We start from the raw sequence: 115449 nt of genomic DNA on the forward strand, positions 1-115449 counted from the left end.
ATGAATGAATACTCTGGTATTTCAATAAAGCTGCTAAGCTTTTTATAAGTGTAAAGGAAGACTCAGGATAGACATTACATCAGGTGAGGGAATGCAGGGGATGGGATGGGGGAGAAGTTCATAGGGAAAGGTGGGTTATTATCCATGTTCCAGTTCCTGTGTTGGGTTGCTGATTTCACTGGTTTGTTTTCGTTTTTTTGTTTTTCTTTTTGCAGTATGCGGGCCTCTCACTGTTGCGGCCTCTCCCGTTGCGGAGCACAGGCTCCGGACGCACAGGTTCAGTGGCCATGGCTCACGGGCCCAGCCGCTCCCGCGGCATGTGGGATCTTCCCGGACCGGGGCACGAACCCGTGTCCCCTGCATCGGCAGGCAGACTCTCAACCACTGTGCCACCAGGGAAGCCCTGATTTCACTGGTTTTTACTATATTATATATAAATAAATATATACAAACATGAACTGAACCAATCATGGACAATGATAACAATGTCACAGACCAACAATTCTGTGTACCTGAGATGCAGGGGAATGTGGGTGGGCGGCAGCAGAGAGTGGTCAGGGCAGGCGTCTCTGGAGAGTCCATGTTAACTGAGGCTAGAATGAGATGGACCAGCCATGTGGGGATGGGGGTGAAGAGTTTACCAGGCTGAGGAGACAGCATGTACAAAGGCCCTGAGGTGGTTCCAAGCCTTCTGTGTTTGAGGAATATCCAGGAGGCCAGTACTTCAAACTCTAATATAGTAATGGCAGCAGCTACAGGGCCACAGTAAGACCTTTGAGAGGCCCTAAGCACTGAAAAGACGGCAGTGCCCATCCTATGTAATTTAAAATAAGACAAATATTAAGTAGGAAAAGTGTAAAAGTGTTAGAAAAAATTTTTAAAGCTTTTATTTTTCCCAGGATCACTACTTTGATGCCTTTTTTTCTTATTATGTTGGTGTTTCTAGGTTGGTGGTGCCCTGAGTCTCTGATAACTAATATTTGTTGTGCATTTACTAGATGTCAGGGATGTGTCTACATCCATTATCCCATTTAATCTGTAAAATAACCATATGAGGAAGAAACTGCTTTTTCCTATTTTAAGGACACGCAAAAAGAGGCACCCGGAATATGAATACAGAAATTCTGACTCCACCGAGCAATGAACCGTACAAGCTACCGTTGTTAAGATTCAAACTCGGGGGTCTCCAGATCTCAGCGTCCAATAAGTAAACGGAGAAACCATTTGGTCGGGAGCGGAGCCTTCTCCTTCCGAGTGCCCTGTGCCTTTAAGAGTCGCCCCCTCCCGCCGGCGAAGATCCAATTTCCCTCCCGGGCACCCAGAGCAATCACCCCGCCCCCAGCGTCTGCGGAGCCGCACGCAGGTCCTCCCTCCCCCACCCCACACCCTCCGGCTGGGCTCTCCGCACCCGCCCGCCCAGGGGTGGGTGAGGTCTACAGCCTGAGACACGCACCTTCCAATCCGGATACTGCCCACTATGCCCCAGCAGAATGCTACCATAGAGACCCCCATCCCGACCCCTCCCAGCTCCTGATTCCGTGGAGGGACGCTTCAGCGCCCCCACCCATCGCCCGGGCCCACTGCGCGGTGAAGGTGACCTCCCCCAAGGGGCAGCACACGCCCAGCAATGCCCGAGCGGGCTCACACGTGGTGAGATGGGAGCGCGCAGCCCCTCCCCGCCACGCGCCTCGAGCGTGCGCCTCGGACCCGCCCCTTGGCCTGGCTCCGCCCCCGTGCCCGCGCACGCTTCTCCAGACCCGGGAGGGGCATCGCGCCCTAGTCTGGCACCAGGCTGGTCTAGGTGTGGCGTGGGACCTGGGAATGGGGCACCCACGCATCTTCGAACCTCGCCTGAGACGTGTGAAAAACGGAGAGTTCGTCCTACTCAGGACCCTCGGCTGGTTAGGCGAGGTGCCCCGGCCCCTTCGTGCGCTGAGGGAAGAGAGCTGGGACCGCGAGCCTAGGATTCGAGCCCTAATCTGCAGATATTTGGTGTTTCCTACCTGGAAAGTGGGCGTCATGTGCCCTTCTTTCTCAGGTCCCTCGTGGTGCCTCAAAAGAGAAGAAAAATATAAAAGGGATTCGGTTCATTGGGCCCATAAACATTTGTTGAGCGCCTATATGGCTGGATACTAGGCAGGGGCTACATCAATGATACGATGAGGTTTTTGTCCCCTTAAGGAGCTTTCCTGAGCCTAGGTCTCCTCACCTTCAGTTCTGGGGCGGCTAAAAAAGACGCCCCCGAAAGAGGAGGGAGCGGAGGTCCTACCTGGCGGCAGGTGTCACTGAGTAAGCTAAAATTTCAAAGGCAACGCGGGGCGGGGACAGGCTTTCTGGAGCCAGAAGGGAAGCACGCTCGGCGTCCACCCCCCGCCCCCCACTCTCCCGCTAGTCCCCAGCCTAAGAAAAGAAACCGACTTCATCCGACACCCCCAATCCCAGCCACAAGACCGCCCAGCCCCGCAGCGCGAGCCCCGCCCCACTTCGGCAGCCAGCGATTGGGAGATGCAAATACCAGGTTCTCTGCCCAGCAACGGGTGACGCGGCGCCCGGGCGCGAGGCGTGGCCCGGCCGCAGCCCAAGCGGGCACCTCGGTGTTTACACGGGGCGGCCCCGCGCGCGCCGCAGCGGCCCGCAGACGGAGAGGGGGAGGGGTGGCGCGCGCGCCGGCGGGGCCGCGCGGGGAGAAAGACACTGGAAGGCGGCGGGGCGGAGAGAGGCGCGCGCGGGCCGCGGCCGAGCAGGAGGCTGCAAGGAGAGCCCGCGGGGGCCCTGGGAGTGCAGTTCCTCAGCCCCCGCAAAACAATGTGTGGCGTGCTGCGGGGTGCAACTTGCCGGAGGCGGCGGGGGCGCGCCGAACCCGCCTGAGGCCGCGCCGCTGACCTTCTCCCCCCGCCGTCCGTTGGGCCCGAGCGCCCAGCTTCTCGCTCCCCAGCTCGCGGGGGCCGGGCCGAGCTGCAGGGCGGGGCCGCCCCTCCGTCGCTGCTGCCTCCTCCCCCACCCCCAGCCGCTGAGGATGCGGACGGCCCCCGGCGGCGTCTAGCGGCCCCGGGCCCAGGCGCGATGGTGCAGCAGAGGGGCGCGAGGGCCAAGCGGGACGGCGGGCCGCCGCCCCCGGGGCCCGGGCCGGCCGAGGAGGGGGCGCGTGAGCCCGGCTGGTGCAAGACCCCGAGCGGCCACATTAAGAGACCGATGAACGCGTTCATGGTGTGGTCGCAGCACGAACGGCGGAAGATCATGGACCAGTGGCCCGACATGCACAACGCCGAGATCTCCAAGCGCCTGGGCCGCCGCTGGCAGCTGCTGCAGGACTCGGAGAAGATCCCGTTCGTGCGGGAGGCGGAGCGGCTGCGCCTCAAGCACATGGCGGATTACCCGGACTACAAGTACCGGCCGCGCAAAAAGAGCAAGGGGGCGCCCGCCAAGGCGCGGCCCCGCCCCCCCGGCGGCGGCGGCAGCCGGCTCAAGCCCGGGTCGCAGCTGCCTAGCCGCGGGGGCCGCCGAGCGGCTGGAGGGCCTTTGGGGGGCGGCGCGGCGGCGCCCGAGGACGACGACGAGGACGACGACGAGGAGCTGCTGGAAGTGCGCCTGGTCGAGACCCCTGGGCGGGAGCTGTGGAGGATGGTCCCGGCGGGGCGGGCCGCCCGGGGACAAGCGGAGCGTTCCCAGGGGCCGTCGGGCGAGGGGGCGGCTGTCACCGCCGCCTCCCCGACTCCGTCGGAGGACGAGGAGCCGGAGGAAGAGGAGGAGGAGGCGGCGGCGACGGAGGAAGGCGAAGAGGAGACGGTGGCGTCGGGGGAGGAGCCGCTGGGCTTTCTGTCCAGACTGCCCCCCGGTCCTGCCGGCCTAGACTGCAGCGCCCTGGACCGCGACCCAGACCTGCCGCCCCCCTCGGGCACGTCGCACTTCGAGTTCCCGGACTACTGCACCCCCGAGGTTACCGAGATGATCGCAGGGGACTGGCGCCCGTCTAGCATCGCCGACCTGGTTTTCACCTACTGAGCCCACCGTCAGCGGGGCGCGCACGCCCCCTAAACCAGCTGTTTACATACAGGAATCAGGTATTGGGGCCCCTCGGAGGCCGAGGCTGGCACCCCATCTCCCGCACAGCCTCCCCCCTCCTAGACGTGCCCAACCCCCTTCAAATCCAGACATGCCCTTCCCCCGCAGACACACCCCAAGGCAGCCCAACCCCCACCCTTTCTCCGACATCCAAGCCCCTCCCCATCTTACCCCCTCCCGCACAGCCACCAGCAGCCAGCCCCCCCTCCGATACACCTCCCGTCCTCTCCAAGAGACCTGTACCCCTCCCCCATTTTGCACACGCCCTTCCTCACGGCCGGAGGACACGCCCCTGCCCTTGCTCCGGACTCCCTCCGCCTTAGCCTGGCCCGCCTCCTGTCTTGTTTGGGGGGGCGCTGCAGCTGGGCGGCCCCGCGCCCTCCTCCCTTGCCCCTCCCTCCCAGGGAGGGGGAGGGGCCCGTTCCTTTTCCCCGGGAACACTGGGATCCGCCCCCTTCTCGCGCATGCTTAATGCTTCTTGGGAGGAGGGAGCTGGTCCCAGTCGAACCTCACGCCCCTGTCAGATCCAGGAAGAAGGGGGGCGGATATAGAGCGATCCTGAGAAATCTTTTGATCCAGGAGCCACGGCTTCCGTTCAACCCGACGGGGCGTCACTGCCTTAAATGGGAGGAGCACTCGGAAGGGGGAGAAAGAGACTAGCCGGCCCGGAAGGGTTGGTGTGGAGCTTGGAACTCCCAAGTGGCATAGCCCCTTTTCCCTTACGGGGTCGCCCAACCCACGTGCACCCACCCCTCACCGACTGCATGACTGCCTCTACAGCTTGTTTTGGTTCCAAGAAGCCTACCTTTTTTTCCCCCACCTGGGAATTGGGGGCAGGGTCTTTCTCTGGAAATCCTTCAGGAGAGAAAAAGAAAACTCAGAACCAAGACACGTAACAGTTTGTTTGGGGACAGGGTCCTTATGCTTCACACGCCCCCCCCCCCCAAGTGCCCTTATCACCTCAGGGCACACTCTCAGCCTGGGCTCCTTCCTAAGCCCACCGCCCCTTCCTGTCATCCAGGTCCCTCTGCCTACAGTATTCAGTGGGAGAAACTGAGACACGTTGGTACTAGGGGGTTGAGACTGAGGCGTAATAGCAGATGAAGTGGCAAGAAGAGCCCCACTTTTCAGCAGCTGGCTTCAGAGAGACCATCGACTGGGCCAGTGAGACTGAAGGGAGGGTCAGAGTAGTCTTGGGCCGTTTGCGCCTAGCGCTGCTGCATCCAGTTCGGGTGCCCTCGGAAACCCTGCCCCTGATGCTGTTACCCCTCTTACTCCAGCTCCCCGCTCAAGCCCCGCCCCTCCGGCCTCCCCACGCCCCATTTGCCCTCACTACCTGTATCTCACCGGCGTGTGTTCACCCTCCTGGGTGTGCACACACTCTCATTCACACACACAAATCTCAGGAACAAACGGTCCCAGAGTCCTCCGGGACCCCTGCCCAGGGTCTCTGTAGGTCTCTGCCCCACGCGTTCCCGTCGCTGACAAAGCCACCAGCTGCCTCCTTTAAGCTTGGTGCTCCGGCTCTGGGCCTTTTTGCGCGCGCTCTCTTTCTCTCTTTTTCTCTCTCTCTCTTTTTTTTTTTTTTTAAGAAAAACAACAACAAAAAAGACAATGAAAAATCCCAGAAAACGTCATGTGAGTGAAGAGATGTCACTGTCTGTGGTCTTGGAGAACTAGTCTCATAGCTGAGGGGAGGGGGCACTGGCACCCACAGCAGGACTTCTGCCAGGACTGAATAAAGTGTATTTGCCCCATCTCGCCCTGTGCTTCTACATGTCTTTGCCTTTCCGCAACCCTCCCCAAACAGTTTGGCAGATTCAAGTCCATGTGACTTAGCACCATGCAGGAAGAGCTGGGGGTTCCAGGGCAAGGAGGCACCTGGCCCCTCTAGGCCTCTCTGCTCCCTCTATCTCAGGACTCCTGGTCTTCATTAAGGATGGCAGACTCATCCCTGCAGAGGCCAGGCAGGTGACATGAATGAGAGAGTCTGGGTGGACACTGGCTTCATGACCCACTTCAAAGGGAGCAACTGCTCACTTCCTGCCGGTTGTGACCCTGTGGGAATGCAGCCCACTGTGGCCAGGGGGCTAGATTTTTCAAGAGAAGATGGCAATCTGGATGTTTCTGTGAACATCTCAATTTCAAAATGAAAGCTGAGTGAAATATTTTTAAATCCTTGTGGACCAAGTGAAACACGTGTGCAGGCACACCTAGCCCAAGGGGGCCAGTTTGACCCTGCCCTTAAGATTAAGAATCAGGGTTGAGCCTGGTACCACCACTGAGCACCTGTGTGACCTTGAGCATGTTAACTTCACCCTGACTCTTCTTTCCACATGTGTAACGCAGGGATGATGATAATACCTGCTTCACAGGGTAAAATGAAGTTCGAGGTGAGAAGCATTTAACATGGTCCTCCATAAATTGTATTATTCCATTGTCCAGAGGAGGAAACTTAGGGTCCAGGTGCAGAAGCAACTTGTAAAGGGGCTTCAAGCAGCCAAGGTCAGGGCCCCAAATTTTGGTTTCCGTCTCCTGGTGAAGTGTTACTTCGGGGTGCTTGCCTCTCCCTCCCTGTTTGAATCTGCAGATGGTGTTAGGCTGGCGGTTCAGGGTGTGGAGTAGTGGGGTTCGTCCCCATGCCTAGCACGTAACTGGCCCCCAGTGTAGATGTTTTGAATGACTGAAGAACAGCAGCAGAAGCCACAGTGATTCCTGCCCATGAGATTCTTACCAGTGTGTTTTGGGAACTGAGATGAAGGCTTTTCAAAACTTTGTCCCCCTACACCTGTCCGCCTAATTCTTCCTCTACCAGATTCAATGAATTCCTAAGGTTGGACAAAGTCTGTTTCCCCAGTAAGAACCAAGGCCAAGTGTGCAAGTCTCATTCACAGAGGGTATTTGGGGACTGGGATACCCATAGATGCTTTAAAAGAGGACTAAAGCAGGTTTGGGAGGGCTGGGCACCTATAGAAAGGGGGCTTGGGGCCTCAGGAGTTACAGTGAGCGCTTCCTCTTGGCCTCTGATTGGAAGCGAGATTGACCACAAATCAAAACAAAACCTTTAAGAAAGAAAAGGTGGAAGAGAGCCACTTCACCCAGGGCAGCCTGCATCTGGTGTCCGAATGAGCACAGGTGTAAAAGCCTGCCACTTCAGTGCAAGGTGGGACAGACACAGGGAGTACCTGCCCCCCACCCCGCCAGGTCCTCACCCCAGGGCCCCTCCAGGGTGGCTGAGGCTTTGCCTGGTCAGCAGCGCAGTTTGGCTTCCTGAACCCAATTCTGTCTCCTCCCTCTTCTTTTCACAGGTGTTTATCCCTAATAAATATCTTGCACCCCAAACTCAGTCTCCGTGTCTGCTTCTGGACAACCCAGTCTGCAGCGGATGGTGGAAGGGGCTGGACAAAGGGAAGGGGATCACTGGCCCAGCAATTGCAGCTGGGCACCTCTGATACCCACTCCCTCAGGAGGAGTCTCGTTTCCACCAACACTGTCAGCCCCAACCTCGGGGCTGCACGCTTTCCACCCTTTCCAGTCGGCCTCAATTAGAAACTCCGGCCTCAGCCCACAAGTCACTCAGGGCCCTCTGCTGATGCCATTCTCACTCGCAGTCCCTCCCCTGGCCTAAGCTGGAGAGAGAGGCTAAAAGTCTGTGTTTGCCCTTCACGATGCCCTGGGAGGGGGAGGGCAGGGGGCGTGTAAAACGCCAGGCCTGAGACGGTGCTAGAGTACTGCGGGCCTTGGGCAAGCGCCTCCCTTCGTAGGCCTTAGTTTCCCCCGGGGTGATGTGGGGGAGGAGGAAATACGAATAGAAGTGAGACCATTTATTGTTATTTTGTTTCCTTCCATTTCTGAAGGAAATGGATTCTGACCTGTGAAAGGTGGGGGCGAGACCTGCTTATGTGGACTTTGGGGACGCCTAGTGGCTGAGAGGAGTAGGAAGCATTGCGGGCGCGCGGTGGAGAGGTTGCAGGGTGTGTCCCACTCTAATCCCCCTGCATTCATGCTCTCGGATTCATCTCTGGGTCAGGTTCCTGGCCGGGGCGATTTGAGCTATCTTGGTTCCAAGGGCTTTAAAAACGCCTATACGCTGATGTATTGGCCACCTATTCCTATGTAATGAAACGCCACAAGGTTAACCGCTTAAAACAGCATGCATTTATTATTTCATAATCTCTGTGGGCCCAGGGTCCAGGCATGCCCAGCAGAGAATCCTGGGTTCTTTGCTCAGGATCTCTCAAAGCTGCAGTCACACTGTTGTCTGGGCTGCATTCCTTTCTGCAGCTCAGTGTCCTCTTGCAGAATCACGGGGTGGCGGGCTGAACTCAGTTCCTTGTGGTTAAAGGACTGAGGCCCCCATTTTCTTCCTGGCTGTCAGCTGGTACCACTCTGGATTCCTAAAAGCCACTCAGTTATTTTCTTCACAGGCCCTCTATCAGTGTGGAGGCTTATTTTGTCAAGGAGCAGCAGGAGAATCTTTCTGCACCTTCAAGTCACTTGGCTCAAGGAAGGCTCTCTTTTAAAGGGCTCACCCAGGGAAATGGTCCTTTTGATTCACTAAATATCAACTAATTTAATCACATTTACCTTGATCACATTTATGAAGCCCCTTCACCCTTGCCGATAATGTAAGCTAATCACAAGAGTGACATCCGTCATGCTCCCGGGTCTTACCCACACAGAGAGGAAGAGGTTATGTTGGGCACGCACACCAGGGAGTGGGAATCTTGGGGGCCACCTTAGAATTCTGCTTATCATAGCCGTAGCTTCTTAAGCTTATAGCTCCATCCCGACACTGCCAGACTCATTATGTTTAGCTGCCTTCTTGTCGTCTTCACTGGGATATCTAATTGGCACCTGAAACTTGGCATGTCTAAAAATGAAGTGTGTTTCCCCAATCCTCCCAAGCCTGCTCTCCCACCCACATCTTCACTTCTTCACATATTACTTTTTGGCCTTTTAAGGCCAGCAAACTTGACTCTTCTTTTCCTCATAGCTTCATATCCCTTATAGCCTATTGGTTCTATCTCAAAATGTGTCCTGTGTCCTATCACCTCTCACCTTTTCCATGGCCACCCTCCTGGTCCTGCCCCCATCATCTCTTGCCCAGTATCCTTTACCAGCCACCTCGCTGAATTCCTTGCTTTCTCCTTTGCCCCATTCAGTCTTGTTACCCACAGAGCAGCCAGAGGAATCTGTTTAAGCTATAAATCAGACCATATACCGTCTCTGCTTGAAACTCTCCAATGGCCCCCATCTCATTCAGACTAAAAGCAAAAGTCCTCAACAAGGCCTGTGAAACCCTGTGTGATCTGGCATGTGGCCCACCCTGGGACTCATCCTTGCTACTTTGTCCTTCTCTCACCATGCTCCAGCCACCCTGGCTTCCTTGCTGTTCCTCAAAACTGCCAAGCACACACCCACTACAGGCCCTTTGCACATGCTGTTCATTCTGCTTGAAATGCTCTTCTCCCAGTCTTGCTCTCTCACTTCCTTCAGGTCTCAGCTCCAATGTCACTAACTCAAAAAGTCTTCCCTGACAGTTCATATAAACTATCACCTCCCCTTACGCTATCCCCTTACTTTGCTTTATTTTTCATAATAGCATTTATCACTATCTGGCATTTATCATATAAAGTTTTATTTTGTATGTATCTCTCCAATTAGTATGTAAGCTTCATGAGGAAGGAATGGCCTCTGCACTGGGCTCCATGCCTTAGCTCATTCAATCACTCATTTGCTCACCCATGCAACAAACATTTATTAAGGGCCTGCTTTGCCACGCTCTGTGCTAGGTGCTGGGTGTACAAAGGTGAAAAAAACAGACATGGTCCATCCTCACTGAATCCTCAGGTCTGGGGAGCAGAAAGACCCATAAACACAGGGGTGGAAATACATTGATGGAGATGGACAGTGGGGCTGGGGGGACACAGAGGAGGCCCTTAATCCAGACATGGAGCAGGGTGTGGTCAGGTCACCTCCTGGAGGAGGTGATGTTTAAGCTGTGACTGAGACCTCAGTGCATTGTTGTGGTTTTAGGACACGGCTACAAGTTCTTTGACATTCCTCCCATAAATTTCCTCCCTCTTGAATCTGGGCTGGTCTTCGTGATCTACTTGTAACTACTAGAATGCAGGAATGAGGCTGTAGGTTTCCAAGGCTAGGTCACACTGAACCACCGTAAGAAGTCCAACAACCCTAAGACTGTCACATGATCAAGAAACCCCAAAACACGTGGAGGGACCACACGCAGGTGCTCCAGGTAATACAGGCACTGCCAAGGCTCCAGACACGTGAGTGAAGAAGCCTTCAGAGGATTCCATCCCCTAGTCATTCAAGTCTTCCCAGGTGAGACTCAGCCACCATGGAATGGAGACCAACTGCCCCCTCTTGCGCTGCCTGAATTCCTGACCCACAGAGTCCATGAGCAAAATGAAATGACAGTTATTTGCACTATTCAGTTTTGGGGACAGTTTGTTATGCAGCAATTAAAACTAGAATAGTAGGATGAAGCAGGTACGGGGGAAAGATGAAGCTTTCCAGACACCAGTGAGAGCAAGTGGGAAACTCGGCAAGAGAGGCTGACATGGAAGGAAGTCGGTTGTGGCTGGAGGGGTTGGGAGGAGAGAGGAGATAGACTGGCAAGAGCCTGAAGGGCCTTGAAGGCATTTAGACTTTATCCTGGGTGTCCAGACTGCAGCTCAAGGGATCATCTGAACACATAAATCTGACCACTGCTGCAAACTTTTCAGTGGTTCCCTATCACCTTCAGGATAAAGTCTAAAGTTCTTGGCCTGGCATTCAAGGCTCTTTGCGGTTGACTACTGTCTTATAGACTCTTCTTCAGCTATCAGCTCTACCCAGTGAAAATGCCCTATCGTGCCATTTGTCTTTGCTCTTCTTGAGAAATTGGAGGGACTTTGGGCTAATCACTTTGCCTTTTGAGGACTCAGTTTCCCCATCTGTACAGTTAGGTGGTTGGGCTAGAAGTGTTTAAGAGCATATCCAGCCTGGCTTTCCAGAAGCCTATGGAACCTGCCTGTCTAGCTTCTTCCAGGTTGCCTAGCAATGAACATCAATACTCTCCCCCTTCCTCAGAGGTTTCTTAGCAACCCAATTTCTCACCCTCAATTGTTTTCAGGGTTTCCTACTAACTAAATGAATGTCAAGTTCTGCTTTTTCTCCTCCAAAAAAATCTGAGACCAAGGAATCTCTTTGGAGACCTGGATACAAACCCAGAATGGCAAGAAGCCTGGCTTGAGTCAGTGGATGATTTGCTGTAACACTTAAAGAAACTACCTGACATCTCTGGCTTTTATTTCAGATTATGAATACCTATCAGGCACTTTCCCTGTTCTCTTGTGTGTGTTTGAGTCAACTACTAAATTTATTCACTCTTTCAACAGATCTTTACTGAGTGCCTACTCTGTGCCAGGCACTGTCCTAAGAACTGGGAATTCAATGAGCAAAACAGACATAATCCCTGCCTTCATGGAGCTTACACTCCAGTGGATGGAAACACACAATCAAGAAACTGATAAATCTATACAATAATGTCACGTAATGAAGGTGGTAAAGTATGAGGAGAGGCTACTATTTCAGACGAGGTGGTTGCATCAGTCAAGAGAGGCTAGGAAAGCCAGGAGAGGAAGGGCAGAAAAACCCTAGCTTCTCCCTTTTTCCCACCCACCTCTGCCTCCCATTGGCTGAGCTCAGCTGGAGGCCAGCTGGCAAGGGAGGCTGTGAAATGCAGCCTCCAGGGGTCAGCTCTCCAGAGCAGGGAAAGAACAAGGAATGGACTGGAAGACAAAAAGGTCCAGAGCTGCCTTGTGACCCTTGGGAGGTCCACAGGTTTTTTCAGTTCACTTCCTGCCTATAAGCTGTTGGGGACCCTAGGATCTTTTTTTTTTTTTTAACATTTTGATATTTTAACAAAAATTGTGGTAAGATATACATAACATAAAATTTACCATCTTAATCATTTTTTAGGTGTACCGCTCAGTGGCATTAAGTAGCCACATTGTTGGGTAACCACCACCACTGTCAAAACTAAAACTCTCTGCTCAGGAATCCGATAACTGCCCATTTACCCCTCTCTCCAGCCCCAGGCAACCACCATTCTCCTTTCCGAATCTATGAATTTGACTACGTACCTCATATAAGTGGAATCGTACAGTATTTGTCTTTTTGTGACTGGTTTACTTCACTTAACAAAATGTCCTCAAGGTTCATCCATGTTGTAGCATGTGTCAGAACTTTCTTCTTTTTTAAGACTGAATAATATTCAATTGTATGCATATACCACATTTTGTTTATCCATTCATTCGTGGACAGGCACGTGGGTTGCTTCCTCCTTTTGGCTATTGCTATGAATGGGTGTGCAAATACCCCTTCAAGACACCCTGCTTTCAGTTCTTTTAGGCATATATCCAGAAGTGGAGTTGGTAGATCATAGGGTAATTCTATTTTTAATTTTCAAATTATTGCCATACCGTTTTCCATAGCAGCTACACCACTTTACATTCTCACCAACATTGCATAAGGGTTCCAGTTCCTCCACATTCTCGCCAACGCTTGTCATTTTCTGGTTTTGCTTTTGTTTTTTTTTGATAGTAGCCATGCTAATGGATGTAGGTTCCTAGGATTATTTGGGGATTTGAACAGTCATGGGCTTTTTATCCCAGGCTTGTGATTTTTTTCGGCAGACAGTTAACTCAAAAACTTAGGCTTCAGGACTTCCCTGGTGGTCCAGTGGTGAAGAATCTGCCTTACAATGCGGGGGACGCGGGTTCGATTCCTGGCCAGGGAACTAAGATCCCACATGCCGCGGGGCAGCTAAGCCCATGTGCCACAACTACAGAGCCCACGGACCCTGGAGTCTGCACGCCACAACTAGAGAGAAGTCCTCACACCGCATCGAAAGATTCCCGCATGCCTCAATGAAGATGCTGCATGCCATAACTAAAAACCTGACACAGCCAAAAATAAATAAAAATAGATAAATAAATAATAAATAAATCTTAAAAAAAAAAAACCACTTAGGCTTCTTATCCATTTGACGATAGCCAGTTTCATGTACAAAACCACACCCACAGTATGTTTCAACACATAGTCCTTAGGTTTGCTTTGTTTCTCTTTCTTACCCCAAAGAGCTCTTTTTTTTTGGAGGGGGGCTTGTGTGGGGTTTTTAAAAAATATTTATTTATTTATTTTGGCTGCGCTGGGTCTTAGTTGCAGCACGTGCAATCTTTTAGTTGCAGCATGCAGGATTTTTAGTTGTGGAATGCGGACTCTTAGTTGTGGCATGCATGTGGGATTTAGTTTCCCGACCAGGGATTGAACACAGGCCCTCTGCGTTGGGAGTGCGGAGCCTTACCCACTGGCCCACCAGGGAAGTCTGTATGTGTTTGGATTTTTTTTAATTTAATTTTTAGTTTTTATTGGAGTAGCAGTGTTTGCGGTACGCGGGCCTCTCACTGCTGTGGCCTCTCCCGTTGCGGAGCACAGGCTCCGGACGCACAGACTCAGAGGCCGCGGCTCACGGGCCCAGCCGCTCCGCGGCATGTGGGATCTTCCCAGACCGGGGCACGAACCCACGTCCCCTGCATCGGCAGGCGAACTCTCAACCACTGCGCCACCAGGGAAGCCCTGTGTGTATCTTTTTTATTGGAGTAGCAGTGATATACAATGTTTGTGAGAATCTTTTTCACTTATACATATACATATATATATATTCATCTTAGGATTCTTTTCTTATATAGGTTATTACAGACTGTTGAGTAGACCTCCCTTGTTATACAGTAGTTCCTTGTTGATTACCTATTTTACTTTATTTTATTTATTCTTATTGGAGTATAGTTGCTTTACAATAGTGTGTTTATACTGTACAACAAAGTGAATCAGCTATATGTGTACATATATCCCCTCTTTTTTGGATTTCCTGCTCATTTAGGTCACCACAGAGCACTGAGTAGAGTTCCCTGTGCTATACAGTAGGTTCTCATTAGTTATCTGCTTCATACATAGTGTCAATCCCAATCTCCCAGTTCATCCCACCCCACCCCCCCTTAACCCCTTGGTATCCATACGTTTGTTCTCTACGTCTGTGTCTCTATTTCCAAAGAGCTCTCTTGATTGAATGGCAGCTCTCAGGAATAATTAGGTGGTAAAGCCACACCCTTTATATGATCTTGGCCCTCAACCATGTTGTCCATCGGAGAAGTTTTACAGAGTATGTTCATCCAAACACTTTTAAAATTCAATCTCTTAAAAAAAAAAAAGAAAAATTCAATCTCTTACTCTAATTAACTTTAGCCCAAGATACTTTAATCAACAGAGAAGTTTTTTTAAATGGGTGTGAAGGCCCTTAACTTAATCTATGCCCTGAAACATTTTAATGAATTAATAGATTCTACTGTGCTCAACACCTCTTTAAAGCTCAGTTCTTTCCATTTGGGGTCTAGAAGCATTAGAATTTTCCAACTCTGCAAGAATCTGAATTTCTGAACTCTGTTTCCTTTTATTTCTGCTTGCAAATCAGCCTATTCTCTTCTTTTTTTTTAAATAGATGGCACTGTCTTTCTCTTATATAAATTTATTTATTTATTCAATTATTTAATTTCTGGCTGCATTGGGTTTTCACTGCTGCATGTGGGTTTCCTCTAGTTGCTGAGACTGGAGGCTACTCTTTGTTGCGGCACGAGGGCTTCTCATTGTGGTGGCTTCTCTTGTTGCAGAGCACAGGCTCTAGGCGCACGGGCTTCAGTAGTTGTGGCACGTGGGCTCAGCAGCTGTGGCACGTGGGCTCAGTAGTTGTGGTTCATGGGCTCTAGAGTGCAGGCTCAGTAGTTGTGGTGTATGGGCTTAGTTGCTCCGCGGCATGTGGGATCTTCCTGGACAAAGGCTCGAACCCGTGTCCCCTGCATTGGCAGGCGGATTCTTAACCACTGCTCCACCAGGGAAGCCCAGCCCATTCTCTTCTGAGCTCATCTCACTCTTGAATATTCAAATAAATGCAGCCAAAGGCACCCCTGTAGTCAGCTTCCCAAGTTACTGCAGTAAAAGTGTTACTAAATGTTTTGGTTCTGTAGAACAAGGATTGCCAGCTCCCCTGCCTGTGGCCCCAACCACTAAGGCAGTGACACACAGTTTGGTTTTGGTAAGTACCCTACTTCTGGTACCAATTTCTTAATCAGTCAGAATAGGCTGGACTATGACATAGTAACAAATTAACTCTGAAACATCAGCAGGTTGACATAGTAAAGGCTTATTTTTTACTTAAACATATTCTGATATTGTGACTCTCCAAAGCAGCTTTCTCCACTGAGACTCAGCAATCCCGTCTACCTCCATCTTCTGATGCTACCGTGTCAACATGTAGCCTCCACAATCGTCACGGCAGGAGGAAAGATAACTGGAGGGTCATGCACCAGCTCTTAAATGGTCTAGCGGTTCTAAAACACGGCCCCCACATTATTTAACATTTCTCCTACTGAGAGTGGGGATATGTCTCCTCTTCTTAAATCTGGCCTCTGTGACTGAAAGAATACAGTAGAAGTGACACTGAGCCACCTTCTAGATTCTAGCCTTCAGAAACTTGCAGCTCTCACCTCTTCTTTCCTGGAATACTCATTCTTGGGATCCAGCCACCAGGCTGCAAGGAAGCTGGAGAAACTGTGGAAAGTCCTACAAGGAGAAGAATTGAGGCCCCCGGTCCTCAGACACAGGTGAGCTCCCACCTGGCAGCCATCACCAGCTTGCCAGCAATGTCAGCAAGCCATCCTGGGAGTGGCTCTTTCCAGCCCCCAGTCAAGTCACCCCAGGTGATGCTAAGTGGTGCAAACTTCCCACTGAGGCCTGCCAGTTGCAGATTTGTGAGCAAAATAATGATCATTGTTGTTTTAAGTCACTAAGTTTTGGGTTGGTTTGTTATATAATAACAACCAGAACAAATGCTTTGGCCCAGAAGTGACATGCATCCCTCACTCTGCTCATAGCTCATTGGCCAGAACAAATCCTACGGCTTTGTCTAACCTCCAGTGTGAAGCACATAGAAATTTGGTGAGCAGTGTATGTCTCTATCACAGTGATGCAATAAAACCTCTTTGATAAGGTGACATATGGGCGGAGATCTGAATAAAGCCAGAAACTAGCTATACAGATATCTAGAGAAAAGAAAGAGAGGCAGAGAAGCAAACATGTGCAAAGGCTCCGAAGCCTTGAGGTAGGAGTTTGCCCACTGTGCTGTGTTCATTCAAAGAAAAGCAAGGGGGCCAGTGTGGCTGGAGTCCAGCAAGTGAGGGAATGGAAGAGATGAGATCAAGGAGGGAAGTAAGGTTGTGGGGGAAGGGCAATTAGAGGCCACAGTAAGGACTGGTTTAGCATACCTACTGCTGCATAGCGAACAATCTCACAACGTATACCTTATAGCAACACCATTTCATTGTCTTGCAAGATTCTGTGGGTTTATGGGATTCAGTGGGATGGTTCTTCTGTTCATGTGATGTCACCTGGGGGCTCAAGTGGGCTGGAACATTCAAGATGACTCACTCACATGATGCTGCCCAATACAATAGCTGGTGCTAGCCGTGAGCCGCAAGTTTGGCTGGGGCTGTCGACTGGAGCATCTACATGTGGCCTCTCCGTGTGTCCTGGGCTGCTTCTGCATGGGGACTGGGGTCCAAGAGAGAGAATTCCACAAGTGAGTGCTCCACAGTGCGGGGAAAGCTGGTCCTCTTGAAAGCCAGGTCCAGAGCTGGCAGAGCATTACTTTCACCCCATTCTATTGGTTAAAGCCGTTGCTGGGTCAGCTCAGATGAGGAGGAGCAGAGTGACAAAGAGTGTGTGGCCATCTTTTTTTTTTTTTTTTTTTTTTTTGCGGTACGCGGGTCTCTCATTGCTGTGGCCTCTCCCGTTGCGGAGCACAGGCTCCGGACGGGCAGGCTCAGCGGCCATGGCTCACGGGCCTAGCCGCTCCGCGGCATGTGGGATCTTCCCGGACCAGGGTGCGAACCCGTGTCCCCTGCATCGGCAAGCGGACTCTCAACCACTGCGCCACCAGGGAAGTCCCTTGTGGCCATCTTTAACCCACCAGTCTTTCCCTTTTACCTGGAGTAAGATGAGATGCCATGGAGGGTTTTGAACAGAGGAATGAGAGAATCTGACTCACAGTTTAAAGGATCATCGTGGCTGCCATGTAGAGAAGAGACCACTAGGGGCAGGGCAAAAGCACTGGGGGGTCTGAGATGGCAGTAGTCATGCCCAAAGTAGGGCCCTGGCAACAAGATTTGTACCACTGACACTTGGGTGACCAATATGGTGACCCCTAGTCACATGTGGCTATTTAAAATTAAATTTAGAGTAATTAAAATTATATAAAATTTAGAATTCGGTTCCTTAGTTGCAATAGCCACATTTCTTTCTTTTTCTTTTCTTTTCTTTTTTTTTTTTGGCCACGCTGTGTGGCATGAGGGATCCTAGTTCCCCGACCAGGGATTGAACCCGTGCCCCCTACATTGGGAGCGCAGAGTCTTAACCACTGGACCCCCAAGGAAGTCCCTCTAGCCACATTTCAAATGCTTAATAGCCAAATGTGGCGAGTGGCGCCAGTATAGGCAACACAGATATAGAACACTTCCATCTTTGCAGAAACTTCTATTGGATGGTACTGGCTTAGACCTTCTCATCTCTTACGAGTTTGCACATCTAAAATCTTTAACTACAGGATCCCACATTCTGACCTCAGACTACCTTCCTTCCCATCCACTTATTTTTAGACTACATTGAGCTCTTCAGTCTGGATTCCCTGAGTCTTCTCCAGATCCATCTGCTCCCCTCCTGGGCTGCTTTGGCATCCTTCCCCAACAAGCCAGGATCCATCGTGAGGTCCATCATGGGAACTGTTCTCTCCCTTGCGCTCTGCATCACCCATCACCCTCTCCTCTGCCTCACCAGGAGCTGGGGTACCAGAAGCCTTCTTCTTCTCTCCCAGGTCTCCTGACACTGCCAAAAAAAGTCACAGCTATGCAGACCCCTGTCTCCACAGATCATGGCCTCAGAGCCATCAGAGCAAATTCAGCTTCTGTCACATTGTGGCAGGCCTTGGGCAAGTGACTTACCTTCCCAAACCCAGGGTTTGTCATCTGTAAAATGGGGATTATCAGAGCTCCTATCTCATAAGATTATTGAGAAGTCAAATTATCCTGGCACATAATAAATTCTCAATAAGTGATATCCATCACCATCCTCATCATCATTATTACTGAGTGTTCCAAAGCTTTACCACTCTTTAAAAAATTATGGTAAAATATACGTAACATGAAATTGATCATTAGCAACATTTGGTACATTCATAATGTTGTGCAACCATCACCCCCATCTAGTGCTGGAACACCTTCATCACCCCAAAAGGAAGCCCGTTAAGCAGTCACTCCCCATTCCTCCCTTAACGCAGCCCCAGGAACTGCTAGTCTGCTTTCTGTCTTTATGGATTTTCTGAGTCTGGGTATTTCATATATATGGAATCATAGAATATGTGGCCTTTGTGTCTGCTTCACCACCCTTTGAAAGGGTGTTGAACTAAAACCTTTCTATTTTGGTGGTCAAATGCTCTACCCTGGAGCTATACCCCCCCTAAACCTTCCTCTTTCTTAATTGATAATGCTTCTTGTTTTCCTCAAACACATTCAATTTAATACGTTTTCTGTCACTCAACTTCCTACCCTCCTCACCCATAAACAATAAAAATACTAGTAACAATAATAGTAGTAACGATGACAATAGTGAATTGAGTTCTTATTCTGTTCCAGGTGCTTTGCTAAGTGTTCTATATACACACCTTATTTCACTCTTATAACCCCTTTGAGACACAATTGCTGATATTATCTCTATTTTCCAGTTAGAGAAACTGAGGCTCAGAGCATTGAGGTCATGTAAGCACAGAGTGGCAGAACCAGGGATTCAAATCTGGATCTGTCTAACTCCAGAGTTCAGCTCACAAACACCAACCTGCATCTCTTCTCAGTGGCCCTCCTCCTCTCCTTGCCCGGGTCTCAGAGGGTACTGGATCCTTCCTATGCTGCTGGCTCAATGCCAGACCATCTACCTATACATTTGACCTCATCCCTTCCCATCACCTCCCCAACCTCAGCCATCCCCTCTCTCATATCATCGGAGCTGAAGCTGATTCTCACAGATGTGGAGTAGAATCATCTGGTTGCTTCTCTGTTCACTTGTCTGATGCTGGAACTGGGATGACTCAAAGGCCAAGCTCAGTTGGGATGGTGGTGACTTCTGTGGGTTCTCCATGTTATTTTGGCTTTCTTTTAGCATGGCAGCCTCAAGGCAGGCAGACTTCTTGCATTAGCACCTCAGGTCTCCAAGAGCTAGAGTTCCAGGAGGAGTACCTGTCCTTTCATGTCCTGGCCTCGGAAGTCAGAGCATCACTTCCACCATACTCTGTTGGTTGAAGCAGTCTTCAGCTCACCCGAGATATGAAAAGAGGGTACCTAGATCCCACCTTGCTGCAGGAGAAGTGCTAAGGAATTTGCAGCCGTGTTTTAAAACTGCTGCAGGTTGTTTCCAATCTTTTGCTGTTCCTGCACTTCATTTTACCCCCCTCCCCCGCAACAACTCTTGAATCCATTCATTTCTGTGCAAGCCCACTAGGCCAAGACATCGTCATCTCTGACATGGAGTCTCCTTACGGATTTCTTTCCTACCTTGCTTGGGCTTTTTATCCTGTTCTTCCCAGGGATCGACAACCAGAGGGATCTTTTCAGAGTGCAGATCAGATCACACCCCTCCCCTCTTTACAACGCTTCCATGGCTCCCTACTACTCTTGGGTTGAAGTCCAGACTCCTTACCTTGGCTTGTGAGGCCCTGAAGGGTCTCACGTCTGCCTGCCTCTCCAGGTTCATCTCCTGTCACATGGGAGGGCTTCAGTCTTGAGCTCTAGGAATTCCTCTCTCCCTCTCTCTCTCTCTCTCTCTCTCTCTCTCTCTCTCACACACACACACACAGTTAAATGGGTGTAGTACATATATAGCACTTAGAGAAGTACTTTGCTCACACTCAGCATCATATATTCGCTGTTTTTATTAGTCTGTGTTCAGTAGATGTTTATTGAGCTGCCTGCTCAATGCCAAGGGCCCTGTGAGGCTCGGGGATACAACAGTGAAGGAACAGGATGTGTCTCCACCTTGCAGAGTTTATGCATCCCTGTGTCCCCAGCCCACAGCCCAAGGAGAGACGGAACGGACACTCAGGGCACGAAAGCACGTGTGCACAATGGTGCCTGAAGAAGCTTGGAGAGGTGTGGTGACTTTGCCAAGCCCATAGAGTGAATGTGGGACAAAGCCAAGGCTGTGGGTGGGCACACGACAAGGAATGAAGTAGACTCAGCTGCCTGGCAAGGGCTGGCTCTCCAGGGAGATGGGCCAGAGGACACACTGTCCAGGACGGAGCTAGGGGTAGGTTGGGAGAGAGAACAAGGGAGGATCCTTCCAGAAGGGAAAGGACTTGTCTCTCCCAGCAGCTTCTCTCCAACCCCAGCTCCCTTCTCAAGATAAGGGGCGCTGATCCTCAGCAAGGGGTAGGGGCTCGAAGAGGGAGAGAATGGAGAGAGGATGGGGGACTCAGTGAGAGTGTGAGGACTGCAGTCAGATAAGGGGCTCCTGATGGAGGCAGGAGGGGACTTCCTGGTAGGGACCCGGCGGGAGAGACGTGGGGCTCAACGAGAGAGCCAGGAGTCTGTGAAGAGGATGGGGGCGCAGCCAGTAGATGAGCGTTTGTACACTGGGGTGAGGGTTCCATGAGGGGGATGGAGGCCCAGAGAGGAACAGAGGATACAGTGCGGAAATGAAGGCTCAATGAAGTCAAGGGTCTTCAGTCAGAGGGTTGGGAGATTGAAGGAGTGATGGGACAGCCAGACGAGGAGTTTGAGGGACTGCATGAGGGGGTGGGGTCGAGGGATATGATGGGGTCCCCGCGAGGGGCCTGGGGTCTCAGAGAGAGAAGAGAACTCTTGGAAGGGGACCAGGGCTCGCAATCCTGCAGGGGTCCGAAATCTGCAGAGCCAGCCCTCAGGGCGCGCCGGCGCCCCCCCACCCGTGTCACCCCCGCCCCCCAACTGCGGCGCAGGCGCCAACACAACCTGCTTCTGCTCTGCTCGCGTTCCCGCTCCCGCTCGGCGGAGACTGCGGACGGAGAGGTGAGCTCAGCCCTGCCCCACGCTCGGCCCGACCCCCACCCCGCCTCCTCCCAGGATCTGGAGAACCCCCACCCCTGCCGCATCCCCAGCCCGGCCGTGTCCCGCCTCGGGCGGGACGGCGGCGCCCCAGCCCTGGTGTGCCTCGGGCTTTGCGAGGCAGGGTCTCGGGGAAGTAGCAGGGGCAGAGGTCTCGCCAGCCCAAAGCCCGGAGACACTTCAGGGTTGGTAGGCTGGGAGGAGGCCTCAGAGGACAAGACCCCACCCACCTCTGCAGAAAACCCATTCCCGCCCCTCTTTGCCTCAGTTTCCCTCTAGGGGAAAGGATGCACTTAATCTCAACTGGGGAACTGGTGGTCGGCTCAGAAACAGTGTGCGGTGGGGGCGGGGGAAGTTGGCCTTATTTCTCTGGTCTCACCCCCCAAGACAGCGTCCCTTCCGCCTGAGCTACGCTGGACGCTGGAGTGCGCGGGTCCGGGGGTCTGGGAAGGAGAACTGAGAGAGGCCCCATAAATACGAGAGATTCCACCCATCTTCGGGCCCTCGTGGCTGTCACCGCTCGCCTCCTCGCCGCAGCCTCCACCCCTCGGACCCAGTAGCTCCGTCCTCTTCCCTCTCCCTTCTCACGGAGCTCCTCCCCCATCCCGCCTAAGGACAGCTCCCCAGCAGTTCCTTGGCAACCCTGGTCCTGGGCTCTCAGCATCCTCTCCCACCCTCCCCCAGACCGCCAGTCCGCCTCCCGGCAACCCTAAAAGGAGGGGGAGGGACCCGGTCGAGGGGGAGGCAGCGTCAAGGTCACCTTCCCGCTCCGACGCCAGCAGGATCGGGTGATGTATATTTGGAGGAGAGGGACAGTGAGCTGCACGAGAGGAGGAGCTAACCCTGGCCTATAATCCCTGAGCTCCCTCCCCGCCCCGTCCCCTAGGATCTTCGGTTAATGGTCTTTGCACTGATGCCCACCGCCCCGCCGGCCGGGATGAGGAAGCTGAACTCTCCTGGGGCGGTGCCCGCTCTGGCCACACCTTCTGCAGAGCCCCACCCCTCCCCCTCCCCTATTCCCTCGAGCGCCGGCTCTTCACCTCACCACTCGCCCTCTTCTTTCTGTCTTTGGCTTTTGATCTCTGCCTTTCCCCATTGTATGTCAGTGGGGGTGGGGGGTGTTGTCTCTTACCCCTTTTCCCTTCTTTCCCCTGAGTTTTGGGTGAGGGCTGTGGAGAGCTGTGATTTATAGACAGGCTTTAAGGCAGCACTTCTGTGTGCTGGTGTGGGTCCATAGAACCACCTCCAACACACACTGTGGCTGTGTGTGTGTGTGTGTGTGTGTGTGTGGTGTGTCTGAGTGTCTGTGTCTTTGTGCTGTGTGTCTAGCTCTGTGTGTCTCTGTGTGGTATATGTGTGCCTGTCTGTATGTGTCTGTGGTGTTGTGTGTGTGTATGTGCATCTATCCGTGTATGTCTCTGGTGTGTGTGTGTGTTTCTCTGTGCTGTGTGTTTGTGTGCTGGTGAGTCTTTCTCCACAGGGATTTGAGGATCACATCTGGAAATGAGAGGGGACTAGAAATTTGTCTTATCCTTCAGTGTAAGCACATTGCTTCATTTTGTTTGAAACTGCTCAGAGGGACTGAGGGCCATCATGGCATGGGGGGAGCCCAGTCCTTCCCCAGCAACCCCCACCCCCTTTGCTTTTAGTCCTAAGGATGTTTGGATACACAAGGACCTTCCATTCCCTAGGCCTCAGTGTCTCCATTTGTGAAAAGAAAAGTCCTTAGATAGGTTTCTTTAGAAATCTAATGTTGAGCCTAAGAACACCTAAGCCTGAGGACCCCTGACTTTCACCTTCTGTGGAGTCAAGATTCCTTGGGACTTGGAGATTGTTGCCTTCTGAGGGGCAGCCCTGGGGAGGGATCTTTTAGGACCTTGCAGCTTGGGGAGCTCCACCCGATTGGACGAGTGTCAACTGTGACACTTTCAGCCCAGAATACCTTGAAAGGCGGGAAATTAAGGGGAAGAGATTTGGAGAGGAGATGGGGATAAGAAGCTCTCACTCTAGACATGGGGCTCTAGAAGTTCAGGATAAAATAATAATGAAGAAATTACAGTAATAATAGTCACAGAAGCTATCATTTCTTGGCACCGGACACAAAACTGTATAAAGCAGGTATGATTATCAGCTGTGTTTTACAGATGAGGAAACTGAGGCTTAGAGAGGTGAAAGCACTTGTCTGACATCACACAGCCGGGAAGTGGTGATCCTGGATTCCAATCCAGACAGTCCCGGCTCCAGAACCCACAGTTCCAGCCACTGGGTGGCCTCCACAGGAAACATGCAAATTTATTGCCACCTACGAAGGCTGTGGGCTAAGCACGCAGTGCCTTGGCCCATTCACACTCTACTCAGACCAGGATTCCAGAAGGACAGGCTCTGCTGTGAGTGTGAGCTCTCTAAAATGGGTGGAGAGGTGAACGTAGCACAAAGATTCCGGGGGCCTTGGAGAGTCACCATGGGCAACCCTCACTGCCCCCTCCCTCTGTCCACTGCACCTGGCCTACCCCACAGGGACCCAGGATGCCAAGCTGCGAGCGTCCCTGTGGCTGCAGCCGAGGCCCCAACGTGGAAGATGGCAAGTGGTATGGGGTCCGCTCCTATCTGCACCTCTTCTACGAGGACTGTGCAGGTACCCCCCTCAGCGATGACCCTGAGGGGCCTCCTGTACTGTGCCGTCACCGACGTTGGCCCTCACTGTGCTGGAAGGTAAGGTGGAAGGAGGAGCAATTCCTGTGATTTCCTGTGGTTTCAGGGAGGAGGTGGGATCAGTGGATAGAAAGAAAAGGGGCTGCGTAGCAATTAGGGGTCTTGCATGTTCAAACAAGAGGAAACCCAACTCAAATGAGTTTCAACAATAAAGGGAAAATATTGCTCATTTTATGGAAGAGACCAGAGGTTGGGGGCCTTCAGGCAAAGTTCGCTCCAGCAGTTCAAAGCATCACACTGAGGACTCAAGATTTCCTTCAGGCTCCCCATGGTACCCCCATCCTTGCAGCCCATTAGTTTGAGGTTCTCCCCATGTGTTCTCCAAACGACTGCTCCCAAGCTGACCCTCAGTCTCTCACTCCACACCTTCCAAGGGAAATCAGAATTTCAACCAGTATTTCTTTCAGAAAAGAAACAATGCTTTTCACTTCCAGAAGTCCTGGCAAGTATTGCATTGGCTCTGACTGGGTCACTTGCCCAGCCCTGAGCTAATTACTGTGGCCAGAGGGATGGTATATGCTGACTGGCAGGAAGAAGGGTTCACCTCACTTAAATCTTCCTGTGGCTTCCCAAAGATATACTGGGAGACTGTTGCCAGGACAGTAGAAGATGTGAGAGAAACGAACGGTCAATGTCCATACCAGCCATGGAGGGTGGTCAGTTAGGGAGCACCATGTGAGTAAAGGCATGGAAGTGGCAGTGAGCTGGGTCCCTACAATGCTCTTTGATAAATACTATAGGAAGCCTGAGACAGAGGGTCCCTCCTCTCTGCTTTCAAAAGTCTTCGCTCTAGTGGGAAGGCGAGGTGCCAACCTGCACAGAGAATGCACAACCTCAGGCCAGGTGTGCAGAGGATGGCAGGAGAGGAAATGCCCTCAGTGCCTGGGGTGATCAGGGAAGACTTCCAGGAGAAAGTACGTATTTTAAGTTTTTGAGCATCTTCTTATTGCCAAGCAGTGTGCTAGGATCTTGGGGACACAGAATTTAAGACGATGTGGTCCCTGTCTTTGAGGAGCTCCTAGCTGTGGTTCATTTAGTCATTCTGCAAACATTCGCTCAGCTACTGCTGGATACCAGCACCGTGCTAGGCATGGAAGACACCTTGGGAGCCAAAACAGGCAGTCTCTAATCTCATGGCTTTCCCAGCTCTCAGTCCAGTGTAGCAGGCAGACAGACATCACTTACATAGTAACCAAGGTACACGTCCAGGTGTGCACCAAGGTGAGTGCACCGAAGAGCAAATGGGCACAGCGTTTGCATGAGTGCAGAGCTGGGGACTTGACCCAGTCCAGGGGCATCCTGGAAGGCTTCCCTGAGGAGGTGAGGTTTGAGATGCATGTGATCTGAGGGATGTGTAGAAGTTAACCCGACGGAGGAATAGAGGTAGAGGGTAGATGGGACAGGGGGATAAGATGGGACCCAAATGATGATTCAGGGGGACTCAAGGCTGGCAGAAGAAGTCCACTGCCAGGTGGGAGCTGAAAGGGAAATTAATTCAGAGGCCTCAAGATTTCAAATAGAACGTGATAGTTTGTGCCCTTGTCAATTAGACCTAACAGGTGTGTCTATGATCCCATCTTTTAAGGTTGGACCAAGGGGTTACCTTTAAGTCCAGTTGGGATCCAAGGTGATCCCTTGGCCTGGGGCCCCAGCTGACCCTGACTGCCTCCCAATCTGTCTGCTTCTCTCCAGATCAGCTTATCCTCAGGTACCCTGCTTCTGCTACTGGGTTTGGCAGCCCTGACCACTGGCTATGCAGTGCCCCCCAAGTTGGAGGGCATCGGAGAGGGCGAGTTCCTGGTGTTGGATCAGCGGGCAGCCGACTACAACAAGGCCCTGGGCACCTGCCGCCTGGCCGGCACAGTGCTCTGCGGGGCAGCCGGGATCTTGCTGGCCATCTGCATGTTCTGGGCCACGACTGGCTGGCTGAGCCAGGACCCCAAGGCAGAACCCTTGGACACTGAAACCGATGGCCACATGGAGGTCTTCGGGGATGAGCTGGAGCAGCAGTTGTCCCCCATTTTCCATGACACCAGTGGCCGGTCTTGGTTCTCACCACCCGCCAGCCACTTTGGGCAATCCTCTGTGCAGACCATCCAGCCCAAGAGGGACTTTTGAGCCACCCTCACGGCCAGAGGAGGAGCCAGGCCTGGGGTCTGGACCCTTCCTCCGCCCCACCGCATCCCACCTTCCCATTGTCTCCCTAACTTCTCCCTTTCAATGGGGCCCCTTCCATCTAAGCCCCCAGAAAGCCCAACTCCAGGTCAGAAAGTCTGGAGCTCACATCTCTGTGTCCCCTTCCCAGGGGTAGGGCTCTAAGTCCTCCAAGATGCCAGCCTTCCCCGAGTCACCCCAAAACTTCCCACCCATTCCTCCTTTCCAAAGCCATTCAGGGGCAGAAAACTCCCTCAACCTATCCCCGCTCTTTCCTCTGTATGACCTTGGGCAAGCCCCTTACCCTTTCAGACCATCAGTTCCTGTCTCTGCACTAATGAAGGGTTTGGACCAGATTCTAGAGTTCCATGACTTTCTTTTTCTCCCCAGGATATAAGTATTACCTTCCATAGGCAAAGATAAGGGGAGGGGTACTGGGGTCATTCTTATCCACTGACCCCTCCCTCTGTCAGCTGCACCAGGAGGCCTCAGGATGGGTCCAAGATGCTCACTTGGACCAGGATGGTGCAAAAACATTTCCTCCTTACAGTATGTTTTCTATACATCTTGGCATCAGAGCCCCCAGTCCACCCCATCCTGAACGATTACTAACCCCAGTTTACAGATGAGGTGGCGGAGGGAGGCTGACAGTCTGCAGGAACTCGGACCCACGTCTGTAGACTCCTGGAACAGATCTTGTTCCACAGTGGGAGCAGGACCCCACACCTTCCTGGCTTCCAGGGGACCCGCAGGGGTGGCACAGGTTCGGCCCAGAGAGACTAGCTGATGCCTAATGGTCCCAGGTGGCTCAGAAGATACTTTGGACATGCATTTAAATGGTCTCTAAGAGCCAGGGGGCAGGAGAACTGGGATGTATTTGCCCCTCCGAGTCCACCCACCTAGAAACCATCACCCACAGGTCCTGACCTCACCCTGTACAAATGTGCCCTCCTGGAGGCACCAACCCCTCCATCCTTGAGGCTCCCCAGCCAGATGCATCATCTCTGTTCTCTACCACTAGGGGGAGCTCCAAGACAGCTGGAGAGAGATGCCCAAGGCTCATGCCTCTACCCTCCCCCTTTAGTCTCAAGGTGGGGGTGGGGGCAGCCCTCCTGGGAGGGTCCTCAGTCCTCCTCCACAAAGCAGGCCCTACTGCCCCTCCCCATTCTGCACCCTTCCACCGCCCCGCCCCCACCCCTTGCCTTTCAATAAACAGCTGGGATGGATACTGACTTTGCTTCTCTTCTCCCTGACCACCAGGGCCTGGGGAGGGAAGAAAGAAACTGCTATGAGCACCTACTGTGTGCTGGGCTCTTAAGTCCATTATTTCTCGTTTGCGCCTCACGATAATCCTTTGAGAAAGTGGATGATTCTCTTCATTTTACAGATGAGATGAGAAATTTCTCAGCCATCTTGACAAATTTCTGTCTCCATCCCTGAGAGGGATGTGAGGAGGGGGTTCTGAGGGCCGGAGCTGGAGCCAAAGGTGGGATCTTTTCCAGGAAGATAAGAACAGTTAACCTTCACTAGCACTCACTGGGGGCCAGGCCTTTTTCTCAGGGCCTCACAGACATGAGCTCGGTGAACCTTCACAACCACCTAGGTGGGGACTGTTATTCCCAAATCTCACTCCCAGGCTCCAGATTTCCACCTGAATTCACCTACATGTTGAATCTCAACTCAACTTTGCTGAACTGTTCTCCTTTCCACCCCTCCCCTTCCAGACCTGCCCCTCCTATGCTGCCCACTCCTGAGAGAGTGGCAGCTCCGCCCAAAGCCTTGAAGTCATCCTTGACTCCTCTCTTTCCTCACAGCCTGAATCCAAGCCACCAGCCAGTCCTGTCAATTCACCCTTGGAAATGCACCCGGTACCTCAGTGCTTCTCGCCATCCTCAAGGCCAGCTCCCTGGCTCTCATCTGGATTATCGCACAAGCTTCTCCCCGGTCTCCCGGCACCTTGCTTCTGTGCGCACACATGCACGTGCGCACACACACACACACACACACACAGACAGACTCCAATCTTTACAGAGCAGTCACACAGATCCTGGATGACATAGGTTAGACAGTGTCCCCTCTCTGCTTGGAACCCTCCCGTGGCTCCCACCTTACCCAGAGTAAAAGCAAAAATCCTCCCTGTGGCCTACAAGGCCTGACGTGATCTGCTGACACCCTTCTCCCACTTTCTTCCCCTGTGGCCTCGGCTCCCACCACTCTCCCCGCTCCTGTCTCCTCTCCAGCCAGACCGGCCTCCTGGCTGTTCCTTCAGCATCAAGCACAGCTCCTGCCTGAAGCCTTTGCCTAGCCGTTCCCTGCTGGTGTGTTCTTCCTGAGTTCAGCACCTGGTCAATCCCCCCACTTCCTTCAAGTCTTTGTGCAAATGTCACCTTCTCAGTGGGGCCTTCCCTGAGCAGCCTATTTTTTGGGGGGGCTGTGGGATCTTATTTCCCTGACCAGGGATCGAACTTGGGCTCTCCACAGTGAGAGCAAGGAGTCCTAACCATTGGACCACCAGGGAATTCCTGCTGAGCAGCCTATCTTAGAAGGTGACTGTGCCCCCATTCCCTGGTCCCTGTGTACTTTGGGTTGGGTTTTTTTTAACTTTTTATTTTATATTGGAGTACAGTTGATGAACAATGTTGTGTTAGTTTCAGATGTACAACAAAGTGATTCAGTTATACATATACATGTATCGATTCTTTTTCAAATTCTTTTCCCAATTAGGTTGTTACAGAATATTGAGCAGAGTTCCGTGTGCTATACAGTAGGTCCTTGTTGGTTATCCACTTTAAATCTAGTAGTGTGTACATGTCAATCCCAAACTCCCTAACTCTCCCTCCCCCCCACCCTTCCCTTAGTAAATATAAGTTCCTTCTCTAAGTCTGTGAGTCTGTTTCTGCTTTGTAAATAAGTTCATTTGTATCCATTTTTTTTAGATTCCGCATATAAGCAATATCGTATTTCTCTTGCTCTGTCTGACTTACTTCACTCAGTATGACAATCTCTACGTCCATCCATGTTGCTGCAAATGGCATTATTTCATCCTTTTTAATGGCTGAATAACATTCTACTTTGGCTTTTTGCTTTCCTATAGCATTTACCACTTTTCAAATACCAGATCATTTACTTATGTGTTATAGCATCATTTGTTACCTGTCTACCCTTGCCACAGTACGTGCTCCACAAGGGCAAGGATCTTTGCTTGCTTTGTTTACTGACATATCCCAAGTGCCTACAACAGTGCCTGCCACATAGTAGATGCTCGATAGAAATGTGTTGAATAAATCAACCCTAATTTTATAGACGAGGACAGTGAGACTTAGAGACATTAAGCCATTTGCCCAAGGTCAACAAGTAAATGCATAGCTGGGATTCAAATGCAGCTTGGGCCCCCTGCACTATGTTGCCTCTTTGTTTGAAGGCCCAGAGCTGGGGTCACAATATTAAGTGCCCACAAATGTATCCAGATGTTCGTCGCTCTGTGGAAATACGAGCATAGTGTTAATAGATTTTTTTTTTCAGAGAAGTTAGGAATCCAAAATTTTATATGAGTTGTATCCAATTTTTTTTTTTTTTTTTTTTTTTTTTGCGGTATGCGGGCCTCTCACTGTTGTGGCATCTCCCGTTGCGGAGCACAGGCTCCGGACGTGCAGGCTCAGCGGCCATGGCTTACGGACCCAGCCGCTCCGCGGCATGTGGGATCTTCCCAGACCGGGGCACGAACCTGTGTCACCTGCATCGGCAGGCGGACTCTCAACCACTGCGCCACCAGGGAAGCCCGAGTTGTATCCCTTTTTAAACATTAGTATCTGTTTCAAAATATGACTGAGCACTGCTCACAACAAATATTCCCGGGGACAGCTTCAACCCATGAGCTGCTGTGTGTGACCTCTGACCTAGACGTTCTGGGTTAGCTCTCACAGCTAATCAGAACCAGGGAGAGAATTTCACACTGACAAAATGGCCCAGAAATCGGAGGTAGCTCCACTCCAGAATATCTATGTCACATAAGCTTTCCTCTCCAGCTGCCACATGGGAAGCCAACCCTTGTCTGTAACCCCAATAAATCTCAGACCTCCCCACAGCCTTGTCCCCATAGAGCATCCCGTTTTGGAGAAGCAGAATCCAATCACCAAAATTAATTCCCACTAATGCCAAATGTCACTGCAATCCTTGAAGAGTGTTGAAGGAGGTTCACTCTCATACTCTGCTAGTGGGGATGTGTACTGAGTTGAATAGTGTTTTCCAAAAGTTCATATCCGCCTGGAATCTGTGAATATGACCTTATTTGGAAATAAAGTCTTTGGAGCTATAATAAAGTTAAAATGAGGCCATATTGGATTAGGATGGGCCCTAATCCAATAAACAGTGTCCTAATAAGAAGAGGGAAACTTGGATATGACACAGACAGAGGGAAGACAGCCACATGAAGATGGAAGCAGAGGCTGGAGTTGCATCTACAAGCCAGGGAACATCTAGGGCTGCTGGTTAACAGCCGGAAGCTAGAAGAGGCGAGGAAGGATGCTTTCCTCGAGGCCTCAGAGGGAGCATGGCTTGCTGACCCCTTGATTTCAGGCTTCTAGCCTCCAGAACTGGGAAACGATACATTTTTGTTGTTTTAGTTTATGGTACTTTGTACAGCAGCCCTAGGAATCTAATACAGGATGTAAACTGGTGCGACGTACAAGAGAGGCAGCTCGGCAGCATCAAAATGGGAAGTACACATGCCCTTTGACCCCTCCCTCTTGTGCAGATAGAGCTGTAGGTTCAATTCCACATGTTGGAACACTGCAGCATTGTAACAGAAAACATTTGGAAACAACCCACCTGTTTACTGATAGGGGACTAGTCAATCAACCCTGGTGGATTTACATACTGGGATACTACGGAAACGAATGAGAAAGCGTTTTATGTACTGATCTGAACCGATCTCCAAGTTAAATTGCCAGGTGAAAAGGTGCAAGGTGCACGACATTATGACTTCCTTTAAAGCACTTGTGTAAAAAGAAGAATACTTACGGACATTGCTGGTATATGCGTCAAATCTCTCTTGGCTTCGGTTACCTTTGGGGAGGGCACTGGGGACTGGGTGGGTGGGTGGGGGTGGGAGGGACCCTGGCACCACATGCTCTTTCACCCATTTTGAATTTTGAACAGTGTGAATTATTACATTTTTAAAAATAATTAATCTTAAAAATTTTTAAATAATATAATTGATTGAATACCCTTAATAAATAGGGGAGAAGAGACAAATCTCCCTTGCAGAAGAATTTTTAATTAATAAATATGGAAGGATTGAGAGAAAGAGGGATATCTCCCTAAACACACTTCAGTAATCATTGCTGCAGTTGAAACCCACCTATGAATGCTAAAATGAGCCGGTGAAACTTTAAGGTGAAACAGTAGATTTGTGTCGTTTCAAAGTATCTCCCCTCCAGATATTTATTAACTTCCAGTGGGGGGTTAACACATGCCCACAGCTCCTTTGATGTTCCACCCTCCGGGCGGTGAAGTTTAGTTCTCCTCCCCTTGAGTGTGAGCTGGACTTGGCAACTCGCTTTCTGAATGTGGAAAGGGAAGAAGAGTGACCTCACAGTGGAGAAATCTGGCAGGCACTCACTACCTTAAGCAAATGATCAAGTTTCGCATCTCCAATAACAAGTTTAGTTGATTTTCTGGACCCCTGAAATGATGTGATGAGAAGCACACTTGACCTGCGTGGTGTTCTTCCTCCAAATCCGTAACCTCAGCCTAATCACGGGAAAACCCAAATTGACGGACATTCTACAAAACCTGTGACAAGCACTCTTCAAAAGTGTCAAGGTCACAAAAACAAGGAAAGGCCAAGAAACTGTCACCGATTGCAAGAGAGCAAGGAGACATGGCTAAAGTGTATATAGAAACTTTCAGTTCTGTCTTTCTGTAAATCTCTTTTAGAAAGAGATTTCTATAAATCTTCTTTCTATAAATCTAAAATTATTTTCTTTAAAAAGTTACCAAAATAATACAATTGTTCTGGTCAAGATGGAGTAACAGGAATGAGGTTCACCCTTCCACCTGGAAGAACTAAGGAATGGACCAGGAAACCAATGCAGAGAGGAGTGCTACGATCACCCCAGCTGACCTCACTGAGAGAGTTTCCAGGCCACGGCATAGATTTCCATTCTCTGTCTCTATAAGTGAAGAAACAATTAGACAGAAAATCAGTAAGGGTATGGAAGACTTGAACAACACTATCAACCACCTTGACCTGATTGACATTTGTAGGCTGCGCCACCCAACAACACCAGAATACACAAGGCTTTGGGCTTCAGGGGCTCCTGAAGCCCAAGGGACACACGGGGGCCCAAAATAGCCTCAGAGCCACAGCTGCCTCAAGGGTGCCTTCTAGTGTTCCTGCAAGGGGATGGCAAGCTCAGCTGCTCTACCTGAGGGAAGCTGTTTCCACCAGCCTGCATGCCCTCTCCTCTCTGAGGAGAGGAGACCTGGGAGAGGGAGGGAAGCTCATGGGCAGGGTCCACCCCTTTTTAGCCCAGAGCCTGAGCACCCAATGCATCGCCACCCCGAGGCTGCCCCTCCCTCCTCTGGGCTTGCCTCCCCTCCCCCATCCCCGCTGGGGGTGGGCGGGTGTCTAGGTTATTTCTCAAGCCCAGATTCAAGGGAGCTCCTCCACCTGACACCCTACTGGATCAAAGAAGGGGTGACCTGGGGACACAGCCTGCCTCTGGCAGCGCTGTGCCAGGGCAGGGAGCTGAGATGCCCCAGGGTGAGAGAGGGAAACAAAGGGATATTCATATCAATGGGGAGGTGTTAGCGGATGTGGGATGAGAGAGAGCCCGCCGTGGGGCGTCCAGAACACCGTGCTGCGGGCGCTCAGCAGCAGTCATGCCCCAAACTCTTCATCCCAAGTCGAGAGCGGGCTGCGAGTGAGGCAGCCTGCTGGGGTTCAGGTCTCTGTGTGCGCCTGCGCCTTTCTTAACCTCTAGGGTTCTTTGTCTCTAAAATAGGGACAAGGATACCAATCCCTTGAGATTGTGTGAAGACTCAAGGAGCTTACAGTCGTGCCTGGCACCTAGAAGTGCCCAATAAGTGCTAGCTGTCGTCAGGGAAGAGGACAAATCTGAGATTTAGAGCTAGCTGGCAATGCGCAGGTTCTAATTAGGGATGACTCAGACATGGTCCTGTCCTCCAGGGACTCATAATCTAGAGGACAGGACAGTCTTTGTAGGCAGACAATGGCAGTATAATAGAACTAGTGCTGTAACTGAAGGACGAGGAATGTATCACAGGACAGACGCAGGGAGATTCAAAGAACAGCACACACTGCACTTGTCTGTGCCAGGCTCTGTGCTCACCACTTCACATTAACTGACTCTTTTGGTCCTCAGACCTCTCTAAGGTGCTTGCCATGACCTCCAATTCCCAGAAAAGGAAACCAGGCGCAGAGAGTTGAAGCATCCCGCCCAAGGTCGCACAGGTGAGATTTGAACCCCAACAGCCCAGCTCCACAATGCCCCATAACACTGACATCCATAGTTGCAGAAGTGACCCAATCCCCACAGACTCTACCAGCTAACCAACCTGGTAAGGGATGGGCTTGTACTCATAACCCCTTACAGGTCCACACAGACGCAGGCAAGCATGTGCGTGTCTACCCAGATAAACACCAATTCCTGCCGTGACGGGTACTCAGAAAATCCTCTGAAAACCGCCCAGAAATGGTGTGCATTATTGGAAAAAATAATCAGCCCAAATGGCCTCACAGACACATGTGTCCATGTGTCCATTGGTGGGCCCATACACAAGCCCTTGAATAAACATGTTGCATGAGTGGGTACACACCAATCTACACTCATGTGCACTCCCAACAGGCTGTCAGTTATTACGATGACATCCTGTAGATACACTGACACACTCAGTGTGTATGTGCACTTATTCTACTATTGAGTTTTTTTAGCTGCCATGTCTATTGAGCATCTACTATGTGTAAGTAAGTAAAGATAAGGCTCAGAGAAGTGAGGTGTCTTGCCCAAAGTCACACAGCTACTAAATAGCTGGGATTCAAACCCTGGTCCTGTGCTACTAGGAAGTGGAGTTTCTTGCCACTGCTGTGCAGATGTGTTCATGAGTGAACAGATGTGCCGTGGTGGTATTCCTACATGGACACTCCCTGTGACCTTGGACACGTCACGTTCTGTTCCAGGGCACACCATCACATAATACATGATGATTATTTTTCCTCGGTCCTTGTCTTCCCAGCTATATTGTCTATTCCTCAACAGCATCCACTGGGTCTCATGTCCCTGTTTCTCCCAGGATGCAGCATCACACGGGACTCAAGTAAATAGTCACTGTAAGGATTGCTGAATGAAGTTGTTTATTCCTCATAAATAATCATGTTAGCCCCTAGCGTTTATATGATGATAATAACCAGCAATATTGAGTTTTATTATGTCAGGCATTGTACTTGAGCACTTTGCATTCGTTCATTCAATAGTTATTAATTGAACACCTAGTAGGTGCCAGGTTGTGTGCTAGACACGGGGGTGCGGCATCCCTGACCTCGGGGTTCTTCCTTTCTGGTGGGGGCAGGAGGGACAGACAATTTAATACACAGAGATCATTTCAAACCTTGACAAATGCTATGAATAAAATAAGACGGAGTTATGGCTTAGAGACAGACCGCGGGAACTGGGGTGGGGCGCGATACTTCGTGAGTGGCCAGGGAGGGCCTCTCGAGGAGGTGACATTTGACCTGAGACCTGAAGGGGGAGAAGTAGGAGCCTGGGAAAGTTCCAGGCAAATGGAGCAGGCAAGGCAAAGGCCCCAAGGCAGAAAAAATTTGGTTTGTTCAAGGACTACAATAAAAGGAAAGTGGCTGGAGGGAAGGAGTGAGGTGGGAGGAGGAGGTGACTCAGCAAGGCGGGTAGGGGGTCTGCTCCTGAGAACAGGAGCAGGGGGGTGATTAGAGGCTGAGCAGGGGTTCCAGCCCAGGTCTGTCTGCGCCGCCACAGAGACATATCCAGGTGATTCACACCAACGTCCGCACGTCCGCACACACTCACTCTGCACTCTGACGCAGTGTGAGGGGTGTGAGCTTGACCATCACTGAGTGCCCGACTAGTGGAGATAGCCTGAGATTCTAATGTTTTCCCTGGTGTCTTGAGGGACCAGGTAGGAGGGCTGTTTGTCACCTTCCCCCAGCCTTCCAGAAGCTCTAGGCCAAGGAAAGGCTAAATGGCGGGAAGAGGGAAAGGGCTTCCTAAGGAAGGGGGCGGGGACTCTGGGGTGGCCTGTTGGGGTGCAGAGATGGGGCAAGTGATGGAGACAGCGCACACCTGGGAGGAGGTGGGGAGCCAGAAGCAGAGGAAGCAGAGGGAGCTGAAACTGTTCGCGGCAGCACAGCCCCTGCCAGGCGGATGGCCGGGCCCCCTTGCACCTCCCCTGGGTCACCTCCCCCAGAGATGGGGCACTCACTGCCCACCACCTAGACAGCCTGGGCGGTGCCAACCCTGAGAAGTGCCTCTTCCACATCTGCTGCCTAAGTGGCTGTAAAAGGGGAAAAGATTCATCCCTCAGCCCAAGAGAAACATAGAAAAGCTGCCTGAAGACACTTCCAGTGTCCGCCCCACACGACCATCAGATCAGTAAAGATCAAAACTGTGCTGTCGAACTCGTGGGGAAACAGTCCTCACAAACTCTGCCGCAGGAGGTAGATTGGCACAATCTTGATGGAGGATCATCCAGAAATTTCCATCAAAAGGGCAAATGCACACACATTCAATTTAGCCATTCTGCTTCTAGGAAATTAGCTCAGAGTTTCTCGCTACTCCCCCGTGTATGAACGTCACAGCACTTTTTGTTACAGCAAAAGACTGGAAATAATGACATGTTCATTCACAAGGGACGGTTGCAGTAAACTAGTACATCCCCACAACAGAATATTACAAAGCTGAAAAAAAAAAAACAAAAACAAGAACGACTTTCTGAACTGATGAGGAATAATCCCCAAGACAAATTTTTAAACAGGAAGAAAAAAAGTAATCTGAAGGACTGAATGTATGCTCTCATCTGTGTAAAAAGGGGGAAATAGTCATAACTTATGTCTTAAAGGAAACAAGAAAATTGGTTGCCTCCAAAAAGAGGAGACAGGTATGGGAGGGAGACTTTTCAAGTACGACACCTTGTACCTTTTGAATTTTGAGCCAAAATGTAAATAAATAAAAATATTTTCAAATCCGTCCTCTTGAAAAATGCCATGTTCTCACACATTTCCTTCTCCCAGTTAAATTCCATCCCCCAGACAGATCCTGGACGAGAAAAAACCTGTCTCAACCTGTCTGCCAAGACAGGAAGCCTGGATGTGAACCCTGGTTCCCTTGCTGGCCCATCGGGTGACGTCAGGCAAGACATCTCCTCTCTCTGGTTTATATTAGATGACACGCAGATATTGCCCCAGCTCTGGCATTCTGTGTCCTCCTGCTAGACCAAGCACCTGGAGAGCAGGCACCCTGTCTTCTTGCTCTTTAACCCATTCAATGAACTTAAACTGAGTAGCTACCGTCGCCAGATTCTGGGTTCTGCATTTCTTTCCCTCCACCCCACATTCCAGTGTCTGGCATGGGAGCTGGTACCCTGTAGGGGTTCAGGACAAACTTCTTAGCTTATGAATAAGGAATGGATGTTTGGGCAGATGCATGGTGAATGGTGGATGGACAAGTAGATGGTAGATGGTGGTTGAATGGATTTATGAATAAATGGTAGATGGATGGATCTTTAGGACAACAGCCTTCCCTTGATCCTTCCGTCTTCCCCACAGCTACTGTTCATTTTTTACTCTACTTTGTAGCAAAGGTCTTTTTGAAAACATTGTCTGTACTCACTGTCTCTGATTCCTCTTCTCTCTTAAATCTATTTGGATCGTACTTCTACCTGCCCACCCCATCCCCATTGAAACTGCTCTTGGCATGGTCACCTCGTTGCCAAATTCAATGCTCAATTCTCAACCTTCATCTTCTTGACTGGTCAATAGCTTCTGACACAGTTGCACACTCCCTGCTCCTTGCTACACCTTCCCTCTTCACTTAGCATCCAGGCCTCTACAGCCTCCTGGCTGTCAGAAGGACACTCCTCACGGGTCACTCCTCGGCTTCTCCCCAACCCTGCCTGCTGGAGTGGTCCAGCACTCAGTCGCTGCTGCTCTCATCCAGCCTCATGTCCATGACTCCAGATCTATATCTTCAGCTCATATCTCTCCCCTGAACTCCAGTGCGTACATCCAACTGCCTATCCGACGGCTCCTCTACAATGTCTAAAAGACATCTCAAACTCAGCACAACCAAAGCTGAATCTCTGGTTTTCCCCCAAACACCTTGCTCATCTCACCTGATGGCAGCTCCGTACCTGCAGTTGCTGAGGCCAGCAAAGCTTGGGGGCATCCTTGACAAACCATTTCCCCTCACATTCCACATCTGAAACAACAGCAAGCCTGTTGCTTTAAAATATACCCAGAATCAAATCACATCTCACCACCTGCATAGCTACTGCCTTGCTCTGAGCCACCAGAGTTCTTCAGCTGATTTATTGCAACACTGCTCCTCTCTCTCCAGTCTTTTCAAAGGCCTCCAAAGCCCCAGATGGTCTGAACCCCCATTTACCTCTCTGACCTCATCTACCACCACCTTCCTTCACTTGCTCCACTCCAGCCATACCAAACAGGCTTCCCCTTGGAGACTTTGCATAAGCCACTCCCCCTGCCTGAACAATGTGTCCTCCAGACAGTCTCATGGCATCCACTGGACTATCCTACCTCCTACCTACCTCCACCCACCCTCTTGATTCTCTCCCCGCTCTTTTTTTTTTTTTTTTTACTTTTTCCCTCTAGCACCTATCACCCTCTAACATACCCTAATACTTTAAGTATTTCTTATGTTAATTATTTCTTGCATATTTTCTATCTACTGGGATGTAAGCACTTTTTTATTACATCATCTGTTACATCAGATATATACATGTTATTTTCTCTGCAGTATTTCCAGCCTCTAGAACAGTGTTTGACAGGTAATAGGTACTCAATAAATATTTGTTGAATGAATATATAAATGGTTTGATTGATGCTGGAGAGATATATAGGTGGGAGTTTGGATGGGTGATGGTTGAATGGAGCGTAGATGGAAGAATGGAGAGATGGTAGGAGAAAGTTGAATGGATAAACAGCGGGGAATGGGTTACACGTGAATGGTAAATGGATGGATGAGGGATGAATAGTTACCATGCGTCAGGCACTATACCAAGTACTGGAGATATGCTGGTGAGCCAAACCAGCAGGTGCCTACCCTAAGGGGGCTTACAGCTGAGTGGGGGAGACAGATATACATATAATCAATATATAATAATTATGTATAATAAAATATATCTATAATTCCAAATTCTAATATGTGCTCTGAAGGGAAAGAACAGGATGCTCTGAGAAAGAAAACTATGGATGAGCGATGGAAAAATGGTCAATAAATGGGAAGATGGAGGTAGATAGGACTTGAGCTGAGGTGCTTTATATTAATGGTCCCAGCCTGCCACGCACACCATCTGTTTCCAGACCCAGGGCCTCCCCACAACCCACCAGTATCTCTAACCTCAGAGACACTGTCCTCTCTCTCCCCGCACTGACTCAGCACCTGCCCAGCACCTCCCCAGTAGCCCTGCCTGACTCCACATCCAGCCCCCACCCTGCTGAGTCACAGCCTTGGGCTAGTCAGAGGACAACTCCATGGGGCCCTCCGTTCAACCCAGCCCCTGGGCCATCCTCATCCTCGGAGGGGGTAAGATGCCCACAAGGGAGGCCGGCAGGTGCCAAGCTCTTGATGCCCGGGCCTGAGCGCAGCTCCTGATTCTCAGGAGAGAATCTGACCAAGCCTGAGGTGAGAGTTGGGCTTATCTGGGGACTGGGGTCAAGGGTAGTGGATTAGAGCCGAGTCTGTCTGCAGGACTATCCCTCAGTCAGGAGCTGGCCTTGGAATTTAGGTCAGGGGTCAAGATGGGAGAAGGTGGGTGCCCCGTCAACGACCAAGTCAGCACTCAGCCTGGGACCAGGGTCAGGATCTAGCCATGGCTGTGGGCAGTGATCAGGGCTCAGGCTACATCTGAAGGTTCAGGTCAGGGTTTAGTCAGAGTCCCCAGTCAGGGAATAGGGCTCAGTCTATGACCAGCAAGGATCGGGGCTCAGTCAGTGTCCAGGGCACTGGCCTAATCTCCTCTTTCTCCAGGGAGGGGCTGAGCGGGTGGGTTGCCCTGGACTGGTTGAGGAGCAGTTTCCAGCCTAATTTCCATCACCCAGAGAGATGAGCAGCACCTGCCCCAAACCCTCCCCTTCGTCCTCTGGCCCTGGCTAGGTCAGGCCCCAGGGGCCAAGTCGGGCTCAGTGTCTCCAACAAGCCCTAACCATCCTCACTCTGGTACCCCGGGGGCCCCGGGCTAGGGGTGGGGTGGGGGTAGGGCTGTGGGGCAGGGCCCTATGCCTGACCCAGGAGGGCGCCTTGCGCAAGGCTTTCTGAGGCAACTGGCTGCTGGCTGAACACCTCGGCACCCCCCACTCCACACGCTGCAAGCTTTTCGCAGAAAGGGAAGGGGCAGGCGGTGGCCTGGATTGAACACACATAATCCCTTTCCTTCCCTGGCCCCGGTGGCCTCAGGACAGGAAGGAGGCAGATCAAAAAGAAGGCAGGGCAGGGGTCAGATGATTCGGCGACCCAACTCGGCAGGACTCCAGTATCAGGAGCGGGTGGATCCGGGGCTCTCTCCTCCCTGCAGCGGGAAGGTAAAGGAGGGAGTCAGGATCCCTGGAAGTTCCAAGCGTGCCACCCCCAACACACACAAAACAGTAATAATTCCGTGGCTGAGCCCAGAGCAGAACTGGTGGCTGCCCAAGGTCACCCAACTGTCAGAGGCAAGGTCAGAACCAGAAACCAGCTTTTGTCCTGGGTTTCCAGCTCCTCCCACCACAACTGGGGGTTAGGACCCCTCACACTTGAGGAGGGCATGGGACTTCCCCAGGAACTTTCAATCATTCTCGTTGAGACTCCTGAATGAGTGGACCAACATGGGCTTTGGAGCCATACAGACCTGGGTTCAACACCCCTGCCTTACTGTGTGATCCTGGGCAGGCTACTTCCTCTCTCTGACACCTGGTTTCCTCACTTGTAAAATGGGCATAAATTCACTCTTAGCTCACAGGGTTGTGGCCAGGATTACATGAGAAAGCAGATGGAGGGCACAGCCTAGGCGTGCCACGCGGGGGGTGCTCAGCTCTCAAGGGGTGTGTGCTTGGGGGTGGAGGTAGAAGCCCGGGCCCCCTGGAAATAATGTTAATCACTTATCATCAAGTGCTTACCGTGTGCCAGGAACTCTTCTAAGCTCTTTACTTGTAATTAACTCATATAACTCTCCATTTAATCCAATAATAGTTCCCCATAACACTAAGCAGTTCAGTAACCCTATCAGGAGGAATCTATCCTCAATTCCATTGGTAGATGAGGGCTCTGGGTCTCCGAGTAACTAAGTGACTTGCTCAGTGTCATGCAGCTAGGACAGGCCAAGGAGGCGGTGTACCCGAAGACCACCCAGGGTTTCAGCCAGACCTGGCGCAAAATCCCACTGCCTACCCGCCTCCTTAGGCAGTGATTTCACCTCTCTGAGCCCCAGTTTCCTCATCTGCCTCCAGGGATGAAAACAGCAACTTGGTGAGGAAGTTTGTGGAGGCATCAGGTGATGTAAGGGAGGCACCCACACAGGGCCATGCTGGATCCATAGGCACAAGAATCACATTCTTCGTGAAGAAAACCCAGGCCCACGGGCCAGAGCTGGATCACCCAACACAGCCGTGCCTGCAACGGGACCACCACCGGGCTGGTGCTGTGCCCAAACACTGGCCTTCCTGCCTTTTCTGCGGCCCAGCCTGAACCAGATTCGGATGCTGAGGGATCTCTGCCAAGCCCCTGGAAAACCCCAGAGACGGGGGAGGTGCCCGGTCTCCTAATAAATGCTCCCCAAGAGGAGTACAGGTCCAGAGCTGCAACTATTGAATCACCCACCATTTTTCCCAAATTGATTGGCCCAAATCCATTTACCCACCTGTATTATGAGTTCCGTAATGTTTTTCTTTCAATCAGCTCATTTTTTAAAACTTAGGTAAATTCATCTAAAAGCGAAAAAAATTTAAATCACTGACCACTACCATTTACCATAAAGAGGAAGTAACTGTAAAATTAAATACGAGGAAAACAAAATTCTTTTTTTTTTTACATCTTTATTGGAGTATAATTGCTTTACAATGGTGTGTTAGTTTCTGCTTTATAACAAAGTGAATCAGTTATACATATACATATGTTCCCATATCTCTTCCTTCTGTGTCTCCCTCCCTCCCACCCTCCCTATCCCACCCCTCTAGGTGGTCACAAACCACCCAGCTGATCTCCTTGTGCTATTCGGCTGCTTCCCACTAGCTATCTATTTTACGTTTGGTAGTGTATATATGTCCATGCCACTCTCTCACTTAAAACAAAATTCTTAAATCCTGTTTGTAGCTGAGCTCTGCTCTCCCTTCCTTAACATTGAGGTGTTAAGAACACAGACACTGTTAAATGAGACTTTCTCCCCCAGTAATTGCAGGAACTGGAAGAAAATCAAAAGGAAATACGTGTATCACAATATGATTCAATGTTATTTAATAGAGTCTTGAGACCCTAAAACCATCTGGCATCCTACTACTGCTGTATGCAACATATTTGGGAAAACCCTGACCTAATCCAACTCTCTTCCTAGTTTACACATACGAAAATTAAGGCTCCCAAAGAGGAGAAGACTTGCCCACAATCTCACAGGGTGAGTGGCTTCAGCCAGATCTGGAATGCAACCAGAACTCTTTTTAAGCCATCGTTTCACTTTTGTGGGGGAAAACCTAAAGATGAAAGTTTTGAGGACACCAGTGGTGGAATTTCCGGCATACAGCAGGCACCAGCAACACCTGGGTGGAGAGGAAGTTAAGCTCAGCAGTCCCCAGACCTCACCTCCTCTCCTCCTTCTGAGTTCCTCCCGGCATTGCTGAGGGTCCTCAGAACTACAGCAAATAGAAATGCAGCCTGCTTGGCTCAGGGACCTGGGCAGAGGGATGTTCTGAGCCTGGAGAGAAGGAAATTCATGAAAGCTGAACTCTCTCTTCAGGGAAGTGCACATTTTTGCATTTAATTTGAGGGGGGAGTGTTGGTCTCCTTTTATTTTCTCACTTTTAAACAAATGCTTATATAGCATTTATTTTATTTGTTTTTTTAAAGAATAAATGTATTTATTTTTGGCTGCGTTGGGTCTTCGTTGCAGTGCATGTGCTTCTCATTGCGGTGGCTTCTCTTGTTGCGGAGCACGGGCTCTAGGCGCGCGGGCTTCAGTAGTTGTGGCTCGCGGGCTCTAGAGCACAGGTTCAGTAGTTGTGGCGCACGGACTTAGCTGCTCTGCGGCATGTGGGATCTTCCTGGACCAGGGCTTGAACCCGTGTCCCCTGCATTGGCAGGCGTATTCTTAACCACTGCACCATCACAGAAGTCCCATTATATAGCATTTATATTCCAGGCACTTCACAAACATTGTCATTTAATCCTCATGACAAACCAATGAAGTAGATACTATTAAAATCTCCATTTTACAGATGAGGAAACTGAGGCACAGAGAGCTTAAGTAAATTACCCAAAATCTCCCTACTTGGCAGTGGTAAGATTTGAACCCAGGAAATGTGGTTTGACTATGACATAAGGATGTTTCAGTACATTTAATCATTTAATCCTGAAGGCTACAACGCAAGGAAGGTATAATTAATCCCATTTTATAGATGCAGAAGCTGAGGCTCAAGGCTTTTTGGCAGCTTTGTTGTAGACCCAACAGGCTCTTCACTTCTTTGCTGTATTTGCTGGACCCTGTGCCAGGGATTCTTGGTCTAGGGTGGTGCTACTCCGTATGGTAGCCATTTGCCGCAGGTAGCTATTGACCATTTAAAAGTGTGTCTAGGGTGACTGAGGAACTGAATTTTTCATTTTTTTTACTTTTAATTTTAAAACAGGTAAAACATTTTCTCCATTAAACAAACCTTAATTGTTTTGATACTTTAACATTCTTTATCCACTGACAATTTTACTTTAACCACTGACAATTTAGCTTCCATGCTGATTTGTGTCCAAACTAAGCATAAAATATATGCCAGATTTTGAAGATTAGTATGAAAAAAATTTAGGTTATCTCATTAACAATTTTTTACTATCTGTTGAAATTATAATATGCTATATATATATTGGATTAAATAAACTATATTATTAAAATTAATTTCACCTGTTTCTTTTTATGCTTTTTTTTTTTTTTTGCGGTACGCGGGCCTCTCACTGTCGTGGCCTCTCCCGCCGTGGAGCACAGGCTCGGGACGCGCAGGCTCAGTGGCCATGGCTCACGGGCCCAGTCGCTCCGCGGCATGTGGGATCTTCCCAGACCGGGGCACGAACCCGTGTCCCCTGCATCGGCAGGCGGACTCCCAGCCACTGCGCCACCAGGGAAGCCCTTTTTATGCTTCTTTAATGCTTAACTAGAAAATCTGAAACTACATATTTGGTTTTGTTATGTTGTATTGAAAAGTGCTGCTCTAGAGAATTGGGATTTGATACCCCTAACAGTGATAAGGTCCCCAAACCTGGGGTCCATGCCCAAGGTACAGTTCCAGTGACCATACCCACAAGTCTTGGAGGAGGCTTCTGGGTTGCAAAGATTGTGAAATGTCCCTGGACATTGTGGGCACTGGAGTCGGCTGCCCCAGTTTCAAATCTCAAATCTGCTTCATATACTAAGCTGGGTGGTCGTGGGTAAGCCCCTCACCTTGACTCATCTATAGAATAGAAGTGACATTGCCCTTTTCACAGTTCCTTAAGTGCCCCAGGGCCTTTGCACTTACTCTTTCCTCCGTCTCTTCTCACATCTTTGCACTCCTCACCCCTTCTCTTCCTTAAGATCTTAGTTTAAACATCACCTTCCTGATGAGCCCTACTGAAAATAGCCAGCCCTCAGTCATATCTGATAGAGAATAAATTTATGCTATTCAAAAAATACATGACACATGACCTATTTTAAATGATCTTGGTTTATTGATTTTATTTTCCTGAGAATGGTCTGTCTCCCCACTGATTTATAAGATCCGTGAGGGCAGGGATGAGTCAGTCTTGTTACTGCTGAGTTCCCAGCACTTAGAACAGGGTCTGACACAGCATGAAACAAAGTTAGGAATGTATAAGCAAACGCAGCCACAGTCTGGCTTCAGAGAGGTGCTGGGAAAACAACACCCCAGCCTTTCCTCGCCCCCTACAGCTGTGGGAGGGTCCAGCTGAGTCTAGGTCCTGGTGTAGAAAATGAGTTCATTCATCCCTCCCAGGCATGGGAGTCTCCAGGGTTAAATGAGATCCCAGAACCCCTTGCTGTGCCCTGAAGGCTCTGAGACACAGGTGAGCTGGTCCCTGGAGTTCTGCAACCAAGGAAACAAAGGTGACTCCACCTGCCTCCCATCAACCTCTGCCTGGAGGAGTTATTTTTCGACACTGGTGAATTCAGACATCAAGGCCTTAAAGGGATTGGACCCCCGGGGCTGCAGAGGGATGCTTCACCAAACAGTGAGTGGCACCTGGGCTTCCCACACCTGGGGTGCAAGTCCTGTTACGGGTGCCGTCCCTCTCTGAGCCTCCACTGTCTCCACTCTGTTTACTGAGCATCTACCATGTGCCACGCATTCTAAGCATTTAACATTTGTTAACTTATTTAATCCATTTCCTGAGGTAGCACAGTGGGTCTGGGCACAGTGGGTCTGGGCACACTTAGGCAGACCGGTTCCAGGGGACTTGCTCTTAACTACCAGGCTGCACTGCCTCTATTAAATGAGTGCTGTGAAGCCCACCAGAGCCCAGGCCTCCCCAGGGCACCACAGTGGTTCTGTTGAGCCCAGAGTCAGCTCCTAAGTCCGTGGTCTTTGCAAAGCTCCTGGGTTGCTTTCCCATAGCTGGGCCTCAGGCTGCCCCTTAGCAGAATGCGGGAGAACAGAGCTTCCTGCCTGCCCAGGGTTCTCCTAAACGCTTAATAAAGCAATGGTGGGCAAGTGCTTTATTACCGCGGGGTGGGGGGCACCCAGAAAACTGTCACGGTTTGCTCTTTTTCTCCTCCGCCCCATCCTGAGAAAGAAGGATGTTCTTCTATTTCACAGATGGGAAAACTGAGACTCAGAAAAGCAAAATGCTTTTTCCAAGGTGATAGGGAGAGCCAGCCACCGGCATCGCTTTGAATCTTCGAGTACGGGGCGGCAGGGGTAGGCAGGGGGCAGGGGTGGAAACAAGACACCCCTAGAGGGCCGGGAGGGGTTCCGGGACCGCAAGCGGACCGCATGGAAGGGGTGGGGCGGGGCGCCCACGGAGGTGACCCCGGGGGGCGGGGCTCAGGGGATGGTGCAATCCCGGGCCTGAGGACATCAGGCAGTGGCTTGATTAGCTCAGGTTTACATCACCCGGGTCGGAGCTGTAGCCCGGCGCTCGGCGTCCCCGAGACATTCGCGGCGGAAGCGGCGGCGGCTCCGCACGCGTCCGGCTGCTGGGGACCGAAGCCAGAGCCCGACCCGGAGCCGAGCTCAGCCACGACAGAGCAGCGCGGGCCACCCGGGGGTGCCTGGGGACTCTGAGCTTGGCCGGCACCAGGACTCCGTCGCGCGCGAGGGCAGGGTACCCGGCAGGGGCGGGAGGCTGCGGCCGGAGGGGCTGAGGGGCGGCCGGGAGCCTCGGGGCGGCTGGGGTTGTCTCGTGTCACACGTACACACACACACACACACACACACACACACACACACACAACTTTTAAGGAAACCCACGGTCCGGGGAGCGACCTGGGCTGAGTGTTCCCGCCGGGCCCAGGTGACGCGGCCCCACAGGGCGTGGGGTCGCCGAGCGTGGCCGATCAGGCTGGCGGGAGGATGCGTGCCCACGGGGCGTGGCAGCATGTCCCGGGGGCGGAGGGTGTGTAGTGTCCTCATTTGTGTGAGTGTGGGGCGGGCAGGGGAGTTGTGTGGCTGGGTGCGGGGAGGTCTGTGGGGGTCACTGGGGGCCGGGGGGAGCCTGTCTACCTGTGGAATGTGTCCTTGCGGATCTGCTGGGGTCCGCGTAGGCCAGTGGGGTCCGGGTGGGGCTGTGTCTCCGGGGACCTTGCGAGCTATGCGGAGGGCTGAGCACCGGGCGGCAGGTGCGGGCCGTGCGGGGACGGCGGTGCCCGTGGTGGGCGGGGGGTGGGCGGCGCAGGGTCAAGGGCAGCCAGGACGCGGCGTGAGGGCATGGGCCACGGGTGTGACGGGCCTGACGGCTACCGGTTTGCGAGGTGTAGGATGCGCGCGTATTCTGTTGTTGCCGACTGTGTGTGTTGTACCTGTTGATTCTGGGGTGTGGGGGCGAGGCCTCTTATCTCAGCCCAGGGGCCCAGCCTCCTTGCCTTTGCCCGCCCCTCCCAGGCCCCTCGCCGGCCCTCGGTTTCCGCTGAACCTTCTGCTCCGGGACCCCCGCCCCTCCGCCGCTTCCTCTCCCACGGCTTCCGATCCCGGCTGCCGAGGACGGGGCGAGGCCGCCCACTGCCTTCGCTGTGGGGGCGGGGTGGGCGGGGGGTCAGACTGAGCGTGTGACCTTGTTGGTATCCGTCCTGCAGTCGTGAGTATGATAGTTGGGAGAGCTCTGTGTGTGTGTGCGTGCAAGCTTGCCGGTGGAGGGCGAGGTGTGTGTCTCTTAATAATGTGGGTGCCCCTCTCTGCCTTGGCTGGCTGGCTTGGACAGAGTGTGTTTTGGGGGGGCGTGTGTACACCCGTCTGCCCTTGGTTGTGTGAGTGTGTGTGTTTGGTATGACCCGCCCTTATTCCCCTGGGAGTGTCAGGGAACAGCAAGAGGTAGAAATTAGGGGCTGCCTCCATCCTACTGCAGAGATTTTAATCTTGCCCTGTGGCATGCAAATTCCCTTGTTCACCTATAGACTCAGTTACCGCATCTGTCCAATGGAGCTCATCCCAGGCCCTACCAGGCTCTGAGCCCTGGATAGGGCAAAAGCAGCCTGGGGTGCCGATGTGGCCACGGGAGAGCCACTCCAGGGAGTCTCAGGCTTTGCAGGGCGCAAAGCATCTACACAGACAGGGATCATCTTGCTTTACTCTCTGAACAGCCAGTGCAGTAAGGAGTGTCATCCTAACCTCATCCCTGCAGAAGTTTCTGAGACTCCCAAGGGTAGCACTTCAGCATCTTCAGCTTTGAGTAATAATGATAATAATAATAACAAACCAACAGTAGTGACCATTTCCTGACACCTACCCTGCAACAGGGCCATGTTAATTTATTTGTATTTTCATTTCATCATTACAAAAATCTTATGGGGTTTGCATCCACTTTACAGATGAGGGAATGGAGGCTCAGGAATTTTGAAGAACTTGCCTAGGGCTCTCGAGCCAGGAAGGGTCTGAGCCAGGATGACATCCAGGGAATATCTGATTACAGTCACCCCCTAATGCATTCTTACCAAGATGGGATTATGGTCTTTCATTCGAGATGGGGGCTCCCTCCCTCCCAAGGCAGCCCATGCATTTGGGAGCCCATGCATTTGGCATGATTGGAGAGATGGGCTTCAGTCAGAGAACTGACTGAGTGATGTTTCCCCCTAATCCTGCCTAGGACTGTTGGGAAGGTCTTCACGTGGCTGAAGTCTATCTCCCTCTCACACCTCATACCTGGGCCTCCTTGTTCCTCATCTGGAGCCTGGATGGGTGGGCAGACGGGTCCTGGAGAGAACCTTTCCTCCCTGACATGCCTTTGCCCTCTCCTCCACCCACCACACACACAGTGACACAGCTGTACCCGGGGTGGGGGTGCGGGGTGCTTCCTCTGAAGTTGAATGAGTGAATCTTGGGGCTTTGAGAGACCTCCCCTCCCTGCCTCATTCTCACCTGATGGTAAAACTGAGCTGGCTGGTGGACTAACTCTGCATGTAGACAAAGTTCACATTTTAAAAAAGAAATACACCTCATCTGTTTTGAAATACTCAAGCACTAAGTGAATGTGGAATCTTTATTTTAAATTACTGAAATTGAAAATTCCCTTGCCTCCCTACCAAATCCCTTCCTCTTCTGGAGTCTCTCAGGAGGCCAGAAGCTACTGTGGCCAATTTAGTCTGGGTCCTTCCAGACCTTTTCCTGTGCATTTACACACCTATATATACAAATATGCAGATACATCATATTACATGCTGGTGGGTTTTTCTACATAAATGAGATCATCTTGGGTACACTGTTCAGCAGCTAGCTTTGTTCACTTGACAATAAGTATATTCATTCCAGAACATCCGTTCATATGTAAATTCAGTATACACTTCATTGATTCATCATCCTTCATCATCCCTACTCCCCCTCCCCCTCCTTGCATCCCTCCCTACCTTTCAGAGGTAATAGCTGCCTATACTACAGCACTCAACAGATACAGTGCAAAGTCTCTCTTCCTCCCTCTCACCAACCATCAAATCTACCTCTCCACTGTGCTTTTTTTTCACTTAACATTTCACTCTGGAGATCTTTCCAATTAGCACATAAAGAATTTCCTCAGTCTTTTGTATGGCTACAACTGTTCCACATATAGAGAAATATAATGTACTTAACCAGTCTCCTAATGGTGGGCATTTAATTGTTTCTATCACATGGGCTGTAGGGATAACCTTGTACTTGCATCATTGCATCAGTATGTAGAGAGTTCCTGGTCTTTTTCAGAGCTGTATAGTATTCCACTGTGTGGCTGTACTGTGATGTTTTAACCAGTCTTCTACTGCTGGACATCTGGGGGAATTTCCTGCTTTTTGCTGGTAGACGCAAGGCTCTGATTAGCAGCCTTTCACATATTTAATTTTTTGGTAGGCATTTAAATTGGAGGATAAATTCCCAGAAGTGGGACACCCAGTCAAGGGTATATGCATTTGTCCATTTAATGCATACCGCCAAGTCACCCTTCATAAAGGCTGTGCCAGTGTATCCTCCCACCAGCAGACGAAAAGAGGGGACACCGAGCAGCCTTATTTAGTGCTTTTCTCCCCTTCTTTCTAGATGCAAGCCACCTCTCTGGCTGTTCCTGAGGGTGCCCCCTCCAGGAAGAAGCGGTTGGAGTTGGATGATGACCTAGACACTGCGTGTCCCACCCAGAAACATGCTCGATGTGGGCCCCAGCCCGGGCTGCCCTCCTGCCAACTGCCCCTGAGCCCACCCCCTGCTCCAGTTCACACCCCTGCTGTGACCACTGCCTCCAGGCTTGGACCCTATGTTCTCCTGGAGCCTGAGGAGGGCAGCCGGACCTACCGCACCCTGCACTGCCCCACAGGCACGGAGTACATCTGCAAGGTACATGCCCCAGGGACCACTGTCCCCAAGCATCACAGGGGGCTGGGAAAGGATTGCCAGGGCTGAGGGACCCTTATATTAATTTAGTTCTGTTTTTGTTGGGGAAGCAACCAGTGAATCCCCAGCTCTCTGTCAAGCTCCAGGCTGGGCTGAAACCGAGAGGTAAACCAGATGGTCCCAGCCCTGGGGGAATTCACAGCTTAGGCCCCATAGTATGATAAATGTTGCTGGGGTGGAGCTTAGGGGCCATGAGAGCACAGAGAAGCCTCTAGTGTATTCAAAGGCAGAGTCAGAAAAGGCTGAGTAGGAGTCAGCCAGGGAAAAGTGGGAGAAGGGAGTTCCAGGCAGGGGAAACAGAGGCCTACAGGATTGAGGGCAAGGCACTTCAGAGAATTAAAAGGACTTCATTGTGGCCGGAGTGGAGAGGGGGTGCAGACAGGGCCAGCAGATGAGAGCTCGCAGCCACTGGTTGTGAAAGCATTAGGAAGAAGCCCCCACTAGGCTGTGGGGAGCCATTTAAAGTATTTGCACAGGGTAAGATGAGATATGGTAGACATCAGAACTCCTGGGAACCTGGAGGTCATTGGGCCTACCAGTGGCCATTTTACAGATGGAAAGACTGAGGTCAAGAGGAGAAGGGCCATGCATGAAGCCACATGGCATCAAGCCTGGATCCTAGGGCACAGTCCAGGGTTCCTGACAGAAATCAGAGTTCTTGGCAGAATTCAGGCAACAGGCAGGGCCAAGTGACCCATACAGGACACTGCCAGGTCTCAGCTCACAAGGACAGAGATGAGAAAGCATAATCGTAGGTGTTCACTGTGCACCAGGTACTATGTTGATTGTCTAGTCTGCATCACTCCTCTAATCTTCACATAGTCTATGAGGTAGCTACTATTATTGGGCCCATTCTAGAGATAGAGGACAGGCTCTGAGGTTCCGAAAGCTGTGGTTACTTGCCACCTCACAAAGCCAAGAGGTGTCAGAGCTGAGATTGGGCCCAAGCAGGTTAAGCCCAGAGCCGTGGGCCTCATGCTGGGACAGGTGGTTCAGATACAGGCAGGGCAGGTTTGCTCTGGTGGGCAGGGGTAAGGAGGATAGGGAGACCCAGGTACACAGGGAGGGGTAGAAGGGGGCTGGGTCCTCTTGGGAAGGCACAGAGAGGCAGAGGGACTGAAGCCTCCATCCAACTGGGAGGAGCAGCAACGGTGGCTCCAGCTCCTGTTGATGGGGGTGCAGCGGGCAGGGCCAGATCTGGACATCACACTGGGCTCTGGGCTGCCTGATGCTGGTCCCCAGGGCTACCCCAGGTGCTCTAAGGAACCCCTGAACTCTGGGTCCCCTTCCTGCAGCACCACAGGTTTTTTTCTGTTCCCCTGGGGAGGGAGGTCCATGCTGAGAGGAACGACCATGGCAAGCTGGAGCCAGAAGCACCATGCTTTCACATGGCCCTGGACATTTAGGAACATGTAAAGAAATCTTCTGGGATGTGCCTGTTCCTATGTCCAGCGTGAGCTGTGGGGGCCGACCTGCCGTTTCCACATTGCCTAGGCTTTTCTGGTCGGTGTGTAGAAAGATCTACATCCTGTCTTCCTAGATTATTGCCTTATTCATTAATTCAGCAAACTCTCAGTGAGCACTTGTACGTGCCGTGCACCATGCACCATGTACCATGCTGTGGCTCAAAAGTAGACCAAGCTCTGCCCCCACAGTTCGCGCTGGGGGTGAATGAGTAAAATATACATCAGGTGATCTTAACTGCTATGGAGAAAAACTAGGAGACGGGAGAGAAGGGAGTGGGGAGGGGAGGGGGTGAAGGTGATCTTAGCTGGGAAGTCCAGAAAGACCTCTTTGAGGAGGTGACTTTGAGCAGTGACTTGCACTGGGGGAGCCAGCCCTGTGGGTATCTAGAGGAGAACATTCAGGTGGCAGGAAAAGCAAGTGCAAATGCTCAGAGGCAGGGATGTGCTTGCCCTGACTTTTAAAAACGTCTCCGTTTTTGGATTATTGCCTCCAAGCCACCCCAACTGTTTTGTTTTAACACATCTACTTACATTTTTTCATGGATTAAATATGTATATGCTTCAGTTATTTATTTTTACTTTCTGTGTGTCACAGACAAAATAACAAGCAAAGGGTTTAGAGGCAGATAAACCAAAGTGAGTAGACTGCTCTACCACTGATTAGCTGTGTGGCTTCCAAGTCAGCTTCCTCTGAACATCCTTTCAGGAATATGGCAAGGTTTCCATCTAATGTCCATAAAGCCCCTAGCATCTTTCCCCACAACCTCCCCACTCTCACCACGGGCCCCACCCTCCTCCCCCACCCCATTCTAGCCATACTGATCTTTGGCTGGGTTTCTAGAGCAGCTCAGGTTCTTTCCTGCCTCAGGGCCTTTGCACTTCCTGTGCCTCCCACCTAGAAAGCTTATCCCTCGGGCACCTCAGTCATTCAGGTCACTTCCTCAGAGTCCCTTCCAGACTACACTTTCTAAAATAGGTGCCTCCTGCCCGAATACTCTTTATTCCAGCATTCCTTCGTAATTCTTATCAGAATTTGTAAGCATTTAGTTTTTTTGGCCTGTTTACTGTCTCATGTATTGGACTATGGGCACCAGGAGGGCGGGGACCATGGCTGTCAGTCAAGTTAGCGCCCCAGTGGCTGGTACAGGTAGGCATTCAATGCCTGCTTGTGGAATAAAGGAAAGGGTGGGTGGGCAGTGAATCCTAGAGAATCTTAGCCATATTGATGATGAGGGGAAGGATGAGTTACTTGTGCATGATCTCCTCTTTTGGACGCCCTCTGTTTGGGGGGGTTATTTTTGTTCAGGTTACCTGTCATTTTAAATTATCTGAGGTTTAAGGCCATATGAGCTCGCAGCTAAGAGCCCAGATGATGGAGAACGGGGATTCAGTCGCAGCTCTGTCCCTTGCTGGCCGTGTGGCCCTCCGCTTGGTCAGGATTGAGTGACCTGCTGCTGAAGTGCTGGGGCACGAGGCCCAGCACACAGTAGTTGGCTGTGACTGGCTGCAAGGCCGACCTGGGCCCCACGGGGTCCCCACCCGTGTTCACACCATGCTCCCACAGGTGTACCCGGCCTGCGAGGCCCTGGCGGTGCTGGAGCCATACTTGCGGCTGCCCCACCACTGCCATGTGGCCCGGCCGGTGGAGGTCCTGACAGGCACGCGGCACCTCTACGCCTTCTTCCCACGGCCGCATGGGGACATGCACAGCCTGGTGCGTCGCCGGCGGCGCCTCCTGGAGCCCGAGGCCGCAGCGCTCTTCCGCCAGATGGCCACCATCCTGGCACACTGCCACCAGCACGGGCTGGTCCTGCGCGACCTCAAGCTGCAGCGCTTCATCTTTGCTGACCCGGAGAGGTGAGCGTGGCCACGGATAAGGCCTTGACTGATGTTCTGGTCACAGTTAGATTGAGGTTATGCATTTTTGGCAAGAATACCACAGAAGCCATAGGGTCTTCTCAGCCCATCCTATCAGGAGATATGGGCTGCTGATACGGATTGCTGTGATGTTAACCTCAATCTTTGGTTAAGGTGGCTCCTACCAAGTTTCTCCGCTGGAAGTTTCCTAATTTACCATTTATAATTAATAAATACCTTGGGGGCTTCCCTGGTGGCGCAGTGGTTGAGAGTCCGCCTGCCAATGCAGGGGACACTGGTTCGTGCCCCAGTCCGAGAAGATCCCACATGCCGCAGAGCGGCTAGGCCCGCTGAGCCTGCGCGTCCGGAGCCTGTGCTCCACAACGGGAGAGGTCACAACAGTGAGAGGCCCACGTACCGCCAAAAAAAAATTAAAATTAAAAAAATAATAATAAATACCTTGGGCAATACCTTGTAATTAATCTGTACTATGAGGTTCTTTCGGGCTCTGCATATAAATATCCTGTTTCTCCTTAAACTTTCACCCACTAATTTCAGCCACCATCCATTCTGCCTGTAGCAGCTATTCCTAGGATGTTTGCCTAAGGGTGGTTTTCTAATTCCTTTTACATTCTATACTAAAATGAACATGCTTTTAGTAAGAAGTAGAATGTAAATTTTATAATGATTTTTAAGCTAATACACAGCTTCAAATAATTTTGAGCTTAGGGTGAGTACAACACCCCCAGACCACCCAGAAGTGAGAAAAGTACTTTCTTCCCTTTTCAAGGCAATAGTTTGAGAAGCACCATCAGAAGAGGGATGGTGGAATCAAATAAACCTGGGTTCAAATTCTGGTTCTACTTTTTAACTTGCAATTTGTCCTTGGGCAATGGCTTCACCTGACTGAAGCTTGACTTCTTTTTTTTTTTTTTTTTTTGCGGTACGCGGGCCTCTCACTGTTGTGGCCTCTCCGGTTGCGGAGCACAGGCTCCGGACGCGCAGGCTCAGCGGCCGTGGCTCACAGGCCCAGCCGCTCCGCGGCACGTGGGATCTTCTCGGACTGGGGCACGAAACCGTGTACCCTGCATTGGCAGGCGGACTCTCAATCACTGCGCCACCAGGGAAGCCCCGAACCTTGACTTCTTTATCTGAAAAATGGGCCAATAATGCTAACACCTCAGCCCACCCCCTGTGCAGTGATTCACAGGACTAGTCAGCATTTTCAGACAGGCACCCAGGAAGTGGTGGCATGGGAACAAGATTAAAGCAGTGGTAATAGTATGCTTCCTATTAAAGTAGTCTAGAGTGCTCGGTGGGAGTTATTTATTTATTTATAATTAATTAATTTATTTATTTATGGCTGCGTTGGGTCTTCATTGCTGCACACGGGCTTTCTCTAGTTGTGGCTAGCGGGGGCTACTATTTGTTGCGGTGCGCGGGCTCCTCATTGTGGTGGCTTCTCTTGTTGCCAAGCACAGGCTCTAGGCACGTGGGCTTCAGTAAGTTGTGGCACACAGGCTCAGTAGTTATGGCACACGGGCTTAGTTGCTCTTCAGCGTGTGGGATCGTCCCAGACCAGGGCTCGAACCCATGTCCCCTGCAGTGGCAGGCGGATTCTTAACCACGGTGCCACCAGGGAAGCCCCGTGGGAGTTATTTAAAGCAGAAGTTGCAAATGGTGGTCTACACACCCTTTTTTTTTTTGCCCCACATTCCTGTTCGTTTGTGTTTTTAATTAAAATTGGTTGCGGGAATCCGCTGGTGGTCCAGTGGTTGGGACTCTAGGCTTCCACTGCGGGGGCCCCAAGTTTGATCCCTGGTCAGGGAACTGGGATCCCACAGGCCATGCGGCATGGCCAAAAAATTTTAAAAAAAGGGACTTTCCTAGTGGTCCAGTGGTTATCCACGCTCCCAATGCAGGGGCCCCCCGTTCGATCCCTGGTCAGGGAACTAAGATCCGACATACCTCAACTAAGCCCGCGTGCCGCAACTACTGAGCCTGCACCACAACTAGAGAGCCCGTGCACCACAATAAAGACCCAGTGCAGCCAAAATTAATTAATTAAAAAAATAAATAAAATTGGTTGCTAACTTTTTAAAAGCTGGGATTTTTTTCATTAAAATATGATCTCTGACTTCTCTTGTGGAAAAGGGGACCATGGAGCCACCTGGGAACTACATAAGCAGCTCATAGCGCTGGCTCTGGGCTGGAGAGAGCCAGGATTCAATCCCAGCCCTGCTTCCCATGGCTGCAAAATGGCCTCTTCCTCGTCGGTTGTATGAGGGTGAAATGACATACACCAGGTAGAAGCTCAGCCCAGGGTCAGGTTCGCGGTGGACACTCCAAATACTGACTGTAATGTTGTTAGTGGTGCCCTTTTTAGGCAGGGTTTGTGCTGAGATAGTTGGCACAGTCCCCACTTCCTACTTCTAATTTTGTTACCTGCCTAGACCCTAAGTTTGCATCTGGCTTAATAGAGGCTAAATGCCCTCAGCCACCTGAGTATGCACCTCCCCACACCGGGCCCCCGCCCCACAGACAGTTGGGAAATGTGTTCCTCTCGGAGTCCTAGTTCAAATTTAATTGCTCTGTGACCTGAAGACGTGACTTAATCTCTCTGAGCCTAGACTTCCTCATCTGTAATATGGGATTAATCAATCATCCAGACTCACAGGACTGGCTCATGTCTGGCAAATGCCAGCAGGCACTTGGGAAATGGATGCCATTAAGTGTGACAGTGTGGGGTGGTGGCGTGGGGGTCCCACTATCTGACCCCCTGTCTCTCCCCCTGCACAGGACAAAGCTGGTGCTGGAGAACCTGGAGGATGCCTGTGTGCTGACCGGGCCTGACGACTCCTTGTGGGACAAGCACGCGTGCCCAGCCTATGTGGGCCCCGAGATCCTCAGTGCCCAGCCATCCTACTCCGGCAAGGCGGCAGACGCCTGGAGCCTGGGCGTGGCCCTCTTCACCATGCTGGCTGGCCACTACCCCTTCCAGGACTCAGAGCCTGCTCTGCTCTTCGGCAAGATCCGCCGTGGGGCCTTCGCCCTGCCCGAGGGCCTCTCGGCCCCGGCCCGCTGCCTGGTCCGCTGCCTCCTCCGAAGGGAGCCAGCTGAGCGGCTCACGGCCTCAGGCATCCTGCTGCACCCTTGGCTGCGGGAGAATGTGATCCCTACACCCCCCTCGCGATCCAGCCTCTGCAAGGCTGACCAGGTGGTCCCAGAAGGGCTGGGGCTGGAGGAGGCGGAGGAGGAGGGAGAGAGAGATGTGTGTCTCTACGGCTAACGCGACCCTACTGGACTCTCAGCCCCAGACTGCCAGTTGAGGCTGGGTATCTCTAAGCTCTCTCCTGCCTCTTTGAACTGAGCCGAACCTTAAGTGCCTTCTGGGAGGGAGAGAGGAGGAGGTGTGTGTGGAGCGTGCTGGACGCACACACCTGTGCACATGAGCTCGTGCCTCACCGAGTCCTCGGGAGCTCACTGTGCCAAGTGCCACTCCCAGTGCTGGAAACACAGCAGTGAACGACAGAGACAAAACTCCTGCTCACAGAGTTGACAACACTTTCCAGGCCCACTGGGCAGTGTCTACACTGAGCACCCACAGTGCAGGTATCGGCATCCACTCATGCTGATGCCCAGGTACCTCTGACATGGGACAGTCCCTTTCACAAACAACCCAGCTGCCTTTGTATCTTGCACCTTTTCAGAGAAAGGGAAGCATCCCTGTGCCAAAGGCTCCAGGCCCCTCCCCTGTAACTCAGGACTCTAGAGCCCAGACCATGCTGGGAATTGTGCCCCCAGCAGCTCTGTCCTCTTGGTCAAGGGCTTCTCCATCCAGGCCTGAGCCAAGGATTTGGACTGGAAGATCAAGAGTGCAAATGGTGAGGCTGGTCTTCATCTAACTCAAAGAGTAGTTTGGAGTGAAGGGCCAGGCCTGTCCACCTCAGTGGCCCCTGACCTGAGCACCAGAGTTGGGGGCCGGGATCAGGCAGGTTCTGTCCCCTGACCTCCTGAAAAGTCCCAAGCTCTGTTCTGGGGACACTTGGGGTCCAGGACCCTATGTCAACACTGTGGGATTTGGATGCCATGAGTATATGTTTTTATCTTGTGCCTAATAAAGGAATTATGAAGTACTGTCATTTCTCCTGGTTATTTCATCCATCTTCTCCTCCCCATCTCTTATGAGTTTTGTCTGCCTCCAAACCAGCCCCAGGGTGAAAGGCCAGAGGCCTTGTGTGTCAATCTCAGCTTGAGTGGTTCATGAGAACAGAAGACCCAGTAGGTCTTCCCTCATTCCCTCTGTTCCTTCTGGATGTCTTGGTGTCTCAGGATACTTTTTGGCTGCATGTAACTGAAACCGTGAGTTAAAGTGGCTTTGAAAAGAAGAAAACGTATTTCACACAAAGCAAGAGGTCGACAGGCGGGGAATGGGCTTCACGCTGGTTGATTCGGCTCTCAGAGCTGTTAGCAAGGACCTGGCTCCCTAGGCTCATTCTGTCTCTTTGCTCTGTTGTCCCAGGTAACTGCTCGTACAATGGCTACAGCAGTCCCAGGTGTCACATAAGAGAGACCCATGACCAGAGGAAGAAGGAGGGTGGCGTGGTAGTACTTGAGAACTCAGTACTCTGGAGTCAGGTTACCTGGAATTAAATCCTGGCTCCAACACTCACTAGCTGTTTGACCCTCGGCAAGTTTCTGAATCACTCTATACCTCAGATTCTTAATCTGTAAAATGAGGGATAATAATACCTAACTCAGGAGAATCAAATGGGTTATTTTAGCTAAAGCACTTCGAATAAACAGTGGCTGGCATAACAAGTCCTCAGTCAGAGTTAGTTGTTCTCTCTCTAGCTTTTCCATGGGATGGGGAGGTCTTTCCCAGGAGCACTCCTAATAGACGTTTTGGCCAGAACTGGGCCACTGTGACCTCCTGGCCAATCACCAGCAAGGGAAATGCAGTTATGTTAATTAATCATGCCAGTTCTCCAGCTGTAGGTGGGAGCAGCCTCCCTGAGGTTCATGCTACGTGTGGGGGGTTGGGAGGGTGGGGTAGTGATAAATGAACAAAATCAAATTCTGAGAAGGAGGAGGTAGCGGGAGAAAGCACGAGGAAGAGAACTGCAGTAGCTCGGCCAATAGCCTGCTAACTGCAGACAGGTGAAGGAAGCTATCCTAGATCCTCCAGCCACCAGTTGACCCCCCAGCTGACTACAAATGCAGAGTTCAGTCAGGCTGACCCAGACCAGAAGAATTCCCCAACTGACCCACAGGATCATGGGCTAAATAAAATGATCGTTGTTTTAAGCCATTAAGTTTTAGGGTGTTTTGTTACACAGCAAATGCTAACTAATATAGACAGGGACAAGTCAGCCTCCTCTCTGTGCACCCAGCATCACCCAGAACAGGGCCTAGCTCTGTCTAGGGTCTCATGGAGCAGTCCCCAACTTTCACCCTTCCCCCAAACCCTCCCATAGATCCTGCCCCAGCTCCCTCACAAGCTGTGTTCTCCCTGGTGCCTGTGGAACAAGGGCAAGGGGGGACAGCTTATAGAAAACGGGGGCTGCCAAGTGGCAGGTCTTTATCTACATTACACGGAGAGACTCATCCAAGCCTCACGACAACTCTATGAGGCAGATGCTCTTGTCATTTCACAGATAAGAAAAATGAGGTTTACTATTTATTTATTTTGGCCACACCACGTGGCTTGCGGGGTCTTAGTTCCCCGACCAGGGATTGAACCCAGGCCCATGGCAGTGAAAGCATGGAGTCCTGACCACTGGACAGCCACTGAATTCCTGAAAAATGAGGTTTAGAGAGAGCAAAAGATTCATCCAAAACCACACAACAGAGAGAACAACTCACCTGGTTTTGCCTTGAAGCAGGAACTCTTGCCAAGGCCACGCTGAGGCAGCCACAAGAAAACTGTCACATAAAAATGCAAATCAAAAAAAAAAAAATACACATCCACTCTCACCAAGCAATACAGTGCACATAACCAGACCCCTGACTGCAATTAGTGGGGACTTTCATGTTCTCTTTGTATTCGTTGAATGATCGCTGTATAAGAGTTTTACAATATCAAAGGTAATACATATATATTACTTTATATATTACAGGGAGAGAGGGACTGTTAGAAATTTAATTGGGGATTTTACATGCAATTGGGAGCTCAACACAAAATATCACACTGTGTGGCCTGCCCGATTATTCATTCACCTAGCAATTCAACAACTATTCCCAATGCCAACCAACGGTAGGGCAGGTCCTGTGCAAGACGGATGCAACGTGGTCCCTGCCCTCATGGACTTCAGTCTAACAGAGGAGACAGATGTTAAATAGATAACCACACAAATGAAGAAATTAATTATACCTGGTATGTTCTTTGTGGCAAAGACAAGCGTCACCAATAAGTCCCATGCTCCCCTACATGCCCTAGCCTCCCTTACAGTCACAGGACTAGTTCTGACCAATGGTATGTGTGTAGAAGTGACATAGGGGTGGTCACTTCTGGGCTAAAGCAACTGAAAGCTGATGGGCCTCAATCCCTGTCTTTCCCTTCCACAACTACTTGAGGCCATGCGTTCCCTTAGCTACAAGATAGAGGAGGACCACCAGATCCACGCTGGATTTTACTGAGCAAGAAATGAAGCTTCCTATGTTAAGTCTTTGCAATTTGCAGTTTGTCTGTTGGGCAGTTAGTGTTAATTACCATGACTAAGAAAAACTTGCCGCAAGAGAAGGAAGGAAAATTCTCTTCCCCAGTAACTAGGCCGTATCAGTCTTTGCTGCATTACAAACCCCCAAACATAGTGGTTCGTGATTGTCTGTGTCAGCAGTTTGGGCTGGGCTCAGCTGGTCACTCATGCGGCTGCAGGCAAAGGGTGGCTCACCAGGACAGCTCAGCTTCACTCACTTGTCTGCCGACTGGCAGGCTCCAGGGAGCCTCGGCTAGGACGGCTCATCTCGGCTCTACGTGGTCTCAGCCTCCAACAGACTCAGCGCTGGCTCCTTCCTGTGGTGGTCTTGGGGTTTCAAAAAGCAACAAGAACAAATCCCAGTGCCCAAGCTGTGCTTCTGCCACATTGGCATGTCCCACAGACAGAGCCAGGAGGTGGGGAAATTAATTCTCCCTCTCAGTGGGAGGACCTGAATATAATATGTGGCCTTTTTTTTTTCTTCAATATACTACACGAGGTATACTTGATCAAGTGAGTTGACTACAGTGCACCTAAAACTGAACCTGCAGGTAGTAGGTCCCTGGGCCAACTGCTTGGTGTCTCTCAGACTGTTCCCTTCCTTTTGTGTAGTTAAGCCCTGCCCTTCCCTTGAGGCTGGACCTAGAGACTCTTCAGAGCGGGCATGCCCTCCCCTACACGCTGAAGCCCGAAGAACAGGGTTCTCAGAGGTGGTCAGTCAGTCCCCTAGGGTGCTTGTTTAAAATGCAGATCCCTGGACACTGCCCAGACCTAGTGAGTTAGAACACTTGGGGTTCTGCCTCTTAACAATCACCCTGGGTGACGCTGCTGAGCATCTGAGTTGGAGAACCTCTGTGTTTGGAGAAATCCTGCCTCCTTGGGGACTCAGAGAGCTCATGTTAGCGCCTCTCTGGTTTGTTTGCAAATGGGTGTAAAGAGGGCATAAATTCTACCTGCCTGTGATGCTAGGATGGGCTCACAGATGTGGGGGGGCTTTATCAGGTCAAAATCTCAGCCACCACCTAAGTTGTACCAGCATCCTGGGGAGAGACATGTAGCCCTCTTTCCCTCCTTGTTCTCTCTCCCCTCACCGGGCCTTGTGGCTCTGCACAGCACTTAGCACCACCTGGCAGGACATTCTCTATCATTTGTTTGCGGGAGTTTCATAAGTCCAAGGATATGCTCTGTTTACAACTGTCTCCCTGGCTCCAAGAACAGTGCCTGGCACACAGAGCTGCTCAATAAGTGTTTGTAAATTAAAGTGGTTGCTGTGTAGACCCTACATGCCTAGAGCAGAGCCAGGACACTTATTAGGGATGGTTAATGTTTACGGGCACATACTACATGCCAGGCATGCTTCTAAGTGCTTTATATGCACTATCTCATTTGATACATGATAGCCAGATGGCCCTCGATGATCTGCAACACCTGGTATCCATGCCCTTGTATACAGTTCCCTCCTACCCTGAGCTGGGCTGACAGTGTAACTAATAGGAAACTGTGAAAATAAACGAGTATGACTTTAAGTACAGGCCATAAAATATATTTTGGCTTCTGCCTTATTCTTCTGGATCATCTGTTCTGGGAAAAGCCAGCTGCCATGTTGCTAGGACACTCAAGTACCCTATGGAGACATACATGTGGTAAGGAACTTACACATTCTGCAAATAACCAGCACCAACCAGGCCTATGAGTGGGCTTTCTTGAACATCAATCCTCCAGCCTCAGTCAGGCCTTCAGATAACTGAAGCTCCAGCCAACATCTTAACTACAAGCTCTGAGAGACCTTGAGCCAAAAATTACCTAAGAAACTGTTCCTGAATTCCTAACCCATAGAAACTCTGTGAGATCTACATGTTTATATCATTTTAAGATGCTAAGTTTTGGGGTAATTTGCTATGTATCAATAACCAATAACTGATACAGATCCTAAAAACAGCCCTATGAGGGAGGGACAATGATGATCACCATTGTACAGAGGGAGAAACTGAGGCCCAGAGAGGGGAAATCTTTTGTCCAGGGCCACACAGATAGTGTAACTATGGGACTGAACCCAGGTTTGAATGACTACAGAGTCTACCCACTGGAATGAAAAATGTCCAAAGTGAATGCCAGCTCTGCCCTTGAAGGACGAAGGCTAAGACCAGAACACTGAAAGGACGTATCTGCCTCCAGTACAAATTTGTGCTGGTGAATTCAGGGCTCAGGTGAACGTGACCATTATAAAACGGCAGGCTCAGAAGAAGAAAACAAGGCAATAGGAGTGAAAACCAGCAGAAACAGACACTCAGAGTTCAGACAGCAATACTATCAGATAGACATTATAAAACAGAAACGTTTAATGTGCTTAAATAAATATATAACAAGTTTGAAACTATGGCCAAAGTATAGGAAACTATATCAAGTAACAAAGTGGATTTGAAAACCTAAAAGAACTTCTAAAATGAAAAATACAATAAACAAAATAAAAAATTCAACAGATGGGTTAAACCACAGATTAGATGTGGCTAAAGAGGGAACTAGTGAGATAGAAAGCTGACATTAATCACAGAGGCAAGAGACTCCATAAATTTTTACACTCAGACACATTATAGTGAAAATGTGAAAAGACAAAGAAAAAAATCTTAAAAGCATTCAGAGGGAAAAAAACCAGAGAGATTACTTTCAAGAGAACAACAGTACAACATGGATGAACCTCAAAAACATTATGCTAAATGGAAGAAATCAATCACAAAGAACCACATATTGTAAGACTAAATTTATATAAAGTGTCCAGAATAGGAAAATCTATAGAGACCAAAAGTAGACTAGTGCAGAGGGGGTTAGAGAGTAGGAGATAGTGTCTGCTATGGGTACAGGGTTTCTTTGGGGGGTGGTAAAAATGTTCTAAAATTAGGGACTTCCCTGGTGGTCCCATGGTTAAGAATCTGCTTTCCAATGCAGGGGAAGTGGGTTCAACCCCTGTTCGGGGAATTAAGATCCCACATGCCGCAGGGCAACTAAGCTCACACGCTCTAGAGCCCGTGCGCCACAACTAGAAAGCCCATGTGCCGAAACTACTAAGCCTGCATGCCAAAACTAGAGAGCCCACGTGCCGCAACAAAGAGCCCGTGCGCCTCAACGAAAGATCCCGCATGCTGCAACAAAGATCCCGCATGCCGCAACTAAGACTCGACGCAGCCAAATAAATAAAAATAAATATTTTTTAAAAATGTTCTAAAATTAGATCATGGTGATAGTTGCACAACTCTGTACTAAAAACTATTAAATTGTACACTTTAAATGGGTGGATCTTATAGTACATAAATTATTTCTCAATAAAGCTATTTAAAGAAAGAACAGCAGTTAGATTGACAGGTGAAGATGTTTTAACAGCAACAATGGAAGCCAGAAGACAATGGAATGCTGTCTTTAAGATGCTGAAATGCCAGCTAGAATTCTATACCCAGCAAAAACGTCTCTCAAGAGTGAGGTCTAAATAAAGATTTTTCAAACAAAAACCAAGAAAGTTTGTCACGAGAAGACTCACCCTACAGGGACTTCTAATACAACAGTTCTCAAACTTGGCTTCTCATTACACTCACCAAAGAGCTTAAAAACTCCTGATACCTGTACCCACCCCAGATATTCCGAATCAATTGATCTGAGATGTGACCTGGGCATAGGATTTTTAAAAGTTCCCCAGGTGATTCAAACATACAGCTCAGGCTGAGAACCTCTGCTTTATGGGATATATTTCAGGCAAAAAGAAATTGATGCCAGATGAAAGTCTGAGATTCCTTCATTCATTTAACGTAATCCATGGGCAACTATTATGTGTTCGAAACTGTTGTAGACACCAGGAACACAGCAATGAGCAAAACACACAAAAGTCCCCACCCTCTGGAAGAGGGAAACAGCCAAAAGATAACCAAGATAGAGAAGTAAAATATGCTGTTAGATAGTAATACATGCTTTGGGAAAAAATGAAGCCAGGAAGGAGAATATAAAATGCTAGATTTAGGTGCGTGTGTGTGAAATTTCAGATAGAGTGGACAGGGAAGACTTTTGGCTAAAGCCCAAAATAAAGGGCAAGAGCAATCCATGAAGATATTTGGGCTATGGCAAGTGCAAAGGCCCTGAGGTGGGAGTGTGTCTGCCTTGTTCCAGGATCTGGAGGCCAATGGGTCTTGAGTGGAGTGAGCCAAGAGGATAGTATTCAGAGAAGGAGCGGCGGCAGTTGCAGGCCTTGGGGGGACCTCAGCTTTTTCTTTGAGTGAGATGGGAGCTATTGGGAGTGTTTTGAGGAGTGGCATGGCTTGATCCTAACAGGGCCCTCTGGCAGCTGGGTGGAAAATGGATTGTAGTGACCAAAAGGGGAAGCCAGGAGCCCAATGAGGAGGCTGGTGCAGTACACCGGAGGAGAAAGGATGGAGGTGGATTGGGATGGGGTGTGGAGGAGGTGAGAGGTGACAGATTCTGGAACTATCGTGCAGGCTGAGCCCATAGGATCTGTTGATCTATGGGATGAGAGGTGGGAGAAAAGTTCAGGGGTGGGAAGACTGGAGGATGCAAAGAGCTTCCAGCCTGTGCCCGGAGAAAATAAACTTCATTAGTGGCCCAATCAAAAGGTGGAGAGTGACCGCCGAGAGGCAGCGTCCGGCTGCCTAAGGGTGGGTTCCTGAGGCCGTCCGGCCTGGATTTAAATCCGGCTGCGTGGCCTCGGACAGATCAGAAACAAACAGAGCCTCTATTTCTTCTGCAAAAGGAGCAAGGACCGGCCTGCCCACCGCAGACCCGGCAGCTGGACTGAGCAGGGGCGGTCTCCACGTCGCTCCCCGCCCCTCCCGGCCCCGCCCACTCCCCCACCCCTCCCGCGGCGCTGCTGGCTAAGCTGCTCCGGTGAGTGAGGGTCTAGGAGTCCGGGTCCGGCCGGGGGAGGGGTGGGAACGCCTCGGACTGCAGGACAGAGCGCCCCGGACCGCCGAGATCCGGAGCAGGGGCCGCCGCCGGGTCGCCGGAACGGCGGGGAGACCCGGATCCCGCGAGACTCTTCCGCCCCACTTCCGGGGCCGCCACTTTCACTTTCTTTTTCGTGGAGGCTGCTCCCCTCCCTCTCCTGACTGACAGGGGCCGCTGCGCCGGGGAGGGAGTTGGGCTGAAATCCCGCGCCCCGGAGGGCGCTTTTCCCCAGCAGGGAAAAGGGGAGGCCCTCCTCGGGGACTCGCAGCGCCGCGGCTGTGCGTCGTCCCTCCCCGCAGCCAGGCCTGTCCCGTTTCCTCTGTTGCCCTTTGCGGGCTTGCCTTGGTGCCCCCTTTCACCTCCCACGCGGGGTCCCGGCCCGTTCCCTACCCCAGGCCCCATCCCCGGTCCTCGGGTAGTGTGATGCTACCCGACTGCCACCGGGGACACCGAGGCACAAAGAAGGCTTGGGCCGCGCCAGAGGTCACCGGCCTGGACTGAGTTGCTCGTGGTCGCCCGTCCTCTAGCAAGTGACCGGGAGGTGGCATTTCCCCGGAGCTGCAGCCCCTGCCTGGGGGGATGGGCACAACCACGCCAGATGGACGAGAAGATCAAGAAAGGTGGGCACAGCCTGGAGGCGACTGAGAAACTTCGGGGGTGGGGAGGGGGGAGGGGCATTAACCCTGTCGTCCCTCTACCCACCTGCCCCTCAGTTTCCTCCCTTGGGGCTTGGTTCCTTCCAGGGGCCTCTTGTCATTCATTTATTTGATGACCCTGAGGCCTCAGTGGGCCAGCTCTGCTGGGAAGGGTGTAGGGAGCTCCCAGAGGACACAGGAGACCACCCAGGCTGGTGAGGGAGCAGACCTCAAGGGTCATTGCCTTCCCCCTGGCCCCTTCCACCCAGCGTGGGAGAACTTAAGTTGGGTCATGTCACCAACCTGCTCACATACCCTCCTGTGCTCCTTGTTCTTAGAACAAAGCCCAGAGCAGTTGGGTAGCCCACAGGCCTGCTGGCTTCGCTGACCTCTGCCTTCCCGCATTGGGCCCCTTGGTCATTCTGCTTGGAGCCCCCACAGGTTTCTGTTCTAATCCAGCCATTTCTTGCCCAAGGCCTTTCCCTTTCCCTTTCTCTGTACCTGGAACACTTTTGCCCAACCAGGTCTTGACATACCCAATTTCTCCTTCACTTCTCAGCTTCAATGTCACCTCCTCCTAGAGGCTTTCCTGATTTCCTTACCCTGTTCACTTCCTTGGCAGCGTGGATCACAACCTGAATCTTTTTCTTTTGTTAAATTTGTTAATTGTCTTCTTACTGGGCTGGGAGGTCCATGAGAAGAGGGACCCTGTTTATCTTATTCACTGTTGAAGACCAGTTTCTGAGACAGTGATTGGCACACAGTAAGAATTCAGTAAATGTTTGTTGTATAAATGAGCGGAAGTATGGGGGGACCTGGGAGTATGAAGGGAAAACAGAACCAAATGAGCAGGGAGGGGGAGCGGGGAGTGGGAGTGGGGAGTGACAGAGAAGGCCTCCCAGAGAAAAGGGACTTTTAAGCTGGGTGCTGAAAGATATGTAGGAGTTCACCAGGAAGACAGAGAGGAAGCAGCATGTACAAAGGATCACCTCCTTCCTCACCCCCTTGACCCCAGCTCCTGAAAAATAAACCCTGTGCTAACCTGCTTCCACTGTGGATTTCAGCTGAGGAGGTGGCCCAGAGACTCACCCGAGCAGTGGCTGGCGGGGATGAACAGGTGGCTATGCAGTGTGCGATATGGCTGGCAGAGCAACGGGTGCCCCTGAACGTGCAACTGAAGCCTGAGGTCTCCCTGACACAGGATATCAGGTGAGGAGTACGTAGCTGACCAGGGACTTAGGGCTTCCTGAACCCCAGTGGACCGCGATATAGTCTTGCCTATAGAACAGTTAAGTTATTCTTTTTTTTTTTTTTTTTTTTTTTGTGGTACACGGGCCTCTCACTGTTGTGGCTTCTCCCGTTGCGGAGCACAGGCTCTGGACGCGCAGGCTCAGCGGCCATGGCTCACGGGCCCAGCCGCTCCGCGGCATGTGGGATCTTCCCGGACCAGGGCACGAACCCGTGTCCCCTGCGTCGGCAGGCGGACTCTCAACCACTGCGCCACCAGGGAAGCCCGTTAAGTTATTCTTAATGGCAGGTTCTGGTGTCAGGAGACCTAGCTTCAAACCCCAGCTCTGTTACAAATCAACTCTGAGATCTAGGGCAGGTCACGTCACCTCTCAGAGTTAGTTTTTTTCATTTAAAAAATGGGGCAGGGCTTCCCTGGTGGCGCAGTGGTTGAGAGTCCGCCTGCCGATGCAGGGGACACGAGTTCGTGCCCCGATCTGGGAAGATCCCACATGCCGCGGAGCGGCTGGGCCCGTGAGCCATGGCCGCTGAGCCTGTGCATCTGGAGCCTGTGCTCCGCAACGGGAGAGGCCACAACAGTGAGAGGCCCGAATATCGCAAAAAATAAATAAAAATAAAAAATGGGGCAATATCAGTAGCTGTTCTTAGAATTGTTAGGAGGTGTATTAGGGTGTTAGGTCTCATATAACAGAAAGAGACATATTAACAGTGGTATCAACAAGTTTGATGGTACACAGTCCAGATGTGGAGGCTCTGCTCCCTGCAGTCCTCAGAGACTCATGCTTTTGTCTTGTTATGCCATTCATGGCCTCCATTCTGAGGTTCACCTTATGGTCCAAAATGGCTGTTCCAGTTCTAGCCATTGCATCAGCATTCTTGTCAGCAGGAAGGAAGAAGGGAAGAAGGGCACCCCCTCCCACTCTCCTCTTAAGAACAGAGCTCAGAAAGTTGCACACACTTCTTCCACTTAACTCCCAAGGCCAGAACTTATTCTCACAGCCACACTCAGCTTGAAGGGAGGCTGTGAAATACAGCCAGGTATTGCACTAGAATTCAAGGCAAGGGTTAATGGATACTGTTAGTCTGCCCCAGGAGGCTTAAACTTGATGCTGAAATGCTTAACGCAGTGCCTGGCACATGTTAATCACTCAATAAACATTGTTTTTTCCTGCTTTTTTCCTGCTGTGTAGTAAGACAATAGTTTTACAGTTTCTAATTTTCAGTGGTGGATCCCATTTGATTTTGTTTTATTGAGATATAATTGACAGACCATATTCAAGAATTTAAACAGTTCACCAATTTAAAGTTTATAGTTCAAGGCTTTTAGTATATTCACAGTTGTGCAACCATCACTGTAACCAATTCTAGAACATTTTCTAAGAAACCCTGTATTCGTACTTTTTAAAAAAATTTTTTGGCTGCTCTGTGCCCTTTGAACCCATGCCCCTTGCAGTGGAAGCTTGGAGTCTCAACCACTGGCCACCAGGGAAGTCCCAAAACCCCATACCTGCTAATAGTCACTCCTTATCTCCCTACCTTTTTTTCCCCAATCCCCCCAACCTTAGGCAAACACTAATTTACTTTCTATCTCTAGCAATTTGCCTATTCTGGAAATTTCATATAAGTGGAGTCATAACACTATATAACCTTTTGTGTCTGGCTTCTTTCACTTAGCATCATGTTTTCTAGATTCATCCATGTTGTAGCACGTATCAAAACTTCATTCCTCTTTATGACTGAATAATAATCCAGTGTATGGATATACCATATTTTCTTTATTAATCAGTTGATGGACATCTGGGTTGTTTCTACTTTTTCGGCTAACATGTACAACGCTGCTATGAACATTTGTGTCCAAGTTTTTATATGGACATATTTTTTCCCCAGTTTTTTATGGCTGTGTTGGGTCTTCGTTGCTGTACCTGGGCTTCTCATTGTGGTGGCTGCTTGTGTTGCGGAGCATGGGCTCTAGGCGTGCGGACTTCAGTAGTTGTGGCTCGAAGGCTGTAGAGCTCAGGCTCAGTAGTTGTGGCGCACAGGCTTAGTTGCTCTGTGGCATGTGGGATCTTTCCGGACCAGGGCTCGAACCCGTGTCCCTTGCGTTGGCAGGCGGCTTCTTAACCACTGCGTCACCGGGGAAGCCCTCCCCAGTTTTACTGAGATATAATTGACATATATAGTTAGTTTAAGGTATTGTGACTTTTATGATAAGAAATATATATTTGTCTTCTTCCTGTTCTTGGTACAGAACTCCTAAAACACTTGGAATTTCTTAAGTGATGAGAATGATAAAGGTGCCTTTTGTTATGTTAGTGAGGTGACTCTTGGACTGCCCCTAGATCACCTAAGGATGGGGGCTGGTCATCAGAGGAACCAATCCTGTGATTAGAGGATTGGAACCTTCAGTCCCATCACCCTGATCTCGGGGGAGAGGAAAAGGGCTGGAGGTTGAATCGATCATCAGTGGCCAATGGATTAATCAATCATGCCCATGTAATGAAGCCTCCATAAACACTCAAAAAGGGTTTGAAGAGCTTCCTGGTTGGAGATTTGGAGAGAATTGCACCCCTTCTCACATACCTTGCCTATGCGTCTCTTCTATCTGGCTGTTACAGGCTTTTATAATAAACCAGTAATATAGAAAGTAAATATTTCTCTGAGTTCTGTGAGCTGCTCTAGCAAAATAATCAAACCCAAAGAGGAGGTCGTTGGAATCCCTAACCTATAACCAGTCAGTCAGAGAACAGGTGACAACTTGGGCTTTCAATTGGTGTGTGAAGTGGTGGGGCAGTCTTGTAGGACTGAGCCCTCAACCTGTGGAAGCTGACGCTGTCTCTGGGTAGAGAGTGCCAGAATCGAGCCCTGCTGCTGTCTGAAAATTGCTTAGTGGTGTGTGGGAAGCCTTCCCCCTCCTCCCCCTTCCACAGGTTGGAAATTGAGCCTCAGAACCATTTTAGGTGTATGACATAATGATTTAATATATGTATGTATTGTGGAATGATTACCACAGTAAGTTTAGTTAACATCCATTGCCTCACATAGTGATAAATTATTTTTTCTTGTGATGACAACTTTTAAGATTTACTCTCTTAGCAATTTTCAAATGTATGATACAATATTGTTAACTATGGTCACCATGCTGTACATCACTTCCCCAGAACTTATTTATCTTAAAACAGGAAGTTGTACCTTTTGACCACCTTCACCCCCCTCCCTGCCAACCAGTCTATCCTTTTTCTCTGACATCGGTTTTTTTTAAATTCCACATATAAGTGAGATCATACAGTATTTGTCTTTCTCTGTCTGACTTATTTCACTTAGCATAATGACCTCAAGGCCCATGTTGTTGCAAAGGGAAGGATTTCCTTCTTTTTATGGCTGAATAATATTCCATTGTGTATATATACTGTACATGGAAACAACCTAAGTAACCATGAATGAATAAAGAAAATGTGGTGTATATGTATACAATGGACACATATTTTCATTTCCCATTCTGTGGGTTGTCTTTTCACTATCGATAGTGTCCTTTGAAGCACAAGTTTTTAATTTTGACGAAGGACTGTTTATCTGTTTTCTTTTGTTGTTTGCGCTTTTGACGTCATCTAAGAAACCACTGCCTCATACATGGTCATAAAGGTGTATCCCTATTTATTTTTTTAAGATGTTTATAGTTATAGCTCTTACATTTAAGTCTTTGATCCCTTTTGAGTTAATTTTAGTATATGGTGTGAGGTCCAACTTCATTTTTTTGCTTGTGAATATCTAGTTATCACAGCATTATTTTTTTTAATTAATTAATTTATTTATTTATTTTTGGTTGCATTGGGTCTTCGTTGCTGCACACAGGCTTTCTCTAGTTGCGGTGAGCGGGGGCTGCTCTTCGTTGCGGTGCATGGGCTTAATTGCGGTGCGCGGGCTTCTCTTTGTGGTACGCAGGCTTCTCATTGCGGTGGCTTCTCTTGTTGCGGAGCACGGGCTCTAGGCTCTAGGCACTTGGGCTTCAGTAGTTGCGGCTCAGTAGTTGTGGCTTGTGGGCTCTAGAGCACAGGCTTAGTAGCTGTGGCACACGAGCGTGTGCTCCGCAACGGGAGAGGCCACAACAGTGAAAGACGCCCGCGTACCACACACACAAAACAACAATAACCAAAAAAACCCATACCACTACACACAGCTTGTTTACATCAGTTATACTTGTTACTGCCACAGCATAATTTAATTAGCTGTTACATCAGTCAATAAAACATGAGTGCTAAAAGAGAATTGTGTCTATGAAAACTAAGTTGATTGCTTTAGAAAGACAAGATAGAGATGAGGCACCAAAAAAAACTGTTATCATTTTAGGGTGGGACAGTTGTAAAAAAATATGGTAAAAATCCAGAAGGGCTCTGTACTCAGATGCTTTGAGAGTGTAAGTTTTTGCTCCACTTTAAAGAAGCTGATACTGGAAGTCATAGACCATGTATAATGCGTGTGGTTCATACAAAAAGAAACAATCATGGGGAACTCCAGTAGCAGATTTGTACTCAAGAAAAGCCATTGGCCTTTTACCTAGAGATTGGCCATTGAATGTGCATTTGTATCCTGTAAGGTAAAATTGTTAAAGTCTGCAGCTGTTTTTGCAGTTCTCTGCTTTAACGATTTTTCTGACTAACTGATCACCACTGATCCTGATGACATTAGATATAAGGGTTCCAACTGTATTTTTCTGTTATTGGTGTTAAGGTTATAGCTTTTAGATTTTGTTTCCTAAGTAAAATTCAGGCTTCTATGCTTTGCCACTAGGTTGATTCTAAAAATGTAAACCCACTAAAATAGCATTTATAGTATTTTGATTATGGAAATATTACTCAGTGTAGAATAAGTAGTGCAGTTGAAACTTTATGCACTTTCATGTTTCAAAACCCCTGTTTCTTGAAGAAGAATGTCTTGAAGGTTAAGATCTCGTCCTTCTTTAAATTTCCTTTTACTTTTCTTCCATTCTCCTGCATCAGACTCAGCTATTCTTTTTTTTTTTTTTTCTTGTATTTCAAAAACTTTTCACGTGGAGAGGTGGATGGTAAACTTTTGGCGTCTATACATGTCTAAAAATTTCTTATTTCCCTGTTAGTTGGCTGGGTGTTGAAAATCATTATCCTGAGGAATTTTGAGGTATTTTCTGGAGTATTTTTAAAGCAAGTCTCAGATTTTAGTTCATTCATAAGTAATTTGATATGTCTTTAAAAAATGACTTAAAAAAAACCCTCAATACCATTATTACACCTAAAAAATTAACAATAATTACTTAAAATTCCCTAATACTGTATTTATATTCAACTTTCCTTGACTATCTTGTTAGTGGTTTTTTTGGTTTTTTTTTGGCCATACCACATGGCTTGCAGGATCTAGTTCCCCAACCAGGGATTAAACCTGGGTCCCCAGAGTCCTGACCACTTGTAACTCCCTCGTTAGTGTTTGTTATAGTTGATTTGTTCCAGTCAGGAGCCAAACGAGATCGAATAGCATTTCTTAATGTTGTCTGAGTCTCTTTTATTCACTTTCTCTATTTTTAGTGCCATTAATTTTTTTTTAAGAAACCTGGTCTTTGACCTCCAGAATTCTCCCACATTCTGAGTTTATGAATTGCCTCCTCATGGTGTAATTTAATATCTCTCATTTTCCTTGGGAACTTGTAGTTTGACCTGAAGGTTAGGATAGTAAGGAGTCACTGTTACATTCAAAGGAATTCTTCCTCATTTTCTGATTGTTTCTTGCTGTTCTTGCTTTAAGGATGCGGCGTTTTCCCAAATCACTCTGGAGGTTCTAAGTGGGCTTTCCTGTTATTGTTCTACACCCTAATCTTTCTGTGTCTTGGGATCAGTTCTGTTTTTTTTGTCTTAGCCCTCCCTTTTCATGCTTTTGGTCTTCCAAAAAAGTTTGAGCATCTTTGAGAAGGTTGGTGTTTAAAACCGCTTTCTGTGGAATAATACTGTTTGGGTTGAAATCCTGCCTCTAACAGTTATTAATTGTTTACTTGGCAGAGCCACTGTAACCTATCTGTGCCTCCTGTTTTCATCTCTAAAATAGGGGTGACAACAGTACCTGCCTCATGTGTTCACTGAGAGGATTACATGAGTTAATACATGTTAAGTGCTTTGAAGAGTCTTGGCATACAGTTAATAACTGTTGTGGTTTGGCTAAGGAGCCAATAATAGCCAATAATAGAAGAGGTTGGAGAGCTTGGGAGGGGCCAGAGCATGGAGGCCCTTGCCATGCCACAGTGAGTTTGGATTTTATTCTGAGAGCCATGTGGAGCCATTGCAGGGGCCTAAGCAGCGAGTTCTGACACAGGAATCACAGGGGAGTGGGAATCCAGGAGCTGGCTGGCGGCTGAGGTTGGACCTGCGGCCCCTTGCCCTCCCCGCAGGCTGTGGGTGAGCGTGGAGGATGCGCAGTTGCACACGGTCACTATCTGGCTCACGGTGCGGCCTGACATGACGGTGGCCTCCCTCAAGGACATGGTGAGTGAGGGGGCACAAGGAAGACGCGTCAGGGCGGAGGTCCCCCTTTTGCCCTGCCTCTCTCTACTCTGCGCCTCCCTCCCCACACTCCCTCTGCATCCTCCCTGCCAGGTGTTCCTGGACTATGGCTTTCCGCCAACCCTGCAGCAGTGGGTGATTGGGCAGCGCTTGGCCCGGGACCAGGAGACCCTGCACTCCCACGGGGTGCGGCGGAACGGGGCCAGTGCCTACCTCTATCTGCTGTCAGCCTGCAACACCTCACTCAACCCTCAGGAGCTGCAGCGGGAGCGGCAGCTGCGGATGCTGGAGGGTGAGGCTCTGCTCCAGAGCGCATGCACTCTCCTGAGGTTGTAGGGGAGAGGGAGCAGGGAGCAGAGCCCAGGGGCTTTCGTCAGGAACGTGCCTGGAAGACCTTATCCGTAGTGGGGAAGAGAGGACAAAGCACACCCCAGGAAGGAGCCATTTGGGGAACCATTTAGAGAACAGCTGGTCTAGGGGAGAGGGGCTGAGTTCAGTCCCCGCCCTAGCATTTATCAGCTGTGTGACCTCAGGCAAGTCTCTTCTCATCTCTGCTCTTCAGTTTTCTAAATCTGTAAATTGGATATGATAATAGCTAGTTTTTATTCTAAATTTTTTACTTCTTATTCTGAAATATTTCAGACCTACAGAAAAGTTGCAAAATTGTATAAAGAATTGTATAACGAATTCCCATGTGCTTTTCATGTGGATTCCCCAGATATTAACATTTGACTATATTTGTTTTGCTTTATCATTCTCTCAGTATTTATTTATGCATAAGTAATTTTTTGGAACTGTTATGAGAGTAAGTTGCAGACACGTTGTCCCTTTCCCCCAAATACTTGTGTGTATTTCCTTTAAAAAAAAAAAAGGCTCATTTTCTCACTACATACACCTATCAAACTTAGGAAATTAACATTGATACGGTCCATTGATCTAATGGACAGATCTTGCTCAAATTTTACCAGTTGTCTCACTAATGTCCTTTATAGTGAAAGACCTGGCCCTTGGCCTCGGTGTCTCACAGTCTTTTTCAATCTTTGGTCTCCTGTCTTCCCTTGGCTCACCTGTTGTTTGAAGAGTCCAGGCCAGTTTTGTTTTTTGTTTTTCTGTCCCATGTGCCCTCATGAATGGATTCAGATTCAGTATTTTGGCAGGACTACCTCAGAAGTGGTGTTCGACCCTCTAGGTGCTACACTTAGGAGCACAGGAGATCAGTTTTCAAACAGGGTTTTTAAGCTGGGAGGCCCCAGGAGCAGTCGTGGGTGGAGGAGGGGCTCTGACCCCTGGGAGCCAGGACACTCGGCCAGGTCTGGACCCACGCGGCAGGACCACCGAGCTGGAGACTCCTCCGGAAGGAGGGAGATAGAAGGGGGCGGGGTAGGGGGGTGGTCAGTGCAGAGCCCGGGGTTCCTGGCTGGCCCAGGGTGTGGATGAAATGGGCTGCAGGGATCCGCCACACCTGAACCCTCCTCCCCAGATCTGGGCTTCAAGGACCTCACGCTGCAGCCACGGGGCCCCCTGGAACCAGTCCCCCCGAAGCCCGGGGGCCCCCAGGACCCGGGGCGGGGTCAGAACGACGCCGCGCCAGAGCCCCCGCCGGTAAGCTGCCCAATGCGCGCCCCTGACCTGCCTGTCTCGTCTCCCTGCGCTCACCGCCCCTCTGCCCCCAGGTGGGCTGGCAGTGCCCTGGCTGCACTTTCATCAACAAGCCCACGCGGCCCGGCTGCGAGATGTGCTGCCGGGCGCGGCCCGAGGCCTACCAGGTCCCTGCCTCGTACCAGCCGGACGAGGAGGAGCGAGCGCGTCTGGCCGGTGAGGAGGAGGCGCTGCGCCAGTACCAGCAGGTGGGCGCGGACCCCGGACAGACACCTGCAGACTGGACGGGGGAGGCGTAGGCCAGGAAGGGAGGCACCTCCACATTGCCGCTCCTCCCCCTGTTGCTGCCCCCTCCTGATCACACCACTGGTGGTGACCCTGCACTTGACTGTGACCGGCCTCTCCCTGAGCTCATCCTGTCGCTAGGACTCTGCTCCCCGGCTGTGATGCACATCCAAGCTTATCTGACCCCCCCCCCCCCAACAGTGGGCTGTGGCGCTGCCCCTGGCTTTGACTTACACTCTCACTGTGCACACGAGAGTACCGGGCTCTGACCCCAACATCCTAGCTGAGACCCTGACCACTCCCCCATCCGCCGCCCCTTTGTCCGCCTGTGACCTCGCTCTTGCTCCACTCAGCCCTGACCTCATTCTGAATCCTACTATTCCTGACCTCCCCTTCCTCCCTGGCTGTGGCCCACCCAGACTTCCTAGGATCTTGGACCTAGCCCTTCACCGCTCCCTGGGAGGTTGACCCAGCCCTCCGTCCTGCTCCTCCCACAGTCCCACCCCCATCATGTTACGCACGCATTGATTACACAGATACCTAACCCTGAGCGTTCGCCCATTCTGATCGGATGCTCCCATCCCCCACTTGGACCCAGTCTGCCCTTGTCCCACCCCGGCCATGACCTCACTGCTGGTCCCATCTACAGCTTTGGCCCGGACCCTGTTCTCTCTCCCACCTTGCTCAGCTCCCTCGCTTTATCACCACCTCCCATACCCCTGACCTATTCTGTGGCCTCGACCCGGCTCTGCCTTCACCCCCCTGGCCCTAGACCTGCCCTGCTTCTTGGCAGAGATGGGAGCCCTGCTACTCCTGACTCCCCGCTCAGACCCTGGCCCCTTCCTTTCCAAACGCCATCGCTCCCTGGCTTGACACTAGGTTGCAGCCTTAACCTGCCAGTGCCTGGCCCGCCTCCTGCCCCACCCCCACCCCACCCCCCTGTTTCCTCGCCTCCCGCCCCGCCCTGCTCCCGGCCCCTCCCTTCCCAGCATCGCCTGCGCCTAACCTCAGTCTGCCCAGTCCCACCCCCACCGCAGGATTCTGCTTCGCTCCCCCCCCCCACCCTCCCCGCCGGCCGGCAGGTTTGACCCATCCCCTGGTCCTGCGCCCTTCTGGCCCGCCCCTGAGACCCTGACCCGCCCCGCGGCCCCACCCCCGTGTGCCCAGCGGAAGCAGCAGCAGCAGGAGGGGAACTACCTACAGCACGTGCAACTGGATCAGCGGAGCCTGGTGCTGAACACCGAGCCTACCGAGTGTCCCGTATGCTACTCGGTGCTGGCGCCCGGCGAGGCCGTGGTGCTGCGTGAGTGTCTGCACACCTTCTGCAGGTGCGGCCCTGACCCCACCCCCAGCGATGTAGTTCCTCACGGCTGCGCAGTACCCATGGCTGAAAGGGGGTGGGGCGCAGTGCTCTTACATCTCCTTGGACGCCCACAGAAACCTGCGAGGTAGGCACTCTCTCCCCTTTTTGCAGAGGAGGAATGTGAGGTACAGAGAGGCCAGCAACTTGCTCGAGGCCACACAGCTCAGGCATTCTGTCGCCAGAGCATGCGACCTTCCACACAACCACCAGGCCCATGTAAGGCCTGGGTTCTGGCCTGGCAGCCCGTGCCAACCCCGCCCTGACCCTCGCTGGTGGACAGTCTGCCCTCTGAGGCTCCACACCTGGCCCTGGGCTGTGGAGAACGTGTCCTTCTTCACAGCACACATTTGATGAGCTTTCCTGGGTGCCAGGGACTGGGCTAGGCCTGGGGATCCAGGAGTGAACAAAAAAGCTCATTTTCCGCCTCCTGAAGCTTACATTCCTGCGGGCAGGCCGACGTTAATCAAATAATCACTGATATAATTGTAAATTGTGCCAAATGCTAAGTACCAGTGGATTATGGTAAAAGTAACAGAGGCCCTGCCCTACAAGAGGTCTGGGAAGCCCCTAGGGAGGCTGCACTTGAGCAGACCAGGGGGTCCAAAGTGGGTATGTGCCTGGCCTGCCTGTGGCAGAAAGGGGTCAGTGTAGCTGGAGCAGAGGGATGGAGGGGGTTAGGGGATGGGGACAGAGAGGTATTAGGGAGGGTGAGTCACCGGAGCTCTCAGGTTTGCTCTGGGTGGGATGGGATGGGAGGCTGCGGGGAGGGACATGGTAGACCCAGGGAGCCCAGTGAGGAGACTCCTGCAGTCCTGCAGGTGAGGTGATGGGACCTGGGCCAGAGTGATAAGGGTGGCAGTTGGGGGGACAGAAGTGATGGGTTGGTGGAAGGGATCGGAAGGAAGGGAGGTATTGAGGAGAAGCCCGCCTGGGGTCAGGCCTCACCATGTGAGGGCTGGAGTTCTGGGGGCTGGAGTCCTGGGGGATGGGGTTCAGATGACCCCTAACCTCCCCACCCTTTCATACCTCTCCCAGGGAGTGTCTACAGGGCACCATCCGCAACAGCCAGGAGGCTGAGGTTGCCTGCCCCTTCATTGACAACACCTACTCATGCTCGGGCAAGCTGCTGGAGAGGGAGATCCGGGCGGTAAGACCTGGGGGAGGAAGGGGCACACCCCCTGTCCCAGGGAACTGGGCCCTGAGCTGGCAGGTGGGAACTGGTTTGAGAGTCCCAGTCTCAGGCACCAGTCATTTATCAAGAGCCTTTTCTATGTGGGATGCTGGAAGCCCAAGGGGTGGGCAGGACAGGAACTAGGGGAAATACCTAGTAAAGAAAACACCCTTATGAAGAAAAGACAGCAGAGCAGTTAGCAGGGGGGAATTCTGGGGCCAGATGGCCTGGTGACCTCAGGTCAGATACGCAGCCTCTCTGTGCCTCGGTTTTCTCATCTTGGTTGGGGTCAGAGACTTAGTTTCTATTTTAAGGGTTGTGAAGATTATAGTGGAAGACACGTGTAAAGAATTTGGAGTAGTGCTTGATACGTGGTATCAGTTAGCCCTTGTATCAGTTAGCTTCTGCTGTGTAACAGATTACTCCAGACTCAAAACAACCGCCATTTATTTAGCCTATGAATCTGCAAGTTAGCAATTTGGGTTGGGCTTAGCTGGATGATTCATCTGGTCCAGGCTGGGCCTCGCAGCGCTCAACTGGGCTTAGCTGGACTGGTGTGATGGTCTTATCTGTGATGGCTGGGATGACAGGGCCTCTTTCCACTTTGGTCTCATCCACCCCAGGCCGGCCAGGGCCTGCTCATGTGCTGGTGTCTCAAGGATCCAAGAGCAGCCAGTGCAGGGGCGCTTTCCAAGGCTGCTCACTTGCTCCTGTCCCTTTGGCCAAAGCAGGTCACATGCTCAAGCCCAGAGTTTGTGTGGGAGGGAACCACCCAAGGGTGTGGAGTTGGGGAAACATGAACAAATAGGGGCCACTCCTCCAGCAACCTTTCACAGGGCTGTATGTGTCTGCATGTGTGTGTTTTCTATTATTATTAATGTTATTATTATCGAGTTATGCCCCTGACTGCTGGTCATCTTGAACAAGTGCTTTCCCTTCTCTGCGCCTCCATTTACCCATCTGTAAAGTGGACTGTTGGACTTGATCATTGGTTTTTAAACTGCTGGGGAATGGCCTTCCCAGAATTGGGCGTCTTGGAATTCCCAGGCCAACATGGAGGCAGGGCCAAAGGTGGCTGAGGTCCAAATGAGAGACCCCCATCACCGCATATACAAGACCCCGTTTCTCCACATCACTTCTGCCTATTTCCCACGATGCTGCTTCTCAGAACCCCCTAAACTTTACCGAGTATTTCCTGGCACCTAAGGGGTTCTGCCTCAGGGGAAAGAGGGCAAACAGAAGGGGTGGACCTTTGGGAACTCCCAGCCTTTACACTAAGAGAAGCCCCATTTTTAACTGTTGTTTGTGGGGCAGCTGAGAAGGGCAGCTCTGGCTTCCTTACTCTTGCCTGGAGAGGCCCCAAGACATAGATCATTCCATATGTCCTGGCACCCACAGTCGCTGCCCAGAGGCTTTCCCTATAAAACCCACCTCTTCCAAGGGGCATTGTGATGGGGCCAGAGTTCATGCCAAGGAGCTGCAGGGCTCATGCTTCCCTGGAGCCCCTGGACGTTGACCGAAGCCTCAGAGAATAGTCAAGTGTGGCAGAGAAAGAGGAAGGGGCAGGGATCAGCAGAGTAATGCAGTGGAGGTTGTTTTACAAAAAACATGCCTAAACCACAAGAACCAGAACAGAAATCAAAGAGGAAAATCACCCACCGACTCTTGCCATCCCAGAGAATCTCTGATGGCATTTTCTCCTGTTTCCTTTGGTGTCTCTGGATAGGCATGTTTTTTTTTTTTTTTCTTTTTAAATTAACTATTAAGGTATACATTGCACACAATAAAATTTGTCCGTTGTAAGGATGCAGTTAGATGAGTTTTGACAAATGTAACTCTTAACTAAGACTATCACTCAGTGAAGATATAGAACATAGGCATGATTTTTACCTCATTGTAACCAGTGTAGGGACAACAGCTTTTGCTATTTTGCTACAAAACCTTCCTAAAGATTATTATAAATCTCTATGGCATACATCCTGTTTAGTTCTCCTCTCTTAATAATTCCAGTCTGGAATTATTAATAATTAATATCAATAATTATTAATATTAATTATTATTAATAGTTCCTTCCAGTTTGTAAGGAATGCTTCAGGGAACATTTTGCATGGTGTCTCTTCCTTCTTACGTATTATTTTCTTAGGATAAACTTGTAGAAGTAGAATAAGTCTCAAAGGGTCAGAAAAGTTTGGGATGGTTGAAACATTATTGCCACGTGGCTTTCTCAGAGTGCTGTGTACCAGGATGCTAGTTTAACCACATCTTCCTGGAATTGCTTGTTATTGTTTTTGTCCACTTTTTCCCCTTTTTAAAAGATTGTGGTAAAATATGTATAACATTTACCATTTAACCATTTTTTAAGTGTACAGTTCTGTGGCACTGGGTGTAGCCACATTGCTGTGCAATCATCCATCTCCAGAACTTTTAACCTACTTTTTTTTTTCCTTTTTTTTTTTTGGCTGAGCCATTCGGCTTGCGGGATCGAACCCATGCCCCATGCAGTGGAAGCACAGAGTCCTAACCACTGGACTGCCAGGGAATTCCCTTAACCCACTTTTTGAATGGAGTTTTTAACACTGCTGTGTTGGACTTTATGGGTTGGGGGCTTCCTGAGGGATATTTGGTGGCCAGGAGGGCACATTGTCAGGTGTTCTGAACCCAGAGCACCAAGGTTGTGGTCTGCTGGCAGCTCCTGAGCCCTGAGGATTACCAGCGATTTCTGGACCTGGGCATCTCCATTGCGGAAAACCGCAGTGCCTTCAGCTACCACTGCAAGACCCCCGACTGCAAAGGATGGTGCTTCTTTGAGGATGACGTCAACGAGTTCACCTGCCCTGTGTGTTTCCACATCAACTGCCTGCTTTGCAAGGTGGGGACAGGGACCCACACTGCCCAGTCACTCTGGTCCTGCCAGGAGCTCACTGCCATTCCGAGTTTGTTCTCCTGGGAAGGGAGCTGGGATACTGACCTGGTTGCAATGACTTAGAGCTGTGTGTCAGTGGCCAGGCTTGGCTTGGGCCCTGATCTGAGCCTAAGCCTTAGACTGAGCCCTAAATCCGGACTGAGCCTCTGAATAATCCTGGCCCCAGACTGAGCCCCGATCCTGGCCTCTGATGAACGCCGATCCGTCACAGACCAACCCCAGCCCTAGCCCCAGACCGAGTGTCAACTCCTGTCCTGAACTGAGCCCTGCCTGACCCTCACCTCAGGCCGTCCCTGCCCTCATCCTCTCAACAGGTGACCACAGTAGAGACTGGTCTTGGGCGAGTAGGCAGGGCTGAGCCTGCTCGCAGCCCTGCAAGCTCACTCTCAGAGCATTAGGCCTACAGCCAGGGCAGAGCACAGCCGGCGACGAGGGGCTGCGGTTTAGGGATTTCTGTGCCTGTCAGGACTTAAAATAAATAGGTATATATGATTATTATCATATGCGCTGACCCTGGCTTCACCTCCCTGGCCTCAGGGTGTGTGTGGTTTACAAAGGAAGGCTCTGTCGCTGACACCACGTAGAAGCATTAAGTGCTTATGTGGATGCCTGCTCCGGCCCTCACCTCTCTAACTCCCTGGGGAACTTTCTCACCTCGAGCCCCTCATCCTGCTGCAGGCCATCCACGAGCAGATGAACTGCAAGGAGTACCAAGACGACCTGGCCCTGCGGGCTCAGAACGACGTGGCTGCCTGGCAGACGACGGAGATGCTGAGGGTGAGCCTGGGTCAAGGCTGAGGGCCGGGGATTTGAGTTTTGGGGAGGGATGGGGACTTCTCTGAAAGGACTGTGGTTCATCCAGCCCTGGAGGCTTGAGCTCCTGCTGGCATCACTCCCATCCAGAGATGGAACTCAGGACAAGTGGCGAGCAGCAGGGAGTGTCCGGGTGGAGAGAGGAGACTGCAGACGCATGGGAGAGGAGGCTGCATGCAGCCGGGCCTGGGTGGAGCAGCATGGGAGAGTGATTCTGCGACTCGGGGGTGGCCGGTTTCTCTCTGCAGTGGGGCGGGGGCCAGGGAGCGGGGCTGGGCCTAAGGTCAGCACCTGCTCTGCTGCAGACCATGCTGCAGCAGGGCGAGGCCATGCACTGCCCACAGTGCCAGATCGTGGTGCAGAAGAAGGATGGCTGTGACTGGATCCGCTGCACTGTCTGCCACACCGAGATCTGCTGGGTCACCAAGGGTCCTCGCTGGGGCCCCGGGGTGAGTCCCCAGGGAGCAGAGGTCTTGGGGTGCTGTGGGAGAGTGCCTGAGAGTAGAGATTGGACAGGTCAGCCCATGGGCCAGTTCTAACCCCACTGCCTGCATTTGTGTAGCTCGTGAACTAAGAACGTTTTTTACATCTTTTAAAGTGGTTGAGCATATCAAAAGAAGAATATTTCATGACATGTAAAAATTATATGAAAGCCGAATTTTAGTGTCCATAAGTAAAGTTTTGTGGGAGCGCCGCTCATTCGTTTGCATACTGTCTGTGGCTGCTTTGGCACTACAAAGGCAGAGACCGACTGGCCGGCAAAAACTCAGGGAACTGTCTTGCCCTTTACAGAAATGTTGGCCCAGCCCAGCCCTAGAGGACAGCGACCAAGGGTGCGGGTGGGAGTCGGAGGTAGAGGGGTGGGTCCCTGGCTCTGGCACACACTGACCATGTGGTTAGGCTGTTACTCCCTTCTCTGAGTCACAGTCTCTTCGTCTGTGAAGTGGAGATGATAGCTGGGCCTCAGGTTTATTGTCAGAATCAAATGAAAAAATGCAAGAGCAGTGCCTAGCGCGGGGCATCTGTCACATGGTGAGCACGCGCATGGTGGCTTCTGGTGGCTGTCGTTGGGAGGAGTGTGCCTGGAATTGGGGCTCGGCGTTATCCGTACAGGCAGACAGTGAGACAGGTGGAGGCTGAAGGAACACACTCTCATGCCGCCAGTGTGCTGACCCACCCCGAATATGCAAAAATCCATCAAGTCCTCTCTGGCTCCAGGTCTAGGGGTGGGTAGCCAGACCACAGAATTGAGGCTGCTACGGGAGCCCAGAAAGGCCGCCCAGAAAGGCCTTAACAGCTGCCTCCATCCGGTAACTGGGGCTGAGAGGGTCATCTTAGCAGGGGTGTGTGCCCGACCCAAGGCCCAGGGTGGGAGTCTGTGCTTTGGGGGTGTGATGGAGTGCATGGCGGAGGGGGGGGCCCGCTGTCTTCACTGTCCTGACCTTTTCTCCTCTCCCCGCTCATCCTCTAGGGCCCGGGAGACACCAGCGGGGGCTGCCGCTGCCGGGTGAATGGGTCTCCATGCCACCCCAGCTGTCAGAACTGCCACTGAGCTGAGGATGGCCTGGTCCCCATGCTGACCCAGCCCCACATCTGCAAGCTGCTGTGGGACAGGGCTGGTGCTTTGGCTCTGATTTCTGGCCTGGGAGATGCCTTTGTGCTTGGCTGAGACAGGGGCCCTGAAGAGGCCAAGGCCTCAGAGCTGTGTGGATGGACTTGTTTGCTGTGGGCATTGCAGAGGCCCTGCCTGAGCTGGCCATTGTCCGCGGCTGTATCTGCCCCAGTCCCTTTGCCCTTCCTCTGGGGCTTGCCAGCCAGACCTTTCATCTCCTCTCTGTGGCTCCCATCTCTGCCTAACCCAGCTTTAAACACAGCCCTGGCCGGAGGCCTTGCTGGATGGAGCCTCAGAGCCCCGTGTGAGTCCACACTTCCCTCATCCACCTCCCTCGTCTGCAGGACGCTGAGCACTCACAGCCTCCCACCTCCCCTGTTGGCTTTCTGGGGGTGACTTTTCTCTGGCTTTGCTGTTGGAGGCCTGGGGCTTCTTAGAATTGCTGCTAATTCTGCTCAGAGCCAAGAGGGAGACCTGGCAGTTTCTAAAGACAGCCCAGCCGGCCCAGCTTCCGTATCTCCCTCTTTGCCGCCTGTGTAAACTAATTAAAATGGTTTCCCAGGAAGGGATGAGTGTGATGTCGTGAGAGGGAGCAAAAGGGTCATGGGCTGTGACTCTACACGGAGACAGGCAGGATCCCAAGCTCTCTGGGAATTGCAGCCAAAAGTTGATGTGTTGGCCCCTGTCGGTGTAGAACGAAGGTGCGGCTGAGCACTGGGATACCTGCCCTGGACTGAGCACCCCTGCGCCCACTCGAGGGGCAGGATGCTCTGGGTCAACGTTGGCCTGGACAGGCAGCTTGCAGTGTTGAGAGTCCACAAGGTGGGGTCTGCAGGTCAGCGTGGGCTTCAGGGGGAGGGAGGGAGGGGCCGAGGCAGCAGCTACAGGCTGGCAGGAAATTCTTGCTGCAAACTTCTGACCTCTCAGTGGGCACCCAGTGTTGGAGAAGAGATATTTCAGGAAGAGGTGAACCTGCAGTTGCGGGTGAGATTGTGATCCTAATTTTTAACATCTCAGACAAGATGGCACAGTATTGGTCCAGTGCTGTTTACTATGCCCACTCCGCTGGTCAGAGATTAATAAAACACGGTTCTGGGCATCCATTCTGTTTTTACCTCATCCTCTGACCCCTCCAACACCCCTCCCACCCCCCACTTTGAAGGCCAGCACACTGTCTGAGCCGGGATGTGGACCATCATTACAACAGGCGGAGGGCGTCTCTGCGACTCAAGGTGTGGACTCCAGGTTCCAGGAGTTGGGGCATGTCATTGGGGCGGGGCGGAAAGGGCTTATTCTAGACCCTGGAAAGGCACCCTGTCGTTGGGTGCCAAGGCTCAAGAGTTGACCCCAGGCTTTGTGAGCAGAGAGGTGAGAGAACGTGAGTGCCTTCCTGCTCTGCATTGGCTGATGAGGGGCACCCCCGCCCCGGGAGCAGGAAAGTCAGGCAGAGCCACGACTGGAGGAAACGGCAAGCTGAGCAGAGCTGCCAGAGCTGTGATGCAGGAGAGCACGGGGCCCAGGTCAGGGCTAACCGCTTGCTCTCACCGGCTCCTCCCTCCTCCCTCTCCTGCCAGGGCCTGTAGGGGAAGAAAGCAGACCATTCTTTTGGTGCACAGGTATAAACCAGCAAGCCACAGTATTGTGTTAGAAATTTGAATTGGTTGTATTTTTAAATTGGAGATGCTACATTAAAATCTAGATGCCCAAGTTCTCTTGCAAAAGTCGAAGCTTGGTAATCCTGGCTTCTCATTTCCACATGGCAGGTCCAGGGTCACGTGATGTTCCTGATCTAGTTCACCACAGTCCTCGTCACCCCCAGCTCTCCTCACACGGCCTTTCCTGTGCCCTTGCACCATTCTTTCTCCCATGAGTACTAAGAAGTGTTAATGAGACATTTCTTTACCCATGGCTGTATCAGCTGAGGCTGGCGTGGGGGGGCGGGGACCACATGGGCTGCGTGTGTCTTTCACTTGGCCCACTCCATCTACACCAAGGCGGGCATCGAGTTTATGTCTGCTGCAGCCAAATGGGTCAGGAGGGCAAATGGAGGGGCGCAGGGCTGTCCCGGGGTTCTAACCTTCAGCGCCATACTTCACATGCCAGTGGGTGAAGGATCTAAGATGGGCAGGCTCACAAGTGCTCCCTACTGCAGGGTCAAGTGGAGGTGCCTCCCCCTCCCAAGGGGTCACCCCAAACTGGGCCCCAGCACCAACTCTCCAGGGCGGACTTGAAACCAAACCCCACAGGCTCTGGACTCAGACCATCTACCTGAGGAAGCAGCCGGAGGTCCCAAATGTGCTTGTGTGACACAATCTTTTTCTCCAGGGATGGGGAAGGCAAGGGGAAGCACGTTGCTCAGATAAAGAGCAGCTGCTAATGTGGGCAGGAAGTGGTGGATGGGCCCCACAGCCCATGCCAGAGTAACATGTGTCTTCTAGTGTCCGGGGCTGCCGTGAAAGCCACTCACTTAAAAAGCAGGAAGCTGGAGGCAAGCCCACAGCCTTGCCAGCTCACAAAAGCTGCTCGGCAGGGCTTCCCTGGTGGCGCAGTGCTTGAGAGTCCGCCTGCCGATGCAGGGGACACGGGTTTGTGCCCCGGTCCGGGAGGATCCCACATGCCGCGGAGCGGCTGGGCCCGTGAGCCATGGCCACTAAGCCTGCGCGTCCGGAGCCTGTGTTCCGCTGCAGGAGAGGCCACAACAGTGAGAGGCCCGCGTACCGCAAAAAAAAAAAAAAAAAAAAAAAAGCTGCTTGGCAAATTCCAACCAAATGTAAATCTGCAGAAAAGACAACTAGCAAGTAAAGGGCCTTTGTGAGGAAAAGGCAGCGGGGGGTCACCAGCAGCAAAAGGAAGCAAGCAAGCAGGCTGAGCCGCAGGCCCCATCACCTTTCAGTTGGATTTGGCAAAAGCCTCTGGCCTATTCTTCCTTTCAGTCACCACTTAATCCGGGGATGAGCTCCCCGGGCCCAAGTGCAGGGCTGGCTTAAGGCATTTATTGATCCATTAATGTTCCCTGAAATGGAATCAAAACACTTGCACAACTTCAGTTTGTAAAGCATTTTCACAAACATCAGTTCATTAAAGCGTCCATGTGGGATGGGACCATCCCTATTTTACTGTCATTGACAGTGAGTTCTAGAGATGTAGTGACTTGAAGCAGCTCATATAACCAGGAAGGAACACACTTGCCATCATGTCACCAGGAACTCTCTCCAAACCCAGTTTTGGTCATGGCCCATCCTCATCCCCCAAATTGCCTACAGAGTCCCAACTCCCTTCCACAGAGCTCAAAGCTCTCCCTGGCCTGACCCCCAAGTACCCTTCCATTGCCATTGCCCACTCCATCTTTCTACAAAACACCCACACTTGTTATTCAGCTTTTTTTTTTTTTTTTTTTTTTTTGAGGTACGCGGGCCTCTCACTGTTGTGGCCTCTTCCGTTGCGGAGCACAGGCTCTGGACGCGCAGGCTCAGCGGCCATGGCTCACGGGCCCAGCCGCTCTGCAGCACACGGGATCCTCCCAGACCAGGGCACGAACCCGTGTCCCCTGCATCAGCAGGCAGACCCCCAACCACTGCGCCACCAGGGAAGCCCTTCAGCTATTATTTTTACACTAATTTCCCCTCAGCCTTGCGTGTTGTGCAGTATTTTCTGACACCACTTCTCTGATTTCCAACACCAACTGAGTGTCCAACAATTCAATTCAGTTCTGACACTAACTACCTGGAATTAGCATCTGATGCCACAAGTTAAAAGGCTCAGTCCCACAAGACTGTCCCACTTCAGACCCAGCTGCAAATGCGGTGCCCAGACTACTCACACTTCTGCCTGGCCAACTACAAGTTCAGTGGTTTCTACAAAACCCTCTCAGTTTCAGTAATTTGCTATAAGTACTGACAGAACTCAAGAGAACACTTTACTTACATGTACTCATTTATTATAAAGGACACAACTCAGGAACAGCCAAATAAAAGAGATGAATAGGGCAAGGAACGGGGGGGAAGAGGGTGCAGTGTTCCCAAGCCCTCTCGGGCCATGCCACCCTCCCAGCACCTTGATGTGTGTGCCAACCCAGCGGCTCTCCCGATCTCTGAATCAAGAGTTTTTGCAGTGCTCAATGTCCAGCCTCCCCTCCCCTCCCAGGAGGTCAGTGGTGGGGCTCAAAGTTCTCACGCTCTAATCACTTGGTCTTTCCGGTGACCTGTGCCATCCAGGGGTCCCACCTTAAGTCACTTCATTAGCATAAACTCAGGTGGGATCAAAAGGAAATCATTATGGACAAAAGACACTCCTATCACTCAGAAAATTCTAAGGGTTTCAGGGGAAGTGGGGACAAAACCCAAATATTTATTTCACCACACATACCCTTCCTTCAGTTTTCTATTTATCAAAATTCTCTTTACATTCAATCAACTATGAAACTGCCACTGAAAACCAATTGCTCCTTCAATGCAGTTCTCTGGTGAGGTCCCAGAGGCAGGGCGGTGTCCTGGCCAGCCCTGTGTCCTCCACAAGTCAAATCAAAGGACAGCATGGGCAGCTGGCCTACGGTGATGGGACACGGTCGGGGAGCTGAGTGATGCCTGCTCAGCCTTCAGCCCCCTTACGTCTCCCCTCTGGGCCAAGGAAACAGTGGACCCAGGCAACGTGGGTTCTTGCCTCGGGAAAAACAGAAACAGGACTGCAGGTACTGTCCAAGCTCTCTGGGCAAGTCAAGGCCAACCAGGAGTCCACAGATACAGCACATCTCCAGGTCAGGGGTGGAAGGGAGGGAGCATCAAGGCCAGATGTCTAAAGCTAAAGCCACTCCAACAAGGAAAGAATGACAGAAGCAATCAGTAGCCACATATGGCTGTTTATTTCATACAGGGCTCTGTACAAAATATTTACACATATTCCTTACAGAATAGTAAACCACTTGAAGGTAAAAAGATAATGCTTTCTTCTCATTGGCAGGGGATAATCCTGATGTCAGAAAAGCTATAAAACAAATAAACTTCCTCCTTCCTAGGCCACAACAAAAGTCAATGCCACCTGCTTCCTGGGATCCAAAAAGCCATGGCCTTGGGACCCTGATCACATGCACCTCCCTTCCTCTTCCCCATCAATTCCTTCAGTATTTACAGACAGGTCCAAGGGCCTGTGGCAGGAGGGGCCGATGCTGCCCATTTGGAAAGATGACAAGAGGACAAATTTGTTGCGGGAGAAGACTGGGAACTTCTGTCACGTCATCTGGATCCTGGAAGACTTTCCTTTGTCTTGATAAATCTACCACTTTCTAGACTCATCCATCCACATCACGCTAACCCCAGGTGGGACTCCTGCTATGAGAATGACCTGCCACTTCGAGCTTGTTTTGGTTGTAAAGTGCTTAGTGAACTCAGTGTGGACAGATGCCTCTCCTAACCGCTCTGCACACCGTGGGCATACGGGGAGGACGTGGAGGGCTGGGTGGCGTGGGGTGGAGTGCTTCTGGCATGTTTACTCTAAGAAAACACCTGCCAAGAGAGAACAGTGCCTGCGACAGACCAGGAAAATAAAAATACACGGCTGCTTCACACTAGACACCCCAGTTCTTCAGAGCAGCAAAAGGCACTTTTTTTCAAGCCACAGTTAATCTAAAACAAACCTGGCTTCGCTTATAGGAAAAGCTGTACCAGAGGAAGTGAATATCCACCTTGTTCTTGAGACCTGGAGAGTCCTTAGGAAGCCTCGAGCTGGCTGTCCCAGGCTCCCGCCACACGCTTCAGGATGCAGCTTGTCCCCTTCTGGGTGCGGACGAGTTCCCAGTGACATTTCCTACCAGGAAGGAGAGACCAGCAGCTGAGGAGATAAGTTAAACCCAAAAAACAAAGCCAAGGTTGTGAGTGGATGCCTATTTGGGAGTAGAAGGGTGACTGGAGGAAAACAGGAGGGAAGGAAGGGGAGCTGGAGAAGAAGAGGGCACTACGGAAGTGTGGGGCTGCTTACAAATAGCAACTCTGACTAAAGTGAAATGTTAAATAATTGAGTAGAAAGGAAACTGCAGGGTTTTAGAAGCTTATCCTTCTGACGAGAACGATTTTTTTTTTCCATGAAGGAACTATTACTTTAAAAGTGAGGGTACTTTACATGTTGGGTGTATGTAATTCTAAAAATAGTAGTAAAAGTGTCTTTTATATGCATTGTCATGTGGCTTGTGGAAGAGAATAAGGAGAAAAAAAAAAAAAGGCAGGCAAAAACCAGCCTATGTCTGCGCCCTAAAATGTAACATTCCTTCCTGTTTGACTGGAAATGCCCAAGTGATTTCTAGCCTGAAAATAGGTAGGATTTACCTAGTAACCTAGTTCACATGTGTCTCTTAGATTTCTGACCAGCTAATGGAGCTGTTCTTAAAAGGGGGCCAATCTTGCTCCCAGGCTGGCCTTCTCTGCCCCTTCGCCTTCATTCCAAGGTCTGACTTCTTTAGCAGCAGCTTCGTCCTTCTTTGTCTGGCTGAAGCAGTCAGAACGGGAGGAGCTGCCAGGAGGGCATTCAGTGGTCCAGCTTACTACGAGCAGCCAAGATGCTCCCCAGTGACCAGGCCCAGCGGGTTCCTAAGGCAGCCGGGAGCTGCAGAAACCCACTTCCCTCAACACAAGAGGGGGCAGCAGAGAGCCCACTCAGAAGCCCACTGTGAGGCAGAAAGAGTTCTGTGCTCAGGACCCGAGTGCCCAGCGTCACGCAGGCTCTGCTACCGGCCTCTGAGGCAAAGGCATCCACGGACGGGGGGAAGGGTGCAGAAATAGAAAACCCTTGACAGAAACCCTTTTAATAAAGGAAATTCCACCCCCTCCCAATCTGTCCATGGAAGGGTGAGACCTTGATGTCATGTAAGAGGAAGTGTCTTCTCAGGCATTTAGGGAAACAGCTGCAGCTGAAACTTTGGGGCCCACTCCAGGGCACTTTTCACCACAGCCAGAGCGGCTGCTCCAAGTGCCACCGTCAGTCCCATCACTGCCAGCTTCACAAAGCGGTTGGTCCTTGGTTTGGTCAGGACATCTTTTGTTCGCTCCTCAGGCCGCAGAAGTCCCCGAAACCGCTGCCGAAGTACCATGTCAGGCCTCTGCTGGGCTGATGCCAGCTCAAAGTCTTTGAAGGTAGAGGCTGCCGTTCTGCAGAGGAGAAGGAGACAGAAGGGAATGGGATGAGAGAAGGAGGGAAAAAACTAGATTAAATAGGCTGAGGGCAGAGACATCCATTGCTCAGAAAATTCTTCTTATAAAGACCCATGAAGTCTCAAGTGGGGATTCCACTAGCATAAGCATAGGTCTCTGGAAACACCACTCCCAGCCCCGTCCCCACCAGACACAGTCTTCCATCATTTCTGCTCACTAACGAACACCCCTGTTCAACCGGTGCCATGGCCCCACTCACTTCTCAGCTTGCTGTTGGGCAGCTGCCTCCCGAGCAAGTTCGGACGGGGGGAACTGAACAAAGAGGTCTCCTGCTCTACTGATCAGTGTCTCATAGGGCAGGTCCTGAGGGATCTGGGACAACAGGTGGTGGACTGAGGCCATGTCGCAGTCACAATCCAGGACTTCCTGCTCTCGATACAACACGATCTGTGGGGAGCAAGGCCTTGCATCAGAGACCAGAACATACAGGGCCTTGGCCACTTCATTCCATTCTCCTTAGAGGTGAATTTCAATTGGTACCAAACAGGGCTCACCCCAAAGGTTCAGCAAATTCTTGTATTCATCTAGGAAATAATGATGTACACATCTGAGCACTTTTCCCACTGGGCAAACCCTTCCTGCTGAGGCAAACTTCCACCCCATGACGTGAAAGGCTGACCAATTAAATGAAGGAGGTTCTTTTAGGAGGAAGGAAAGAAGAAGGATTACTGGAGATTCCTAGCTCCAGCACAGAAGAAATGGTTCAAAACAGCAGAAAGAATGGTCTTGCTCTCTTTAAAGGACAATGAAGAGTGCTGTGAGTGCCCACCTCCACCCTCACGCCGGATGGTTCAGGCCCCTCTGATAACTGGGGCCCCTCAACCCCGACTAAAAGCCATCTCAACTTTCTATCATAATGCCACACTTCTGCTTTTCTTAAACCCGGAGTTGGGGTTGTACGAGCTCCAGGAGTTGTCAACAGAAACCCTGATAATTCACAATGCACACGAGCATTTTAAAGGTTCAGAAGAATCAAGCAGTAAACAAATCTAACAATTCTGTTCAACTAGCAGTTCCCAAACTTACTGTTACACAGAACATTTTTTTCTCCCATGACTCTCCCATTAACATTCCACAGAACAGTGTCCAGAGACGCCAGCCTGGGGAAGTGCTGTCTTGGGCATCTTTCCATGATCACCAGGTTTCCCTTTAGGGAACGTGATCACGCTGGATTTGAGGATGCACACCAGGCTGCTGGCTCATGGTCTATACCTACCACAGCTGCAAAGTAAATGGGCATCAGTGGGTGGCAGGCCAGGAAGAAGTCGTATAACCGCACGACGTGCCTGAAGTCAGACAGGACGTGCCCAAACCAGGTGATGAGCCAGCTGAGCGCAAAGATGGTCCCCACCTCGGCACTAGGAGCAAGGAAGTCCAGATGTTAGGTTCCCTGCTGAGTCATCCCTTCCCCCTCCCTGGGCCTTCTTTGTCCTCAGTGCTGTGTGAAGAAAGCATTTGAGAAACATGCTTTTTGGAAAATTCAGCCACCTACAAGTTCAGCATCTTCTCCTCACAACACAGAAAGTCCTTACAATATACCCAACATCATGACACTAATACCACAGTAGGGTCCTGGTGGCCTTATCTCCCTGGGTGCTCTCCTAATGGCCAACAAACGTCAACTAAAGCAACAAGAATTAGCTGTTTTCAGAGAACTACACCACCATTTTCCTTCTGAGAAAGTCCATCCTTTGGGGGGGCACAGGCACATATTCTCAGGCTTGAAAACACAACTGTATTAATTTTACAGTTAACATGAGGTGACTGAAACACCTTAAGACACAGCCTTTTTTTTTTCTTTTTTAAAGAGAGGCAGGCATTGGCCAAGGACACATTTCCAACTAAACAGAAGAGAAAAATCATATGAGAACTGCAAAGTGTATTTCTTCTCCTTGGTATGTGGTGAATAAAGCAACCCACAGATGGCCTTGCCTTTCTCGCCTCTGGATCCTACAGAACTCTGTACTTCTGTTGCAGCAGTAACCTCAAAGTCTACCTTGGCGTACTTACCTTGTCCACCTCCCTCCACTAGAGGTAAGCTCCTCAAGGGCATGGGCTGTGACCTCTCTTCTATCCCCCCAAGAGGCACAGCACCCAAAGAGTGTTCCAAGACTGTGCACAGAACTGAATTATCCAGACTGCTGATGACTGGAAAGGACAACTCGGAAGAACGTAACACTAATCGACATAAGATGATGATGCAACTGAGCTACACTTGTGAAGAATAAACAAAGGCTAGGAGAAAGCTGAAGAGGGGTGTGTGTGTACGTACACACATAAATGTAGACACATATATACCTCTGCATGAAGTCATGGAGGTCTGGATTCACCTGGTCAATGATGGGCATCAGATAGTTTAATATATGCTTGGTGTTGTCCATTGTTGGATCCATGAAATCCCTAGAAGGAGACAATTCAATGAGCTTGGTCAGACCAAATACTGGGATCAGGGTTTGGGGGCAGTAAGGTGGAGTGGGGTTCAAACCACTGAAAACACTGACTAGGAAATGGGCTGAGGAGTTATCCCCAGGGGGACTTGAGGAGTGATACCCATCCTCTTATGCTGCTTTGTGCTGGTACCTGAGGTGATGGGTAGACAATTTTTCTACCAGGGATGTTGCCAGCTTCTCGCCTACCACCAGCAAAAATGTGACCACGATGTCGTGGTAGCCCTGGTAGTAGTGCAGCTGAGGGTTGCGCTCCAAGATGAGGAGGATGATGTCGATCAGTTCTTCCTGGAGCCCTTCTCTCTGTTCTTCTGGCATGCCTGGGGAGGGGAGGGCAGGGGAGATGCACTTGAACATGGCAAGCAGCCTAGTAACACAGAGGTTAGGAAGACGGTCAGCAGTGGATTAGCAGAGAAAGTGTTTAATAAAAGAAAATTAATTACAACAATCTGGCAACACATTCAAGATACACACACTGTTGATACTGCCTGACATGTAGGAAAGAGCCACAGACTGGCTACCTTACAGTGGGGGAACCCAACCAACACCATCTTAAAACCCGGGTCACCACAGGTCATGCTACCAACAGTGTGACTAGTGGACAGCACGTGCCTCCCGATGTGCTGCAGGGAAAACTCAGCACCACTTTGGTGGAATTCCTATCAAGAGTTCATCACCTGAACCTTAAAAGGAGGAAACACCAGATAAACCGAAACTGAGAGAGATTTTATAAAATAACTGGCCTGTCATAAAATACAAAGGGACTATTCCAGAATAAAGGAAGCTAAAGAGATATGAAGACTGAATGGAAAATGCATGAATTTGTATCTCCTTTTCCTATAAAGAACATTATTGGAATAAATGGTGAAATCTGAATAAAATCTGTATTAGCAGTAAATACTGTCAATGTGATACTGATTTTAAGTGTGATTATGTAATAAGAGCCGTGTTTTAAAAAAATATACCCTGAAATATTTAGGGATAAAGGGGCACCATGTGTGTAATTTATTCTTAATAGTTCAGAAAAAAATTTGCGTGTGTGTACCACAAAGGAGAGAGAGAAAGCAATACTAAGGTAAATACAGTAAAAGGTTGACATATAAGAAAATCTGTGTAAAAGCCACCTGGGGAATTCCTTGTCCTACTTTTGCAACTTTTCTGTAGGTATGAAATTATATAAAAACAAAAAATGTAAGAGATGCATGTTGCCCTCAGAAACAAACTAAATATCACAGGAAGTACTGATGTCCTTGATCCAAAGACGCAGCTGGAAACAGAAAGGCTGTCTCGGGAGACCTTCTGGCGCGCGCGCCTAGCTCTGGCAGCGGTCAGTGTGGCTCCTCGGCTCATCTGGCTTTTAGTATAAAAATGCCAACCCTTGGCCTCATGACCTGTTTTAGAAGAACGGCACACAGCACAGCTTTCCTACGCCATTAGGTTTTCCAGTCAAAAACAGATCTTACGAGAGAAAACAGCTAATACAAGAGCCCAGACTAAACCGAACAAAGGTTTTTAGGTGAGAGTGAAGCTCATCTCTTGCCCGTTTCTACCTACCCCTTCTCAAAAAGGCACACTCTAAAAGATAAAAAAGAACATGGAGTAAACCAACTACTATGGATAGGTAAAGTAATGAAAGTAGCGAGAGAAAAAAAGTAAACCTTATTTGAATTTTCAGTATAAAAGAGGCCAGCTAAGCTCAGAAGAACGTGAATGTAAAAAAATATGAAACCACATGGAAAGTTCAGCCTACAAGAATAATATAGACTGATGTCACATAAGTGGAAGAGGAATAAAGGGCTCAGAGGAAAAACAGGTTACCTAGGGAAAAATATGGAATGCATCTGTCTATGTGGTCTCCTCAAGACCAGCAGGATAGGAAAAGAGCCTTTCCAGGAACCAAGGGTGCAAGCAGGAAAGAGGCCCTTTAACAGACAAAATCCAATGCCAGAGCATGGGTTCTGAAGAGTGAGAAAATGGGTTTAGAGGTTCTTGTTCCCTCCAGCAATTCTCCTCTCTTCATGGACCTAAGGTGGAGTTGCCAAAGGAAGAGAAATAGATGAGGTTTGCTGGCCAGTTTCCTTCATGGTGAAACTGGAGACAATGGTTATTCTTCTCATTATTCCTGGGAATGGGGAGACAATTTTAGGAACAGACTCTTTAAACATGTAGTGATTGGCCTTCCTTCCAGTCCAAGGGCCCCAATATACGTATATGCAAGATACCGCTATGTATAAATGAAGATATTAATAGTTCTTGTTATAGTGACCACTTCCAAACCAATCGGCTCTTTAAAGCCAGACCGATGGCTCTAGCAATCCCTATAAAGTCTCCTCTAAGGCTCTGAAGGGGGAAAAACCCTCTTCTCTCATCTACCACCTCTAGGCCAAAAGACATTATTTTAGGCTCAGGCCTTCACAGTGCGGTTCTGAACTGACTGAGACAGTGAAAGAATGACGCGGCAGATGAGGAGCACAATGGGTCCCTGAGGAGGTAGGGTCCTGCATGCGGTCACGCTCTGTGCTGGGATGGAAGCTTCCTGGGACAAGCAAGCACCAACACAAGAAAGTAAGTGCAACTGGGACAGAAGCCACCCCGCCACCCCCGACCCAGGAAGACCGAGAGCGCGTCTCACCAGGAGGGAACCTCCGTAAAGACCGCCTGACATCCAGGAGCACTTGTTGGTAGTCCTTGCTCATCTGTCGTAGGTCGTTCCCTATTGAAGGAAAAAGAACATGTTATTGCAAGAACCTCTGGGAAGCCACATCAGGAGCAAAACATCCTGGCATGACATAAAAGGCCTGAAAGACATACTCGGGCTTTTCTTGAAGGGGACATGACTCAAGATACAACATTTGGAGAGGAATCCCTGGTTTAGTTCCAAACACGCTGTTTCACGCAAGTCATGATGACCATAAGAGGAGGGAACACAGATTATCCAGGAGGCTACAGGGTGCAAAGAGCAGCAGAGAAGTCAGGAGGCCAGGAGTTGCATGCAGGCTGCTACTGTGTGTCACCGGGAGTTGCTCTGAATTTCAAAGCCCACATCTGTACAATGGGGATTACTCCCTTCCGTGTGTACCTCTCAGATTACTGTAAGGATCAAATAAGATCATGATTGTGGAAACCACAGACCACTGGAAAAACTCTAACATCTGTAAAGTCTAGGGAACACTGAGCTGTTCAGAAAGGAGTATTAAGATAAACTCACATAAAAAAGAACCTAACCTCTCTTGACCCTGCAATTCTAAAACTAAGACACTGCAAGCAGGAGACAGTACTTGTGTTCAGTTGTTAAGCCCAACTGAAAGTAAGGAGGCAGTCTCTAGCTGTTATATATATAAAAGTGTACATTTCCTTCATAACCGAAATCAAAACTTACTAGAGGAGCCTGTACAATACTTCCGCATACACAGACTTCATCTTATAAAGATATGGGAAATCTGGAATCTGATGGAACACCATCTCAGGATTTAGAGTGTGAATACAGCAATGCCTTTTCCTTCCAACAAAAAGATCACTGCTCTGAGGCAGCCCGGTTCCAAAGATAATAACAAGGGGCAACTTAAAACATCTACTCAGGAGGCTTCCCTGGTGGCGCAGTGGTTGAGAGTCCGCCTGCCGATGCAGGGGACACGGGTTCGTGCCCCGGTCCGGGAGGATCCCACATGCCGCGGAGCAGCTGGGCCCGTGAGCCATGGCCACTGAGCCTGCGTGTCTGGAGCCTGTGCTCCACAACGGGAGAGACCACAACAGTGAGAGGCCCGCATACCGCAAAAACAAAACAAAACAAAACAAAAAAACATCTACTCAGGGACTTCCCTGATGGTCCAGTGTTAAAGAATCCACCTTCCAGTGCAGGGGATGTGGGTTTGATCCCTGGTCGGGGAACTAAGATCCCACATGCTGTGGGGCAACTAAGCCCACACGCTACAACTACCAAGCCCGCGTGCCTCAACTAGGGAGCCTGAGTGCCGCAAACTAGAGCCCTCACCCTCTGGAGCCCATGTACCACAACCAGAATGAGAAAACCTGTACGCCACAACTAGAGAGAAGGCTGCATGCTGAAACAGAGCCTGTGTGATGCAATGAAGGAGAAACCAGCGCTGCAACAAAAGATCCTGCGTGCTGCAACTAAGACTCGACGCAGCCATAAATAAATAAATTAATTTTAAAAACCCATAAAATAAATAGGTATACTAAAAAATAAAACAAAAATACCATCTACTCGGCTGTACCACAACACTGTGAACTTTTTTCAGCAGAGGCTGTTTTAATCATCTCTAGTACCTGGCTCACATTAGGAGCACAAATAGTACTTGCCAAATGAATGAAAGAATCCCCAGCACCTGGACTTTTGCCAAACATAGCAGGAAAGCAATAAATTTTTGTGGAGTGAATAAATGACAAAGTGGATTCACTGTTTTGCTGTACTTTCTTTTGTATTCTGCGGAAGTTTTTTTTTTTTTTTTTTTACTACACGGGCCTTGCAAATAAGTACAGTTGCCTCTCAGTATTCAAGGCGGATTGGTTCCAGGACCCCCAAGGATACCAAAATCCACAGATGCTCAAGTCCCATGTATTAAGTGGTCTAATATTTGCATATAACCCATGCACATCCTCCCATATACTTTTTAATTATTATTATTTTTTTATTGGGGTATAGTTGTTTTACAACTCCCATATATTTTAAATCACCTCTAGATTACTTATAAAACCTAATACAGGACTTCCCTGGTGGCACAGTGGTTAAGAATCCGCCTACCAATGCAGGGGACATGGGTTTGATCCCTGGTCCAGGAAGATCCCACATGCCATGGAGCAACTAAGCCCGTGTGCCACAACTACTGAGCCTGTGCTCTAGAGCCCGCGAGCCACAACTACTGAGCCCATGCACCACAACTACTGAAGCCCACATGCCTAGAGCCCATTCTCCGCAACAAGAGAAGCCACTGCAATGAGAAGCATGCACACCATAGCAGAGTAGTCCCTGCTAGCAGCAACTAGAGAAAGCCCGTGTGGAGCAACGAAGAACCAACGTGGCCAAAAATAAATAAATTAAATATAAATAAATTAAAAAAAAAAACCTAATACAATGTAAATGCTATGTAAATAGTTGGAGAGCACAGCAAATTCAAGTTTTGCTTTCGGAAATTTCTGGAGGTTTTTTTTTTTTTTTTACAGAATATATTTGATCCATGGTTGGTTGAATCCTTGGACTTGGAGGGGCCAACTGTAACAGTTTTTCATAGAATTACAGAATTTTAGAATTCAAAATGGTCTTAGTATTTCCTCATAAAAAGTTTTTTTGTTTTTATAAGGACCGTAGAGGTATTACCTCTTCCTATAGCCCCACGTTTCTCAAAATGCAGTCCATGTGTGTCAGAATTAGGTGGGATTCTTGTTAAAATACATATTCCTACAACCCACTTCTAAGTGAATGTAAACTGGAATATACATTTTTGTTTGTTTGTTTCTTGGCCATGCCGTGCAGCTTGTGGGATCTTAGTTCTCTGACCAGGGATCGAACCCGGGCCCTCGGCAGTGAAAGCATGGAGTCCTAACCACTGGACCACCAGGGAATTCCCAGAATACACATTTTTTTTTTTTTTTTTTTTTTGCTGTATGCAGGCCTCTCACTGTTGTGGTCTCTCCCGTTGTGGAGCACAGGCTCCTGACGCGCGGGCTCAGTGGCCATGGCTCACGGGCCCAGCCGCTCCGCCGCATGTGGGATCTTCCCGGACCGGGGCCCGAACCCGTGTCCCCTGCATCGGCAGGCGGACTCTCAACCACTGTGCCACCAGGGAAGCCCCAGAATATACATTTTTAATAAACTCCCCTAATTAGCCAGTAATAGCTAGCTACCTACCTACCTAATAAAAACTCATTCCATTTTTTATTAAAATTCTACTTACCAGTTTGGTCTTATTTTCAGAGTAGGCTCAAGCATATCCTAAAATGCTTTAGGTGTTTACTCATCTACTCTTGGTTTGAAATGAGCATAAAAATCAAAGACCCTGGCATTCTTTTTCCCTGCCTCCTAGACAAGCTCCCCTTCACAGCACCTCACCCCTAATTACCTGATATAGGAGGTGGATCATTGGTGTTGACATTGAGGAGCTTGGGCCACACTTTCTGCCTGATCTCATCAGTCAGGAGCCCTCCTTCACTGATAGCCATACGTCTAAGGGCAGCCACATCAGTGGGATCACTGTTCAGAGCCTGGTAGATCTCTGCCACTTTCTTTTTCCTTTTGGCATTAAAGTCTGCAAAACAGAAGGGAAAAGGGCATTAGGCACATATTCAGCATTTGTACATTTTCTCTTCAGGGCTCAATCTCCTTGCTTGGTTTGAGGTAAGGTAGGTATATTTGAAGTCAATCTACCGATATTTCACTAGCACATAGTGTACAAAACACTAAGGAGATATGCCATATAAGTAACAAAAAAGGACATACAATTATAATAAATGCCCAGTACATTCAGATATATCTAACAGTTTTTCCTAATAGAATGACTGTGCTTTCTTAATGCTAAACTTTACAGAGCATACATCTCTCTCTCTCTTTTTAAAATAAATTTATTTATTTATTTTTGGCTGCGTTGGATCTTCGTTGCTGCCCACAGGTTTTCTCTAGTTGTGGAGAACGGGGGCTACTCTTCATTGCGGTGTGTGGGCTTCTCATTGCAGTGGCTTCTCTTGTTGCAGAGAATGGGCTCTGGCACGTGGGCTTCAGTAGTTGTGGCACATGGGCTCAGTAGTTGTGGCATACGGGCTTAGTTGCTCCACAGCATGCGGGATCTTCCCAGACCAGGGCTCGAACCCATGTCCCCTGCATTGGCAGGGGAATTCTTAACCACTGCGCTACCAGGGAAGTCCTCAATTTTACTTTTTTAAACAAAACCACACGTGGAAAAAGTCTCCGGTTACACACTAATACAACTGGTAAAACATCAGAATCACATGGAGATATTTTCAAAAGTAGAATGTCAAAGGGTATACTTGGGTCTCCAGTGTGGCTAGTGGTAAGAGAGGCATGATACTGCATACAAAGCAACGGTTTCTCAAGAACCATATTAATTACTGATGATCAGGAAGTACTGTTTTAAGGATCTTATATCCTTATGTGGTAGTCTCTTATTTATACACAGGCATTTTGCTGTGTTTAAATTACTTTTTTAGGAGACTGGTCGAGAGTTTGTGGTTAATGTGCATCAAATTATAATGTTTCTATCTAAAATAATGGGGTAATAATAGGCTGTCAGAGTTTTCACCAGAATGGCTGATTTTAGGAACAGCAAACACAAGAAAAGTTAAACTAGACAACACCAAAGAGATGTCACAAAGCAGTGCACTATAATTGCCCAAAAAAGGTATGTGCAGACACCAAGAGTTCAGACAGCTGTGGGTCAGGCTAATCTGAGAATGCATTACTGAAGAGTGCAATTTAAAAAGAAAGGGGAGGATTCTGAGAGGCTGGGAGGAGAGCTGAAGAAAGGCGTGGAGACAGAAGCACAGGCCCTTTCATTTAACAGTAAATGAACTCATTAAAAAATATTTATGGGGACTTCCCTGGTGGTCCAGTGGATAAGGCTCCATGCTCCCAATGCAGGGGGATGGGGTTCAATCCCTGGTCGGGGAACTAGATCCTGCACACATGCTGCAACTAAGAGTCCTCATGCCACAACTAAGAAGCCCACATGATACAACTAAAAGAGCCCGCATGCCTCAACTAAAGATCCCGCATGCTGCAATGAAGATCCCGTGTGCTGTAACTAAGACCCAGAGCAGCCAAAATAAATAAACAAATAATTTTTAAAATAAAAATAATAAGTATTTATGTAGCATATACTAGGTACAGGGCACTGGAGTTAATGTAAAGTGGAAGATAACACTGGAAGGTAGGTTAGGCTTTAGAGAGGAATAACAGTGGAAGTAGGTTAGGCTTTAGAAGGGACTAACATCAGAAGGTAGATGTCTGTTTTAGAACAGACACTAAGCGGCTTTCCTCAGTACTGTTCTATTCTGAGGCAACAGTCTACAAATTGTTTCCATGATAACAAAACAAAAAACAAACAAACAAACAAATTGTTTCCATGATAAAGCTGCACATTATTAACGCAAATGAAAGTTGGTACTAATGGCCCTGGTTACCTATCTATGAGAACTGTGACATAAACCATATAAACAGAGGCACCAACTGGTTTGGAGTTAACGTGCAATTGGAGGTGCAGACAGGACCAGGTGCTTTTTCACCCCGGCAAACCTGTTCTCCTGGCTAGACTGTTATTTTCCTTGGTGACCTAGTAGGGGACCATCTGTTCCAGTTTGTCTGAGAGATTTCTGGTTTACACCTATAGTCCTGGCATAACTGTTCATAGCAAACTCTTCTTCCCATCCACACTCTCAAAAATGTCCCAGGTTGGATGCTAAATTAAATAGTTACTCTACCTAGAAATCACGAAAAATCAAGTCTCAATTTCCTGTCAGCACAGCACCTAACTAGTCAAATGTTTATTTACAAAGTGCTTCAAGTTCTTGGCTTGGGCATGTCTTACCATCCATCCATCTGTCCATTGATCTATCCATTCATTTATCAGTCGATCATTTAATGAGCAACTACTTGTAGTAAGCACCATACTGGGATAAAAACATGAATATGACCCCCTCCCAGCCCTTGAGAGGCTCACAGTAGGGAGCGACATAATTATTACACATGATATAACAGAACCATGAAGAATCATGAAAACCCAGAGGAAAGAATAACTACTTCTGAGGCAATCAGGAAAGGCTTCACCAAGAATATATTGTGGTACCTCCTTAAAGAAAAGTTTGCACATGGAAGAGTGTGCTGAAGGGAGAGCATTCCAGAGAGTATGTGCAAAGACCTTGTCACATGAAAGAAACATCATGCCCTGAAAACAGAAAAATTCCAAGTGGCTGAAGTGTTAGGTAAAGGAAGAGAGGCTGGAAGGACTGCAGTAAATGCAGCTAATAGAAGAGTCTGGACTGGATTTATCCTCCACTGAAGGGGAAGACAGGGAGGGATTTTACTTTGGGTCAAAGGGCCATCCTTTGGAAGAGAAGGCTCTATGTTCCCAAAGAGGGATCACTGAGACACAGAAAACAGAAAAGACTTTATATAACAACATAGGCTGAGACAAAATATGTGCAGGAATTGAATTAATTTCCAACAAAGAAAAAAATCAGATATTAAAAAATTTTTTTAATTTAGAGTGCTCTTGTACTTTCTACACATCATAAATTAAGAACACTTAAATGGTAATACTAAACATTTACCGAGACAGCTGACATTTAGAAACCTTGTTAACCTATTTTCTAAGAGTATGGAAAATTTTCCTCAATTTTTCAAGACATATATCCACCCTACCCCTCTTTCCACTTAAGCTATTCAGCAATCTGGGGGAAAAGGAAAATCACTGTTTATATCTTGGAGGAAATAAAACTGTTTGCAATCAGCTGGATTTCCAGTAGGTTTTGGTAAATAATATGCCAAAATTTTAACTAATTCTGAACCCAAACCACAGCTCCAATACTTATTTCTCTAAAAACTCTGTTTGGATTCTACTTAAATCCTGCATTTCAAAATTTACTGCTATCATCTTGATTCTGATGCTCTGTGGGAACTCAACACATACGAGCGGAACAGAACAAATAATTTAGCTTAGCTACTGTTCCTCTGGAAAAACTGGCCTATAGTAAATGGCATTATTTTCCCCATATTACTGTTAAGAATATCCACACCAGAAAACTCTACATAGATTTGTAGGCACTTTGACCTTTTTCTAAAGCTATTGGTGATTCCCAGAGTAGAATGCTGCTCAATTGTGGATTTTAGCGGCTGTCTGTTCAGACCCCAATATCGCCTTTCTCAATCCCATATTCTAGCAATTAAATGTTAGTGGCAGATGAAGAAGGCACTCCTACGTGTGCCACACCCACAGACAAATATTTCATTGCACCTAACGTACATACAGGCTTTGACTGTGACATAAAAAGAGAGGAGAAAACAGCAAACTCAAGTGAGCTAGAGATGTATAAATTACAAAGTGATGAATTCAACTGCTAGACTACACAATGAGGGAGAAGAGGTTCTGCAGAGTCTCAAATGCACAACTAATTTACACATCATATCCTCTTCACCTCAGAAAGAGGAAAGTCAGAGCTATTCTTGGGACGCTTGGAAAAAGGTTAAAATTAATGTCTAACTATTTTAAGATAAATTTTACATATGGATTTTGGGGTAGGACACATTGCTGGACTTGAGAATGCGATATTTGGGCTTGGGATAAAAGCCCACATTTTCAAATCCCCTTGAATCCTTTCTTCTCCAATTTTTTAATTGCTCCCCTTATAAGGGAGATGTATTATATATTCCAAAGCTGATATCTTCCAAATTTCTTTATAATAAAGGTCTTGGCTTTCGTAACCACGACAGAATGAAATGACTATTCTAGAGCCGGCTGCAAAATATAAGACGCTGCTATAAATAAATCCCTGCTGCCTGAAAAGTAATTCATTCAACAAAGGAAAAAGGAATGACATTGGTACTACTTGGCCTGCTCTCTATTAAAACGATCATTTAAATAAGGAGCACTGAAACAGTAGTTCTTAACAACTCAGATAAAGATGGCTGAGTCTGTTATTGTCTCAAACCTCTCCCTACTCTGGCTACGGAACTCAGGTAGAGATTTCTCCTTCCTTAGAGCAACAGGTATCTTCAAAAGCATCTGGCTTGGGGAACTTAATACACAGGAAAGGGCAATGGCTAAAAATGAGCACTAGCTATGCTTCCTCTAAAAGTTTTTCCATACCAGCAAAATACACATCAGTGACTTAGATCGGGTAAATGATCTACACGCTTAATAAATGAATCTTATGTGCAAGAATAAAATTCCATAATGATTATTTGGTTTAAGTTTGCATGTCAAGAAAGCTTTACAGACTTTAAACAGAAGTTAAACTTAAAAGGCAGAGCTAGCCTTAATCAAAACCATGAAAGAGCAAGTCAGAAAGAGATCCTCCCAGACAGACACCCCCTGCTCCACCCTTGAACTCCTGATGTTGACATTGGAAATTAACTTAAAAATTTATGGTTGAAAAAAAAATTTATGCCTGAACTTCATATCTGTATCAGAGAAATACAGTGGGAGAGGAAAACCTTACCTTATTCTGAGTAAGGTTCCTATTAAAAACAAAATAAAAGAAACTCTGTTTTTGGAGGTACTAATTAGTTTCAACAAACAGTACCCAAATTATCAGAGATTCATTAACTACCTGAAAAATAAAGACATGCACATATGAAGAAAGACTACCCCCAAAATGGAGAAAAATATTCTAGACAGTAAACCAATCTAATCGTAACCTCTGCAAAAGAGAGTTAATAGTATTAGTAACTTTGTCAATTCTCCTATGATTAAAAACAAAACAAACAAGAAAAACAGAAAAACAAACTCCTCTCATCTCTAAATTCCTCCCACTTATCCAAAGAAGCAAAATCAAGGAAACAAGGATAAAGTCTCGCAACCTAGGCACAGCTGCACTACATCATGTCACAAGACCCATACCACTTGAGGCAATGACTATTATGCCATGAGGACAGATGTTATATAAACATCAGCAAAGGGTTACAAGGCCAAAGGGCCTAGAGGAGTAATACGAGGAATGAGCTCCATTTCCATGCAGCATTAGAATAGGAGAAAAGGGCAATAACAAAATGAACCCAGAGAAACAAAATGTGAATAACCAGGTGCTTCATCAAAACGTGGGTTGAATATGTGGTTGGTTCTATTACGGGCACCACCCACCAGAAGATGGAAAAGTGGGAAAGTTACCTTAGTCTTCTCCATTTATTAACTGTATGTAAAAGATATTTGAAAACAGCGCACAACGAAACCATGATTTCATGGAAATTAGTATAAGACAGTATAAAAAAATAGAGAGACTCGTTTTTTACACAATTAAACATTAAAATAGGTGGCACAGGATGAGACAGAGTAGATTGGTAGTTGCCAGGAGCTGTGGAGAATGGGGCCTGGGGAATGATGGCCTTTCTTTTTGGCATTAGAAAGGCTCTGGAATTAGTGCGATGGTTGCCCCACCTTGTAAAAATGTACTAAGAACCACTGAACTGTACACTTTAAAGAGTGAATTTCGAGGTAATTAAAAGAAATATGTGGTCCACGGACACCGCGTCACTCCAGACTGCGACCGATGAATGAAGTTTGGGAAACCGGCCTGACCACTACTAGGGAGGCGGCCCCCGGAGCCTGCGGACGTGGCCGGACAGTCTCGGTCGGGGGCGAGGCTTGGCCTCGGTTCTCAGGGAGACCCAATTCTCCTCTCCAGATGCGACGAGGTGGGACGCGGGGCCCCCGCCCGCCCCGTCCTTCCCACTGGGGGTGCGGGTCTGCAGCCAGGGTTCCTCCGGTCCCCTCAGCATCCGCTAACCCCCAATTCCAGGATCTCTTCCACTTCAGACGTGACCCGGGTCTTCAGCCTTTTCCTCTCTCGCACCTCGCGCGGTCGTCCCGGGTCCCCCGGCCCCCTCCTCCGGCTGCTGTCCCCTGACCCTAAGGCCGCCCCTGTCCCTCAGGCCGTCCTCGCAGGCCGCTTCCCGGCGCCCCGGCCGGCTTCCGTACCTGCCTTCCCCGCGCCGCCGTCCCAGCGGCTGGAGGTGGGACCATCATCCTGCGCACTCCGGACGGCCATGTCCCGGGGGCCCGGGCCCGGGCCCGAGCCCCGGCTGGCGGCGGAGCCGACAGAAGACGAGGCAGCGGCCGCGGTATCCAGCGCCGGCTCCGCAGGGTAAGCTCGGCTTGGTCAGCCCGCGGCGCGCAGGCGTCCCCGCGCGGGCTCCGCCCCGTGCCAGCACGTGACCCCGCTACGCCGGACGGGCGGCGGCGGCGGCGGCGGCGGGGGCAGCCGGCGGTCACCCGGGCCCGCGCGCAGGCGCCCTAAGCGGTGAGAGGAAGAGCGCGGGGAGCGCGCCTCGGAGAGTTAGTTGCAACTGAATTTGCAGAGCGTGGCACTCTTGAAGAAATGTGTTTAGGAGCAGATTTTATCATTTCTTTTGTTTCTCTTATCTGTAAAATGATACTGATAATAAAACTACTGAACTCACAAGAGTTCTTGGGAAAGTGCTCAGAACACTACCAAGCATATAGTAACTACTCCATAATTGTTCACTCTGTTTTTGCTTACCAAGAATTTTACCTGCTGTCTCATTCCCCACAGGTACTCCTGTCATCGTACTTGGTGACTTCAGGGTTTAGCAGAACCATCGCATACGGTTATGCAGATTGTGCACCGCACAATGCCAAAGACGCTGTTCACATAGACGGTTATGTAAGCAGTATTCCCTTTGAGTTATACAAAACTGGCCATTCATCCAAAAGGAGCGATTGTCTTATCAGGTCGTTGACCGCCTCGTCTCCAATGACAGTCCTTTCTCTTCAATAGGCCACTCATTCCCTTGGTCACACCCCTATCGTTGTGGCCAGAAACTGCCCCACCTCTTAAATCTCCAGTGCTAGGCCTCCCTCACTGAAACTCCCATGATTCTGGTTGCTGGATGACCCCTACCATGACAATTCTTTATTCTGAGGCGTCTAGCACATGGAACCCATTACTACTGGCCCGTCTTGGTTTCATTCAGGTTGCATGGTCCACCATCACATTTTAAGTCCTCTTTTATGTCCTCTGGGTAGCATTCATGAGCAGAAATTACTCTGAAGTTCATTTGATTTTTAAAACTAATACTCAATGTATTAAATTTAGAAATCCCCAAACCTTGTTTTTCCTTCAACTGACAAATTTTACAATTCCATTCATAAATCTAGTAAATTTTAACAATCACTTTGGTACTGTAACTGAGCAGGACCCTATGGGGCCTTCCCAGGACAGACTCCCCCACCATCCCCAACCCGCCAACCATGTCCTCTGCCTGCCCCTTGTCTGTAGAAAAACTTTAGCCTCCTAGGCCTTCCTCAAGTTCCAAAAAACAAATTTAATCTGAGAAGTGAGAAAAATACAGAAAGAAAGGAAAACAGTCAAATGAGGCAAAATAATAATAGTTTAGCCATTGAACAAAGTCAAGGCCCTTTAGTTCCTCCTCAAGGGCTGTAGATAATATTGAGCCATATCCTTTGAGTTGTTTTGCAGATACTGAAACCCCCACGAGGTGGAAGAAGTTAACTGTATGCTGTCCATAGACCAGTTGGAACTAAAAGGTTGATGATGTTGACTCCCGATCATCTCACCACCAACCAATCAGAAGAATGTCCATGAGCTGATCAAGCACTGCACAACCCCCCTCCCTCACCCTGTCTTTAAAAACCTTTCCCTGAAACCCATCAGGGCATTTGTCTTTTAAGCACCAGCTGCCTGGATTTCTTGCTTGGCACCCTGCAATAAATGCTGCACTTTCTTTCACCACAACTTGGTGTCAGTAGATTGGCTTTACTGGGCACAGGCAAGCAGACCCAAGTTTGGGTTGGTAACAGTACCATTAATAAACGTAGTCAATTAAGTTCCTTTGAACATTTGTAGTCAATTGATGTAGGTCAGTTGATGTAGGGAAGGGCATTCTAGTCTGAGAAAATAGCACAGGCACCATCTTGAAGCTAACAGAAAGCAAATCATAGTCTAGAAACTACAAGTGGTTTAGTGTTCTTATAGCACAGCATGAAAGACAAAGTGAACTTTGACACTAGTGAGGGCAGAGAAGTGTGCAGGGACAAGTTAGACAGAACCTCTTAAACCATATTCAAAGAGTTTGGACTGGATGGAGTCAGCAGGGTGAATTAACGAATTTTTTAGCATTGAATGTGGTCTTTGATGTCATCTAGATTAATCCTTATCTCCAATAAGAATCACCTCCACTTATCCATACAAATGTTTATGGCCCAAACCAGTGCTAGGCTATGAGGTGGGCCGTAGAGTGACAAATGTTGAGTTGCTCAACTTCTAAAGGGGAAGAGACAAGTAACCAGGCAATTGCAAAGCCAAGTGAAAAGAGGTCAGACAGAGGGCAACCTAGAAATCTGGGAGAACATGGAAAATCCCAGAAACCAAGAGATTCATGATTGAGTACAGGGCACAGGGGCATCTTAGGTCACTCTGGCAGGCAGGATTCTAGGATGGTCCCTAAGATTCCCACCCCATGGTATACATGCCTAATTAATTCCCTCCCCTTGAGTGTGGGCAGGTCTTGTGACTATCACAGGATCTCAGTCTCATGATTCCAGTGATGTTATACAGCAAAGATGAAAGGATTCTGCAGAGGTAATGAAGGTCTCAAATCAGTTGACCCTGTAGTCAAAAGAAAGATTGGCCTGGGTGGACCTAATCGATCAAGTCCTTTGAAACAGGGGTCCCCAACCCTCGGGCCACGGACGGGTACTGGTCCATGGCCTGTTAGGAAGCGGGCCGCACAGCAGGAGGTGATCAGTGGGTGAGCGAGCGAAGCTTCATCTGTAGTTACAGCTGCTCCCCATCGCTCACATTACCGCCTGAGCTCTGCCTCCTGTCAGCATTATGGTGAGTTGTATAATTATTTTATTATTTCTATTATTACACTGTAATATATAAAGCGCACAATAAATTTAATGTGCTTGAATCATCCCAAAACCATCCCTCCCCACTGGTCCGTGGAAAAATTGTCTTCCATGAAACCGGTCCCTGGTGCCAAAAAGGTTGGGGACCTCTGCTTTAAAAGAAGGTGCAGGCCTTACCTGGAGAAATTCAAAGCAGCAGATATTCTCCTGTAGGCCTTTAGTCAATTTGTGGTATTTTGTTAAACAGCAAGTGACAGGAAATTTTACCCCCCCACCCCCCAAAAAAAGCACAGGCAAAAAGATTTACTGGCTCACGTAACTGAAAAGTTCTTGCCCTTCTGCGTCCCCTCTCTCTCTCTCTCTCAGCTGCCCATTTCTTCATGTTGACTGCATTCTCCCACAGGCCCTGGGTTCATGACTCTGGCAGCCCCAGCTCTCACATACTTTCTGCCTCTGACCCTGTGAAATATTGCTGAATCGTCTTTGTCTCAGAATTTCCAAGAAAAGTCCCCAGACCCTGGGACTGAGAGTAGGCAAGAGGTGGAGATTGATTTGTGATTGCCCTAGGGTTTACAATACACATTTTAAATTAACCAGTTTGCCTTCAAATATCCTGCTTTCATGGATAGTATAAAGACCTTACAACTGTAGATTCCCATTTCCTCCCTTCTGTTCTCCATGCTGTTGTCACATGCTTTGCTTCACTTCTGAAATCCTTCCTTCTCTTCCCCTTCTACCCCGAACCCCGCCTCACCTCACACTTGCAGACAGCCGCTTAACTACATTCTGTCACTAGTTAGTTTGCATTTTCTAGAATATTATATGGATGGAATGTATGTAGTCTTTTTTGTCTGGTATTCACTCAGCATAATTATTTTAAGATTGACCCATGTTGTTGCACGTATCAAGTTTATTACTTTTTATTGTTTAGTATTTCATCATATGGATATATCAATTCATTTATTCACATTTAAAAAATTTAACGTACACTATAAATACACAATTCATTGCTAGTTTTTTTGCTTTAGACCTGGGGCCAGCAAAGGATGACCCACATGCATGCCAAAACCAGCTCACTGACTGCTTTTGTATGGCCCCTGAGCTAAGAATGGCTTTTACAATTTTAAATTATTGGCAAAAAAATCAAAGTAGAATAATTTGCGGCACATAAAAATTATATGAAATCCAAATCTGAGTCCATAAATAGTTTTACTGAAACACAACCATGCTCACTTACCTATTGTCTAAGACTGCTTTCATGCCACAAACAGTAGATTGCTTGCAAGAGATCATATAACCTGCAAAACCTAAACTATTTATCTGTTCCTTTACAGAAAGTTTGATGACCTCCTACTTTAGACTTCAATTATTTTTTTAAGGCAATTAAATTTTTTTTAAAAATTTACTTTCATTTATTCCATTCCCAGTACTCTTAATTTCACTGTGTAGATGCAAGTTTCTGTCTGGCATCATATTCCGTCTGTCTGAAGAACTTCCTCTAATATTTAATATTCCTTTAATATTTCTCCTGGCAATATATTCCCTCAGTTTTTCTTTGAGAAAAAGCTTTATTTCTTCTTCATTTTGAGAGATATTTTCAGTGGGTATAGGATTCTAAATTGACTGTTTTGTTTTTCTTTCAGCACTAAAGTCACTCCATTGTCTTCTAGCTTGCATGGTCTCTGATAATTCTTAGCTTCCTCTGTAGGCAATGTCATTTTTTCCTCTGAGCTGCCTTTAAGATTTTTGTCTTCTGTTTTAGCATTTTGAATATGATATGCCTAGTTGTGTATAAGTTTGCTTGGTGTTCTTAGAGCTTCTTGGATTTCTCTCTGGCTTGGTGTCTGTCCTTTGGCCTCTTGTGCCCCAGCAATCCACCAGAACATGCCCTGGGTAGCTGCCGCAACTTTGGTATGGGACCCAGAAGGAACTACATGGAGCAAACCTGAAACCAATCAACACAGGAGCCCAGTCCAGCCCAGTCAATCCTCAACCTGAAGCAGAGCTGCTTGGCTGAACCAGTTTAGGTCAGTTGAACTATAGCTGACCTAGAGATCTGTGTGAGGATAAATGTGTTTTTTGTTGAAAGGACCAGAGAGCAAAAAGCAAGAGAAAGAAAGTTTATCTATAATGATTCGTTAGAAACCTGGACAGGGATTCCTGGAAGCACAGCTATGAAAAGGCAGTCCAGGAAGCAGAACTAAGCAAGAGACGTGGGTTCTGATGGCAAGTGCGGGCTCTGGCAGCTCGAACCTGCTAAGGCTGGACCTCTCTCAAGCCAGCTCCAGCAGTCCCTCCTCTGGGAAGGCTTTCCTGACCATTCTTCCTCCCCCAAGAGTTCAGGACTTCTTTCTTCCTAAGGAGTTTTTGTACAACATCACAAACTCCCTTCCCAGAGGCAACTACAGCTAATATTTTGTTTTCCTCTAATCTTTTTACCCAGAAGCAGCCTTTTCTTTCAAGTGCCAGGGGATTCTTTGTTTTTACCTTCAAAGGCACTGAGGCTGTCTCCTATCTCCCTGGGGGCATTCAAACCTTAGCCCCTATGCTCTGAGGCCCATCTGTATCCAAGCCTGTGTTGGGGGCTCACTGTGACTTCAATACCCACTTACCTTCAGAATGAATGCTGTCTTCCTTTCTGCCACCTGGGAATTTCCACTTTTTTCTTTGAAATTGGCTATTTATTTGAAAGTAAATTATGTCAGTCAGCATCCTCACATATTTGGAGCAGGAGGTGGGTACTTACGAGTTAGCTCAATCCACCGTGCTGACTAGCAATATGATTTTTTCCTGGGGAACAATTTGTTTCCTGCCTTTCTGCTTGCGTCTCATCTCTCCCAATCTCCAGTGTTTAGCGTAGGACCAGGCTCGCAGACATCAACACGTTTGTTGAGCGGCATATTTTATAAACGAATTCTGGAAAGACCAGTCAAGAAAATGAGTCCATGAGAAACTCTGATTCTGGGCTGAGGGGACAGAGCTGAGTGGGTGAGCAGGGAAAAGAATGAGGTGTGGAGAGCTGTGGGTATTTAGGTTTCTTCATAGGAAGTTCACCATGGAGTTCCCAGAACTGTTCAACACAGAGGAGCAAAGTGCTCCCTTTCTAGATAAGTCTACAAATGTTTAGCTGTAGCCGAGACTCTGACTCACAGGGTGAAATCAGGAAACCAGCTGCCAGCTGCTGCTGCTTTTCCTTTTCATCATTAGAGGAGCCAAGAAAATTCTGTCCAAGCAGATGATGCAAGAGTAAAGCTGACTCAGAAATACCCAATCCCCTCGGGAACTTCCCTAAGAAAGGGACTGTCCATCCTATAAACTCCCATCTGGAGGTGCCTGGGGAAGAGCTTCTTACATTGAGACCACTAAGAATCTCTGGTGATTATGACCACAGGGAGGCAAATCCAGACTGTAATTTGCTACAGTGCAAAAATATTTGGCTTTCAGTAGAGAAATTAAAAATTCAGAGGAGATAAGAGTGATAGACTCTTAGAGGAGAAGAGTGAGAGGGGGTGAGAACAGGGCAATGCTGGCCTTCATGGAAATTAGAAACAACCTGCATCTGTTGAAAACCTGTCATTTAATGCATGGATTTTTTTCTTCTAGAACCAGGTATTTTACTGCCATCTACTGTAAAACTGTAGAAATAAATGCACAAGTCTATGGCATTCCTATAGACATGGAATCTTTTTCTGCACGTAACCTGCACAACTATACAGTTCAGAGTGGAAGTGAATATTTAGCCCAACTCTACTGTGTGCCAGGCACTTTCCAAACATTTATCATCTAATCTTATAACCACCTTGTAAAATAGGTATTAACACCCCAATTTTACATATGAAGAAGATATTAGAACCTCTGGGGCAGGGAGGAAGAGAAGAGGGGCAAAAGGGGCTTCGTCTGTATTGGTAATACAGACTTAACTTGGGCAGTGGGTTCATGGGTGTGTTACAGCCTCTTTACAACTTGGTACATCTAAAATGTTTTACAATAATAATTTAAGTCAGTTTTGAAGATTCAGAGAGGTTAAATTACTGAGCCAGAACTACACAGCCAGCCATAACTCTTATCAGAACCAGGGCATTTATAGTTCTACTAGGTTGCTTCTCTGAAGTGGTAAATTTAGCACAGAATCCTAGTAGAGTTATGAAATCTAGAAAGCACTCGTCCACATCGACTCCAGAACCAGACTACCTTGTGACACCCTCTGTATCTGTTCTACTTGGAGAACAGCCTGAATTTCACATTGTTATATACCAATGGTGGAAAGCAGGGGATATTGTAGCACCTAATTCTACTAAATTGGTCAGGATCGTTGCTCAGCCTTCAGCCACTCAAGGTTTCACCAAGGGCTCATTAAATTATTAAATAATTAAAATAAATAAGTAAACATTAAATAAACATTTTGTCATGTTAATCCAGTCTGGCCTGTGGCTTATAATTATAGCTGCACATCTATGAACAAGGCTCTTCTCATCTTGACATGTCCTTTATTCAACAACACTCCCACTAATTTATTGTGTGTGGAGGAGGGGGAAGGTGGAACTGGGAGTGGAGGATGGAATTACTATTTATTGAGCATCTATTATGAGGCTGGTATGATGCTAAGCATTTTCTTCGTGCTACTCCATTTGATCCTCTTCAATTCTGAAGGATATTAACACACTTAAAAAAAAGTTTTTTATGAGGATGCACAGATTAGTAAGACATACAAGGTCATCAGGGACTTTACATGCAGGTGGGGAGAGAGACAAAAATAACATAAGGTCAGGTGTTATAAGGAAAAAGGGTGCAGGGGTAGTGACGGCAGTGGGGGAAGCAGAGAGAGGTGACTTTTACATAGGATGGAGCATGAATCAGCACAAGGGAGGAGGAAATTACCAGCAGGGAAGTACAGGCAAGGACTGTTACGATTAAACAACTACTCAAACCCAGTTCTAATCTCAGGAGAGAAATCTGCTAGTGGGAGTGGTGACAAAACTAGATTTTTTCAAGAGATACTCAAAAGGTCAGTTCTAATTGTAACCACACTTGACAACAGGTGAAACAAGATGAAATTTAAAGATTGAGAGGAAATAAAAATGTCCAAATCTGTCAACCAATCCACAATTTTCTCTACTACTTTAGGACTACAGTAATTAGCCATACCCTGAAGATCTAATTTTACCAAATATATTCCTCTGTCTCTAATAGGCCCACTCTAACAACTTAATCTTCCTATCTGTCTCATGGATAAAATAAGAGTAAATGTGAGAAATTAATGTTCATGTAAGTTAGGCATTTCAGATATAAGATATTACACAATGGTTCCTTTTATCTAAACCACACTTCTCAACTCCCAATATTATTAACATACGGATGCACTGAACATTTAAAGGAAACTAAGAATTTGGGATAACGGCATTTCCTGATTTCAACTTTTCAACTGTTGTTAAATGATAAAGAATAAATGAAAATTCAAGTATATACTGTTGTAGAATTTACTCATTTGACATTAATAAGCAAGTAAACTCTGTTCACCTCTTTTACCAGCCCTTTTGGTAGTTTCTATTAAAGCTGCCAAGTATGTCCCCATTTGCTCACCAGCATATGCCTTCATTCCAGGCACCAAGACTGCACGTTGCCTCCTGCACTGGAGGTCTCTCCAAGGCTGACCTTCCACAGGGCTTACTGCCATTCACTGAGCACTGGCCTTTTCTGCTAACAAACCAACTGTCTCCATGGAGCTCTGTATTTACGCACCAACTCAAACTTTCTAAAATCAGTGTCAGAGCTGAAAAGGAACTCAGAAGACATCTCATCCAGACTCCCCTGACTGAACACACACTGGTCCCAAGAGAGCCCAGAGGAGAGATCATGCTGTGAATTACTTGCAAAATCAGGGCCAAGGACTAATCCCCCATACCAGGGGCCAGGGGTATTAGGTTGAACAAGGGCATAACAGGTGCCAGACACTTGACATTCACTCTCATTTAATCCCAAAGAAGCAGTGGCTCCATTTTATAGACGATGAAACAGATTCAGAAGTAACTTGCCAAGTAGCCAAGTATGTGACGAGGGCAGGAATGAAACCAGTCCTGTTTAGCAACAACATCATGCTCTCTTCACTGTCAATGTCAAAAACTCCTACACTTCAGTGCTCCTCAACCAACCTTAATTCATCCCATTTCACATCTCCATCAGCCCAGTATTAAATTCAAAGCACTTGAGAACTAAGCCATCTGTCACACACACGGTGTCGGTTGGAGAAGCATATTGCTCAGGCTGCAGGGACATTTCATTTGTTTAAATGTTTTTATTAAAAAAAAATTAAAGACCTTCATGGCACAACTTCTTCCCAGCACAGTTATGTTTTAGTTATACCAAATACAATACAATTACAACCAATAAATCATCAAGGTGGGGAGGGGGAACTTATGACTTCAAACTTAAAAGGGGGGAGGGAGCACTTCAAACAAAGTTAAAAAAATACTTAAAGAACCTTTCAGAGTAATTGCCAACACAAGTGTCTTAGATTGGCTTTCCATTTCCTGCCATCTAATCAATGCAGACACAGGTAGTGCTGAGAAATGAAGTGTCCCAATACAAGGTATACAGATGAGGTAATTTACAACAACACAGAAGTTGTTACTCTGTAAACCCTTGCCCCCCACCCACCCACCCAATTGGGTCTTTTTTTTTTTTTCATGCTTCTGCAGTGACTCCTTAAGTAGCATTTTAAATACTTCTATTTCTTTTAAAAGGCTCTTGGGTGGCATTTCAGAGTCCTCTGCATTCACCTTACGTTTCTTGCAAGGTCTGATGCATGTTAGGAGGTCCAGCTGTTTGCAGCTCCCCACATCAGCCTCAGCTACACCTAGGTTCTCTGAGCTACAAGGGTGGGATGTGAAGTCTTGATTTACAGCCCTCCTCCCCACCTCAAAAGAAATAATTCATCAGTCATAAGTGTCCTGTTCAAATCACAATCCAGTGCAAACGTAATCTCAAACTGCATCTCTGGCACATCTGGTGCTTTGAGGTTCTGCACAAATTCAACATGGTAACCCCCACAGCATTCTAGGGCATAAAAGGGTCGAGAACAATAAATATCCACTGTAAGTGGCCACGAAGAAGATCACCCTGCCACATAGAGTGTCTTCCCTATGGTTGAGAAGCACTATAAAAGGAGGCTTTAGCTTCCTCTAAAGTTTACCATTATATTCACTAAAGCCACCACCTCTGATAAAGTTACTAGAGCTAAGATGGGTTACAAAGTTAGATAAGTTCATTAAATTCAACTCCTCAAACAATTATGTTTATCTATGACGCCCAGGTGAGAAAGACTTGTGAATCTATAAAGGTAGGAGAATGGGGAACTAAGACTTCAGGCCTTAAAATATGTTGGAAGAATTTTTCCTAGTCCCCACAAGCAGCTAC

The 115449-nt window shown here is 49.3% G+C and overlaps 5 protein-coding genes and 1 long non-coding RNA gene across 7 annotated transcripts; 5 read left to right on the top strand and 1 right to left on the bottom strand.

Moving 5' to 3' along the window:
- The first annotated feature begins 2700 nt into the window (after positions 1–2700).
- On the top strand, positions 2701–5900 carry SOX12 (SRY-box transcription factor 12). Its single transcript, XM_060031091.1, has one exon. The coding sequence runs from the start codon at positions 3064–3066 to the stop codon at positions 4000–4002; it is 939 nt and encodes a 312-aa protein (XP_059887074.1). The 5' UTR covers positions 2701–3063; the 3' UTR covers positions 4003–5900.
- A 15078-nt stretch (positions 5901–20978) lies between these two features.
- Positions 20979–29031, top strand: NRSN2 (neurensin 2). Its single transcript, XM_060032815.1, has 3 exons — positions 20979–21272; positions 23826–24020; positions 25713–29031. Exons 1-3 carry the CDS (start codon positions 20979–20981, stop codon positions 26136–26138), a joined length of 915 nt encoding a protein of 304 aa, XP_059888798.1. The 3' UTR covers positions 26139–29031.
- A 16777-nt stretch (positions 29032–45808) lies between these two features.
- TRIB3 (tribbles pseudokinase 3) lies at positions 45809–57140 on the top strand. Its single transcript, XM_060032816.1, has 4 exons — positions 45809–45952; positions 49342–49632; positions 52720–53012; positions 55812–57140. The coding sequence occupies exons 2-4, from the start codon at positions 49342–49344 to the stop codon at positions 56299–56301; spliced, it is 1074 nt and encodes a 357-aa protein (XP_059888799.1). The 5' UTR covers positions 45809–45952; the 3' UTR covers positions 56302–57140.
- A 7506-nt stretch (positions 57141–64646) lies between these two features.
- On the top strand, positions 64647–83664 carry RBCK1 (RANBP2-type and C3HC4-type zinc finger containing 1). Of its 2 annotated transcripts, none has more exons than XM_060031092.1 (12): positions 64647–65271; positions 66351–66495; positions 72941–73034; positions 73146–73344; positions 74533–74654; positions 74726–74899; positions 76104–76384; positions 77335–77446; positions 80160–80339; positions 81072–81170; positions 81512–81655; positions 82678–83664. In XM_060031092.1, the coding sequence occupies exons 1-12, from the start codon at positions 65250–65252 to the stop codon at positions 82756–82758; spliced, it is 1653 nt and encodes a 550-aa protein (XP_059887075.1). In that variant the 5' UTR covers positions 64647–65249; the 3' UTR covers positions 82759–83664. The 2 variants fall into 2 exon arrangements, with proteins under 2 accessions (XP_059887075.1, XP_059887076.1); XM_060031093.1 differs by having other exon boundaries at positions 64650–65271; positions 76104–76264.
- A 4699-nt stretch (positions 83665–88363) lies between these two features.
- TBC1D20 (TBC1 domain family member 20) lies at positions 88364–105300 on the bottom strand. The gene is made up of 8 exons (XM_060031095.1): positions 105121–105300; positions 98539–98724; positions 95094–95174; positions 92595–92781; positions 92313–92414; positions 91231–91372; positions 90214–90401; positions 88364–89951 (listed from the first exon to the last, which is right to left on the bottom strand). The coding sequence occupies exons 1-8, from the start codon at positions 105188–105190 to the stop codon at positions 89696–89698; spliced, it is 1212 nt and encodes a 403-aa protein (XP_059887078.1). The 5' UTR covers positions 105191–105300; the 3' UTR covers positions 88364–89695.
- LOC132437736 (uncharacterized) lies at positions 105182–106903 on the top strand. Its single transcript, XR_009522097.1, has 3 exons — positions 105182–105286; positions 105716–105826; positions 106643–106903. It is a non-coding gene; the product is annotated as an uncharacterized lncRNA (long non-coding RNA).
- The last annotated feature ends 8546 nt before the right edge of the window (positions 106904–115449 follow it).

This window comes from Delphinus delphis, chromosome 15, assembly GCF_949987515.2.
Source record: "Delphinus delphis chromosome 15, mDelDel1.2, whole genome shotgun sequence".
NCBI classification, from domain to species: Eukaryota; Metazoa; Chordata; class Mammalia; order Artiodactyla; family Delphinidae; genus Delphinus; species Delphinus delphis.

Coding starts and splice junctions, on each gene's coding strand:
- NRSN2 (XM_060032815.1), top strand. CDS start 20,979: ATGGGACAGCCAGACGAGGAGTTTGAGGGACTGCATGAGGGGGTGGGG. Junction 21,273..23,825: donor CGGAGACTGCGGACGGAGAG/GTGAGCTCAGCC, acceptor CCTACCCCACAG/GGACCCAGGATGCCAAGCTG. Junction 24,021..25,712: donor GGCCCTCACTGTGCTGGAAG/GTAAGGTGGAAG, acceptor GCTTCTCTCCAG/ATCAGCTTATCCTCAGGTAC.
- TBC1D20 (XM_060031095.1), bottom strand. CDS start 105,190: ATGGCCGTCCGGAGTGCGCAGGATGATGGTCCCACCTCCAGCCGCTGG. Junction 92,415..92,594: donor TTGTCTACCCATCACCTCAG/GTACCAGCACAA, acceptor GTCTCCTTCTAG/GGATTTCATGGATCCAACAA. Junction 91,373..92,312: donor CTCCATGACTTCATGCAGAG/GTATATATGTGT, acceptor CCTTGCTCCTAG/TGCCGAGGTGGGGACCATCT.
- TRIB3 (XM_060032816.1), top strand. CDS start 49,342: ATGCAAGCCACCTCTCTGGCTGTTCCTGAGGGTGCCCCCTCCAGGAAG. Junction 49,633..52,719: donor GCACGGAGTACATCTGCAAG/GTACATGCCCCA, acceptor ATGCTCCCACAG/GTGTACCCGGCCTGCGAGGC. Junction 53,013..55,811: donor ATCTTTGCTGACCCGGAGAG/GTGAGCGTGGCC, acceptor CCCCCTGCACAG/GACAAAGCTGGTGCTGGAGA.
- RBCK1 (XM_060031092.1), top strand. CDS start 65,250: ATGGACGAGAAGATCAAGAAAG. Junction 74,900..76,103: donor CGCTGCGCCAGTACCAGCAG/GTGGGCGCGGAC, acceptor CCGTGTGCCCAG/CGGAAGCAGCAGCAGCAGGA. Junction 81,656..82,677: donor GTCCTCGCTGGGGCCCCGGG/GTGAGTCCCCAG, acceptor CTCATCCTCTAG/GGCCCGGGAGACACCAGCGG.
- SOX12 (XM_060031091.1), top strand. CDS start 3,064: ATGGTGCAGCAGAGGGGCGCGAGGGCCAAGCGGGACGGCGGGCCGCCG.